Source organism: Microcaecilia unicolor, chromosome 6 (assembly GCF_901765095.1).
Source record: "Microcaecilia unicolor chromosome 6, aMicUni1.1, whole genome shotgun sequence".
NCBI lineage: Eukaryota > Metazoa > Chordata > Amphibia > Gymnophiona > Siphonopidae > Microcaecilia > Microcaecilia unicolor.
Genome location: NC_044036.1, coordinates 142,099,891 through 142,225,443, shown reverse-complemented (window position 1 = coordinate 142,225,443; position 125,553 = coordinate 142,099,891). Strand labels below are relative to the sequence as shown.

At 44.4% G+C, this 125,553-nt stretch overlaps 2 protein-coding genes across 4 annotated transcripts; both read left to right on the top strand.

Moving 5' to 3' along the window:
* Positions 1-5,682: 5,682 nt before the first annotated feature.
* Positions 5,683-9,783, top strand: JAGN1 (jagunal homolog 1). 2 transcript variants are annotated; one of them, XM_030208554.1, is made up of 3 exons: positions 5,683-5,703; positions 6,232-6,341; positions 8,223-9,783. In XM_030208554.1, exons 2-3 carry the CDS (start codon positions 6,253-6,255, stop codon positions 8,683-8,685), a joined length of 552 nt encoding a protein of 183 aa, XP_030064414.1. In that variant the 5' UTR covers positions 5,683-5,703; positions 6,232-6,252; the 3' UTR covers positions 8,686-9,783. The 2 variants fall into 2 exon arrangements, with proteins under 2 accessions (XP_030064414.1, XP_030064413.1); XM_030208553.1 differs by lacking the exon at positions 5,683-5,703 and adding an exon at positions 5,712-5,828.
* A 37,670-nt stretch (positions 9,784-47,453) lies between these two features.
* Positions 47,454-121,859, top strand: IL17RE (interleukin 17 receptor E). 2 transcript variants are annotated; one of them, XM_030208077.1, is made up of 16 exons: positions 47,454-47,724; positions 85,539-85,554; positions 88,402-88,554; positions 90,398-90,504; positions 96,199-96,322; positions 101,245-101,384; positions 101,776-101,844; positions 103,807-103,873; positions 105,518-105,705; positions 106,871-106,918; positions 111,663-111,708; positions 113,001-113,149; positions 115,122-115,190; positions 117,769-117,820; positions 118,559-118,666; positions 120,688-121,859. In XM_030208077.1, exons 1-16 carry the CDS (start codon positions 47,605-47,607, stop codon positions 121,410-121,412), a joined length of 2,181 nt encoding a protein of 726 aa, XP_030063937.1. In that variant the 5' UTR covers positions 47,454-47,604; the 3' UTR covers positions 121,413-121,859. The 2 variants fall into 2 exon arrangements, with proteins under 2 accessions (XP_030063937.1, XP_030063938.1); XM_030208078.1 differs by lacking the exon at positions 118,559-118,666.
* The last annotated feature ends 3,694 nt before the right edge of the window (positions 121,860-125,553 follow it).

Below are 125,553 nucleotides of genomic sequence, written 5' to 3'. Positions count from 1 at the left end.
TTATTTTGCAATACGTCTATTTTCAGCAAAAATTTTAAAAAGGCCTTTTATAAAAGCGCACTGAAAAATGGATATGCACGCGCCCAAAACACGCACCTACACTAGTGTGGCCCATTCAGCACACCTTAGTAAAAGGACCCCCTAATAGCTAGACAGACAGGCAATAAGTTTCTACTGAAGAACATGGAACAAATGAGGAATTTGTCATTTTAGCGAAAGTTGTTTTTCTTTCTTCAAATGATGACAGTAGAATTTGCTACACAATACCAATATGGTTTTGAAAAGGAACCCCAGTTTGGACAAGAAAGTAAAACATCTAATCTTTTTACAGACACAAAACCTGAGCTGCAGATTTCTACGGTCTACGCCCTGAGAATAGATAGGGATGAACTGGAGTGTAAAATTTAAGGGGCTTCGGCGTTAGCTTCAGAACTTTAATACAAGAACAGTGCTGGGCAGACTTCTACGGTCTGTGCCCTGAGAATGGCAAGGACAAATCAAAACTTGGGTATACATATAACGTATCACATACCATGTAAAATGAGTTTATCTTGTTGGGCAGACTGGATAGACCATTCAGGTCTTTATCTGCCGTCATTTACTATGGTACTGTGTAAACCAACTCGTTGCATTTGCCAAAATGAAAATAAACTTCAAGTATTGTAATATTGTCCAGATCTCAAATAAAATACAAGAGAGGTCATATATTGAGGAATTAAACCACATATGGTCTTAAATAATAGACATCCTAGTTTAAACAACACCCTAGCTTCTAAGGGAAGCCAGTGTAGCTTAATGAAGTAAGGTGTAATCCTCTCTGATTTTTTTTTTAAGAGAAAGAAAATCAGATATACAGCCACATTCTGAATGGGCTGAATTTTTCTCAATAATTGTTTTGATAAACCCAGATATACAATATTATAGTAACCAATGATTGTACCACTACATGTACAGAATGGTGTATAGCATTCTATTCAAAGCAGTTAAAAGGATAAGTGATAATAGGCTTTGAAAACTGCAGTAACATTACAATAAAGGTCTTGGATTTAGAGAATCGAAGGCAGTAAGTGTTGGAAGGTGGAACTTGCAAGTCTTTGCAAGTGTAAAATTGGGGTAGTTGCAGAAGTCCAGGAGACGCTTTGCAGGCTCATGCTGCCCTTTACTGGACACCAACAATAAAGAACGAAGAGGATGTAGCAGCTCATGGGTTTGCTTACTATATTTTGAGTGTACTGGATGATGGCTGCTTGGGGGGGGGGGGGGAGGGGAAACAGAGATTAACCTAATTGGTTTCAACTTATTACATATTTTATTTATTTACTTATGCGTTCTTGTATCCCACTATTATCCAAAAACACATTTCGGTTCAAAATGGCTTACAGTTTACATTTTGGTAGAGTTACAATAGTGTTGTGCAATGTGGAGAGGGCATCTATAGTTTGTGTGATTATTCATAGAGTTTTTGAAGAGAGAGATTTGAAGAGGAAAAGGTAGTGGTAGCTTTTGTGGTCTGTTGTAGAGTTGTGGTGATATTTATTCATAGTTTTGAAGGGTAGATTTGAAAGAAAGGTAATGATATCTTTGTCGTTAGCTGTAGAATTTTTTGAAGAGGTAGGTTTTCATTTCTTTTCTGATTTGGAGATGTGATGCTTCTTATGGTTTTTGGTATCAAGTTCCACCATTTGGAACCCTGATAGCTAAATCCTACTCTATAAATAGTTTTGTAGATGGTGTTTTTGCAGTTGGGTAGATGTAGGAGTAGGTAGTTTCTGTTTAATGGTCTGGCATTTCTTGAGGACAGCGCAATCATGTTAAGAATATATTCGGGTGCCATTCCAAATAATATCTTGAAGATTAGGGTACTCACTTTGAAAAATATTCTTGCCTTGATTGGTAGCCAATGTAGTGTTGCTCTTTTGTATTTCGATGTCTTTAAAATCCTTCTTGCTATCGTGTTTTGGACTGTTTGTACTGTGTTTTTCTTGCACCCTACATATGATGCATTGCAGTAGTCTAGTTGCGATAGTATTGTTGATTGGAGTATGCAGAAAGATTGTTTAGGGAAATAGTCTCTTATTCTTCTCAATTTCCATAGTGTTCTGAAGCATTTTGATGTTACTGCTGCTATGTGATTGTCCAATGTTAGATGTTTGTCGAGAATGATTCCTAGTATTTTAAGTTGTGTTTTGAGTGGTATGTTTGTTGATTTGTTGTGAATTTTTGGTAGGATGTGGGGTTGTGTGGGCTGGATAGTACTAGGAATTTGATTTTGTTTCTGTTCAGTTTGAATTTGAAAGTTGTTGCCCATTCTTCCATGAGGTCCAATCCTTTTTTTTTATTTTGTCCTGTATGTTTGTGATATTGTTTTGGAAAGGTATGAAGATAGTGATGTCTGCATATATAAATGGGTTGAAACCCATTAATTCCAGTTTTTTTTCTGAGTGGCACCATCATTACATTGATCAGTATTGGTGATATTGGCGATCCCTGTGGTACCCCACACTCTGAGATTCATGAGGCCGATGTTTGGTTGGACATCTTTACAATGTAGGATCTGGTCTTTAGGAAGCCATTGAACCGTGTTGCCACTGCACCGCTGATTCCTATGTTGTCGAGCAGTGTGATTAGTGAGGTTTGGTCTACTAGGTCGAATGCACTTGACATATCAAATTGCAGTAGTAATACGTTTTGTCCGTGGCATATTATGCTTCTGAATTTCGTTATCAGGGTGGCTATGACCGTCTCAGTGCTGTGTTGTGGTCTGAACCCTGATTGGGATTTATGAAAAGGATTGAGAATTTTGTCAAGTATTCCGTTAGTTGCTGTGTTACTAGACCTTCCATCAATTTTGGTCAGTAGTGGTATTGAGGCTACTGATCTATAATTTGTGATCTCTACATCTGCTGTCTGGAATTTTGGAAGATGGAAATGAGAAAATAAAAATAAAATTTTGGATGTACTCTGTAGAAGTTGTTGTTTACTTTTGCAATGTGTGTATGGATGCCTGTTTATACGTATGGCTATGATTTCTAAACATGTGGCATCATTAAAGGACAGACTTTTAAATGTCCAGCTGGTATAAATGGTAATCTCATCTTTGTTAATTGTTTCAAGCATATCCATGTACTTGCTCCCATAATATAACTGAATTCTATTATTCTCACTGTATTTTCAAATGTAAGCCACATTGAACCAGAATTTGCTTGGGAGAATGTGGGATATAAATGTAAAAAAAAAAAAAAATCCTTTATCTTCCACCTTTTAAGACACTACCTATCTAGCTGGATGGTGATGGCACAATGAAAGCAAGTTTGGTCCAGTGCAGACTAACTCAAAATAATCTGTTCCTCAGCTAGTATTACCACATAGAAAATGTGACCATACCATGCCTCTGTGGTTATGTTCCACTAATAAGTTAAACGATTAACTGGCTATCTTGAAAGGATTATATAACCTTTTGGATTCATGACTAGGGACACAAACATACACTTATTTAATATCACAATTCCGCTGTACAGCCAGAAAACAACCTTTTAGTGTGGAGTCTTCACAATGAGCTCCTTTTATTATAGACCATTTAGAAGAGATAAAAGTCTTCAGTTTTGGCAAAGTATAAGTCAGTACAAGAACAAAATATAAGAAAACCAATGCATAAAGGGCTTATAGCCCATTTAGTTATGTTTAGATAAATGAGCGATCTGCATGAAACAAAATATTTATTTTTATTTTGACTTATAAAACCACTTGTCCCTGAAGTCTGCTCAAAACTGAATAATCCATTTATTTATTGCATTTGTATCCCACGTTTTCCCACCTCTTTGCAGGTTCAATGTGGCTTACAATACATCATAAATGGTGGAAGTATATAGGAAAATAGACATTTAGTATTACAGAAGGATCTTGGGTAACATTATAATGATAAAACATGATAGTAGTATAACGAGTAGATATTATAAGACAATTCTGGATGTATGTGGAGGAGTTCACCTTTGTTGATCTTTGTGATATACCTTTGTGTATCTACAATGTAAACGCCTATAAAACAGATGCAGATGTGGTTCCATGTGTTCCAACGAAAAGAGAGTTTAATTTTACTTCCATTTAATTTCAGTATGTTCCATCTTTATAATACCAGGCTTCCCAAGGCAGATTACAACACCAGTTAAGATGAACCCATCAAGAAACAGGCTAGTAACATAGTAGATGACGGCAGAAAAAGACCTGCATGGTCCATCCAGTCTGCCCAACAAGATAACTCATATTTGCTGCTTTTTGTGTATACCCTACTTTGATTTGTACCTGTGCTCTTCAGGGCACAGACCATATAAGTCTGCCCAGCACTATCCCCGCCTCCCAACCACCTGCCCCTCCTCCCAACCACCGGCTCTGGCACAGACCGTATAAGTCTGCCCAGCACTATCCTCACCTCCCAACCATCAGCCCTGCCTCCCAACCACCGGCTCTGGCACAGACCGTACAAGTCTGTCCAGCACTATCCCCGCCTCCCAACCACCTGCCCCTCCTCCCAACCACCGGCTCTGGCACAGACCGTATAAGTCTGCCCAGCACTATCCTCACCTCCCAACCATCAGCCCTGCCTCCCAACCACCGGCTCTGGCACAGACCGTACAAGTCTGTCCAGCACTATCCCCGCCTCCCAACCACCAGCCCCGCCTCCCGATCTTGACTAAGCTCCTGAGGATCCATTCCTTCGGCACAGGATTCCTTTATGCTTTATGTATTCTATAGAACAGTGTAGAAAAATGAGCACCAAAAGACAGAGGTTATAACTGCTGTTTCTACCAGCTATTATAATTTTTAAGCTGTTTTAGTGATATTCAATTTTTATTTCATGATATTTTTATCAAGATATGGGAAGCAGTAGCGTAGCCACAGGTGGGCCTGGGTGGACCAGGGCCCACCCACTTATGGCTCAGGCCCACCCAACAGTAACACGTTTAGCGGTAGCTGGTGGGGATCCCAAGCTCTGCCAGCTGAAGACTTCCGCCTAATGGTAACGAAAATGCTGCTCTCCACTATACTGACACCTGCGCATGCTCAGTTTTCAGTGCATGCCTTCTGCAGACTGCCAAGGTGGAAAGAAGCGTTTTCCTGCCAGCTTGGATATTTTTTTGGTGGTAGTGGGGGGGGGGGGGGGGGGGGGGGGGGGGTTGGAGAGAACACTTAGTGCCCACCCACTTCTTGCCTAGGCCCACCCAAAATCTGTTGTCTGGCTATGCCCTTGATGGGAAGTTGTCAAATAAGTAAAAAACAAAAACCTTTTGTCCTCCACCTTTTAAGGCACAATATATGCAATTGGAACAGCTTTTGACTCTTTATAGATGGACCACGAATTTATTTTTAATAATCTTCTGCTATTGTTTTGGGTGAACTAAAGCTCCGCCTACTGGCTTCAGCCCGTATAATGGACTAGATAGGAAAATCCCGTCTCCTGTTTTCTTCAACCTCCCGGGCTGGTTGGGGAAGGGGAAACACGGACTAACCTAAGTTGTATCAACTTTTACTACTAGTACTTATCATCTCTATATAGCGTTCCTAGACGCACGGTACATTTGCACACGAGAACTTTTTCGTCAGCTGATCTCAATCAAACTTCCTCCTGAACGAGGCGGGGGGAAAGGCTTCCCAGGCCCCGCCCCTATGACGCGACTTCCTGCTTCGGCGGGAAGTTCCGCCAGAGAGGTCAGGAAATTGCATGAGAGGGGCGGGCGCTTGTAAGGAAAGCTCCGGGGTCGACCCTGGCCCTGAGTGGGCGGTTTTTGTATGAATTGTTGTTGCTGTCGGCAGCCTCCATTATAAGTTTGAAGGTAGGATGTGGTGGGGCGAGGAATTTGAGGAGAGAGAGAGAGAGAGACAGAGACACGCGCTGGACTGGAGAGAGTGGAAGCTATTCTAGATAGTGGGGGAGGGGTCGACCCATGTCGGGTGTTTGGTGTGTGCGAGTCAAATGTGTGTGGCTTGGTATTTCTGTCACTAGAGGTGTTGCCAGGATTCCCCTTCTCCTCCTGGGGGCTGAGAGCATTACCTCCGCAACATTTCCAGCTGCTGCCTCAGTCAAACTGGGGATTTTCCACGTGGCAGCACACAGAATTTGACATTTGAACCAGTGATTACTTTTTCTGCCTGTGCGATCGTATCTGGCAGTAGCCTTAGTTTCAAATAATGTATGCGAATAATTGAAGTAACAGCTGTGCTTCTTTTTTGTTAAAGGTTTGTCTATAACGTCTTGCCATGGCATCCCGTTCAGGTCCCCGGGCAAAAGGAACAGATGGGAGTGACTATCAACATCGGGAAAAAGTAGCTTCCCATTACCAAATGAGGTATCATGTGTTTGTTAACGTAGAGGTTTAAGAAAAACTGATAACGTTGACTGAAATCAGGTATAGTGTAATCGGGAACTTTGATGACCCAGAAGGACAAACCAGACGTTTGGTTAATCCATACAATCCATTTTAACAATAACCGATGGCCAGGATCTGCAAACCTGGGCTGCTTTTGCTACACGTGTCCCCTGGGTTTGGCCAGTGCTTCTGATGTGTGATGTCTATGAATTTTACCCAAGTAGCATCCTCCGCCCATTACAGGAGCAGACTTTGGGGATCAGAAGTTAAACCTGGATCTTTGAATAGTGTCAGACTTGAAGATGTTTTCACAACTTTGTGTAACATAGTAGAAGACGGCAGAAAAAACGACCTGCATGGTCCATCCAGTCTGCCCAACAAGATAAACTCATGTGCTACTTTTTGTGTACACCTTACCTCTTACCTTGATTTGTATCTGCCATTTTCAGGGCACAGACCGTAGAAGTCTTGCCCAGCACTAGCCCCGCCTCCCCTCACTGGCTCTGCCACCCAATCTTTGCTAAGCTTCTGAGGATCCATTCCTTCTGAACAGGATTGTGTGGATTCTGGTATAATTTTTCACCACCATTTTGTCCAGATTTGGCTCACATAAGTTTAACTTATAATTGGGCAGCTTACATTATAATAACAGTATATGGCCTACTGCATTTGCAATACACCTCTTTAAAAAGGCAGTTAATCTAATAAAATAAATGTAAAAATTTATGTAAAAGTTTTTGAGTGCTGTATTTGTTACCACTCAAGATTTTGAAAGTGAGGTTTTAATAAGTGGGAACTGCCTAGTTCCCTTGCACCTGTATTTTTTGGTTTAAAATTTATTTCTGTGTATTTCCATGAATACATAAGTTACTGTTAAGTTACTTTAGTTTAAAAAAAATCTAAACTAGTCATTAATACCAAGATATTCCCCAAAGTGGAATGCATGGGTCAAAATTCTGCTGAGACTGAGTTTTTGGACCTGAGTAATGGCTGTTATTCTGGAAATGATTGGCAAATCCAGAACTCCCAATTTTACAGATTTGAACCATTTAGAAACAGTATCCATTGTTACAAAACAGCGTAGAGCCACTTTTGGTAGAAATAAACTGTCTTTAATTTATAAAAGTAATTCCTAAATCACAAAAACTGAGAGTATATCTAGACAATTACTGATTTAGACCAGTTGTAACTCCAGCAGCAGAATCCATGGAGTCAGGTTTTTGCTTGATGTTAATGTACTAAATTGCTTCTCATATTTGTGCAGCAGTGAGCATTCTCATCCACTAGAGGGTTACTTACAAATCTGTCTTTTCAATATTAGTATAGAAAATGTTCAGTCTGATCATTTTCTGCCCATTCATATTAGAACAATGAGATTCCAGTTTAACTTGGGCTGTTCATGCTTGTAATTCTCATATGTGTTTGTTAATATTAATGGAATCTTTTATATTTTTTCACAGAAATGAATATAAAGTTCAGTAAAAAGTTTGGAACAAAAAAAGTCTGGGATTTCATGCATGCATAAATCTTGAAATGCCAAATGAATTTTTTACTGAATCAAAAATTACACATGTGTAACGTACCTTTCACAGCCCTAGAGTTGTCTGGACTAGGCTTTTGAGAAATATATATTTGAAAATGGTAAAGCGGACAAGAAAAAGGATTTTTCAGAGTCCTAAGGAATTTGGAAGCGTATATCATAGTAGTAGGGTTTCTGATGCAGAATGACACCTCCTTATCCCTGTTCCCAGACTCTTTAAGCTGAAGTTGCAATTTGGACAAAAAAAAAAGTGTAGCCAGTAGGTAAGCTGTTTTTAGAAGAACCTGACTGTAGTGTCTCTCTCAATTTTGTTTTCACAGTGTGTCTATGAAGTCAGAAATTAAGAAGCTCATTTATGTACATGTGTTGATCTGGCTGCTGCTTGTTGCTCAGATGTGTGTCGCCCACTTGAAGCTTGTGTCTCACGATTTGGTGGCCATGCCTTACCAGTGGCAGTACCCTTACATGCTCAGCATTATTCCCTCGATCGTTGGTTTATTCTCCTTTCCCCGTAATAACATCAGTTACTTGGTGATCTCCATGATCAGCGCTGGCCTGCTTTCCATTGCACCCCTTATCTACGGCAGCATGGAGATGTTTCCCATGGCACAGCAACTTTACCGCCACGGCAAGGCCTACCGCTTTATATTCGGCTTCTCTGCTGTATCAGTTATGTACCTGGTGATGGTGGTGGCAGTGCAGGTTCATGCCTGGCAAATCTACTACAGCAAGAAGCTGCTGGACTCTTGGTTCACAAGCACTCAGGAAAAGAAGAAGAAATAAGGTGTTTCACTGCAGGATATTGTGAATAGGAAACCATGGATGTCACTGAAGATTTAATCCCAAACCCTAAGAACTAGAACTGAATTCTTGCTGCTGTCGCCCATTTCCAAAACAGCAGCTCGTTTCCTCTCATTAAAAAAAATTCCAGTAGAATAGGTAATGTGAAGATTCCTCTCTCGATAACTGACTTTGTTACAGTGGTACAGAGTAAGTTATTTTCCTTTGATCCTTGTAGTTCTTCAGCTTATTTGTCAGGAGTGAGGGAGGTCCATGGTATCGATTAGCTATGTCTTTGAACTAAGTACAGAGGGCTAGTTCCATGGCAGCATCCTTCATAAATATGTCCTGCGTACTTTCAAAATGTGAATAATGATTTTCAATTAGTGCATGAAGATCTGTGGGGTTGGGGGTATTTCTCATTGAGTGATTGTTTTTGAGTGTCCTATGTGATTTTTGCAGCTTTTTGATCATTTCACACTAAATTTTGCTACTCATTCAACTGAGCCAAATAGCAAAATTTCATGCAGACTTTAACTCCAGTGATCATCCAAAATGTTAACAATGCCTCTGGAGGTATAACTCTCTTCTTTTTGGAGAAAATTGGTATACAACCATGTTTTCATGTACCAGTTTTCCAAATGCTCATGAATAATGAGCTGCTTTGGCATCATAATGTACCATTTTTATTTATATTCTATATTTTTATGTAAACCGCCTTGACCCACACGTCGGATTAGGCGGTATATCAAGTAATTGATAAACAATAGTAGCTTATGTATTTGAGAATGTGCATACATTTTCATGCATAGCAAACCATGAGTGAAAGTTTATTTATGCAGAGGATCTAAAAGCTGACAATTTTCTTGAAAATAAGCCTTACACATAAAAATGTGTAAAAGCCTGAATGTAGAAGTTTCAATGTTTTTAGACCCCATAATACATCAGCCTTGAGCAGAGTGATGTTTTGATTCCAGACATTGTGGTGGGCTATAACGCAGCATATCATTTCTCAGGAAGTTCCCTTCTTGGAAGAGATCATGAAAATCCTGAAACAAATAAATTCTAACTCCTAGTATCAATAAACAACTCTGGACAAGGCATTTGCTATTGATATCGTATTTGTAGGGTTTTGCCATAGGACCCCACTTCCACTATTAGCTGCCTGCAAATTCCTTTATCACTGAGGACTGTTGCTCTTGAGGGTGCTTCCTCTTTCCACAGACCTTTGTCCCACAATGCCATCTCTATATTAGTGGCGGTTGATACTCCCATTATCGAACAAGGAAGCATAGCCAAGAATCCAAGGAAAGCTCCCCTATGATTATAATAGTATCCTAAGGGAGGCAGTTATAAATGTGGGCTACCTTTAAGATGTTATTCTACTATTAACCCCAGTTATTAGTAACTAGAATAAATTGGGACTTAATGGTAGCTCAGATTGATAACTACACCTCTAAGTAAATCCTAAGGGAAATCCAGTTATTATATTGGTTATCAGTAGTAAACTGGTAAGTTTAGATTAGTTCTGCCAGAAGACTGAGTGATGGTGTCCTGTACAGTAAATTGAATTGTTTGAATAATTCATGTTCTTTAGGTCTATTTAAAATTATTATAAGAAACATATTAGGCTTTGGGAAGCCGTTCTGAACAAGCATGTGCTCTCATTTATTGTCCATTTTGAGTTTTTTTTTGCTTTTATTTCAGGCTTCAGCTTCTCCCAGTAAATGTTTGTGAGTTAATGCAGTGGTTCTGAACCCAGTCCTTGGGGTGCACCCAGCCAGTTGAGTTTTCAGGATATCCCCAATTAATTTGCATGCACTGCCTCCTTTGTATGCAAATCTCTGTGGATATCCTGAAAATGCAACTGGCTGCGTATGTCTTGAGGGTTAGGTTGAGAAGCACTGATTTTAATGAATATGGTAGAGCCAAACTTCCTCTAACATTGTCCTTATTACAACTTTCCATCCAGCCCTTGACACAATCTATTGACAGCCTTGAGTTGCTTTACCTGTTCAGCAAGAATTCTTACTTCAGAGGCAGCTGCTGGGCTCTGGTACAGAGCCATTAGCCTCCATCCTGGGACACTTAAACAGTGGTCCTGAACTATTAGTAAAGAACACCTTGATGATATGAGCTTTTGGTTGTTTGATTTCTGATTTAAGTACAATGGGGTAATGTCATTAGCTATTTTTGTGTGTGAAACAAAGTTTTATGGGCTTAAATGGGCAGGTATAAAAATGTGCACTACCAATTCATAGCACAAGGTTCTGCAGCATGGGAGAGTTCAGTAAACGTCTCTGGGATGATCCGTTCTAAGACAGTGTTCCGTAAAAGGCGCTTCTTGCAAAATGACCTTTACAGAATACTAGCTTAGCAGGCATTTCATGCCTAACTTTGGGTGCAAGCACTTATGCCTGCCAAAGGCTGATATAAATGCTGGCCCCGACCCATGGCAAGTATTCTGGAACATCAGGCCTAATTTTGGACACACCCCTAACCTGCCTATGCCCCTCTCATTTTCCCTTTCACATTGCACAGTATGAAATTTAGTTGTGCATGTTATTAGAATAGGGCGTAGGGCAGCTCCTTGCTTAACATCTAATTACTGCCAATTAAGAGGCCCTTTATACTAAAGGTTTGCCACACAACCCAGAACTACTGCTGGCCTCTCATGGGTGCAGGTTAGCGGACCTACGGAAAAAATATTGTGCGATTACCGCCGGGTAACCCTCTGCAGAGTTGCGCACTGCCTGGTTACCACTGGTTTAGGCCGGAAAATCAACAAAGCAGATTGTGATGAAAAAATGTAATTTATTAATATATTAAAAATTATATACAGTACAGCCCGACAGGCCGTGTTTCGCCCAGCAGGGCTGCTGCAGGGGCTACACAATGATCCTCTATTGTCAAAATATGGTAGATTCTTGATTTATCAAGAGAGTGTCCGACATATCTTATGTCAGCACATTTTTCTGGTTTATTTGGTTGAGCTGTTTTTTTCAACATATATAGTAGAAGATTCACAACTGCGGTCTTCAGTACATTTGGTTTCATCAAATCTACCATATTTTGACAGTAGAGGATAATTGTATTTTTAATATATCTATTAAATTTTTTCATCACAATCTGCTTTTGTTGATTTTCCGTCTTGGAATTTGCAGACAGTCTCCTCCTTTGCTTTCTTGGACCCTCCCTTTACCGCTGGTTTAGTGCAGGAGCCCTTACTGCCACCTCAAATGGGTGGCGGTAACTGATTCCCCTCCCCAAAATGGCTGCGCAGCAAGTGCAAACTTAACTGCACAGCCATTTTCACCCGCTGCAGTAAAAAGGGCCCTGGTCTACAGGGAAAGCGGTTAGCACAGGACCCCTTTAACCGCAGCTTAATAAAGGGGCCCCTGAGTGCTTGGTAACCTCTGTGCTCTGTGCCTGTACAAAATGTGTGGGTACACATAGGGGTTTCTGGGGCAGAAGCTAGGCACAGCTGGGATGGAGTTGTGAAATAAGCGGGTAGGTGATAGGTTGCCCTTGCTTTTTGGTGGCATCATTTTATACAGACCGTTAGATATGCCCATTTTATGCAGGCAATATATATATAACATCTATGTCTAGGTGCCTTTTACAGGTCAGAAGCCCTATTATAAAATGATCTTTTATGTGATTTTAATTGTTAGGTTTTGTAATTAAATGTTCTATGTCAATGCAATTATTTTGCAACCTGTGACCATGTATTGTAATTTTTAATAATAGGTTTTGGGTTGGCCGCTGACAAGGCCAATTGCTCTCATTTAAAGAGTGGCAGCTGCATTTGCATGTTTACATGAGGATGTGAATAGAAGAGTTGCTTATCTAGTCACCGGAAGCAGATGCATTGAAATCTGTTGTCAGCTGTGATCTCAGCCATTGTCTCCTGATTCCTCTTCAGTGATACCCTTGTGCCCATCTAGCCATGGGCAATGATTACCTCCAGGAAGTACCTGCCCAATGCTGAATGCTTTTTTTTTTTCCTGTAAGGACTGTGGCCACGTTTTGCTCCATCGCTAGGATGGGACACCTGTTGGTAGATGACGAACAGAACGGAAGCTTATTTGCTGTGGGCCTTCTGCTCAAGAGGCTGCAGATCACTAGTCCGTAGGAGTGAAAGCATGAGAAAAGAGGAAGAACAGAGTAGGGACCAGACTGCTTCTGAAAATCAAAAATAATAATAATAAAATGGACCTGTACTGACTGCTGCTGTCTCAGTCTTTCATAAATTAAAAAAAAAAGCCCAGCTGTCTAAAATGATATATGTATCTGCAATGTTTGTCCACATCTTTGTGTTTGCATAATACTATGTTTAGCATGTGTGTGACTGGATGAGTGGTTTGCCCTGTGCTGCATTAAAGAAATAACTCAGTTTGTAATCACTTGGGAATTTTACTGTCATCAGGGATGTGCACACTGGTCAAAATCCCAGTTGCAGTTAGCCATCTACACTGTTCTGTTAACCATTTATAACTCTGGTCCACTCATTTAAAAAAAATAAAAACCCCAAAAAACTTTAAATATCATAAACTAGGGGGGAGGAGTCAAGATGGCGCCGACACGCCAAGAGCAGCGAAATTGTCGGAGAATATTAGCTGCTTTCTTCTTTTTCCTCTAAACAAAAATGCTGCATACTAAAAGAAAGGGGACTCTGAGAGCCTTACCCTTTTAGGCCCGTATTTCCTCTCCGGCACAGTGAACACGCGACAGTTTCGCTATTCGGCGCCCATTCATTGAGACTGGAGGAGGAGCTCCGCTAGACGCAGGGGCAGGGAGCCTGGCGTCACTGGAGGGTGAGATTTCTCGGTCTCCTCCAGATACTGGTAACCCACTCTGTCCTGCCGGAATTCGAGAGGGGAGAGCTGAGCCATGCAATCCGGAAGTCAGAGAAGTTATGGCCAGCAGATCTGAAGATGGCAGTAGAAAGTAGTTCAATGTGGGGAAGTTTGACCTGCCCAGAGTGGTAACGCTTGACACACTTTGGCAGGCTATGGAGAAAATGCAAGCCTTGATAGTTACCTCTGCACAAGAAACAAAAAAACCTTGCAATTACTGCTGACTAACTTTCTAAATCCATGGACAAGCTGAAACAAGAATTAAAAGATCAGGAAAAGAGCTCTCAAGAAGAAACAGTTAAAAGAAAATGTTTCAGCAGTAATTAAAGATAATATAAATATGTGTCAAAGGATTGAACAAATTGAGAATTATAATAGAAGACTGAATATGCGAATTCTTAATTTTCCAAAGCCGATATCAAATGGTGAAATTCCTATGTTCAAAAAAATTTCTTGTTGAAAATCTAAAGTTTTCCTCTCAAAATATTCCTCCAATAAACAAGATTTTCTTTTTACCTGCTAAGAAAAATCAAGATAGGACTCCTGTTGACTTAGATCAAGAAAAAGCTGAGGAACTGAAAGATATTTCACTGATATTGGAGGACTCTGACTGAGGTAACAAATAGAGCTACTCTTCTAATTTCTTTTGTATTTGAGCAAGACTTTAACGCAGTATTAAAGTTATATTTCAAAAATATTCAGCAAAAGTTTTGTGGACAGAAATTATGGATTTTTCCGGATGTAACAAAGATAACCCAGGAGAGAAGGAAACAGTTTCTGGAAATGAGAGGCTGTTCCAAGAATTCACCTTTCTGTGAAGAAGTATTTCCTCAAGTTACTTCTAAGTCTATCCCTTTTCACCTTCATCTTATGGCCCTCATTCCAGAGCTTCCTTTCAGAGACGCCTCCTGTGAATTTGTGCTGCGTAGGTATTTAGACTTCTCTATCTTATCTCCCCTCTTTCTTCAAAAGTACATAAGTACATAAGTAGTGCCATACTGGGAAAGACCAAAGGTCCATCTAGCCCAGCATCCTGTCACCGACAGTGGCCAATCCAGGTCAAGGGCACCTGGCACGCTCCCCAAACGTAAAAATATTCCAGACAAGTTATACCTAAAAATGCGGAATTTTTCCAAGTCCATTTAATAGCGGTCTATGGACTTGCCCTTTAGGAATCTATCTAACCCCTTTTTAAACTCCGTCAAGCTAACCGCCCGTACCACGTTCTCCGGCAACGAATTCCAGAGTCTAATTACACGTTGGGTGAAGAAACATTTTCTCCGATTCGTTTTAAATTTACCACACTGTAGCTTCAACTCATGCCCTCTAGTCCTAGTATTTTTGGATAGCGTGAACAGTCGCTTCACATCCACCCGATCCATTCCACTCATTATTTTATACACTTCTATCATATCTCCCCTCAGCCGTCTCTTCTCCAAGCTGAAAAGCCCTAGCCTTCTCAGCCTCTCTTCATAGGAAAGTCGTCCCATCCCCACTATCATTTTCGTCGCCCTTCGCTGTACCTTTTCCAATTCTACTATTAAGTCTGTCCCCATACAGTTTATGATGAATACCACTGACCATTTTAGTAACTTCTCTTCGGACTTGTCGCGCCTCACGCGCTCGACGCGCTCTCGAGGACCTTGGCATACCTTCAGGCTTCGTCCCCGGGAGCGCGGGGTTTGTGAGTCCTTAAGGCAAAATCACCTTCCAGGTAGAAAGCAGGAAAGACTGAACCGGAACTCCGGACTGGAGTTGTACACCGGAACACTCGGAACTGGAACGCACCGGACTGGTGCGCACTGGAGTGGGGCCCACTGGACTGGACACACTGGAGTGACCCCACTGGACTGGAACATACAGGAGTGAAACCCGCTGGACTGGAACACACTGGAGCGGAACCCACGGAACTGGAACACCCTGGACCTAGGCTTCACCTACACTTGACTGCCTTCCCCCTCGGGTTGAGCCCTCAGGTTCTTGCAGCCGGTAGGACTTACAGGAACAGCAGGAATGAAGATCCAGGAGTGCCCCCTGGCACCTAGGCGAAGGCAAGGCAGACAATCAGGAACTATCCGGGTTCTGGTAGTCAGCAGGAATCAACACAATGACAAGTAAGCTGGACCCAGGCGCATAGAGACGCTGTACCCGGGCAACCCAGTCATACACAAGAACATACACAGAGCAGACTCAAGAGGCTTGGAAGGCTATACACCAGCTAACAACTAAGCTGTGCCCCAGCTAATAAGTCATGCCCTGGACCCAAACACAGAAGACTAGCACGGCTTGACACAGGCTACACGCCAGCGGGGCCTAAGCTGGCTAGTCTACACTAAGAACAAACACAGTCTTGGAATAGTGGCTAGCAAGGGCGGCTAGGCTCACTCTAGGAACAAACACAATCTTGGAATAATGGCTAGCAAGGGCGGCTAGTCTAACACTAGAAACAAACACAGACGTGGAAACAGCTTAGCAGGACGGCTAGCTGACACGAGGAACAAACATGGTCTTGGAAATAGCTTAGCAGGACGGCTAGCTGACACAAGGAACAAACATGGAACACTAGTACAGCTATGCACAGGCAACAAGCCAGACGGTGCCTAAGCTAACTATTCATATCTTGGAAACAAACATAGAGAACTAGTAAAGCTATGCACAGGCAACACGCCAGACGGTGCCTTAGCTAACTAGTCATACCTTGGAAACAAACATAGAGCACTAGTAAAGCTATGCACAGGCAACACGCCAGACGGTGCCTTAGCTAACTAGTCATACCTTGGAAACAAACATAGAGCACTAGTAAAGCTATGCACAGGCAACACGCCAGACGGTGCCTTAGCTAACTAGTCATACCTTGGAAACAAACACATAGAACTAGTAAAGCTATGCACAGGCAACAAGCCAGACGGTGCCTAAGCTAACTAGTCATACCTTGGAAACAAACACATAGAACTAGTAAAGCTATGCACAGGCAACAAGCCAGACGGTGCCTAAGCTAACTAGTCATACCTTGGAAACAAACACATAGAACTAGTAAAGCTATGCACAGGCAACAAGCCAGACGGTGCCTAAGCTAACTAGTCTGAACAAACATAAACACTAGCAAAGCTATACACAGGCTATAAGCTACACGGTGCCTAAGCTAGCTAGTCAAACAAACATAGAACACTCACACAGAGCAAACACTGACGCTGGGTACAGCACTCTATACTCCAGGACCTTTGCATGAGATCAGATGAGGTGAGTAGATTAGTGATTAGATACAAAGGCAAAGGCTCTAGTCTTCAGGTGACTAATAAAGCCCATCAACACCAGAGCCACAGGTGCAGCAATCACCTTGCAACCAAACAGAGGCTTGACACTCAGAGCAGGCATCCCATAGAAAGTAACAGCGGGAGCCATCTTGGATACTGGCAGAGACGAAGAGGCGGCAGCCATCTTGGAAGAGGCAAAGCCCACACAGGTGAGGTTCAGTAGGGCAATCAGCACACAGAGCCAGAGAGAACCTAAGACAGACACAGACACAGAGACAAGCAGGGGCCAGCACAGACACTGACTCCCAGAAACAGGGTAAGTCTGAAGGGTGGCACGGCCACCAACGGGACAGTATCCCTTCCTCAAGACCCCCCTCTCGGTCTCCCGGAGGTGGTCGGGTATCCAGGGGTAACTATGATGAAACTTCCTGATAGGTCTCAAAAGCCAGACATAGATCACTGGGCTGGAAGTCACAAGGAAGATCAAAACTGGCAAACAAAAATAGAACTTGTGACCAGGAAGCTCCTTCGAGTCACCACGGGGCAATCTCAGGAACATGGATGCATCAAGAGGAACACAATTCAAAAGTAACCCTCCCCTGAGGGAACCCACAATGTCCTGACCCTCTTGGCAAATCCATGAAATGACAGGAACAGGACTGGAGTCACTACCCCAGCTGACATCAGAAGCTGGGCTGAGGCTCAAGGTGGCATTCCCATCTTGGCAGGAGCTAGAAGTCTGAACAGAAATGAATCTGAACCTAGCACCTGGGTTGGCCTCAACCCCTTGACTGGAACTGAATTCAGGAGCCTGACTGGAACGAGAACTCAACAGAAAGTCAGCCTCCTGACGGACACTGGACCTTAGGACGACCTCAACATCTTGGTCGGACTTGGAACTAGACACGGACTCAGCCTCCTGGCTGGAACTAGAACTCGGAACAGGCTTAGCATCTTGGTTAGAACTGGAACTTGGAAGAGATTCAGCTGCAGGGCTGGACGCCCCTCTCTGGCCGGACTGGGACGTCTCTCTAACCTTAGCTTCGGGCGGCCTCTGCCGAGCAGGGTTCAAGAGGAGACGGCCCTGGTATCCCCAGAGCATGCTAGCAGGCTGAAATGCAGAAAAGGGGTTTCTCCGGGCTCCAAGCCGTTGAACACACCCTCTCTCAGCTATAGCTTCGGAGATCTTCTCCCAGGCTGAATCCACACAAGGTCTATCACAGTCCTCTGGGAACATCATCTCTTCCTCAATAGCAGACTCAATATCGTGGCTGACCCCTGCACTCGGTGCAGATTCAGCATCTTGACTGGACTTGCAACTCGGTCCAGACTCAGCATCTTGACTGGACTTGCAACTCGATCCAGGTTCAGCATCTTGACTGGACTTGCAACTCGGTCCAGGCTCAGCATCTTGACTGGACTTGCAACTCGATCCAGACTCAGCATCTTGACTGGACTTGCAACTCGATCCAGGCTCAGCATTTTGACTGGACTTGCAACTCGATCCAGACTCAGCATCTTGACTGGACTTGCAACTCGATCCAGACTCAGCATCTTGACTGGCCTTGCAACTCGGTCCAGGCTCAGCATCTTGACTGGACTTGCAACTCGATCCAGACTCAGCATCTTGACTGGACTTGCAACTCGATCCAGACTCAGCATCTTGACTGGACTTGCAACTCGATCCGCCCTCTGCCTCCTGGCAGGGACGGAACTTTAACTGAGGCTTGGCCGAACACACCCTTAGGGCAGGGATCGGCGGCTCGATCTGGAGCGCCCCTCGAACTGGGCTCCGGAGCTTGCTTGGAGGTACCCTCCAAACTGGAAGCGGAGGTGCCACCTGTACCACCCTGAGGACTGGCACCAAAGACTTGGTTAGAAGCCCCCCTCGAACTGGACTCAGTGGCTTGACTGGACGGGTCACTTGAACAAGAACCGGAGACTTGACCCGAAGCGCCACTTGCACAGGAATCTGAGGCTCCCTCGAAGGCTTCCCTCGGACTGGACTCGGAGACTTCAAAGGGCGTGCCATTTGAAGGAGGACTGGAGGCTCGACCCGAAGCGCCACTTGCACAGGAATCTGGGGCTCCATCGACAGCTTCCCTCGGACTGGACTCGGAAACTTCAAAGGGCGTGCCACTTGCATGAGGACTGGAGGCTCGACCCGAAGTGCCACTTGCACAGGAATCTGAGGCTCCATCGACAGCTTCCCTCGGACTGGACTCGGAAACTTCAAAGGGCGTGCCACTTGCATGAGGACTGGAGGCTCGACCTGGAGCGCCACTTGCATAAGAATCTGGGGCTCCATTGAAGGCCTTCCTCGAACTGGTCTCGGAGACTTAAGCCCCCTCGTTACTTGGACTGGAATAGGAGGTTCAGTATGAAGCATCCCCTGGACTGGACTCAAGCGCCTAGGAGGCCGCGCTACTTGAACTGAGGTCCGGGGCTTGGTCTGACGCTTCCCTCGGCCCGACCTCAGTGGCTTGGCTAGAGGCTTCACTGAAACCCCTCTTCGAACTGGACTCAGCATCTGTGGACTATGATCCCGACGAGAAGTTACCCCACCATGGTACAGCCAGCTACTCGGCTGAGGAGGGCGAAAAGACCTGGGCGGAGAACGTTCCCAGCGTCCTCTTTCGAGTTCAGACTCCAGAGTATCCCACAGAGCAGGGTCTTCCCGAAGTCTGCGGCGGTACTCACGGAGCGTGATGTCCGGATCCATGTAAAAAACTGGGTCGTCGTCGCACAGCCTCCATTCGATACGCTCCTTCTCCGCTGCTGCTTCAAGAGTATCCGCAAAGGCTGGATTCCACAGAAGTTCGTCTCGGTATTCCTCCAGGCTTATATCGGGATCAAAAGTAGAAACTGGACTGTCTTGGGAATCAAAAAAAAATTTTTCAGAAGTTCCCCCCGGGTTGTCCGTGGGGCATGAACTTATGGGCATGAAGCCCACCTGGACTGATGATCTCGCCGAACTCATGGCCTTTGTATTCTGTCGCGCCTCACGCGCTCGACGCGCTCTCGAGGACCTTGGCATACCTTCAGGCTTCGTCCCCGGGAGCGCGGGGTTTGTGAGTCCTTAAGGCAAAATCACCTTCCAGGTAGAAAGCAGGAAAGACTGAACCGGAACTCCGGACTGGAGTTGTACACCGGAACACTCGGAACTGGAACGCACCGGACTGGTGCGCACTGGAGTGGGGCCCACTGGACTGGACACACTGGAGTGACCCCACTGGACTGGAACATACAGGAGTGAAACCCGCTGGACTGGAACACACTGGAGCGGAACCCACGGAACTGGAACACCCTGGACCTAGGCTTCACCTACACTTGACTGCCTTCCCCCTCGGGTTGAGCCCTCAGGTTCTTGCAGCCGGTAGGACTTACAGGAACAGCAGGAATGAAGATCCAGGAGTGCCCCCTGGCACCTAGGCGAAGGCAAGGCAGACAATCAGGAACTATCCGGGTTCTGGTAGTCAGCAGGAATCAACACAATGACAAGTAAGCTGGACCCAGGCGCATAGAGACGCTGTACCCGGGCAACCCAGTCATACACAAGAACATACACAGAGCAGACTCAAGAGGCTTGGAAGGCTATACACCAGCTAACAACTAAGCTGTGCCCCAGCTAATAAGTCATGCCCTGGACCCAAACACAGAAGACTAGCACGGCTTGACACAGGCTACACGCCAGCGGGGCCTAAGCTGGCTAGTCTACACTAAGAACAAACACAGTCTTGGAATAGTGGCTAGCAAGGGCGGCTAGGCTCACTCTAGGAACAAACACAATCTTGGAATAATGGCTAGCAAGGGCGGCTAGTCTAACACTAGAAACAAACACAGACGTGGAAATGGCTAGCAGGACGGCTAGCTGACACGAGGAACAAACATGGTCTTGGAAACAGCTTAGCAGGACGGCTAGCTGACACGAGGAACAAACATGGTCTTGGAAATAGCTTAGCAGGACGGCTAGCTGACACGAGGAACAAACATGGTCTTGGAAATAGCTTAGCAGGACGGCTAGCTGACACAAGGAACAAACATGGAACACTAGTACAGCTATGCACAGGCAACAAGCCAGACGGTGCCTAAGCTAACTATTCATATCTTGGAAACAAACATAGAGAACTAGTAAAGCTATGCACAGGCAACACGCCAGACGGTGCCTTAGCTAACTAGTCATACCTTGGAAACAAACATAGAGCACTAGTAAAGCTATGCACAGGCAACACGCCAGACGGTGCCTTAGCTAACTAGTCATACCTTGGAAACAAACATAGAGCACTAGTAAAGCTATGCACAGGCAACAAGCCAGACGGTGCCTTAGCTAACTAGTCATACCTTGGAAACAAACACATAGAACTAGTAAAGCTATGCACAGGCAACAAGCCAGACGGTGCCTAAGCTAACTAGTCATACCTTGGAAACAAACACATAGAACTAGTAAAGCTATGCACAGGCAACAAGCCAGACGGTGCCTAAGCTAACTAGTCTGAACAAACATAAACACTAGCAAAGCTATACACAGGCTATAAGCTACACGGTGCCTAAGCTAGCTAGTCAAACAAACATAGAACACTCACACAGAGCAAACACTGACGCTGGGTACAGCACTCTATACTCCAGGACCTTTGCATGAGATCAGATGAGGTGAGTAGATTAGTGATTAGATACAAAGGCAAAGGCTCTAGTCTTCAGGTGACTAATAAAGCCCATCAACACCAGAGCCACAGGTGCAGCAATCACCTTGCAACCAAACAGAGGCTTGACACTCAGAGCAGGCATCCCATAGAAAGTAACAGCGGGAGCCATCTTGGATACTGGCAGAGACGAAGAGGCGGCAGCCATCTTGGAAGAGGCAAAGCCCACACAGGTGAGGTTCAGTAGGGCAATCAGCACACAGAGCCAGAGAGAACCTAAGACAGACACAGACACAGAGACAAGCAGGGGCCAGCACAGACACTGACTCCCAGAAACAGGGTAAGTCTGAAGGGTGGCACGGCCACCAACGGGACAGGACTGACTCTATCCTGTTTATCTTTTTTAAGGTGCGGTCTCCAGAATTGTCCACAGTATTCTAAATGAGGTCTCACCAGAGTCTTGTACAGGGGCATCACCAGCTCCCTTTTTTCTTCTGGCCATTCCTCTCCCTATGCATCCAAGCATCCTTCTAGGTTTTGCCGTTGCCTTTTCTACCGGTTTGGCCACCTTAAAATTGTCATACGATCACACCCAGGCCCACTCTTTCTTGCACAAAAGTTTCCTCGGGTTTTTGTAGACCAAATGCATGACCCTACATTTTTTAGCATTTACGATTAGCCAACAGTCTTCCCCTATTTTATAACCCCTGTCTGGCCCAGCTATTGGAGCAATGGTCTTTGTTCAGGGGCCACATCCCACAGCTCTCGACAAAGCCTTGTACCTGCACCTACTGCCTTTAGTCGCTATTGTAGAAGCTGTGCGCGCAAATTCTGTCATGTACAACTTTTAAGGAGTGGGAATGTGGGAATTGTAGGGGTGTGCCAAGAAGAAAGCACACAGGTTATAGAATACTAGGAGTTATGGAGTAGAATCCTGTTCAGAAGGAATGGATCCTTAGAAGCTTAGTCGAGATTGGGTGGCAGAGCTGGTGGGGGGAGGCAGGGCTAGTGCTGGGCAAGACTTCTACGGTCTGTGCCCTGAAAATGGCAGATTCAAATCAAGGTAAGGTATACACAAAAAGCAGCACATATGAGTTTATCTTGTTGGGCAGACTGGATGGACGTGCAGGTCTTTTTCTGCCGTCATCTACTATGTTAGATTCTATATCACCCCTAAAAAATTGGCACTGAACAAAATATGGTAGAGATGAAAACGGTAACGGAATTCAAACATGCATGGGATAAACATAAAGGAATCCTGCTCGGTAGAAAGGGATCCCCAGAAGCTTAGCCAAGATTGGGAGGCAGAGCTGGTGGTGGGAGGAGGGGCTAGTTCTGGGCAGACTTATATACGGTCTGTGCCCTGAAAATGGCAGATACAAATCAAGGTAAGGTATAAACAAAAAGTAGCACACGTGAAATTATCTTGTTGGGCAGACTGGATGGACTGTGCAGGTCGTTTTCTGCCGTCATCTACTATGTTACTATATTCTATGTAATAATTCTCACCTCCAACGTTCTCTCGCTGCCTGGGACCGTGGCTCCCTCGGATGTGGTCTGCTACCTGCAGTAGATAACACTGATGTCATACTGACGTCCGACTATGCTGCTTTTCCTTCTCTTTGCTCTGACTCTGGTCCCGCCCTTGCACAAACAGGAAATGAGGGCGGGACCAAAGTCAGCGAAGAGAAGGAAAGGCAGTACACTCGCTGAGTCTGTTCGCTCTTCAATGCTGCTGGGTAAGAAAGGGGGGTTGGCGATTTTAGAGGGGGAGGACTGGCACTCGGAGGGAGGACAGAGCGAAAGGGAGGGAGGGAGGGGGGCCCGCAACTAGAGGGAGAACAGAGTGAAGGAGAGTGACAGAGGGAGGAAGCCATGGAAAACGGAGGGGAGGAAAGGGGCAGTGGGACTTTGGGGGGGGGGGGGGGGGGACAGAGGGAGAGAGCCAGGGAGGAGGGGGGAGGAAAACCTTGCTAGCGCCCGTTTCCTTTCATACCAAAATGGGCCTTTTTTACTAGTATTCTATAAAGTACACTTAGTTGTACTTTCTAGAATTAGTGTACATTTTTGTGCGGTTTATAGAATATGGCGAGCACCCTCTGCCTGACTTCCGGCTGCCCAAATAAACCAAAGGTGAACCTGAGAATCGAACCTGTCTTCACCATGGTAGCTCATCATACCCCAGTGCACAATCGCAGACCAGCTCAAAACTGGAAATGGAATCTTTGGATGCAGCAGTGTATGTTCGTATTGGTTTGAACATGTGCTTCTCTTTTATGTCACTTGTAGCAGCTGCTTTCCACCTTTAAAAGAACTTTCTGTATTGTTTTCTCAGATGTTAAATATCCTCCTACCAGCCTATATAACAAATATACAGCAGGAAGTCACTGCGAACAACCTGCTGCTTTGTTTGTTTTAGTGAAATACAATGGTTTCCTGAAGAGGACCAGTTAATTAACCCCAGGCATTTCAATTTGCAACCCGACATTAGTCTATGTGCAAATTATGTAGTGACTAGCTGTCACTAAAAGGTAATTGATTTAACTACTGTCAACTCGGCCCAGATTCAAAGTTGTTTGCCAGTTCTGAGGGTAATTTTATGAAACATTTTCTTATGTAAAGCAAGTTTATCTGTGGGAAAGGGTTCTTATAAAAGGGGTAAACACATGTAAGTAGCAGATGCACAGAGTATTTAACTTTTATGTGATTTTTGTGTAATTTGGGCCAAGCTAGGACAGTGTTATGTCCACATGTATTGTTATTAAATACAGGTACAGAAACTCTTACCTGACATGAAAACCAAAACGCTCTGAAAATTGAATTTTTTTTTTCATGGAGGTTGTCTGTACACCAAAGCTTGCATTTGGCACCAAATGTTCCCCAATGAGACATTTGCTGAACCCACACCATGCAGGTGTGTTGGGTCATTGGTATCTCAGTGTTCCTACCAGTCAGATGTGCCTCTGCTGCAAGTTATTTTTTTTTTTAGTGTTTTGTGACTTTGAGGACTGTGAACATGTCAAAAAGCAATGCAGATTTGCATATGGGCAACAGAAGCAGAAAATAACAATATTTACCAATTAGTGCCGATACGCTGTGCAATACTTTAACTAACCTCCTGAAGACCGTTCCGAAATCTGAAAAATTCTGGATTCCAAAATGTCTGGTCCCAATGATTTCAAATCAGAGATTGTGTACCTGTACATAAGTACTTACGGAGCAGGTGTACTCTACTGAGCCTGGATTTGAGTGTCTGCTTTATAAAATATGAAGGTGTATTTTCAAAGCACTTAGACTAAGTTACATAATGGGGCTCATTTTCAAAGCACTTAGACTTACAAAGTTCCATAGCTTACTGTTCCAAGTGCTTTGAAAATACGCCTCATAGTAACCTATGGAACTCTGAAATTCTAAGTGCTTTGAAAGTGAGGCCTCTATCACATCCAATTATTTCGATAAATAATAAAGTTCCTTAAATAATTTAAGGGGTCTTGTACTTAAGATTAATGCATGTAATCTGTAACAGTCCATAGGAATAAAATGAGCCCTATGGAAGATAGCATTAACTAATCTTTACTAAAAGACCTCCTTAATTATGACTCACAGGGAAATTATATCATGAAACAAAGGGATTATAATATGTAAGGTAGGAATACCTGCCTCTCGTAATCGCAGGTTTCTACACTTGCCTCAACAATTTTATTCATATTTTTATTTTCTGCATCAAGAGCGCTAAAACATATTACTGTAGCAAAGTGTAAAAAAGTTTTCCACTTATATTTTATTCTTTATTTTATTCAGTAGTTAAAATATGATCACTACTACTACTACTTATCACTTCTATAGCTCTACAAGGCATACGCAGCGCTGTACACCATACATGAAAAGACAGTCCCTGCTCAAAGAGCTCACAATCTAAATAGGGCAGGCAGGCAGGCAGGCACACAGACAGACAGACAGACAGAACGACCAATTAAGAGGTAAGGGAATTAAAGAGGTGGGGATAAAATGGTACAGGCAAGTGAGTAGTGGTTAGGAGTCAACAACAGCGTTTCGAGCAAGGAAGCTCTGCTTCGGGGTTCACACTCTTAATCCCCTGATGAGTGAGTATTCCTGCCTTATGTACGATAGTCCTTTGTTTCATTCTATAATTTCACTATGAGTCATAATTAAGTTATTTAAGGAACTTCATTATTTATTGGAATAATTGGGAAGTGTTATAATAGAAGAGCTTGTGGTTCATTCTTTTCCTTTGGATGTTATTATACGCTTCACAAAATAGGGACCCTGCCTTGCACGAGGTGTAAAATAAAGGTTACCATGGTTTTTGGTATGGTCCCCAAGAGACTTGTGCTACTATCAGCTTCAAATAACTTTATTAGCAGTGGCAGTTTTACATGTGTTGCAAATACATTAAGGGGTCAATAATGAAACAGTTAATATTTTGTGCTGTGATAATGCAAATGGCAGTGCCTAAATATGTTTAACGAAAATGTGGTACAGATGCTTGTGCCTAAATTTACGTGGAATACCATTATTGTATAATTACGCATGTAACTGAAAACCACACCCCCTGATCCACCCTGAAATACCCATGACCCATTTCCATGCCCCCTTTTTTGGCACGACTCCCCAATTAAATCTAATTAATGCCAATAATTTCTTGTTAAAAAAACTTGTTCTATTAAATTGTGTTTGCAAATCTATAGAATCAGGGGCATAACTGCTTTTGTTTTCAGTATCCAAGGGCCATATATGTAGAGAAAAGGAGGGGGGAGAAGCGCCTGCCTGCTTAAACCCAGGTATTCAGGGGCACTTAACTGTATAATACTGCTGGATGTTCTCTCTGACCGCTGTGGCACTCTATGGTTAGTGCTGGCGTTGTCCCTAGGTGGAGTCAGGGAAACCATGATCAGTGCTGGTTCCCACAAAAGGCAGCCCTGTGCCTGCTTAGCTAGTGCAGTTACCGGTAATGGATGTCATCCGGCATTCGTATAACTTTCAGGTCGGTGGCTGACCTGGCTATTCAAGTATAAACTCGACAGAAAAAGGAAATCAAAACACAAGATTCCTATGAATAGGCTGTCAAAACTTATCACCACTATCTTGGGTCACTATCTTAGTTTTGTGATTGAGCACTTTTACTAAGCCTCACAGGCGCCTATGTGCACCCAATGTGCGTAAATTTGGAGTTGCTGCCCGGCTACCGTGCGGCCCAGGCGGTAATTTCATTTTTTGCGCATGTCTACTATAAGCGCTGGAAAATAACTTTTATTTTCCTGCACGCAGCGGGAACCGGGCGGTAATCATCATTCTTCACGTGTAGACGAATACCACACAGTTACCGCGTGAGACCTTATCGCTAAGTCAATGGCTGGCGGTAAGGTCTCAGACCCAAAATGGATGTGCGCCAATTTTAATTTTGTCACAAGTCCATTTTCAGCAAAAATTTTTAAAAGGCCTTTTTTTACAGGCTCGCTGAAACATGGATCTGCGTGCACCCAAAACACGCGCCTACACTAGCGCAGCCCATTTTTTGGTGCACCTTAGTAAAAGGACCCCTGAATGTTAGTGAATGCTTTATATGAGTTTATCTGCATAGTATAAATAGGGGGTTTTGGACCGATGATGAGGGTGTAATTGTGAGATTCTTCCATGGTCTTCCAATTGGGATCCATGAGAGCCAATGAGGTCTTCTTCCTGAATCACATGTACATTTGGTGATAAGCTTTGGCAGACTGCTCATAAGAATTAGTATTGATCTGGATGTTCAACACTGGTGCTCTGGCATTGATTATCTGGGTTAAACTCTGCCCACAACAGTCAGCGGTTTTAAAATTTCTATCCACCGCGACCTGAATCTTTGCCTCATAGATTGCATGTTTGACCTGGAACCACTAGATATAATGTGGACCATCTAAGCCGAACATAATCTGTATGGTGCCAAAATTTAGGGCCTTATACGTTACGGACTAGATTCAGTAAATGGCTGAAAAAAAATCCACGTGGAGTGCAATTCTATAAACGGCGCTCTGAGTTGCACACCATTTCTATAATAGCGTTTAAGAGCCAGTTTCCATGCCAAACTCTGTGAGCATTTACACCTACCTGGGGTAAATCCTGGCGTGGATACCTGATATTCAAGAATACTGCTCACATCTTTAGTGAACGCTCCTGACCTGTCTATGCCCTTCCCATGGATGCACCCCCTTTTGAGTTGCATGCGGTAAGATTTGCTGACGGATCTTAGAGTAGCGCTTCACAAGATGTGCAGGCAAATCCAAATTGTTGCCAATTAACAGTAATTGTTAGCATGTAATTTTTGACATTAATTGGCTCATAAGTGGCATGTAAATTTGCACACCATTTATAAAATTTGGTGGTAGATGTAGAGTCTGATATTCAGATATTTTATATATAATTTATACTTACATATTCAGTAGCACTAGCTCTTCATAACTTAAATGCCTAATCTCTGCAACACATCCAAACTAAAGCACGTAACGGATGTAACACAACTCTTCCGTTCTCCGATTCCCTAATGTGGCTGTGCCACATGAACTTGATCTTACCACAACATCACCCTGTATTTGTTCACAGTTCACACTGGAGCCTGCAAAGGCCTCTCCAGTACTATGTAAGCCACATTGAGCCTACAAATAGGTGGGAAAATGTGGGATACAAATGTAACAAATAAATATAAAAGGCAGCTCTATCATCTAGGCGTCTGGATTTACGCAGCCCTTGCCCATGTAATTGTCCAGGAGTACTGTAAGCATAAACTTGCCTGTGCAAGTGCCAGCAGTGCACCTAACTTGCATAGTATGTAATGCAAGAGTCATGGCCATGCTAACCCGGTAAGCGAGGTAAGCATGGCAGGGGGGGCGCTTCCCTCTGGGGGGCGCCGCCGCACCATGCTCACCTCGCTCGCCCTCCCCCAACATCCCTTTTCTTTTTTTTTCTTTTTAAATTTACCTCCGTGGCGGCGGTTCCGGCAGCGCAGCGTCAGGGAAGGAGGCGGCGCTCCCGACGTCTCTAGCCTTCCCTTCGCTGTGTTCCGCCTTCTTCTGACGTCAAGGATGACGTCAGAAGAAGGCGGAACACAGCGAAGGGAAGGCTAGACGTCGGGAGCGCCGCCTCTTTCCCTGACGCTGCGCTGCCGGAACCGCCTCCACGGAGGTAAATTTAAAAAGAAAAAAAAAAAGAAAAGGGATGTTGGGGGAAGAGAAGAGGGTGGGCAGTTGAACAATGGGAGCGGGAGGGCAGGGGAGAAACCACAGCAAAGATGTGAAGGGGGGGGCATGGATGCGAAGTGGGGGGGAGATGAGGGTGGGCCAGGCTGGGACATGGGAGAGAGAGGAGCATGGATGCGAGGGGGGGTCATGGAAGGGAGAGAGGGGAATTGCTGGAAAAGGATGAATGGAGGGGGCAGGGGACAGAGGAGCATGGATGGGCATGGATTGGGAGGGCAGGGCTCAGGGAGAGAGGGGAATTGCTGGAAAGGGATGAATGGAGGGGGCAGGGGACAGAGGAGCATGGATGGGCATGGATTGGGAGGGCAGGGCTCAGGGAGAGAGGGGAATTGCTGGATAGGGATGAATGGAGGGGATAGATGGGCATGGATTGATATGGATTGCAGGGCAGGGCTCAGGGAGAGAGGGGAATTGCTGGAAAAGGATGAATGGAGGGGGCAGGGGACAGAGGAGCATGGATTGGGAGGGCAGGGCTCAGGGAGAGAGGAGAAATTGCTGGACATAGAGGGGAGGGAAGAGAGATGAAGGAGATGAAATGAGGGAAAAGGAAGAGAGGAGAAAAACTGCACATGGATGAAGAAAATAGGCAGAAGCTGAGGACCAGAAATGAAGAAGAAAGGAGGAAAGGAAAGAAATAAATGGAAAGGAAGCCCTGGAAACGGAGTTAAGAGGACAGATAGCAGCAGAATCAGATACTGGGCCAGCATGATCAGAAAAAGAAAGTCACCAGACAACAAAGGTAGAAAAAAAATCATTTTATTTTCATTTTAGTGTTTGGAATATGTCCACTTTGAGAATTTACATCTGCTATCTTATTTTGCAATGTATAGCAATTTGTTTCTAAGAATATTGCTGACAATTCCTGTCAGTGTGGCAAGTGGTGAGCGATCATTTTCACGGGGGGGGGGGGGGGGGGGGGCGCCGCCGCCGCCGCCGCCTGATAGTCTGCAGGGGGGGCGCCAACTGATAGGCTGCAGGGGGGCGCCAGAGACCCTAGGCACGGCCCTGGCAAGAGTGTGTAGACATGGGCAGGGCTTCCAGTTACACTGTAAGTTTCATGCAGCTGCTGCATTTAGGTATCTGCATTTAAGCCAGTTCTATTGTTAGTGTAATGCAGGCACCTAAATATTAGTCATGGTTAGAGTTACCATATTTTGTCCTCTCAAAAAGAGGACACATGTCCCGCCCATGCCCTGCCCATGCCACGCCCCTTTCACATCCTCACCCCGCCCCCTGTCACATATTTCCCTCCCCTCCCCGGGTCACATATTCCCCTCTTCCTTCCCATTCACATTAATTGATTTGATTTGCTTACTTTATTTATTTTTTGTCTATTAGATTGTAAGCTCTTTGAGCAGGGACTGTCTTTCTTCTATGTTTGTGCAGCGCTGCGTATGCCTTGTAGCGCTATAGAAATGCTAAATAGTAGTAGTAAACCCCTGCCCCATCACCTCCATTCCCCTCCCCTTACTTACTGTCTACTGCCCTGGTGGTCTAGTGACCTCTTCGGGGCAGGAAAAAGCCCCCTCTTTCCTGCCCGGAGCTCTGTCCTTGCCCTGCATCCTGTTTCTGTGACGGTCTCGGGATTCAAAGTGGCCACCGAGAGTTGAAGTCTCGTGAGGCCACTTCAACTCTCGGTGGCCATTTTGAATCCCGAGACCGTCACAGCAACAGGATGCAGGGTAAGGGCAGCGCTCCGGGCAGGAAAGAGGGGGCTCTTTCCTGCCCCGAAGAGGCCACTAGACCACCAGGGCAGTAGATAGTAAGTAAGGGAAGGGGAGGCTAGGATAGGCCCACCGCCTGCCTGTTTGTCCAGAAATCCGGACAAACGGGTGGACTGGCAAAACCCGTCCGGACGCCTGCACATGTCCTCAAAAAGAGGACATGTCCGGGTAAATCTGGACATATGGAGGCATATTTTCAAAGCACTTAGCCTTCCAAAGTTCCATAGGTTTCTATGGAACTTTGGAAGGCTAAGTGCTTGAAAATATGCCTCATGGTAACCCTAGTCATGGTGTTATGCTAGTATTCTGTATTGGAATCTGGGCACCTACATTCCCTACAGAATAGGCTCCTAGAGTATATCCTTGGGGTAACTAAATGGAGACACAAGGTTGTAGAATTGTCCCATAGTGTCGTGGAATATAGGACAATCCAGGAATGTAAGCCCTTTGAAGTCAAAATGATGGAATATTTTGACCTCTACCAAAAAGGACTTAAAGATCTGGGCTTTCTGTCCTCCTTCTTTGTCACTGTTTTATCAGCCATCCAACTCTCCCTGTTTCACACGTAACTCACCCCACCCTCTTCCTGTTGAGACAGACACGAGGAAGCCATTGCTTGCCCTGGGATTGGTGGCATAGAATGTTGCTACTATATTGGGTTTCTGCCAGGTACTTGTGACCTGGATTGTTCACTTCTGGAAGCAGGATACTGGGTTCAATAGACCGTTGGTCTGACCTAATATGTCTGTTCTTATTCATTCTACATATAGAAGGGGGGGGGGGGGGGGGGGGGATACCAGACACAAGAAACTAGGCCATGGTTACAATGGAAAAAACAGTTCTGTCTCTGAAAGGTGACCTAATTTATAAATAGTTCATTTGAAACCGCGAAGTAGAAAGTAATACTGGTAATTCTCTTTTTGTTTTCTGTATCAATTTAAACAATATTTTGTACAACTTGTCATGAAAATATGACACGTGGACAGACTACATCCATTAAAAAAAACCCAAATACAACTACAGAAGAGAGAATATACATGACAAGAAAAGATGCTGTGAGACAGGGCTGCCGCGTGACAAAGCCTGGCCCAGGGCAAACAATATTAAGGGGCCCCTCCCCCTTCTCCCCCTCCCTGCACCAACCATAGTAATTTTATCTATCATACATGACCCTACCTCAGCATCTGCAGTGCTCCCCCTCGGACTAGTTGTATGTCTTCTCTCCTGCTGCGCTCTTGCTGTGTGCCGACCAGGTTATTGTGTTAACATATTAACTCTGAGTCTTCACTGTGGCTGCAGATCCTTCCTGTCCCGGTGCCAGTGGAAACAGGAAGTAGTCAGGAGGAGGCGGGACGAGCAAGGCAGGAAGAAGGACCTGCAGCGGCAGAGAAGACAGCACGTTAATGCAGATCCTTCCTGTCACGGTGCCGGTGGAAACAGGAAGTAGCCAGGAGGAGGCGGGACGAGCGAGGCAGGAAGAAGGACCTGCAGTGGCAGAGAAGACAGCGCGTTAACGTGATAACCTGTGAGAGAAGACCAATGAATGCAGCCTTCTGCCTGTGCCACTGCTGGAAAGCCTTGCCGATGCAGCAGCAGCAGTGCCAGGCCCCCCCCTTGGAGGCTGGGCCTGGGAAATCTCGCCCTCCCCTTCTTGGTGGCCCTACTGTGAGAAATGTATCAACTCTGCCCTAAAAATCTAAAACATAGTTCATTGAAGAGAATTTGTACAGCATATTTATGAAGACAAATTCTCAAGTGTTTAAGGCCAAAGGATAGATAGGGTCCCTTTTACTAAGCTGCTGTAGGTACCAGCATGCCTACTGCGCAGTAAAAGAGCACTGCCACGCGACATGCTGAGGCATCCTATGTTAGTTTGACCATCAGCGTGTACAGGTGGGAGTAGGCGTGCCCTTTGCTAATCAGGTAGCCTGGGTACATTACTGTGCGATGCCTGATTAGTGCAGGAGTAGCATGGGAGTCCTTACCGCCTTTAAATAGGTGGTGGTAAGGGCTCCCATTGTAATGGCCATACGTTTATTAGGAAATTAGCATATAACTGTTACAAAAAAGTATGGAAAGGTGGCCATTTTACCTCTGAGCTAAAAATGGCCTCGGCACGCTGGCTACTTTTTAGTGTGACTTAGTAAAAGGACTCCATAGTAAAGAATATAACAAAAAAATAAATAAATAAAGTTTTACTTCTGCTTTATTTGCATCTTGCAGGGGTATTCGTTGCCTGTTGTGTGTTTGCGTGCATACATCAACAACCAGCCACACTCTCTGACTCATAAATGCATCAGTCCATGCATGGAAGAAAGACTCAAACAGAAATTTTGACTCAGAAAGGAAAAATATTAACAGTGTAGCACTGCCAGCTTCCTCCACTTCGGGGATGTGCATAGAAGCAGTAAAATGTGATTGTCATATAAAACCTGAAACAGTTCTAGTGTTACAACTTCTTCTTCTTCTCCATGTATTTCTTAAAAGAGAGATAAAACATTTCATTCAAAGAGAGAATGGCTTCCATTGGAATTTTGGGGCCCTCAATCAAATAATGTTTAAACGTCGTCATTGGCCTTAAATGTGGAGGGCCTAAAAGGTGTATTTTCAAAACACGTTGACGTACAAAGTTCCATGGAGGGGCATAATCGAACGCGAATGCCCATCTCCATGGGCATCTATGTCCAAGAACGGGTACGTGAAGGGGTGGGACAGACCGTATTTTTGAAAAAATGGGCGCCCATCTTTTGTTTTGATAATACGGTTTGTGTCCGGCAAATGCATCAGATTTGTGTGGATTTGAGCTGGGCAGTTTCGTTTTTCAGCAATAAAGGAAAATGAAGGCGCCCAGCTCAAAAATGAACAAATCCAAGGCATTGGGTCGTGGGAGGGGCCAGGATTTGTAGTGCACTGGTCCCCCTCACATGCCAGGACACCAACCGGGCACCCTAGGGGGCACTTGTAACAATTAAAAAAAAAGTTAAATACCTCCCAAGTCCATAGCTCCCATCCCTTGGATGCTGAGCCCCTCAAATCCCCCCCCCAAAACCCACTGCCCACAACTCTATGCCATTACCATAGCCCTTATGGCTGAAGGGGGGCACCTACATGTGGGTACAGTGGGTTTTGGGGGTGGTTTGGAGGGCTCCCATTTACCACCACAAGTGTAACAGGTAGGGGGGGATAGGCCTGGGTCCACCTGCCTGAAGTCCACTGCACCCACTAACAACTGCTCCAGGGACCTGCATACTGCTGTGATGGAGCTGGGTATGGCATTTGAGGCTGGCATACAGGCTGGCAAAAAAAGTTTTTAAAGTTCTTTTTTTGGTGGGAGGGGGTTAGTGACCACTGGGGGAGTCAGGGGTGGTCATCCCCGATTCCCTCCGGTGGTAATCTGGTCACATAGAGCACTTTTATGGGACTTGTTTGTAAAAAAAAAGGGTCCAAGAAAAATGACCCAAATTCGCGCTAAAAACACCTTTTTTCGATTATCGGCCGATAAACATGCCCCAGTCCCGCCTTCACCACACCTCTGACACGCCCCCATCAACTTTGCCCGTTTCTGCGACAGATTGCAGTTGAAGACACCCAAAATCAGCTTTTGATTATACCGATTTGGGCGCCTTTATGAGATGGGCACCCATCTCCCGATTTGGGTCGAAATATGGGTGCCCAACACTTTCGAAAATAAGGCTGATAGTAACATATGAGTGTAACCTATGGAACTTTGTAAGTCTAAATGCTTTGAAAATGAGCCCCTTACTCGGTTCTCAGAACATGTAACTGTATGGTGGACTGAGGCATTATACTCTGCGCCAAGGTGTTAAGTGTCAATATACGAAAAAAAATGCAGATCATACAGAATACAGCTGCAATACTAATATACAGATTGAATAACTATACTTGTGTTTCAACTCATCTAAACAAACTGCACTGCAATGCTCTATATCAGTGATGGTGAACCTATGGCACGTGTGCTAGAGAGGGCACACAGAGCCATTGCCCAGGGGTGTAGCCACGGGCGGGCCTGGACGGGCCCAGGCCCAGCCACTTTCCCTCCAGGCCCGCCCACCCAACATCCCCTCGCATGTCCTTCCCGCCGGCGCTGATTACCTCCATCGAAGCGGCCGCATCTTTGAAAGCCCTGCCTTTCTCTAGCCTTCCCTTCATGAGTTCGTTCACTCAGAGTGAGTCCCGCCTTCTGACATCATTTCCGCGAGGGCGGGACTGACTCTGAGGGAACAAACTCACGAAGGGAAGGCTAGAGACGGGCAGGGCTTTCAAAGACGCGGCTGCTTCGACGGAGGTAATAAAAAAGATTTACATGCAGGGCATGGATGGGAGGAGGGCAGGGGAGAGAAGAGAATCGCTGGGTATGGATGGATGGAGGGGGGCAGGGGAGAGAAGAGAATCGCTGGGTATGGATGAATGGAGGGGGGCAGGGAAGAGAAGAGAATTGCTGGGTATGGATGGATGCAGGGGGGCAGGACAAGGGAGAGAAGAGAATTGCTGGATAAGGATGGATAGATGGAGGGCAGGGGAGAGGAGAGTTGCTGGACATGGGTGGATGGAGGGGAGAGGAGGGTTGCTGGAGATGGGTGGATGGAGAGGAGGGCAGGGGAGAGAGGAAAGTATGAGCCAAGGTTAGACAAGTTATCAGCATGCATGCAACAGCAAAAATCACATTAATTATTCAAAAGCATGCCAAATGCTTTTAAAGTTCTGTTATTCAGGTTAAATTGCCCTGTTGGCACTTTGCGATAAATAATTCGATTTTGGGTTGCTGTTTGGGCACTCGGTCTCTGAAAGGTTCGTCATCACTGCTCTATATCAAGGAATGCAGGTTCAGAATGTTAAGTGGTTACTGATGATCCGAAATACCACAGTTAAACTTCTCTATGGAGATAATATATTTGACCATATGATGCCTTTTCTTATTACAGAACTCTGGTTGTCTATCTCTGTCAGAAAGGATTTCAAAACTCTTATCCTCACATATAAAAGTTCCAGTCTTCCTTTAATTCTATCACAATTTTTGATTCCATATACTCTACTGGGTCACTCCAGTCAACACAACAAAATTTGCTAACTGTTCCATCTTTTAGGCATATTTGCTGGATGAAATCGGATTTTCAATTTTGAGTGGCAAAGCTCTCAGCGTTCGACCTTTGGATAGCCAACAAATCCATCTGTCTCCAGACAGACGACCAAGCCACCATGTTTTATGTCAAAAGGCAAGGTGTCACTAGCTCACTTCAACTCTGTATGGAGTCCTCCAGGATTTTGGAGGTTGGACATCTCCATTAGCTGTCTTCTCCATACGCAGTACATATCTGGAGACCTCGATACACTGACAGACAATCTTGAGCAGTCAACTGGATTCCCATGAGTGTTTTTTCAACCCTGGCATTACTTTGGACCTATTTTGCCAATGGGGCATGCCTTCCATGGAGCTCTCTTCCAGCAAGCTCAACAGAAAATGTGCCCTCTTCTGTTCCAAACAACCCTCTCCATGTAGACATGCTCCAGACTCCTTTGCAATACATTGGGACTGAAGACTGTTCTGTGCATAGCCATCAGACCTCTGATAGCCAAGACATGACAGAAGGTGCTATGTGACAGGGAAAGAGTGAGCCTAATCATCCTATTCTAGCCCAGACAGATATGAATGCCTGTCCTCTCTCTGCTCATTAAGTTGGCACTCAGTCCAGATCTCATCATTCAAGATGGGAAGTGGACACTCTGCCACAATCTGTGGGCCCTGACATTCTCGGCCTGAATGTTGAAAGGTTGACTCTTGCACACCAAAGCTTACCCTGGACATTTTTTAGGTCATCTTTGCATCTAGATGGCAGTCTACAAGAGAAGCCTATGCCTTCATGTGGAAAAGATTCCATGCACAGCTGAACCCCTTCTGATTTTTTAAAGTATTGTAGCTGCCATTCCATCCAGGTTATTCCAATATGTTATTTCCATGCTATCATATCTTGTGCAGCTTCTACCTCTAAAGAGCCAGCAAAGCATCAGACTCCAATCATAGTATGCCATGTCAAAAGTGTTCATCTACAGTTATTAATATCTTTGGATTACTGAAATTCAGTCTACGTAGGTATTCCTTCTACTCAAATAAAACATCTTCAAACTCTACAAAGTTGTTCTGCCACATTACTCCATTATTTATCTGAATACACTGGTTTCCTGTCAAATTTTGCATACTCTTTAAACTTTTGCCTAACTTACAAAGTCTTTTATCTGGGTATGACTTCCTATCTATCTGTTCTGGCAATCCCGCACCAACTGGTTCTACCTCATCCCAAGAAAACACAGTATGAATCCACTAGACATTCAATATTTTGGGCCCTGTTTACTAAGCCATGCTATAGGCGTGCTATCATTTTTAGCACGTGGTAACTTTAGAGACACCCAAAGGAATACACAGATGTCTCTAGCGTTAGCGTGTGCTAAAAATGCTAGCAAACCTTAGTAAACAGGACCCTTTATTTTGTATCCCCCAAACTCTGGAATTACCTCCCCTCCCACATTCGTGGTGAACATTCCTTTCTTAAATTTAAAATTCTACTTAAGACACACTTTTCAAAATCTTGTTTTTGAGGTCTCAGAGTCAGAAATGGAGTGATGTGTCTAGGATAATCTGTTGTATTTTGATTAATAGAGACTTTATCTTGTTTGATTGTTTAGCTTTCCTGTCTTTATTTATTGGTATTCTTTTATAATAGATTGTTCACCACCTAGATCCACCTGAGTGGTATATGCAGTTAAAAAAAAGATTTATTATACAAACAATAAATATATCTTCCAATCAAATGCCATGTGTCATGTCTAATCAATGATGTTCTCCCAAAATGAAAGCTATTTCTAAAAAATTCCTATTGAAAGGAATCAAATCAAACTTGTCCATTCACTTTCAGCACTAAGTCCAACTGGCACCACTTCAATCAAGGTAAACATCCAAAATTACTCAAGAAGATTTAATAAATGATGGAATTTTCCTATTCTTTCCAGATCCAGATGTGCCCTTGAGTTGAGCCAAATCCTGGTGACCCACACAATAAGGGACTCTTTCCCCTCCCCCCCCCGCGTGGTTTTCTTGGCATGATTCCGGAGTGCTTTGATCATGGTCTTCTCCGAAGGCAGGGAGGGTGAATTCAATTGCCCAAGGTTACAAAGAGCTGCTATGGCAGGGCTTCCCAAACTGTAGGTCATGACCCCAAATGGGGTCATGCATGCTATATTCTGGGTCACAACCTGTCCCAGAAATACATGCGTACGTATGGCCACACACCTCACTCAGTAGGGTTGCAAATGACACTGTGGCATTGACCATTGCTAAGCACTTCCTATGAGATATGAACCTGGGCCTCTCTAACCATTAGGCTACTCTTCCACCCTCTTCCTCTTTCACTCGCACTAAGAGGATCTTTTACTAAAGGTTAGTGTATGCTATCATCCACAGGACCCATTTTATTCCTGTTTGGCCCTGCTGCAGACATGTTCCGCTAATCTTAGTAAAAGACCCCCTAAAAGTCTTGAAAGATTGGGTGATGGACATGGGAAAGAGTCTGGGGTTCTATGTAAAATTGTTTACGTACCTCTATTCATAATTTATTTATTTGTAGCACTTGTACCCCACATTTTCCCACCTATTTGCAGGCTCAATGTGGCTTACATTGTACCGTAGAGGTGATCACCAGTAACGGTATTACAAAATGAAGTTGTGCTAGAGTAAAGTCCGTGCATGACAGTCAGATTTAGGGATCATAAGGAGGAAGAGGTAATTTATGTCCAATCGAGTTTTGGTTAAGTTGTGTTGCAGACTTGATGCATTTAGGTTGGGTTGTTCGGGTATGCCTTCTTGAACAGGCAAAATTACTGCTGGACCAGTTGGATAGGCCATTGTTGCCTTTATGAGCTGTTGTTTACGGTGTTACTATGATATGAATACTTTGACAAATGGATTGTGTGGCTTTTTTGTGAAGAAAAAAAATATGTTCCTAGGCATACCTCAATATTTGTCTTCTGAAAATATTTTTTATTTTCAGGCGCAGTTTTAAACATGCTGGGGTAAAGGCAAGGGGGGGGGGGTGTCCCAAAATTCTCCAGCAGGGCTCAAAGCCACCTGTAACATGGGGGCCTAAGGCAATTGCCCTGTTTGCACTCCCCCTAACACCAGCCCTGGTTTATGTTCTAGGCCTTTCACTGAGGGCTTGGCTGTAGACAGTGATGTGTAGCCACTCAAAGAAAAGACACAGCACGAAAAACAAACCACGGGAGCAGTAAGAAAGCTTTTCTGTTACAGCCCATCATCTTCTAGTTGTAATAGGAGTATGAAAGGGTAGGAAAACCCAAGGCTAGCTCAGGGGACCATGGTGACCCTGAGCCAACTTTTGGTTTGGTGCCCTCCCATTGGCATGCCCCACAAGCCATCCTCCCCCCCCCCCCCCCCCCCACACACACACAGCCTACCTTTAAAGACAGTTTTGCGCTCCTGAATACTAACTTTTCACTTAATGCTACCCACATCAGCCCCTGCATCTTCCCTCTGCTGCCCTCCTATGGAAATAGGAAGTTTTGTCAAAGGAGGGGCACAACAGAAGGAAGATGCTGGGGCTGATGTCGATAGGGTTAAGCGAAACACTGTCTGTGCTTGGGAGGAGAAAACTGTCTTTAAAGGCAGACAGAGAAAGGTGGCCTGAGAGAGAGAGAGGAAGGGGGTACCTGCTGTTCTTTTTTCCCCTGTATACGTAATGTAGCCAGGTAAACTCTGGATCAGCTTAACCTATAGGGGCAGTGACATCACAGGCTCAGGCATTTTGGTGCCCTTTATCTCTGGCGCCCTGGGCCAGAGCCTTACCTGGTCCATAGGTCAAGCTGGACCTGGGAAAAACTGTAACTCTGAGTGAGCGAGTATGAGTGACATTACCATCTACGAATACTTTAGCTGTTGCTTAAATTGGCTAATGAAAACTCGCCACCGTCCCCCAGTACTCATGAAGTGTTTTGTCAGAAGTTAAGGTTGCATACACGTCATATATTTTTATTTACTTCAGATATTCTCATCAGCTGAGTTCCAGCAAAAAGAGCTCTCTCCCAACTCTTTCCTGATAATAGGAGTGCCAAATAATTACTGCAAGAATTCGTAATGGCCTTTAATTAGTGTTTGAAGTGGCAGCAGAAATTCATAGGTACTGGATCACAGCCCTTACTGCAGCTGAGGTATTTAAGTATTTTAATTTACAAGAAATTCCGAGCAGAATTACTGGAGCCCTATTTTGAAGATATGAGTGTTGTATCTGCAGTCTGTGCACGGGCATGGAAAACATCCCTGGCAGAATCCTGATATCTCCCTTGACATATCCTGAAAAGTTATCAAGCTAGTGTGCGTGCACATACACACCTTTTCCTTCAGGAAGTCATCTAAAATGAGAGGAAGATGGATGAGCCTGGACGGGTTATCTTTCTCACGAGTGTTCTCGGATGAAAGTGAAATCCAAGAAGTGGTATAGAGCAGTACGAGGGGACAGTGACAGCTAAGAAACTGAACAGGGATTAGGGAGGACTAGGAAACCAAGGGCCCTGTTGACTAAGAGGCATTAGTGTTTTTAGTGTGTACTTAAAATTAGCATGTGATAACCGTGTAGATGCAGGCATCTACATGGTTATCATGTACTAATGCTTGGCGTGCCTCTAGTGCGGCTTAGTAAACAGGGCCCCAAGAGTAGAAAATGGAAAGGGGAAAGACGAAGACTGAGGACTAGCGAGTGGACAAGAATGAAATTTAGCTAGAAAAAGGCAGATGAGAGAAATGGAGAAAAAAGAAACGAAGTCTGCCTGAGCCTACTAGGAATAGATGGTTCACAGTAGGCTCAGGCAGACTTCGTCATGTGACACAGAGGCATACACCCTCACAAGTGTTACCCCTACAGAATTCTTTTGCTTCATTAGAGCTCTGTGAGGTTCCTAAAAGTAGAACTGAGCCAGAAGAAACAGCAAAAGAAATTAAGGTGGAACAGAAAGATATGGAGGGGGGAGAAAACATTGAGATTTATAAATTTTCCTAAAGTTCCAGCAGTGGCTCCTTTAATAACATTCAAAAGATATCTTTCTGAAGTATTAAAAATTACTGAACAATTGTTTCCACCTGTAGCAAGGATTTATTATTTGGCTCCCTATGTTAAGAAACCAAGTGAGCACATAATACCATCTATGGAAACCCCATTTGAGGAGCTAAATTTGAATTTATCACAAACAATTGAAGATGAACTATGTGGAGTACAACCTGCTACATTAATTATAGACTTTGTTCTACAGCCGGATCAGGACTGGATCTTGAAAACTTTCTTTAAACATAGACATGAAGTCTTTCTGAATTGCAAAGTCAAAGTATTTCCTGATATTGCTAGACAAACTCAGAAAAGACGTCAGTCTTTTTTGAAACTTCGTGATCGTGTATTGTCACAGGGGGGAATTTTCTGGCTTAATTTTCCTTGCAAATGTGTTGTTAAATTTCAATCAATTAAATATGTTTTCTTTGAGAGTGATCAGTTAGCAAAATTCCTGGACTCCAGACAAGAACCAGCCGTAAACTCTCTTGTGCTTCCTCCATTAGTATCTACTCCGTGATAGGATAAGTGGGAACATGTTCTACTCATTTTTTCCTATGTTAACCAATTTTTGAATTGTGCCTTGCCTACAATTGTGGACTTTAGCAGTAATTATCATTTAATAGATTTTCTTTATAAAATATTTTCTTGTATGGTATGGTAATACTCCTTTTCTGTACAAGTGTATCTTGTAAAATTCATTAAAATTACAAATAAATTAAAAAAAAAAAAAAAAGAAAGATATGGAGGGACCCAAAGACAGAAAACACACCAAAATATCAAATGTTGAAACACATACCAGGAAATGGAAATGGAAAGTGATGACCACAAATGCTCACAGTCTTGGCAACAAAGTTCATGACCTTCAAGCCCTGATGTTGGAGGCAGACTTAGACTTTGTTGCAATCACAGAGACATGGCTCAATGGTTCCCATGAATGGGATGCAAACATACCAGGCTATAATCTATTTAGGAAGGATAGAGAGGGTCGTAAAGGTGGAGGAGTAGCTCTATATGTGAGAAATGATATCACAGTAACCGAAATGACAGGGACCTGGGGTAAGGAAGAAGCGATATGGATCACCTTAAAAAGAGATGATAGAACCTCTGTCCACGTGGGTGTTGTCTACAGACCTCCAACACAATTGGAAGAATTAGATAAAGACCTGATCGCAGATATTCAAAAGTTGGGAAAGAAGAGAGAGGTGCTGTTGCTGGGAGATTTCAATCTGCCGGATGTAGATTGGAAGGTTCCGTCTGCGGAATCCACCCCAGGATATTGAGGGAGCTCAGAGAGGTTCTGGTGGGTCCTCTTAAAGATTTGTTTAATAAATCCTTAGAAATGGGAGAAGTTCCGAGGGATTGGAGAACGGCAGAGGTGGTCCCTCTTCACAAAAGTGGTGATAGGGAAGAAGCTGGAAACTACAGGCCGGTAAGCCTCACTTCGATTATTGGAAAAGTAATGGAAGCGATGCTGAAGGAAAGGATAGTGAATTTCCTGGAAGAAAATGAGTTGCAAGATCCGAGACAACATGGTTTTACCAAAGGGAAATCGTGCCAAACGAATCTCATTGAATTCTTTGATTGGGTGACCGGAGAATTGAACCGTGGACGTGCTATAGATGTAATCTACTTAGATTTCAGCAAGGCTTTTGACACGGTTCCCCACAGGAGGCTCTTAAATAAACTGGATGGGCTGAAGATAGGACCCAAAGTGGTGAACTGGATTAGGAACTGGTTGACGGACAGGCGCCAGAGGGTGGTGGTGAATGGAGTTCACTCGGAGGAGGGAAAGGTGAGTAGTGGAGTGCCTCAGGGATCGGTGCTGGGGCCGATTCTGTTCAATATATTTGTGAGTGACATTGCCGAAGGGTTAGAAGGTAAAGTTTGCCTATTTGCGGATGATACTAAGATTTGTAACACAGTGGACACCCCGTAGGGAGTGGAAAACATGAAAAAGGATCTGAAAAAGCTAGAAGAATGGTCTAAGGTTTGGCAATTAAAATTCAATGCGAAGAAATGCAAAGTGATGCACTTAGGGAGTAGAAATCCAAGAGAGGCGTATGTGTTAGGCGGTGAGAGTCTGCTAGGTACGGATGGGGAGAGGGATCTTGGGGTGATAGTATCTGAGGATCTGAAGGCGATGAAACAGTGTGACAAGGCGGTGGCCGTAGCTAGAAGGATACTAGGCTGTATAGAGAGAGGTGTGACCAGCAGAAGAAAAGAGGTGTTGATGCCCCTGTACAAGTCGTTGGTGAGGCCCCACCTGGATTATTGTGTTCAGTTTTGGAGGCCGTATCTTGCTAAGGATGTAAAAAGAATTGAAGCGGTGCAAAGAAAAGCTACGAGGATGGTATGGGATTTGCGTTACAAGACGTATGAGGAAAGACTTGCGGACCTGAACATGTATACCCTGGAGGAAAGGAGGAACAGGGGTGATATGATACAGACGTTCAAATATTTGAAAGGTATTAATCCGCAAACGAACCTTTTCCGGAGATGGGAAGGCGGTAGAACGAGAGGGCATGAAATGAGATTGAAGGGGGGCAGACTCAAGAAGAATGTCAGGAAGTATTTTTTTACGGAGAGGGTGGTGGATGCTTGGAATGCCCTCCCGCGGGAGGTGGTGGGGATGAAAACGGTAACAGAATTCAAACATGCGTGGGATAAACATAAAGGAATCCTGTGCAGAAAAAAAGGGATCCTCAGGAGCTTAGCCTAGAATGGGTGGCAGAGCTGGTGGTTGGGAGGCGGGGCTAGTGTGGGCAGACATATACGGTCTGTGCTGGGGCTGGTGGTTGGGAGGCGGGACTAGTGCTGGGCAGACTTATATGGTCTGTGCCGGGGCTGGTGGTTGGGCGGCGGGGATAGTGCTGGGCAGACTTATACGGTCTGTGCCAGAGCAGGTGGTGGGTGGCAGGGATAGTGCTGGGCAGACTTATACGGTCTGTGCCAGAGCTGGTGGTTGGGAAGCGGGGTTGGTGGTTGGGAGGCGGGGATAGTGCTGGGCAGACTTATACGGTCTGTGCCAGAGCTGGTGGTTGGGAGGCGGGGTTGGTGGTTGGGAGGCAGGGATAGGGCTGGCCAGACTTATACGGTCTGTGCACTGAAGAGGACAGTACAAATAAAAAAAGTAGCACATATGAATTTATCTTCTTGGGCAGACTGGATGGACCGTGCAGGTCTTTTTCTGCCGTCATCTACTATGTTACTATGTAACACAAGAGGATCAAAACCAGAGATTGATGTAGGGGTGGAGGAGTGGCCTAGTGGTTAGAGTGGTGGACTTTGGTCCAGTGGACTTTGGTCCTGGGGAACTGAGGAACTGGGTTTGATTCCCGGCACAGGCAGCGCCTTGTGACTCTGGGCAAGTCACTTAACCCTCCATTGCCTGCCGCATTGAGCCTGCCATGAGTGGGAAAGCGCAGGGTACAAATGTAACAAAAAAAAAAAAAAAGGGAAGAAGAAAGGGAGCAGGTAGAAACAGAAAATGGAAATGAGAAACTGAAGAAGAATAAGTGGAAAAGAAAGACCTGCCCAACTGGAAAAATAAAGTGAGCATGAAACACAGTTACCTTCTGTTGTAGGGCCATTTGTATGGTAGGAAACGTGACACATTTTGTTCATATGGCTAGACTGACTCCAAGAAAGGTGTGCAAAAACAGAGGCTGGCTCAGGGCATCACAATCTCTTGATCCAACCCTGCTGGGATCTGCTGTGTCAGAATCTTAAATCCAGCCCTGAATCTATTAGAAACATTTTAGACCAGTCTTGCTTGTCAACACTCAGTTCTAAACATTTCATGACTTGTAGGTGTCTAGTTATTATTTGCATGTTACTATGTTTTTTTTTTTAATGACACATCACAGGATGCAACGGAGAGGAGATTCCCAAAACACCCCCAGCTAAAATAATAATAAAAACAATTAAACAGGCCTAGGCTGGCTCAGGGTGTGCCTTCTGATTGAAGTTTATGAAGACAAGCTGTCCCTCACCCGAGAAAATTTTAGATTCGGAGCTCAGCTCTGGGTTCAGGTTCTAGAGCTGCTGAAACTGCCCAGTGCCACAAGTGCCAGTTCTGCGTGTTTGCTGGAGCCACTCCCTGCCCCCAATGCCCGGTACTGAGCAAATACCTTCTCTGTGTCCAGAGAGGGGTATTGAGTTTTGCTGGCACCTGTGCCTACTGCTACTTGTATATAGTAACATAGTAAATGACGGCAGATAAAGACCTGTATGGTCCATCCAGTCTGCCCAACAAGATACTCATTTTACATGGTATGTGATACTTTATACCCGAGTTTGATTTGTCCTTGCCTTTCTCAGGGCACAGACCGTAGAAGTCTGCCCAGCACTCTTCTTGTACTAAGTTCTGAAGCTAACATCGAAGCCCCTTAAATTTACACTCCAGCCCATCCCTTATCTATTCAGTCATGATCAGGGTGTAGACCGTAGAAGTCTGCCCAGCTCCCATTTTGTTTCCAATTACCGGTGTCGCCGCCCAATCAAATTAGAGCCTTTATCCTGCCTGATACTGCTTCACATTTCACTGCATCGTTTGCCTTTTCAGAAGTATTTTGGATATTATTATTATACTAAGGACATGAACAAGTGTGTGTTTTAAGACATAGTCCATACAGTCTCTTTTTTTTGGCTCTAATTCGATCTAAGTGACTACATTGGTCTGGACTTTGGGCATACTACCAATTGAAGCAGTATTGAGAAAAATGCAAATGGTGTGGTTAAAAGTATGAATACGGGCGGAGTGAGTGATTGTGAGCACCTGTTGGGCTCGTATGAAAGGAGTTCTGGGGTAACTTTAGGCATTTTAGGAGAAGTGGGCACATGTATGCATTATAAATAAAAGTATAAAAAAATTAATGTACTTGTAATGAGAGTACTTTATTAATTTGTATTTTAGTAACACTTGTAGTCCAGAAATATAATTTTTACCCCTGTAGTAGTATAATTAAATTTTAACTGCCAGACCCTCGACCATTCTTCTAACGTTTGGAGATCCCTTCTCATTGTTTCTACTCCCTCCAGGGTATCCACTCTTGGTTATTTTCTTGTCATCCGCAAAAAGGCAAACCTATCTTTCCAACCCTTCAGTGATATCTCCCACAAATATATTAAACAAAATAGGCCCCAGCACCGACCCCTGAGGAACTCCACTGCTCACCTTCCTTTCCTCCGAGTGGATTCCATTTAACACCACCCTCTGCCACCTGTCGGTCAACCAGTTTCTTATCCAGTTCACCACTTTCGGTCCTAAGTTCAACCCTTTCAGCTTATTCACGAGTCTTCTGTGGGGGACCGAATCAAAGACTTTGCTGAAATCCAAGTAGATTACATCTAGCGCACGTCCCTCATCCAGTTCTTTGGTCACCCAGTCAAAAAGATCAATAAGATTCGTTTGGCAGAATTTTCCTTTGGTAAAGCCATGTTGCCTCGGGTCCTGTAACCTGTTGTCTTCTAGAAAGTTAACTATCCTTTCTTTCAGCAGCGACTCCATTATTTTTCCTACCACTGACGTGAGACTTACCGGTCTGTAGTTTCCCACTTCTTCCCTGTCTCCACTTTTGTGAAGAGGGGCCACTTCTGCTTGTCTTCAATCTCACGGAACCTCTCCGTCTCTATAGATCTATTAAATAAATCTTTAAGAGGTCCCGCCAGGACCTCCCTGAGCTCCCTCAGTATCCTGGGATGTATCCCATCCGGCCCCATAGCTTTGTCCACCGTTAGATTCTCCAGCTATTTATAAACTCTTTCTTCCGTAAATGGTGCAGTATCCACTCCATTCCCAGACGTTCCCTCGGCAGCCAACCGCGGTCCTTCTCCAGGATTTTCCTCTGTGAACACCGAAGAGAAATAATTGTTTAGCACGTTCGCTTTATCTTCATCACTCTCCACATAGCCATTCTCATTATCTTTCAGTCTCGCAATTCCATCCCTATCTCTTCTCCATTCTCCAATATATCTGAAAATAAGTCTTGTCACCTCTCTTTACATCTTTAGCCATTTTTTCTTCCACGTAGAGAATGACACAGGAATGGGGACGGGGACAGAGCTCACGGGGACGAGATGGGAACGAGGACAGAGCCAGCCAGTGAGGACGGGGACAAACTTTGTCCCCATGTCACTTTCTACTTTGAAGCCTGTTAATGAACTGGATTGATATTTATGCAGACAACAATATATATATTTTTTTTTAAACAAGCAAACATTCTGGCCACAGCTAGCAACATTTGCATGGGGGATCCTGTACATTCTGCTAACAGCACATCTTCTAAGAAGACATCTTCTATTGCAGGAAGAACTGTGGAAGACAGGAGAGCTGGACTGAATCCTGAGATTGTTGACTTTTTATTCATCCACAGATTAAAAAATAATAACAGTGCTTCATAGGGCATATTTCTCCCCTCTAAGGGTTGTATTTTGCACCCCTGGATATTTTAACAGGGTGGATTAAGATTCCTTGGGGTAGTAGAAGTCAGCTGTTGTTGGGGTTGGAAGGGTAGAGGGTGGTGGTAGGATTATTATAGCTGCTTATTGTTTTCTATTTGTAATTTATACACAACAGTTGCACAGCATATTGTTCCTTTTTATACTTTAATGAAAAGATTGAAATATAAAATCATAAGTGTTGGAGGCTTCTGCATACGAGAACAGAGAACAGAGACCAGGAGATAGGGCCAGCACGGGAAGGGGATGGAAACAGGGCCTGTGGGGATGGCATGGGGACGGAGCAGGGATTGTCCCCCACCATGTCATTCTCTGCTGTGCCTCAGACGTGACTCCTCACCTTTCTGTCTATCTGCCTGTGGTGAGCCTCTTCCTTCCCTCCCTGCCTGCCAGGAAATAGTGTCAAGAGGGCGGGGGCGAGCTGGCAGGGAGGTGCTGGTGGGTGGGTGTGAAAGAGCGGTGGAGGCGGCAGCAGCAGGTGACCGGGAAGGACTGTAGTGCAGCCCAGCTCCCGTTCCCACCGAGGGCAACCAGACGCTGGCAAGGGGGGCATGAGACGCAGGGGCTGCCCCGAGACATGTGCGGGCTCCGGTGAGACACCCTCTGCCCATGGGGCTGGCTGCTGCCCCCCTCCTCCTGCTCCTCTTCCCCTTCTTCTCCAGCTACACGGTGGCGGCTGGGACTCAACTGCAGCCGCCCGTCGTCCGGAAACGACTGACGGCCAACTTCGTAAGTGGGGGCTGGGGGGGTGCGCCTTACACTTCACAACCTTTTTCACGAGTGTAGCACTTAGCACCGTGCGATGCGCACGTTTGGAGTTTGTGACCGAGCCCCAGGTTTCTTTCTAGGTCACATTTGAATTTATGGGAGGTGAAGGAGCCGAGCAGATCTTTAGGACTCTGGGCTGTCTCTAATCTAGACTCTCCGATATTGACACCCAGAACCAAGATGGGGCGTTAAATGAATTATGGACCAACAGTGTAAACGGATTTCTGGCTGGTGGAATCTTTGCTGCATTGGACGGAGTAACATTGCTCGGAGAGTTTAAGGCCCCGTCAAGATTTTGCCACCTGCAAGTCGTAATTCTGAGCTTTAATTAGTTTTTATTTCCGCGGTCCTAGAAAACATGGTGGTAAAATTAATAAACATTAAATTAAAAAAAAGAAAGAAAACATGGTGGCGTTACAACAAAGTGATTAAATAACTATCAATGGGGCTCAGGACTGGGTGGTTTGCAAGACCTGTAAACGTATCTGAGATTTGTTCGGCAGATAAAGGCCAACCTGGCGCATCCAATCTGCCCAGTAAAGTGGATGAGTTGTACCTGTTCTGTTGCTTCGTTATGCATTTACCGTAAAAACCCAAAGTGTGGGGCGGTGTCTTGCAGCCCAAACCACTTTTCCGAATAGATCGGATGGGTCACGGCATTTTCTTTTTCTCCTGAGTAAGTAATAACCCACTTTCCTTATTTGCTGTTAGTGAAATAGTTACACACTGAAAGGTGGGTTTTACTTCTGCAGGGTCCTGTTGATTCCTAAATACCGCACGGTCGTTTCATCTTTATGCAGAACGATTGAAACGTGTATATTTTACACCCGATGTAAAACCCCAGCGAGGCAACTAAAATAAACTTTCAAAATTACTAAATAAGTATCAAAGAGTAGAGATTGGAGATGCTACGATAGCTCTGTGTATGTTAACTCCGATGTGACCTTTAATGGTTATGTGGTTGAGGTGTTAAGATCTATGAAGCAGATGTTATCCACCCGAGGTCTGGCTTTTGCTTTGCTTTTATCTGTTCTGCACGGTTTTGGTTAGGTGCTATTTTCTTTACAGCAATTAACAGGGAATGTGAGACTGTTCGCTCCTTTTGAGGTAATAATTATGTGTATTCACTCCATCACACTAGCTTCAAATGACCACTAATATTCGCTGCAGCTGTGGCAGTAGAACTAGAGAACATGAGTTGAGGTTGAAGGGGGGGGGAGGCAGACTCAGGGGAACATGCCAGGAAGGTTTTTTTTTTCCATGGAGAGGGTGGTGGATGCTCGGAATGCCCTCCCGTGAGAGGCAGTGCATATGAAAACAGTAACGGAATTCAAAAATGCGTGGGATAAACACCAAGGAATCCTGTTCAGAAGAAATGGATCCATAGAAGCTTGGCTGAGATTGGGTGGCAACAGCAGTAATTGGGAAGCAAAGCTAGTGCTGGGCAGACTTCTATAGTCTGTGCCCTGAAAATGTCAAGGACAAATCAAGGTCAGGTGTACATATAAAGTAACACATACAATGAATTTATCTTGTTGGGCAGACTGGATGGACCATACAGGTCTTTTATCTGCCATCATCTACTATGAATCTACTATGACTATAAGATCACTATTCAAAGTTAGTCAAGCATTTGCCAAGTTGAATATAAAGGCCTCAGTTGTGCCGCTTCATGAAAGTAAATTATATCATCAAAATTTCTGCTCCCGGCGGAGTCATCTAACTTTATTACTATGTTTAATTCTTAATAATGTGAGTTTATGCTCTTATGCACTTATCTTTGTTGGCGGCTCAGGGGAATATTGTCCAACATGGCCATGTTTCACAACCGCTTCTTCAAGGACGAACCCCCTATAAAGTCATCAAAACATATTTAGTCATCCCTCCAAAATTAGAACTAACTATACCAAAGCCCCCATCAACTTTCTGAAGCTTTCATACATCACATTTAGCCAGACAACATCACACTATGCATTTAAAGACATAGACTTCAGTTGGAAGATAACAAGGCTACAGCTTCGTTTTATTGGTGGAATACAAAATTTACTTGAGCACTGGACAATATAAAACTCAACCGTAACAAGGTGAACAGCCTGCCATACATAGCTAAGAGGCCTCAGTAAATTTTAAACAAAACCTGAGAAAACCTCTTACCCCACCATACCAGGTAGAGCAAGAACAGGCCTGGATCTCCAGGCCTGAGCTTTTGAGCCTAGTCCTAACATTGACCACTTGGTGAATGTTAAGTCTTCATTCAAAGGACCTCCTTTGATGGTGCTCCTAGCTCAGGTACTGCCCCCCCCCCCCCAACCTGTGACAAAACACAAGGTAAATATGAAAATTAGGGTGGGTCAGGTAAGCAAGATGCCTTCGAGGAGCGGGAAGAATCCTGTTCCCTGGAGGTGCTGCCTTAAACATTTTCTGCCCAGCTCCTCCCAGTAGAAGAAAGGGAAGCATCCGATTGGTTGATGCTTCCCATGACATCCACATTTAAAATTTTCCTCCAATTTTGACATGTCTGACCAAGGCTGGTTGAGCCTTCACCATCCTGGCCAGACCAACAAAACTCCATGCCCCTTTTTTACTCTCCCATGGCCTGGGCGAGCAAGCTGTCATTGGGGCAAAGCACCAGACCAGCCGGTTGCCATTGGTGATGTGTATTCCTGCAATTCATCCACTTTCTTTAATTTCCAGACAATTATGGAGGAGCAACCTAATGGTTAGGGTTTGATTCCACAGCAGGAAATAGTAGAGGCTGACCAAAGACGAATCACTACCGGAGATATGAATCCAACAGACCCGAATAAAAGACCCGACACGGGCCGTGTTTCGACGCACAAGAGTGTCTACATCAGGGGTCAAACAGTAAACTCCAAATCTAGTAGCAGGACCGCAGCCCTGTTCGTGACTAGCGATGCACGCAAATACCTTGGTATTCAAAGCAAGCAGACCAGCTTCTTGCAACGACTGTAGGAACAAAAAAACCCCAAAGGTTTGATTCTCACTGCAGCTCCTTGTGACTCTGTCTGGGCAAAGTCACTTAACCCTCCATCGCCCCTAGTACAAAATAAGTACCTGTATATAATATGTAAAACCGCTTTGATTGTAACCACAGAAGGGCGGTATATCAAGTCACATCCCCTTTCCTCGTCCTTTGCAGTTTCAGTGTGCCTCACATTCTTTATTAGTCCCTATTTATACAGTTTAAGACTTCCTGCTGATATTTGTAGCAGGATCATTATAAAATGATGGCATTAGTGCAGGGGTAACTCTCAAGAGCCATACTTAGGTTTAGTTTACAGGGTATCGGGCATATATTTTTATTTTAATTTAATCTGCCGTCAGGATCAGTCAGTACATAAGTACACAAGTATTGCTACACTGGGACAGACCAAAGGTCCATCAAGCCCAGCATCCTGTTTCCAACAGTGGCCAATCTAGGTCACAAGAACCTGGCAGAAACCCAAAGAGTAGCAACATTCCATGTAGAATTGCAAAGAATAGCAAGATTCTAGAATGCTAAAGAATAACAAGATTCCATGCAGAATTTCAAAGTGTAGCAACATTTCATGTAGAACTGCAAAGAATAGCAAGATTCTAGAATTCTAAAGAATAACAAGATTCCATGCAGAATTTCAAAGAGTAGCAACATTCCATTCAGAATCCCAAGTACATAAGTATTGCCACACTGGGACAGACCAAAGGTCTATCAAGCCCAGTATCCTGTTTCCAACAGTGGCTAATCCAGGTCACAAATACCTGGCAAGATCTCAGAAAAGCTCAATACATTTTATGATGCTTATCCCAGAAGTAAGCAGTGGATTTTCTCAAGTAGGTTGCATCAAAAAAATTATAGCCACGAACAAACATGAAGTACCAATACAAGAGGCATCAGCATTATAACAAACAGATATATAAAACCCAACTACCCATAAATGACAGGAAAGAATCCTCCAACCCAGTGGTTCTCAACCTATCTTCTGTTGTGACACACCGAACAGATAATGTTCAAGTGGGTGACACACTGAATACTACCATTTGCAACTGAATAAAGAAAAAAACCTTATATATCATTTCACTGCTGCTGACAATGATGCAAGAGAAATACAGATGCATTGGTGGTGACGGCAGGGGTGGAGGAGAGGGGTGTTCCATAGGTCTGCAACATTTCCAGTTGGGGCTGATGACAAGAGTAGAAAGTACTTATGGAGATGAATTATTTGACCGCCTGGTTCTCAACTCTCCCCAACAAGGGTGCTGTCTGTCAAATATTTGGTGACACACTGGTCTAGAAGCACCCAGCAATGAAAATACATGATATATATTTGCCTATGTTTCCTCTCTTGGCTGAATATTGAACATTGGAAAATATTGGGTAATTGGATTTTGAACTTGTGAATTTTAACCTGATGAAGATTGATGGTGTTTATCTTTCATGAAGAGTCAGAAACATTTGACAAATACCTTTGAAGGCTCATAGTAGAAAAATCAGTTTGTTTAGACAAATATGTTTAGTTAATATAACAACACAAATATAAACACTATACCCAATTAGCACTTTTTTTTTTCTATACACTGAGTTTATATAGCTCATGCATATTCATTTTGGGTAGCCTGAAAACTCGATCTGTGTTTAGGCCAGCCGAGGGAATTCTCTGCTTCCCTCCGTGCGTGATTTTTGCATGCCTCGTCAAGTTGCAGACTTTAGGTCCATAATTATGGCTCATTATATTTTGACTGAAACTGACACGACCAAAGTTCTGTGGCTTCGTCGCAATGCTGCCATGTAGAAGGTTTCTGGTTCAGTTCCTGGGAGAATGCCATGGTCATCAAGAGTAATTCCTAGTGACTGGATTCACAGCTCACAGTTGGTCCTAGGAGAGACCAGGAGGCATATTTTCAAAGCACTTAACATTCCAAAGTTCCATAGAAACCTACGGAACTTTGGAAGGCTAAGTGCTTTGAAAATATGCCTCCAGAGGTACAGGCTGCCCATTAGAGATAGTAGATGTTTTACTGCTGATTGTGTCTGCTCATTTGAGATATTAGATGTTTTATGGGTGCTCTTGTTTACACTGTAGATAACTTAATCACTGCTGAAAGGAAAACTAAGAAGTAATTAACCACTCTTAAAATATCAGGGGTCATTGTTGATTGGCATTTAACCTTTAAATCTCAGGTATATTATGTAGTCACTAAGGGGTCCTTGTACTATGCTGCAGTGTCCTTGGCACGTGGATTTGCCGTGTACTGAGGCCCCTTTTACCGCAGTAGAGTTTTTGTGAAAACAAGGTAATGGCTGTGAGGTAAGTATATACTTGCCGTACGGCCATTTCCTGAGGGAATCCTTACTGCCTCCGATTTAGGAGGCAGTAGGGACTCCCACATTAATCCGGCAGTTTCCAGGCAGCACATGGCTCTTGAAGACTGAAGTTAGCCACCTCTCTCTTAGTGGTCAAGGACTTGTTTGGAGATGAACATCACTACTAGCCCAATCCCTGCAGGGCCTTCAGGCCAGTGTACACTGAGTTTGCTTTGACAACGGTATTGTTAGGCTCACCATCAGTCTGAAATAAAGGCTCTAATCACGGCCTATGTCAAGCTCAGAGTTTTCATTGAGGACACTCAATATAATACAGCAGCCACATTGTATTGTCTTTGAAGTAACATTTGTTTGGCAGGTTCTGTCACCATTCATAGGATGATGAGGCGTTAGACTGCCTGCCAAGATCAAGGTGTACCAGACAGTGGTCCACAGACCTGATCCTGGATGTTGTACCTTTCAAAGACTTCTTTGTTGGCGATCCTGTCTCGTCACTTTATATTACAAATGGCTTTCAGGGATCATTCATGGAAATGCTTCTTGTGAAATACAAAGAGGCCCAGTGGAAGAGAATAGCACCAAAAAACACAGAAGCCAACTTTTCCGAATGATTGGGGGTGCTGAACCCATCACAATTCTATTCTGTTCTATTTGAGTCTTATATACTGTCCGTTATTCCACAATGGATTCACAGTGGTTAACAAGCAAAGACACTCTTGTACATCAGAGGAATTAGCACATCAGTAGAACAAAAGAACAATATAAACAGAGCTAAATTCTCAAAACAAAGTAACCTATTATTTACTAAAAAAAGTAGTTTACCAAACCCCTATGAAAAGATAGATAGGGATGATGAACCTTTCAATGACACAGGCAATTCATGCCAAATCCGTGCCCCATAAAAAGGGAAAGAACCCTCATAAATTGACTTCAACCTAACATTTTTAAAGACAGGATAACCCAGTTGAAATGTACAAAGAAAACATAAACATCTTCCCAAGGAAGGGATCCCTAGTAGGTCTGTAAGACTGTCCGTGCTTAAACCATTGATTAATTGTCAGACTTGTGAGTTCTTGTACCAAGTAGAGTTCTGCTGAGCCTGGTACTCGGACCAGGTTCTTCTTGGCGGCTGGGCAACCCCGGGTTTCACCTGCGCTGACTGCTGTTCCCCAGAGGTTGAGCCCCTAGGTGCGGGCAGCCTGCAGGACTTACGGGACGGAGCTGGAAGTGGGGTGATGAATGTATCGGCCAGGCAGGCAGCAGGTACAAGTGGCAGTCAGCAGGCCGGCGGCAGGCAGGAGAGTAATCCAGGTACAGGCAAGTCAGTAGGCAGGCAAGAGAATAATCCAGGTACAGGCAAGTCAGTAGGCAGGCAAGAGAATAATCCAGGTACAGGTGAATATCAGTAGGCAGGCAAGAGAGTAATCCAGGTACAGGCGAAAGTCAGTAGGCAGGCAAGAGAGTAATCCAGGTACAGGCGAAAGTCAGTAGGCAGGCAAGAGAGTAATCCAGGTACAGGCGAAAGGCAGGCGGCAGGCAAGAGAGTAATCCAGGTACAGGCGAAAGTCAGTAGGCAGGCAGAAGGGTAATCCAGGTACAGGCAAAGTCAGCAACGAGGGACCAGTAGATAAGAAGCAGACTACAGAATTAGAAACACCTACCAAAGTAGAAGCCGAAGCATGGAGTCCAGGGAGAGCTCAGCTGATAAAGTGTTGGCGTCTGATATCAGCAGGGAGAAGGGGCACAGCCTTGGACAAGAGCAGGGGAAGGAGGAGCCGGAAGACCAATAGGAGAGAAGCAAGGGAAGCCAGGCAGGGGAAGAGCAGACCCAGGTGGGTGGAAGCAAAGCAATCAAGGAGCCTGCAACCACCACTCTCTGAACAAACCCAGAGAGGACTACACACACATGGCTCAGGCAGTGCCAGTCAAGTGTGCGTGTCGACGGAACCCCGCGCAGCCCGAGGACGCCGCTTGCGTTGAGGTAGGGGACATGACATTAATTTCCAGGCTATTTTATACTTGACACGTTGATGTATTAACAACCAGTGACAATCTCTAATGTATGATGGAATTCTATCACTCCTCGGATAAAGTGAAGTCTATGCTCAATATTGGGGGGTTCTCAAGTACCCACAGCACTCACAGAGCTGGCACCTATGCAACTAACACAACGTCCGAGATAAAAAAAGGTTTATTCAACACAGACTGTCTGAAGTGGTCACATTTTGCCTAAACAAGCTTTACACACAACAGTGTAAACTTCTGTCCTGGGTTCAAGAATACTTTTTTCACAACTCCCTTGTCTTTGACAATCTGAGCTAGATTGTGAATGTACCTTGTAACATCTATTGACCTCTAGGGCTCTTCAGCTTGGAGAAAAGGCGGCTGAGGGGAGATATGATAGAGGTCTATAAAATAATGAGTGGAGTTGAAATGGTAGATGTAAAGCATCTGTTAACGCTTTCCAAAAATACTAGGACTAGGGGGCATGCGATGAAGCTACAATGTAGTAAATTTAAAACGAATCGGAGAAAATCTTTCTTCACTCAACGTGTAATTAAACTCTGGAATTTGTTGCCAGAGAATGTGGTAAAGGCGGTTAGCTTAGCGGAGTTTAAAAAAGGTTTGGACGGCTTCCTAAAGGAAAAGTCCATGGACCATTATTAAATGGACTTGGGGAAAATCCACTATTTCTGGGATAAGCAGTATAAAATTTTTTGTACTTTTTTGGGATCTTGCCAGGTATTTGTGATATGGATTGACCACTGTTGGAAACAGGATGCTGGGCTTGATGGACCTTTGGTCTTTCCCAGTATGGCAATACTTATGTACTAATTCAGCCTATTTGGGCAAAACATGTCCATGTTGGATGTTCTGTGTTGAATAAACCTATTTTTTACCTTGGACTTTGTGTTTAGTGGCACTGTTTTCTTGCCTATCAGTGGAATCCAAAGCAGTAGCCTCTCTGTTTGCATTTCACAATAGACATTTCAACTTGTGCATTTCCATGTGTGATCTGACTGAAGCCTGTTCCATCCTATGCCCACAGCATAGCATATACACACAAGTGCTAATTTCACACTTTACGTGTGCAAGGCACGTGTAACCACGGCTGCCCAGTCATAGAATTTCCCTTATTATGGAGAGTCTTATTGTCTTTTGCCCACCTCAGATAGAAACTGATGCAGTCGCCAACCTGGTACTTCATCAAATCAAATCAATTCTTTTATACCGCTAATATCCCCTTTCCAGGGTTCAGTGCGGTTTCCATTCTAGGTGAGACAAAAGCCGATAATGTTAGCGTGAGGTATGAGAACAATTAGAGACCACTGGTGTAATGCATGAGACCAAAAACATTACAGGAAAAGATAATGGATGATACTAGGAGGTAGAAGTCAATGGATTGTTATGAAGCAGTCTTTGAAAACAGAAAGGTTTTTAGCCTCGTCCTGAAGCTAAGATAGCTGTTTTCTGTTCTGATGGCAATAGGTAGAGAGTTCCATATTTTAACTCTTAAGTACAGGAAATAGCTGGAAATAAATAAAGAAAATGACCACTGCCTTCCCCTCTCCACATTTTTTTTAATCACACCATTAAAAAAATATATTTAGGCCAGCCGAGGGAATTCTCTGCTTCCCTCCGTGCGTGATTTTTGCATGCCTCGTCAAGTTGCAGACTTTAGGTCCATAATTATGGCTCATTATATTTTGACTGAAACTGACACGACCAAAGTTCTGTGGCTTCGTGGAAGTGCTGCCATGTAGAAGGTTTCTGGTTCAGTTCCTGGGAGAATGCCATGGTCATCAAGAGTAATTCCTAGTGACTGGATTCAGAGCTCACAGTTGGTTGTAGGAGAGACCAGATGTACAGGCTGCCCATTAGAGATATTAGATGTTTTATAGCTGATCAGTGTTTACACTGTAGATAACTTAATCACTGCTGAAAGGAAAACTAGGAAGTAATTAACCACTCTTAAAATATCAAGGGCCATTGTTGATCGGCATTTAACCTTTGAATCTCAGGTATATTATGTAGTCACTAAGGGGTCCTTGTACTAAGCTGCAGTGTCCTTGGCACGTGGATTTGCCGTGTACTGAGGCCCCGTTTTACCGCAGCGGGGTTTTTGTGAAAACAAGGTAATGGCTGTGAGGTAAGTATATACTTGCCGTACGGCCATTTCCCGAGGGAATCCTTACCGCTTCCGATTTAGGAGGCAGTAGGGGCTCCCACATTAACCCGGCAGTTACCAGGCAGCACCGCCAGGTCAGCCTCTGGCAGAAAAAATTAAAAATTATTACTGGCACACCAGAAATGGGGGGAGGGGGCATTGCTGCTGGTGGGCAGTACCAGATTGGTGCGTGACAAAGTGGTAGTAGCTCTACCAAGCTCCACTAATGCTTTGTAAAAAGGGCCTCTAAACTTTTTAAATTTCTTTGGAAGCTGAAAGGTATTAGACCCTTTTTTCAATTGATAGTTTCAGATTTCTTGTCCAGTCCAGGAGCATAGCCAAATGGCAAATTTAGGGTGGGCCTGAGCCCAAAGAGAGTGGGTCCGAAAACTCATCTCTTCACCACCCTCCTCGTCCCCCCCCCCCCCTTCGGTGCTCTTCTCAGCTCCCTCCGGTTCTCTTCCTCCACCCCCCCAATCAAACCAAAAGAAATACCTGAGCTGGCAGGGATCCTCACGCCCCCGCCAGCCGAAGACCTCCTCCAGCAGAAGGAACACTTACATTCTGTGCAGCTACTGGTAGTGTCTCAGAACCACTGACATGGCCAACCTCTGCTCATACGCGCAAACTGAGCATGTGCAAGGGGTGGGGCAGCAGCGGCTCAGCAACACTGCTGGTTGCCCAGGATGTGCGTTCTTCTGCTGGAAGGAAATTTGCTGGCGGGGCTTGCGGATCCCCGCTAGCCACTCCTATGGAGCACTGATTTTGAGCGGGCCTGACCCCAAAGTGGGTGGGCCGGCCCTCTATAGCTGCACCACTGGTCTAGTCTCTAGTCTGGACCCAATTTGACTACTGCAATTCTGTCTATGTTGGTTGCAAAGAATGTGCCTTAAGGAAACTACAAATTGCCCAAAATACTGCAGCTGGATTTGTCCTGCATATGCCACGCTTTGGAAGGGCTACTTCACTGCTGATACAATTAAAGCCAGGATCGTTTTCAGACTCTGTACCAGATTTTATATGGTACTGCCCCTGATTATATGTTACCCCTTATTAATTTGCCTTCATGCAATGCAACCTTTGGCGTAAAATACTACTGTCGACTCCACATTGAGCCTGCAAATAGGTGGGAAAATGTGGGATACAAATGTAACAAATAAATAAAATTTTCCTACCTGTAAGAGAGTAGTTTATAAGTCAACCTATTCTGCTACTTTTTTCTTACCAAGGTACTAAATGGTGGAATTCCTTACTGAACTATATAAGATCCTAGTATGATTAGTTAGCTGTTTGCATGTTTTTGAAAACTTTTCTTTTCAAAAAATCCCTGTTAAGTGATTCTGATGCCTAATACTTTTTTTTTTAACTCTTCCATTCACTTCTGTGTGCTCTGTTGTCAGATTTTATGTATTTATGGATCTTTCCTTTATTGTTTTGTGTAGGATTATGCATTTTTATCTTATATTTTGCAACACCTCCTTCCTTGTCATCAAGCAGATGAAGCCATTACGTATGGGTTATGTCCATCAACCAGCAGGGGAGATAGAGAACACTCAAACTTTCACAGTGCCCTCTTGGCCAGCTAGCTCCACTGCCTCTTCAGTATTCTCTATCTCCCCTAGCAGGGTGGCTGCAGCTTGTTCGAGCTCCAGAAAAATCTGCCGGGAGGTGGTTCCTGGCTTGCCAGTTGTTAACCGGGGTGTTGGAGGCTATAGCAGCCTCACTTTAAAGCAGGGGCGTATCTGAACTGCGGCGGTAGGGGGGGCCAGGGCCAGAGTGAGGGGGCACATTATAGCCCCCACCCGCCGCCGCCGCCATTGCCGATCCCCCTCCCCCCAGCCACTGCCATTGCCAATCTCCCTCCGCCGTTGCTGTCGCCTACCTTCGCTGGCGGGGGACCCCAACCCCCGCCAGCCGAGGTCCGCGTCCTCCTGCCGCTGCCGGCTGCCTTTAAAAGAATTCCGTCAGCTGGCGGGGGACCCCCAACCCCCGCCAGCCAAGCCGAGGTCCTTTCATTTCTTCCACTAAAGCTGGCGCCGAAAGTTTCTTTTGAGTCTGACGTCGCTGCACGTGCAGCGACGTCAGACTCAAAAGAAACTTTCGGCGCCAGCTTTAGTGGAAGAAATGAAAGGACCTCGGCTTGGCTGGCGGGGGTTGGGGGTCCCCCGCCAGCTGACTGAATTCTTTTAAAGGCAGCCGGCAGCGGCAGGAGGACGCGGACCTCGGCTGGCGGGGGTTGGGGTCCCCCGCCAGCGAAGGTAGGCGAGCAACGGAGGGGGAGGGTTGGCAGCGGTAGGGGGGTCCAGGGCGAAATCTGCGGGGGCCCAGGCCCCTGAGGCCCCACGCAGATACGCCCCTGCTTTAAAGGCACATAGGTTAGCCCTTTCCCTGCCTTACCCATACCTCTGTGGATGTGGACATATTGCCTTGCTTTCCCTGTCCTTACCCACCAACAGTGGATGCAGGCATATAGGTTCGCCCTTTCCCTGCCTTTCCCACTCATCTGAGCCTCCGGAGTCTTCAATACCTCTGCTTTCCTCAAAGCTTAAAAAAAAAAAAAAAAAAGTTGCGTCGCGTTTTTAAACGCAGAGACGCTGGAACAGAGGTTTTTGACCTGATTTTCAGCAGGATCGTAGTTGTACACTAGATCCTTTGAGGTAAGAGTGTTTTCCAACTCCTCCGGGGTGGGCCCACGATCGGGGCGATTTTGGCGCGAAACCGCCATCTTGGATTTTACCGCCGTTTTTCAGCGATGGCTGCGGACAATGTAAAGCGCTGTTCCACTTGTGGCAAGCGCAAATCAGCAGCAGGGCTCTGTAAATCGTGCTGTTCTGGCGTAGGAGCCGGCCCGAGCATGGCGAGCGATGTTTCTTCCCGCTCTGAGCTGGCAGCAGGCGCCATTTTGCTTACACCACATGGCGCGGCCTCCGTGGACACGGAGAGACCTGAGCCGGGTGGGGCACCTCGAGATGAGGTTATTTCAGGAGTGGCTAGCACCGGACAGGATTTGGGTGCCCAGGGTGAGATTTTCTCCCCGGATTTTGTGCTTTTGCTGCATAAAGCATACATGATGAAAAGAGCCCTTCCTCAAGGGTCGCCTGAGGCTCCTCTGATTGCCCCCCCGATGGATTCTGGCCTGGGACTGCCCAGTGAGGCTTTTTTCCCCGGATGCTTGGCCTAAAGATAAGCGCAGAAGGGTTAATTCCCCTTCAGATTGTGGTGCACCTTTTTCCCCCCCGTGGTCGGGGTGTGAGGATTCGGAGAACTCTGACAGACGTTCTTGGTCTGAGGAACCAGAGTCAGGTGCGGATTTACCACAGGATCTGGATGATCCCTCCGCGGTGAGGATTTTCCACCGTGATGTGCTGCCAGCGCTTATTTCAGATACCCTGCAGGCCCTCTCGATTGAAGATCCTGACAGTGGCATGGCCTCCTCGGGTAATCCCAGGATGGCTAGTACCAAGAAAGCTGCTTGGGCCTTCCCTTTGCATGACTCCATCCTAGAGCTTGTTTCGGCTCAGTGGGCTGACCCCGAGGGACCTTTGAGAGTTTCCAGGGCTATGGGGCAGTTATACCCTCTGCGTGAGGGACATATGGCTCGTTTTCAAATGCCTACAGTGGATGCCCTAGTCACTGCGGTGACAAAGAGAACTACCCTCCCTGTTGAAGGAGGTGTTGCCCTGAAGGATGCTCAAGACTGTAGGCTGGAAACAGCATTGAAACGGTCCTTTGAAATTGCAGGTCTCACTGTTCGGGCGTCTGCATGCAGCTGTTATGCTGTTAGAGCCTGCCTAGCTTGGCTGCAACAGGCAGTGGCTCAGCCCGGAGATGGAGCGGAGCCCTTCTTGGATGTGGCTCCGTGGATGGAGGTGGCCTTGTCCTTTCTGGCTGATGCCCTTTATGACCTTGTCAGAGCTTCGGCTAAACAAATGGCAGTAGCAGTGGCGGCTCGCCGTCGTCTGTGGCTACGACACTGGGCAGCGGACATGGCCTCTAAGCAAAGGTTGGTGAAGTTGCCTTTTCAAGGACTTCTCCTATTTGGTGAGGAGTTGGAGAAAATTGTGAAAGGCCTGGGTGATCCAAAACCCCAGCGCTTGCCCGAAGATAGGCAGAGGCCTTCCTCTAAGGGCCAGGCGGTCCACTCCTCGTACAGACCTCGCTTCCGTGAAGCTAGAAGGTACCGCCCGGGGCGTTCTGCTGGGTTCACTTCACGTGCCCGTGGTCAGCAGAGGAACTCCTTTCGCTTGGACAAGCGTTCCGCAGCCGGTGGCTCAAGACCAGGAGTTCAGGGGCTACCCTCTCAATGATGGTGCGCCGGCCCTCTCCTCGATGCCTGTCATCGGAGGACGGCTTTCCCTCTTTGTCGAGGAGTGGGCCAAGATTTCCTCAGATCAGTGGGTTCTGGACCTGATCAGAGATGGATACAGAATAGAATTCAACGCCCCAGTAAGAGACGTGTTTGTGGAGTCCCGATGCGGTTCTGCCGTCAAACGGGCGGCGGGTGGAGGAGACTTTACAAGGTCTGATTCAGTTAGGGGCAGTGACCCCGGTGCCTCCCGCCGAGCAAGGCTGCGGCCGATACTCCATCTACTTTGTGGTGCCGCGAAAAGGTGGGTCCTTTCGCCCTATTCTGGACTTAAAAGAAGTGAACAAGTCCCTGAGAGTGCGGCATTTCCACATGGAATCCCTGCACTCCGTCATTGCGGCAGTACAGCCAGGAGAGTTTCTCATGTCTCTAGACCTGAAAGAAGCTTACTTGCACATACCGATTTGGCCCCCGCACCAGAAGTTTCTGAGGTTTGCGGTGTTGGGAAAACATTTCCAGTTCAGGGCCTTGCCTTTTGGCCTTGCCACAGCTCCCCGAACCTTTTCGAAGGTAATGGTGGTAGTAGCTGCTTTTCTCAGGCGAGAAGGTATCAGGGTTCACCCGTACCTAGACGACTGGCTCATCAGAGCAGACTCTGCAACAGAGAGCTGACAAGCTACAGCCAGAGTGGTCTCAGTACTGCAATCTCTAGGCTGGGTCGTCAATATGGCCAAAAGTCACCTGTCCCCTTCACAATCTCTAGAGTTTTTGGGGGCCAGGTTCGACACAGTCTCGGGCTGTGTGTTCCTACCCGAGCTAAGGCGGTGCAAGCTTCAGAATCAAGTCCGTCTGCTCCTGAGGATGCCCCACCCGCGAGCTTGGGACATTGTCCAGCTGCTGGGATCGATGACAGCCACGATGGAAGTGGTACCCTGGGCGAGAGCGCACCTGAGACCTCTACAGTATTCCCTACTCCGGAGATGGTCTCCTTTTTCTCAGGATTACCAATGCAGACTTACTTGGCTCCCTGCGGCCCGACTCAGCATGGAGTGGTGGCTCTCGGACAGCATGCTGCGGCGAGGAATGCCGCTGACGCTCCCCGTTTGGTGCCTGGTGGTAACAGATGCCAGCCTGAAGGGCTGGGGCGCACACTGCAAGGGGAAGCATGCCCAGGGTCTATGGACACCTGAGGAGTCGGAGTGGTCCATCAACCGCCTAGAGTTGAAAGCGGTGTTTCAGGCGCTTCTGGCCTTTCAAGTGACCCTGGAAGGATTGGCTGTCAGAGTGATGTCGGACAACACGACAACGGTGGCCTATATAAATCGACAAGGCGGAACAAGGTGCAGAGCACTAGCCGTGCATGCCGAACTGATTTGCCACTGGGCCGAGCTGCATCTTCAGTGTCTGTCGGCAGCTCATATTGCCGGTCAGAGCAATGTGCAGGCCGATTATCTGAGCAGGCATCAGATCGATCCAGCAGAATGGAATCTGGCAGACGAAGTATTCCTGCAGATCTGTGCCAAATGGGGCAAGCCCGTGATGGATCTAATGGCGACAAGTGCCAATACCAAAGTCCCGTGCTTCTTCAGCAGACGGAGAGATCCTCGCTCGGCGGGGTTGGATGCCTTGGCTCAACCCTGGCCTCCGGGTCTACTTTATGTGTTTCCCCCATGGCCCTTGATAGGGCGTCTGCTTTTGCGGATTCGGCTGCACCCAGGAGAAGTGGTCCTCATCGCCCCGGATTGGCCAAGGAGACCTTGGTATGCAGACCTCCGACAGATGCTCCTGGAGGCTCCTCTGCCGTTACCTCTGGTACCGAACCTGTTGACTCAGGGACCGGTAGCCATGGAGGACGCCAGCCGCTTTGGTCTTACGGCATGGCTATTGAGAGGGCGCAATTGAGGGATAAAGGTTATTCCAATAAAGTTATTTCCACTCTCCTGCAAGCCCGCAAGCGGTCCACTTCTGTGGCTTATGCCAGGATTTGGTGCCTGTTTGAGTCTTGGTGTGCTTCCAGAGCCATTGCTCCAATGCGGGCTCCTGTCTCGCCGATTCTGGACTTTTTGCAGGAAGGTGTACAAAAAGGCTTGGCCTATAATTCCCTGCGGGTGCAGGTGGCAGCGTTGGCCTCCCTTCGTGGTAAGGTGGAAGGCGTGTCTTTGGCTGCTCACCCAGATGTGGCACGGTTTCTTAGAGGGGTGCTTTGGCTCCGACCTCCAGTGCGAGCACCCTGTCCAGCTTGGAACCTGGGGCTAGTTTTGAAAACCCTGCAGGCATCTCCTTTTGAGCCGCTTCGGCGAGCATCGGAGAAAGATTTGACACTGAAGGCCGTTTTTCTGGTGGCCATTACCTCGGCGAGACGGGTGTCAGAGCTCCAGGCGCTGTCCTGTAGAGACCCATTTCTGCAATTTTCAGAGTCCGGAGTCACGGTTCGGACCGTGCCTTCCTTTATGCCTAAGGTGGTGTCAGCCTTTCACCTAAACCAGCCTATTTTCTTGCCCTCTTTTTCAGAGGAAGAGTTTCCAGAATCTTTTGGGCAGCTGCACCTTTTGGATGTGCGCAGGACTCTGCTGCAGTATCTGCGAGTTACTAACTCTTTCAGGACTTCTGATCATCTGTTTGTTTTGCTATCCGGTTCTCGCAGAGGGTCTCCAGCGTCTAAAGCCACTATTGCCCGCTGGCTCAAAGAAACTATCTTTTCAGCTTATCTGCTGGCCGGCAGGGTTCCGCCTGTAGCCTTTAAGGCACATTCTACTAGAGCGATTTCTTCTTCTTGGGCTGAAACTGGAGCACTCTCTCTTCAAGAGATATGCAGTGCAGCAACATGGGCTTCTAAGCTCTCCTTTGCCCGACATTACAGGCTGTATGTGGCTGCCAGGAGGGATGCGCGTTTTGGTGCACAAGTGCTAGCGTGTGGTGTGGCTTGTTCCCACCCTATCTAGGGATTGCTTTGTTACATCCCATACGTAATGGCTTCATCTGCTTGATGACAAGGAAGGGAAAATTAGGTTCTTACCTTGGTAATTTTCTTTCCTTTAGTCATAGCAGATGAAGCCATGAGCCCTCCCTGTATGATTGTCTGTATGCTGTGAATCTGTTTTTCAGGTTCTGTTCTAATTTCCTGAAGTTCCTTCCTTGGGAGAAGGTTGGAAAACAATCTTCAGGATTCATGTTCAGTTTAAATTTAGGAGGATGTGTTCATTCCCTCCAGCATGTTTTTTTGGAGGATGTGTTGATTCTCTCCAGGAGGCGCGTGTGTTCCCCTCCAGTTCTATAAATAGGAGGATGAGTTCATTCCCTCCAGTGTGTTGGGAGGATGTGTGATTCCCTCCAGGAGGCGCGTGTGTTCCCCTCCACTTATACAATAAGGAGAATGAGTTTATTCCCTCCAGGAGGATGTGCATTCCCTCCTTTATGAGTTCATGCCCTTGTGATGGGCCATCGTTCGCTGTGAGGAAAGCTCTTGTGATTCCCATTGCGGTTTGCCATACTGCTTTGGAAGCTTCAAATACTGAAGAGGCAGTGGAGTTAGCTGGCCAAGAGGGCACTGTGAAAGTTTGAGTGCTCTCTATCTCCCCTGCTGGTTGATGGACATAACCCATACGTAATGGCTTCATCTGCTATGACTAAAGGAAAGAAAATTACCAAGGTAAGAACCTAATTTTCCCTTTTGCTTGTTAGCCACTTTGAACTTGAAATTGTGCAGGAAAAAGTGGGGTATAAATGCCATAAATAAATAAATGATTGCTTAATTCCAGAAGGTGCTCTGGTCCATGCTCCTTGCCCCAGGCTCATCACTGCAGTGACCATATATGTTGGGGGTGAGGGGTCATTTGAGGTAGAAGTCGAAATGAGTGAGCAAAAAAAAAAATAAAGATACATTACTGATATCAACAACATGCTTTTTTTTTTGCAGAATAACGTCAAAATATTTTAAAAAGTCATTCTCATTCTTAACAAAATGCTAGGCATTGTGCCGAGAAGTAAGCAGAGAGTCTGCTGCAATTATCCCTTTTATGAGAAAGTAAAGAAAACGAACAGTTAAATAACGACTAAGGCACTGACCACCTCAGGTTGAATTTAACCTGGATATTCAGTACCAGGTCCAGTCCATCCAGGCGTTGAATATCTGGGTCTTGGCCGGCGGCTGGAAGTTATCAAGGTGCTGGCTGATATGCAGCACTAGTGCCTGTATAACTCTGGGCAAATTAGGACGGACGTTTCTGCGGTCCAGCTTTCCCAGATAGTTATCTGAGCCCTGGCATTAAATATCGGCGGTGCCTGGATCACTTGTAGGTTCACCCTGACTCTGCCCCAGCACTAACTGGAGAGTATTGCAGCGGTTCCAGATTTTCAGCACTCCTAACCGGTTACGTGCTGCTGAAAATACCCTCCAGTGCCCCAGGTGCAAAATAAGTACCTGTATATAATATGTAAACTGCTTTGACTGTAACCACAGAAAGGCAGTAGAACAAATCTAAGGTTACCATACGGCTTCTTTTAATAGGACATGTCTTCCTTTTAGACTTCTTCAGATATGTCCCCCAGGTTTTCTAACTTTAGGAAAATGGCCTCTCTTTCTTTTATGTGTCTATGAACCACAGACCTACCCACTTAATGAGAGAAGCCATCTCTGCCCTATTAGTCGGTCTGGGCAGATGGGGGTGCTAAAGAGAGAGAAGGGCATTGCTAATCTTCCTGTGAGTTGAATCGGTCAAAGGAATTCTGTTTGTGCCGCACAACTTTATTTTATTTTTGTTACATTTGTACCCCATGCTTTCCCACTCATGGCAGGCTCAATGCGGCTTACATGGGGCAATGGAGGGTTAAGTGACTTGCCCAGAGTCACAAGGAGCTGCCTGTGCCTGAAGTGGAAATCTAATTCAGTTCCTCAGTTCCCCAAGACCAAAGTCCACCACCCTAACCACTCCTCCACTTGAGGTTCTACATGGAATGTTGCTATTCCACTAGCAACATTCCATGTAGAAGTCGGCCCTTGCAGATCACCAATGTGGCCGCGCAGGCTTCTGCTTCTGTGAGTCTGACGTCCTGCACGTATGTGCAGGACGTCAGACTCACAGAAACAGAAGCCTGCGCAGCCTTCTACATGGAATGTTGCTAGTGGAATAGCAGCATTCCATGTAGAATCTCCAATAGTAGCAACATTCCATGTAGAATCTCCAATAGTATCTATTTTATTTTTGTTACATTTGTACCCCGCACTTTCCCACTCATGGCAGGCTCAATGCGGCTTACATGGGGCAATGGAGGGTTAAGTGACTTGCCCAGAGTCACAAGGAGCTGCCTGTGCCTGAAGTGGGAATGGAACTCAGTTCCCCAGGACCAAAGTCCACCACCCTAACCACTAGGCCACTCCTCCATGTATTATCTCGGAAGCCAACCAAAGAAATTGTTGAGGGATATCCGCTCTTCTGATAAGTACGCTTAACTCAAATTCGGTCAACCTCAAATACAGAAGTTTTTGAAAAGTAGATTATTATCTACTGTAAGTCAGTCACAGTTTGATGTGTGTTCGTAAGCCATTTACATATTTGCTACAATTAATATTTCTTTAGCAAAGATAGCAATCATTTTTATTTTTTGTGTCCTTTTTTTTTTTTTTTTTGTCTCCGCAAATATGGTAACCCTAATCCAATCCCATCCCCTTTCCTTTCCCTTTATATCCCAGGACAGGAAAGCATCACATTTGAGCAGCAGTGACTTTTCTTCAGCTAGGAACCTTCACTTGCATTTCTGTTTTTTTTTTTCTGTCGTCTGCCCCCTCCCCCCAGGAAGCTTTGCACTTGGGTGGTTGCATCTCTCACCTACTTTTTGTTACAGAACTGCATGTAAAAGAGTCCGGTGCAGTCCTCTTGGTGGAGAACAGAGAAGAGCTCTCTTGTGTAACAGAGAGGGTGAGTCAGGGGTGAGAGAGTTTTCATAAAACAATGCTAGTCACAGAGGTGTTTAGCCCAGTAAAATACATGTGACATGTTTGACCTTTGCTGTTACATAAGTAGGACAAACATGTAAATCTCATCACTTTAGATGTGAACGGAGTGAAATTGAGAACACTGAACTTTTTGTTTTTCTCATGAATAGAAAGTTCGTTTCTGTGGTGTTGGTAGATGTGAATCACTTGTTTACTCTTTCCAAAAATACTAGGACTTGAGAGCACGCAACAAAGTTACAAAGTAGCACATTTAAAACAAATCAGAGAAAATATTTCTCCACGCAATGTGAAATTGGAAGACTGGGCATCCAAATGGCAGATGAAATTTAATATGGACAAATGCAAGGTGATGCACATTATTAGTAGGGTTACCATATGTACTACTACTACTACTACTATTTAGCATTTCTATAGCGCTACAAGGCATACGCAGCGCTGTACAAACATAGAAGAAAGACAGTCCCTGCTCAAAGAGCTTACAATCTAATAGACAAAAAATAAATAAAGTAAGCAAATCAAATCAATTAATGTGAACGGGAAGGAAGAGAGGAGGGGGTAGGTGGAGGCGAGTGGTCATGTCCTCTTTTTGAGGGCATGTCGGGGCAACCGGGCGGGTTTTGCCAATCTGCCAGTTTATCCGGATTTCTAGACAAACGGGCAGATTGCTAGCCTCCCCTCCCCTTACTTACTACTGCCCTGGTGGTCTAGTGACCTCTTCCGCCTTCGGGGCAGGAAAGAGTCCCCTCTTTCCTGCCCGGAGCGCTTTGGTGATCCTCGGCACCAATTCAAAATGGCCGCCGAGAGTTGAAGTGACCTCGCGAGACTTCAACTCTCGGTGGCCATTTTGAATCAGCGCCGAGGATCACCAACAGGAAGCATGCATGCAGGGCAGAGCTTCGGGCAGGAAAGAGGGGGCTCTTTCCTGCCCCGAAGAGGTCACTAGACCACCAGGGCAGTAGTAAGGTAAGGGGAGGGGGGTGACGGGGTATGTGACAGGGGGGAGGGGGAATCGTGACAGGGAGGAGCGAGGGTGTGAGAGGGGATGGAGCGAGGGCGTGAGAGGGGGCAGGTGGGCGTGAAGGGGGGCGGGGCATGTGTCCTCCTTTTGGGGGGACAAAAAATGGTAACCCTACACATTAGAAAGAATAATCCAAATCATAGTTACCTGATGCTAGGGTCCACCTTGGTGGGTCAGCGCTGAAGAAAAAAATCTGGGTGTCTTTGTAGGTAATGCTTTGAAATCTTCTGCTCAGTGTACGGCAGTGGCCAAAAAAGCAAACAGCATGCTAGGAATTATTAGGAAAAGGATGGTGAATAAGACCGAAAATATTATAATGCCTTTGTATCGCTCCATGGTGCATCCGCACCTTGAGTATTGCGTTCAGTTCTGGTCACTGTATCTCAAAAAAGATATAACAGAATTAGAAAAGGTTCAAAGAAGAGTGACAAAAATGATAAAGGGGATGGAACTCCTCTCGTATGAGGAAAGGCGAAAGAGGTTAAGGCTCTTCAGCTTGGAAAGGAGATGGATGAGGGGAGATAGGATTGAGGGCTACAAAATCCTGAGTGGTGTAGATTGAGTAGAAATAAATCGATTTTTTTGACTTGTTCCAAAGGTACAAAGACTTGAAGACACTCGAGGAAGTTACATGGAAATACTTTAAAAACAAATAGGAGGAAATATTTTTTCACTCAATGAATAGTTAAGCTCCAGAACTCTTTGCCAGAGGAGGTGGTCACAGCGGTTAGCGTATCTGGGTTAAAAAAAAAAGTTTTGGACAAATTCTTGGAGGAAAAGTCCATAGTCTGCTATTAAGACAGACATGGGAAGCAACTGCTTGCCCTGAGATTTGTAATATGGAGTGTTGCCACGATATGGGTTTTTGCCAGGTACTTTTGACTTGGCTTGCCACTGTTTGGAAAACAGGATTCTGGGCTAGATGGAACATTGGTCTGACCCAGTATGGCTACTCTTATGTTCTTATGTAATTGAACTCTAGAATGTGTTGCTAGAGAATGTGGTAAAAGCAGTTAGCGGGGTTTAAAAAAGGTTTGGCTATCTTCCTAAAAGAAAAATCTGTAAGCCATTGTTACGATGGACTTGGAAAATCCACTGCTTATTTCTAGGATAAGTAGCATAAAATATATTGTATTGTTTGGGGATCTTGCCAGGTACTTGGCCACTGTTGGAAACAAGATACTGGGCTTGATGGACCTTTGGTCTGTCCTAGTATGACAGTGCTTATGCTCTTATGTTGCTGGGATCGTGGGGTTTATTTTTTCTGTATGCTTTGTCCTGTTGTGTCTTTCCATTGGCTGATTTAGCTTCCATGTATTTCTGCAGAGAACCAGCTGCATTTTAAAACTGTTTAGTAAATTAGGATTTAGTGCTACAGGAACCTCAAATACTGTATGAGCAAGTATGGGCCAGATCTATGACACATTTTTTCCCACAGAAACAAAACGGGGAAACCCCTTTTAATCCACTTGGCCCAATATTGTAAAATTCATTTCCTCAAAATTAACATGAGTGGGACTTCAATAATGGGCCAAGTGAGGGACTTTTGTTAAACATTAATTATAGAGAGCAAACTCTAATTTGTCCATGACTTTAATGAGTAAACCTTGATCTCATCAGAATTCAGGAGAGAAAGTAACCCAGTAGATTCTCGTTCTTTGGGCTCAGTTTAAAAGGCTTTTAGTATTAATATGGAGCTGGTGCTGGGTTGTTCTCCCTTTTTACTAAGCAGCGCTAAAAAGTGGCCAGTGTAGGTCTTTCCTGCAAACTGAGGCCACTTTTAGCACAATGGTAAAATGGTACCATTTTCTTTTTTTTTTCTATTAATAGCCATGCCCTAATTTCCCTATTGGCAGTGGTTGGATCCATTTCCTTAGTTTCTGCCCTGGCCCTGGTGTGTCTTAAATCCAGCCCTACAACCCAGATCATGTAGAGCAAAGCAGCTTTCATTGTGTTACTATTATAACAACATTAGTTCTAGAGCTGTATCAAATAGCATATTTTATTAGTCAGCCTAATACAAATAATGAAAAATATTATTTGGCCGAATACGAATAACGGGTTTTGTGCTTTTAACTTGACAAATAATAAAAGGAGCAATATGAAATCAAAATCAAGTGTTAAATAAGTAGGATTTAGCACGGATTATTCGTATTCAAATTTAAATCACATTTAAATCACTATCAGCCGAATTCGAATAATGCATTCAGGGCATCATTTGGGGCCGAATCGAATCAAATATGAATATTCATTACAGCCCTAATTAGTTCCATAATCCTGTCAGTGGAATTCATTTGCATGTGATACTTAAATCACTGGATGGTATCAGCCAAAGCTTTCCTATTAAGCAAACATTCTGCACGATAAGGAGATCACCTGATTTGGAAGGGTGGAATTTAAAAGCCATAGGATTGATAAAACATCATTGCCTGGAAATATTCTTGAACAGAACCATTGGTTCAGCATGAGGATGGACTGTATGGACTCCGATTTTAGGAGAGAGGAGAGAGATATGATAGAGATGTTTAAATACCTCCGCGGCATAAATGCACAGGAGGCGAGTCTCTTTCAACTGAAAAGAAGCTCTGGAATGAGGGGGTATAGGATGAAAGGGGAATTGGGACTTGATATACTGCCTTTTTGTGGTTTTTGCAACTACATTCAAAGAGGTTTACATACTATATATGGGTAGTTATTTGTACCTGGGACAATGGAGAGTTAAGTGATTTGCCCAGAGTTGCAAGGAGCTGCAGTGGGAGTTGAACCCAATTCCCCAGGATCAAAGTCTGCTGCACTAACCACTAGGCCAGTCCTCCACTAGCAACATTCCATGTACAATCTCAAATAGTAGCAACATTCCATGTAGAATCTTCAAATAGTAGCAACATTCCAGAATCTTCAAATACTAGCAACAGCAACATTCCATGTAGAACCTCAAATAGGGAAAGGGAAATGGGACTTGATATATTGCCTTTCTGTGGTTTTTGCAACTACATTCAAAGCGGTTACATAGTATATAGAGGTACTTATTTGTAACTGGGGCAATGGAGGGTTAAGTAACTTGGCCAATGTCACAAAGAGCTGCAGTGGGAATCGAACCCAGTTCCCCAGAATCAAAGTCCACTGCACTAACCACTAGGCTATTCCTCCACTCCTAAGGGGGTAGACTCAGGAGTAACCTGAGGAAATAACTTCTTCACGGAGAGGGTGGTGAATTTGTGGAATGGCCTCCCAGTGGAAGTGGTGGAAATGAAAACTGTAACTGAATTCAAGAAAGTTTGGGGCAAGCACAGAGGATCTCTTAAGGAAGAAGAAGGGATAGTAGACAGTATGGATGGGCAGGCTGGATGGATCATATAATCTTCAGTTTTCTATGCTTCTATAACTGCCATTTTGACATTAGTGCTAGCAGTCCCAAACACCAATTTTTTCTTCTCTCATTTCATATTAACATTTTACTCCAGTTTATACAAAGTGGAGAATTGGTTTAACCAGCAGAGGTGTAACCAGATGTCAAATTTTGGGTGGACCCATGTAGTCTGTACATTCCCTTCCCCCTTGGTGCCAACACAAAGCATTCAATACCTGAGCTGGTGTGGATCCCCAAGCCCCACCAGCTGCAGAGGCCAGAGCATCATCCTCTCCTTCTTTTTCCAGCTGACAGCACTGTGCACACGATGCCGCTGCCCTGCCCCCTCGTGCATACTCGGTTTTTGTGCTTGTGCGACAGGGGGAGGTATGCAGTGCAGGTGACCGGAGCAAGTAGGGAAGGGAGCTGTTCTTGTCGCCTGAGGACCTCTGCAGATGGTGGGACTTGGAGATTCCAATCAGCCATAACAAAGGCACTAGAATTTTGGGTGAGCCTGAGCCCACCCAGGCCCACCCGTGGCTACGCTACTGGCAACGAGGCATTGTCTGTGCTTCTTGCTGAGGCCGCTTTTGCAGGCGGTCCCTCTATCTGGGTTTATGTGCTGAAGAAGTTTCCATTTTTCCTCTAGAGAAGTTTACTGGGTTGGGATGTAGTAACCATATTCTGGTTACAGATGATTTCTTTGTAGTATTTGGCTGGGAAACGCTGTTGTGTTTACAGATACAGACAAAAGTACTATAGTAAGAAATCCATACACGTGTGCAGCCCATCAGAGTCTGTTATGCAAGGGGGAAATATTGGTTCAGCTTTTGCCTCTTGACATTTGAGTTAATATGGGAATTAGTGTGCTCTGTAAACATGTACATTGCCAATAGTTTTGAATCAGTTACTTTGTTCCTCTGTACAGGACAAGAAAAGGTTTTTTTTTTTTTCCATTTTGTGTGGTTTCACCCTTGGCAGCAAAGACTGTGAGATGTAATAAATACAAATTATGTAAAAATACAAACAGTTGTACAGCACTGAGCTAGTTGATTTGAAATTCCTTTCAAAACCAGCTATAATCAATTCTGTAAATCTTTCACCTCTGAAAACACTGAAATATGTAAATGAAAATCTTTTCAAGACCTGGGTGACTATGGAGCTCATTTTCGAAAGAGAAAGACGTCTAAAAAGTGGCATGATCAGTATTTTCAAAACCTATTTTTCAGATGTTTTTCCACGCTGTTCGTCTGCAGTGTATTCAAATCTCAAGGGTGTGTGTCGGGGGCATGTTAAGGGTGGGATTTGGACATTCCTAAGAGATGTTTTTCAACCATAATGGAACAAACCAAATTTAAAACTAAGATGTTTTGAGCTAAACCTGTTTGTATAATGCGTAAGACACCAAAAGGTGTCATTTGCATTGGAGGTAATCAGGGATAACCCCCCAATACTCACCAGTGGTCACTGACCCACTCCCACCCTCCAAAAATGTGAATAAAAATATGACTTACCAGCCTCTATGACAGCCTCGGATGCTATAGCCAGGTATATTAGAGCAATATGCAGGTCCCTGGGGTAGTGTAGTGGTTGGTGCAGTGCACTATGGAATGGGGGGCTCGGGTCCCTATCTCCCTCTACCTGTCACACTTGTGAAAACTATGACCCCTCCCAAAGTCACCAAAACCTTACTGTACCCACATAAGTTGCCCCCTTTCACCCATAAGGTACATAGTAGTGGTATACAGTGGGGGACAGTAGGTGTTGAAAGGCTATGGGGGACAAGATAAAGGAGCAAAGGTGAGATGTGTACCTAGGAACATTTTTATGAAGTGCCCCCTAAGGTGCCCTATTGCTCTCCTGGGATGTTCTGGGGGACCAGTCTGCTAAAAATGCTGGTTCCTCCTACATCCCAATGGCTTGATTTTCTACGTTTTGCAGTTATTTGTTATAAAACAAAATGTCCAAAGCACAAAACCTTGCTCAAAATAATATTTTAAAGAAAAAAAAGATAAGACATTTTTCTCATTCGAAAATGACCTTCTTTCCTATTCAGATTTTTGCACGTTTTGTGCAAAACGTCCAGAGTCGGACTTGGACATCATATCAAAAATGCCCCTCTGTGGCACTTACAGGAACTGATCCAGGATGCTGGAAATGTGCCTATTATGTAGTGAGTTGATGAGGGAAGGGATGAAGAGACGTACTGAAGGTTGCCTACGGCTGAAAGCACTTACACAAGACCTTGGAACAGCTACTTGTTTGAATTAATTAACAAACAGATCCACAGGCTTTTTTGTCTCTGTACTGCTTTGTATGTGTATCTGAGGGCCTGCATCCATATCTTTTAGGTTTTGGATTGATTAGTTAACCTGCAAGACCCTTCCCTTCATGCTGCTCTTACCTTTTCTCCACTTCCTCTGTCTCCCTCCCCCTCCCCTTCCCCCAAGTTCTCATATCTCATCTTCAGTGTTCACATCTTTTCCACCTTAACCCCGGACTCATTTGAGCTATCAGAAAGTTTTGTCAACAATGTGTCCCTCGGGTTCCCCTCATGATGGCGTAACTCCTTGGTTGCTTAAAGAATACTGTACTACTCTTTCATGTATATTTATTGAACGCATAAATTCTAGTCTATTACAGAGTGTGGTTTCACATCAGCGGAAATCAATAGAAATCAAACAAAATAAAACATGGAAAAGAAAATAAGATGATACCTTTTTTATTGGACATAACTTAATACATTTTTTGATTAGCTTTCGAAGGTTGCCCTTCTTCGTCAGATCGGAAATAAGCAAATGTGCTAGCTGACAGTGTATATAAGTGAAAACATTCAAGCATTACTATGACAGTCTGACAGGGTGGGAGGATGGGGGTGGGTAGGAGGTATGCATGGGGACATCAAAGCATATCATTGATATTCTAACAGGATGGGTGTGGATAGGTGAGGGGTGGGGTGATCAACAGAGACATACAGCTTTATGGTTTATAATGGGCTAGGAACCCCAGGTCCTTGTTAAGTCCTTTCTGTTGGGTGTTAAAATATCCACACCCATCCTGTTAGAATATCAATGATATGCTTTGATGTCCCCATGCATACCTCCGACCCACCCCCATCCTCTCACCATGTCAGACTGTCATAGTAATGCTTGAAGGTTTTCACTTATATACACTGTCAGCTAGCACATTTGCTTATTTCCAATCTGACGAAGAAGGGCAACCTTCGAAAGCTAATCAAGAAATGTATTAAGTTATGTCCAATAAAAAAGGTATCATCTTATTTTCTTTTCCATGTTTTATTTTGTTTGATTTCTATTGATAACCTTAAGAGTGGACTAACATGGCTACCACACTCCTCTACATCAGCGGAAACAATCTGTGATTAGACCTCATCGTAAAAAAACCCGGGATAGATTCCAAGACTTGTTCCAACTTTCATCCCATTGCTAATTTGCCATTCCTAGCAAAACTAGGTGGAAAAAAAAATAAAACAAAACACCTTTTGCAGTCACTCAAGTTTTGGAACTCACTTTTTTCCGCCTCGTCCAATATGGGTTTTGTGAGACACAGTACTGAGACTGCCCTAATCTCTATGGTTCATGACATGGAGGGGTATTTTTGATATGACGTCTAAGTCTGACTTTGGATGTTGTTGCTCAAAACGTCCAGAATCCAAATGGCAAATATAGCGATTTTTGAAACAGCAAAACGTCTACCTTTTTTTCAAAAATGGCCACTTGCTAGATGTTTTTGTGCTCTGCGCATTTATCTTTTTGGTCCATTTTCAGAAAAAAACACCCATCCAAGTGAAAAATGCACAAAATCAACCCATTGGGATGCAGGAGGAACCAACATTCTTAGTAGACTGGCCACACAGACATCCCAACAGAGCAGTGGGACAGCCTAGGGGGCACTGCAGTGGACTTCACATAAAAGGTCCCAGGTACACATCTCACCATTACTCCCTTATATTGTATGGTGAACCCTTCAAAACCCACCAAAAACCTACTGTATCCAAGTGTATACCATTACAATAGCCCATATGGCTTCAGGTGTCACCTATATGTGGGTATAGTAGTTTTTTGGGAGGGTTCACACATTTCACCACAAGTGTAACAGTTAGAGTGGGATATGGGCCTGGGTCCCCTACTCTACAGTGCATTGCACTGACCACTAGGCGAGTCCAGAGACCTGCTTGCTGCTCCAGTAGGACTGGCTATAACATCTGTAGCTGTCATAGAAGCTAGTATTACTTTTTCTTTCTGATCTTTGGGGGGTGGCAGAGGGTCAGTGACCACTGGGGGGTTATTCCTTAATCCCACCAGTGGTCATCTGGTCACTTTTTCTGACTTAGACTTAGCCTGAAAGTTCTTGGAGTAACAATTGACCAGAACCTCTCACTAGAGAACTAAGCGAAATCCACCATAATGAAAATGTTTTACTCAATGTGGAAACTCAAACGCGTGAAACCATTCTTCCCGAGAGAAATATTTTGCAACCTGATACAATCAATGGTACTAAGCCACGCAGACTATTGCAATGGAATTTATGCGGGATGCAAAGAACAAATCATAAAGAAACTACAGACCGCCTAAAACACAGCAGCCAGGCTTATATTTGGCAAAACGCGTTTTGAAAGCGCCAAACCCCTCCGAGAAAAACTGCACTGGCTCCCAATCAAAGAACGTATTGCTTTCAAAATCTGCACAACAGTTCATAAAATAATTTACGGCGAAGCCCCGGGATACATGACAAACCTCATAGACCTACCAGCCAGAAATGCTACAAGATCAGCACGATCATACCTTAATCTCCACTACCCAAGCAGCAAAGGACTCAAATACAAATCAACTTATGCATCCAGCTTCTCCTATTTAAGTGCACAACTATGAAACGCACTCCCAAAATAAGTAAAAACTACGCTCGACCACCTAAATTTTCGAAAAGTACTAAAAACAAACCTGTTCAGAAAGGCATGCCCCACCGACCCACCATAAAAACCTGGGCACCTGCGACATAACGAAACCAAAGACCGTAATGAGCATATCCTGACTCTTCCTCTCCTTCTCTAAGATCCACCAATGTATTTACCATACATGAACCTTATTCTACCACAATATCACCTTGTATTTGTTCATACCTGAACTGGCAAACGCCGTTATGGTAATATGTAAGCCACATTGAGCCTGCAAATAGGTGGGAAAATGTGGGGTACAAATGTAACAAAATAAATAAATAAATGAAAACAGATATAGACCAAAACATTTAAATTATAACTCTGGACTTTTTTTTTTCCATTATGGCTGAAAAAGTCCAAGTTTTAGGAACACCCTAATCCCACCCCCTAAAATGCCTCCTTGTGATTTGGATGCACTGCAGATAAACGTCTGTAAAATAGGTTTCAAAAATAGCAATTTGAATGTTTTGGCAGGCAAAATGTTCAAATGCTGCTTTATGCCACTTTTTAAATGCTTTTCTCTTTCGAAAATGAGCCCCATAGTTTGCTATTTAGACACAGGACAAGATGTGATGTTAATCCAGGTATAGATCCAAGCTCTGTATTTGACCTGGTCAGTCATGCTCTCCTTAAAGGGGTCACACTTAATTGGCTGCACTCATATTTCTTAGTACAGACCTTTCAAGTAGCTTCGAGTAACACTCTCTCTCTGATCTCTACTCACTGTCTTTTCTTTAATTAGGGTTCAGTGTTAGCACCCTACTACTAACCTACAAATGCACTCGATCTGCAGCCCCTCCTTACCTCTCTACCCTCATCTCCCCTTACGTCCTTACCCGTAACCTCCGCTCTCAAGACAAATCCCTCCTTTCAGTACCTTTCTCCACCACCGCCAACTCTAGGCTCCGCCCTTTCTGCCTCGCCTCACCCCATGCTTGGAGCAAACTCCCTGAGCCCATACGCCAGGCCCCCTCCCTACCCATCTTCAAATCATTGCTCAAAGCCCACCTCTTCAATGTTGCTTTCGGCACCTAATCACAACACCTCTACTCAGGAAATCTAGACTACCCCAACTTGACATTTCGTCCTTTAGATTGTAAGCTCTTCTGAGCAGGGACCGTCCTTAGTTGTTAATTTGTACAGCACTGCATAACCCTAGTAGCGCTCTAGAAATGTTAAGTAGTAGTAGTAGCACCCACTCTGCTTAATATTTTCATTGCTTCATTGGCTGTCTGTTTTCAGAGTCTGGAGCTTCCTGTCTACCTCTACACAGGTGCTGTACATGAAGCTTGGGATAACAACTTCCAAACAGAACCTAAGAATAAACTCTTAGTTATTGCAACTTGGTTAGAGGAACATCGATTAGTACGTAATGCAGGGAAAACTGAAGCACTGGTTTTCATGCTCTTTCTTGTTTGTCCGCACCATCACTTAGGTGTGTTGCTCGATAGCTCTTTTTCTTTAAAAACGTCAGATCTCCCATCTAGCTTGGAATTCATTCATTGCCCAGTGGAAAATTAAATCCTTAAAACCGTTTTTAGCATTTCCTGTCTCGAAGACTCTTGTCTCCATTACTGTAATGTACACTGCTTATAAAGGCCACGGCTTATCCAAAGCACTGCAGTCAAGCTTGTTTATAATGCTTGAAAACAAGACCCTGTCACACCACTGCTTTACAGACAACGTTGGCTACACATCCAGTACAGAATTAATATAAAAAGTTTAATTATACCTAAGGTACTCCATACCCCTTTAGCTGTCCCAGGCCTTACACTCCTCAAACACAAACCAACTGGTTATTCCTTCCTTCAGGAAACTAATTGATTTCTTCACGAGCTGCAGCTTTTTGCTCTTTCGCATCTACCCTCTGGATCCAACTCCTTGTGCATCTTTGTATTAAACCATCTTTATAAACATTTGAATGTGTCCTTAAAACTTGGTTATTTTGCTGAGCCTTCCCTGACCAGGCCCCATAAAAATGGATATATTTCCATGGTCTCTGGACCAAGACATCTGGATGACTTGTGGCCTTCTTTTGTGTTACTGCTAGCTGTGTTGCTGGGTATTACTGTCGTGCTAGACTCTCCCTCTCCCTGGCCTTGGCTGCTGACTGGGCCTTTATGTGTTGTAAGTGAAGTGTTTCGGACCTGTATAATCACCATGATGACTTACTGAATGTGGAAGATTCCAACTTGCTCAAAAAATGTACATCCCTTAGGGCAGAGTTCTTAATTGCAAGGCCTAAGGGCCAGTGGTGGCCCCCATTGGCCTGTGTGGCCTCCTGATTCTTTTCCCAGTACACAATCTTGCCTCACCTTTTCTCCAGACTTCCTGCTGGTATACCTGCATAGCAATTATTCTGATTAATACTCATGCCATGCAGCTCTCGGTGAGCTGGAGCGAAGGGCTGCCCACAGACCTCACAAGACACAGAGAGCGCTGTCCAGTTCAGTTCAGGGCCACTGAGAGATGGAGCTGGGTTAGGGGCAGGGCTGCTGCTGCCTCCACCCCACCCCCTACTCAGACCGCCACTGCCACTCACTTCTTCTCCCACTTGGGCAGCAGCCACCCCCTTACCTTCCTTTCACCCGGGTCCCGATGAGCTATCTGAGGAGTGGAAAGGGGGCAGCCGAATGGGCTATCAGGAGCTGGGGAGGGGGGAGTCCCACCCCAACATGCTGCTGCTCTGCTCCTCCCCACCAGCTACCCATGAAGATTCATCAGCTGATGACCTCATCACCCATCTCACCATCCTATTGGTCAAATTTGGAGCCGGAATGAGGCTTGCCCAAGGGGACTCACAACTTACCTACCCCAATCTACTTATTTTCATTTTTCTGTTTTCGGTTCCCCTTTGATTTCTCCTTCCTTCTCTTCCCCACTCTGTTCTCTTACTTTGTTCTAGAGATTTCCATCCTACTACCCCTTTCTTTTCTTTTGCTGATCTCATTTCTAGGTCCCCCTTTTTTTGTTTTTCTTTTTGTACGTTTTCATTCTCTTTATCCTACCTCATGATATTTACCTTCCCTTCTCCTCTCCTGTCCTCACACACAGCTGACTTCCCTCGTCCAAATACGCATGCTTCCCTCTCGCACTCAGCCCTTCCTCTTTTCTTTCACTTTTCACCTGTTCCTTTCACACATACATCCTTCTTCTTTCTTCATAACTCTTCTTCACTCCTTCCTCCTTGCCCCCCTTCCATCCCTCCCTCAAGTTAATATGAAGAAAAAATTCTTTTATAGATAGAACCCAGGGAGGAGAACGTAACACATACATTTGAGCAAAGCATTTAAGTGACCTGTTCCATGTGGGATGGGCGTGGTAGATGCTAAATTGGAACCTGTTTCTCTAGCTGTACAACAGCAGACAGTCATGCTGAGTCAATAACATGAAGGGCCTGCCAAATTCAGCAGATTCTGCTTCAGACTTTCAAAGGAGAATTCTGTATATGGTGATGAACATTAGGCGCTACTTCTGTGCCGAAAATTCGGCACGGAAAAGCGTTCTAACAAATGCAAGTCACTGAAATGGGACAGAAATGGCAGATCCACGTGAAAACGTACATGGCCATGTATAGAATCACTCCTAAGTGTTTCTGTGTGGATCTGCAAAGGGGGCATGGGCTGGTCAGGGGCGTTCCCTTAAACCGCATGCAGTGTTATAGAATAATGTGGATCTGTGCCCAATATTTCCGCTGGGATTTACACCAGTGGTGTAATTCTTCGCCCCCAAAGTTGAGCGTGGATCTCGGTGCTACTCACTATTCTATAGAGGGTGCCAATCCCGGAATGCCCATTATAAAACACCGTTCAGTGCTAATTGTTTTGACGCTGAATTTTGAGTGCCGCTTATAGAATCTGGCCCTCGGGGTTTAACTTGCAAAAGCCTAGACTTTATTATTATAATTATTATTGGCCACATTTGTATCCCACATTTTCCCACCTATTTGCAGGCTCAATGTGACTTACATTGTACCGTAAAGGCGTTCGCCAACTCCGGTATAAACAGTTACACAGTGATGTTGTGGTAGAATGAGGTTCATGTGGAACAGACACATTAGGGAATTGTATAGAGGAAGAGTTACGTTATGTCCATTACGTGCTTTGGTTTTGTAGTGTTGCAGGGTTCAGGCATTTAAGTTGGGTCAGTAGGGTATGCCTTTTTGAACAGGTAAGTGTTTAGTGATTTACGGAAGTTTAGGTGGTTATACGTTGTTTCACGGCTTTTGGTAATGCATTCCATAGTTGTGTGCTTATGTAGGAAAGGCTGGATGCATAAGTTGATTTGTATTTGAGTCCTTTGCAGCTTGGGTAGTGGAGGTTTAGATATGTTCGTGTTGGTCCAGTTGTATTTGTGATTGGTAGGTCGATGAGGTCTGTCATGTATCCCGGGGCCTTGCCGTAGATAATTTTATGAACCAGGGTGAAGATTTTGAAAGCAATACCCTCTTTGATTGGGAGCCAGTGCAATTTTTCTCGGAGGGGTTTGGCGCTTTCGAATCGCGTTATTCCAAATATAAGCCCGGCTGCCGTGTTTTGAGCGGTCTGACGTTTCTTTATGAGTTGTTCTTTGCATCTCGCATAAATTCCATTGCAGTAGTCTACATGGCTTAGTACCATTGATTGTATCAGGTTGTGAAATGTTTCCCTCGGGAAGAATGGTTTCACGCATTTGAGTTTCCACATTGAGTGGAACATTTTCTTTATTGTAGATTTCACATGGCTCTCTAGTGTAAGGTTGTGGTCGATTGTAATGCCGAGGATTTTCAGGCTGTCAGAGATGGGGAGGGTGTAATCTGGGGTGTTTATATTTGTGGGGTTGTTCGCGTTGTATTGGGATGAGAGGATGAGACAGTGTGTTTTTTCTGTATTGAGTTTTAGTTGAAATGCATTTGCCCATGAGTCCATGATGTTCAAGCTGAGCTTAATTTCGTTGGTGATTTCTGTCAGATCATGTTTATAAGGAAATGTATATTGTGACATCGTCCACATAGATGAAAGGGTTAAGGCCTTGGTCGGATAAGGACTTGACTAGTGGGGTCATCATTAGGTTGAAAAGGATCTGTGATAGTGGTGATCCTTGAGGTACTCCGCAGTAGTGCCTCTCTGATGAGCCTTGTGAGTCAGTTATTTATTTAGTTCATCACATTTATATATCACTTTCCTTTAACACCCAAAGTGATTCATGGACGTGAACAGTTGTGCATATAGGATGGAATCAACGGAACTTAAATGGTTCTAGGCAAGATTTCTATCCCCACCTCAAAACTCCAAAATGAAAAACATAGTGAAAGACTTTAACAAGCTTACCCAAACAACCCAACTTAATTCTCAAACTTAATCCACACCACTAGCACTACCCATACTCCTATCCTCTCCCCCACACCTCTTCCTATTGTCCTACTCTTTTAACTGATCATCTTTTGATACTTTGTACCATACTTTGTGTTATCTCTGTTATACTTTGTACCACACCTTGTAAGCCGCACTGAACCTGCTATCGAGCGGGAAAGAGCAGGGTATAAATGCTATAAAATAAATAAATAAATAAAACTGCATCTTGAAAATTAGACAAAGATTGTGAGCCAGTGATCAGAAGGTCATTCGGGAGGGTAGACAGTGCAGCTGCAGAGGCAGCGGAATTGGTTTGGATTCCTGGCCAGTCTGGTAGTTGGTGTTTGGCAGAAAACCTGCACTTATACTGACTGCCAACCTCTCTTTTAAAAAGCAACCAGACCACACTACTACTACTAATCATTTTATAGCGCTACTAGACGTACGCAGCGCTATACACTTGAACATGAAGAGACAGTCCCTTCTCGACAGAGCTTACCATGTAATCAGGACAGACAAACAGGACAAATAAGGGATAAGGACAAAGAGTAGCAAGATTCCAGAATCCCAAAGAGCCTGCAAATAGGTGGGAAAATGTGAGATACAAATGTAACAAATAAATAAAGGAATGGAAAACAAAAATGAGGATGTTATAATGCCTTTCTATAGCTCCATGTTGCGACCGCACCTCAAATATTGTGTTCAATTCTGGTCGCCGCATCTCAAAAAAGATATAGTGGAATTAGAAAAGGTGCAGAGAAGGGCGATGAAAATGATAAAGGGGATGGGACAACTTCCCTATGAGGAAAGGCTAAAGTGGCTAGGGCTCTTCAGCTTGGAGAAAAGGCGGCTGAGGGGAGATATGATAGAGGTCTATAAAATAATGAGTGGAGTGGAACAGGTAGATGTGAAGCGTCTGTTTACACTTTCCAAAAATACTAGGACTAGGGGGCATGCGATGAAGCTACAATGTAGTAAATTTAAAACAAATCGGAGAAAATGTTTCTTCACTAAACGTGTAATTAAACTCTGGAATTTGTTGCCGGATAATGTGGTAAAGGTGGTTAGCTTAGCAGAGTTTAAAAAAGGTTTGGACAGTTTTCTAAAGGAAAAGTCCATAGACCATTATTAAATGGACTTGGGGAAAATCCACTATTTCTGGGATAAGCAGTGTAAAATATTTTTGTACTTTTTTGGGATCTTGCCAGGTATTTGTAACCTGGATTGGCCATTGTTAGAAACAGGATGCTGAGCTTGATGGCAATACTTATGTACTAATCAGGACAGACAAACAGGACAAATAAGGGATGAGGACAAAGTGTAGCAAGATTCTGGAATCCCAAAGTGTAGCAAGGTTCCGGAATCCTAATGAGTACTACTACTTATCATTTCTATAGCACTACTAGACGTACACAGCACTGTACACTTGAATATGCAGAGAGTCGCTGCTCGACAGAGCTTACAATCTAATTAGGACACACAAACAGGACAGATAAGGGAATTACTAAGGTGGGAATGATAAAATATGGGAACTAAACAAGTGAGTAAGGGTTAGGAGTTAAAAGCAGCATCAAAAAGGTGGGCTTTTAGCCTAGATTTGAAGACGGCCAGAGATGGAGCTTGACGTACCGGCTCAGGAAGTCTATTCCAGGCATATGGTGCAGCAAGATAAAAGGAACGGAGTCTGGAGTTAGCAGTGGAGGAGAAGGGTGCAGCTAAGAGAGATTTACTCAGTGAACGGAGACCAGTCCAGTATGTTCATGTTTATTTATAAAGCTTTATGTACCACCTTACTTTGCTATGTCTAGGTAGTTGGCAATACTACAAGGAGTGGGAGAAGCAGGATTTGAGCCCTCGCTTCCTCGGTTCATAGTCGTCTTCTGTAATAACTGAGGGGTCCTTTTACTAAGGATCACTAAGCCCTAGTGCGGGCATAGTGCCCTGAAAAAGGCTTACTCCAGGATGAGCTAAAGAGTCCTGCTTGGGTGCATAGGGAAAGGAATGGCCAGTAGGAAAAAGGAGGTGATGCCTCTGTATAAGACTCTGGTGAGACCTCATTTAGAATATTGTGTACGATTCTGGAGACCAGACCTTGAAAAAGATATGAATAGGATGGAGTCGGACCAGAAGACGGCTACTAAAATGATCAGTGGTCTTCATTATAAAGCTTATGGAGATGGACTTAAAAGACCTCAATACATATACTTTGGAAGAAAAGCAGGAGAGGGGAGATACGATAGACATTTAAATACCTACACATCAGAAATGCACAGGAGGTGGGTCTGAGCTGAAAGGAAGGTCTGGAACAAGGGGGCATAGGGTGAAAGTGGAAGGGGATAGACTCAGAAGTAACCTTAGGAAATACTTCTTCATGGACAGGGTGGTGAATTCGTGGAACGAACTCTCAGTGGAAGTGGTGGAGGTGGAAACAATATCTGAATTCAAGAGCGCTTGGTGCAAGTGCATACGATCTTAAAGGGAGAATAAGTGATAGTAGATGGGCAGACTGGATAGACCATATGGTCTTTATCTGCCTACATTTTCCTATGTTTAATTTCCCTGTTTGCACATGATAATTGCATGCAACTATTTATTTTTTAAATATTTTTTGAGGGGGCTTGTCATGGACAAAGAGTGGCCATGGAAGCACTGATCAGCTAGCACATTCACATTACCGTGCGCTGGCTGGTTAACATGGCCTTAATACAAGAGCATTTACTGCCTCTTAATTTAGGAGCTCAAAAGTCTGACGTTGATTTGCCTAATTTAGGAGCCTAGTGCTGAAAATCAGTGCTAAGCACTTAACTTCTTTTCCCAGCCCTCATCCACCCCCCGTTGCCACCCACTTTTTATGCTCTTACATTTAAGAGTTTAGTGAAATTTTGAGTAAAAATGTATGCACTCCACTCAGAGGCCAATTTATGGACATAACTCTAAGTCCTTAGGCCCTACCTACTATTTTACTGTCACCTTGAAAATGTATAGTTTCCCCTCCCCCCCCCCCCCCCCCCCCCCCAATTCAATGTTATTGTGAAAACTGAGGCAGGAGAGGAAATAAGTCACTGTTTCCTCATGTAAGGTGATAAAAAAAAAATCTCAGCGTATTCAGTGGCTTCAAGAGAATGGAATTAGATCTCACTGTGAACCTAGTAACACTACCAACTAAATACTCACAAAAGCAACCAACCATTGACTAACTAGCGTAAGATCTGATTTTTGATTATTTAATTGCACATCCTGTATTCTCACTTTCTTGTCACATTGATTTGAAACTCTGCTGTGGAGGATATATTTGCGGTTATAATGTAGTAACAGATAAGGTGCCCAGAAAACTCATATCTTTTTCTGTTTGTTTTCTTCCCTGACAGGACTATAATGAAACCGGTAAGTATCTCTTTTATCACTGATTAATTTAGTAACAGTCAGAGTTATTCAAGAGTAAGCTAAGCTTTCCTGTACTCTACAGTTTCAGCACTGGTGTGGTGTATTCTGTCTCCTAAGTACTGCGAGTCCTGCTCTAACGTTTGTTTATTTGGAGAATTTGCTACCCTCCCTTCTCTAGTAAACAGGTCAAGGCAGTTCACAGACTAAAATTATAAAAAAAATTAAAAAGTTCAAAAAAATAGAACTCCATAAAAAATAGAAAAGACTCACACACATAAAGAAAACACACAATTCAGATACTCACTGGATACCGGTCTAAACTAATTAGTAACTGATTTAGGTGTTAAATCCAAAGAGAAAAAAATGGGTTACGAAGTGGAACAGGAAAAGCGTTCCATAACATAAGGGTGAGGAAAAAGAAGGCAGAGTAAGGAGTTGATTCAAGGTGGGCTCGGGAAGGAGGAGGCAGAGTTAGACATTTTTCGTGGAGTGATCGAAGAGAATAACCAGGAACATGAGGAAATAGTAAAGCAGACAAGTATGAAGGAACCTGTTCAGACATAGCACGATGCGCATTAGTATCAAAGTCTTAAACTGAAATCGATACCGGATGGGCAACCAATGTAATTCTTTTAAGTATAGGAGAGATGGAATGACGTTGGAGCACAGCTAGCTGTACCAAGCAAGCACACAACAGTTTTTGGAAACACATTGGCCATCTAAATTTCTTTTCATATCTTAATTCCATTGGTTCGGGTTCCTATGTACCAAAGGTATGCTTTTAGCACTTAGCATGGGACATTCGCATGTTTGGAGAGTGTGGAGGAAGTGGGGGGGGGGTGGGGTCAGGCTGACTTGAGGAGATAGTCTAGCAGTGTTGTCAACCCAGTCCTTGGATCAACATTTAAGTCTATGCAAGGTTCTAAACAAATTGCGCACACTTGTGTGTACTAAGGAGGAAAAAGCCTCGAGCAAACTCCTGTTTTATCTCAACATATAAATACCGTTAAGAGTCCCACTCAGGAGGTTTTTTTGCCGATGATGAGGAAGTCCAACTCCTATCAAACTATATGTTGAAATAAAACAGGAGTTTGCTCGAGGCTTTTTCCTCCTTAATACACACAAGTGTGCACAATTCGTTTAGAACCTTGCATAGACTTAAATGTTGATCTAATCGGTAAAGAGGTTTAATCCCTATAAAACTATTAAGTTGAGTTTTGATAACCCAGTCCTTGGGGCATACTTGACAGTTCATATCAAAGAGGCAATACATGCAAATCTATCTCATTGTGGATATCCTGAAAACCTGGCTTGGCATATCCCAGGATTGGGTTGAGAGTCACTGGTCTAGGGCAGGGTTCTCATCCCAGTCCTCGGGACACAGCAAGCCAGACTGATTTTCAAGATATCCATAATGAACACGCATGAGATAAATTAGCATGCACCGCCTCCATGCTTAGTGAAAGACCCCCTTAGTCAAGATGATAGGACTTCTCTAAGCAAAGTTCATATATGTGCGTGTGGGATGTTGAGGGGGCCTCTAGTTTTTTTTTTTCAACATCCCGAATGGGAACTCAAGGCTTCAGCTGGACCCTGCACCTTCCTGTTGCCTCCCATTCTCCTCTTCTCTCCTATAGATTGCTTCCAGGAGAAAGATTTAATTATTGTCTATTTCAGCAATGGGTGAAATTCATAGCTTTACCCAATTACGTTTGCCCCCGCTGGTAGCCGGTTTCCTGTCATACCCTTATTGTTATTATATAGCTCTTGTGTTAATGTTATGGTCTCCTCTGCATGGCCCTGATTGTTTCTTCATCAAATATGTAACATGTCCCACAGAAATCTTTAGAAAAGGGCAAATAATAGCATAGTCCACAAAAGAAGATGTATAAGCAGCCAAATACTTTTTAATATAAACTGCTTAAGGTATATATGATGCCTATCTGTAAATTTCATGCCTATTTGCAAACTTTATGCAGACTATTTACAATTTCTTTTTCAGGTTGAAAATGTTATTTAATCTTCTTTGGCTTACCTATCATATGTAATTAAATTGATTTGTTGATAAATGTACTTATTTGTGTGTATTCACCTATGCACTTTTATAACCACCATGTTCAACATATAAAAATGATCTAGACATGAAAAAGATTTTATCAGCTACCTCTTACTGTACATCTTAATCAAAAACCCAGTGCTAAATGAATGTTTGTTGTAGAACTACTGCAAGTTTTTCCTCATATGACTGTAGAGTGCTTCATTAATGATTAACTTACACAGCGCATACTTGGCTACCTTGCCTTTCTGAATGTGCTGTGGTTTCACTTGCCTACTTGCTAATACATAGGGGAGAAACCAAAGCTCAGATACTGAAACATTTGCTCAGAGTTGTTTCCCTCGTTTGTCACAATTTCCACTCCTCTGTTCTGTAATAAGGTGAGTATTAGCAGGAAAAGTCCTGCCCCAGATGGCACTTTTTTTGCGTATTATATAGAAGTCTCGCTTATATCATGAGCGCTTTATTTCCCTAAAGCTCAGTCACCCTTATTTAAATAATCCTCTTTACTGCTTTTTACTTACTTGGCTCTTTCATCCAGAGGACCACACTTGACCTACTGAGAGCCGGTACAAAGTCAAACAAATAGGAGGGTCACTTTTAAAGAAACAGTTCATGTTACATCACAGATAAGGCATATTTTCAGTTAAACTGGACAGAAGGTTGCATAGCAGAATGGCATTAGAAGGGAAGAAGATCTGAACCAAGGCTGGGTGTAAGGACGTTTGGGGATGGAGATCAGGTTGAACATCGGTCTAGGTTATTGACCATCCCATGTCTTTACTATCTAGGTTACATCTTCTCTAAACGGAGTCAGATTGGAAGGCTGCAGCCAGGTCTCCGCCCCTCTCCTCCCACTCTCTCCCTGTCCACTGTGCAGTTGTGCGAGCCTTCGACGGAATGCCTACCATGCATCCGAGCCCACCTGACCATGGATAAAGCAGGTACTATGGGACTTCATTTTTTTGTAGCTGAGGCTCTGGCACACACCGTTCAAGATTAGGACAAAGACTTAGGAGTCCTTTTACTAAGGTGTGTTGGAAAAGGCTTGCGGTACTGTAGGCATGGGTTTTGGGCGTGTGCCGATCCATTTTTCAGTGCGCCTGTAAAAAAGTCCTTTTTAAAAAAAATGTTTGCTCAAAATGCACGTGTGGCAAAATCAAAATTGCCGTGTGTCCATTTTGGGTCTGCGACCTTACTGCCAGCCATTGACTTAGCAGTAAAGACTCACGTGGTAACTGGACAGTAGTGACCTACGCGCGTCAAGTGCCACTTGGTGTGCATCCGAAAATAAAAGTTATTTTTCGGATGCGTGTATCGGACGTGTGCCAAAAATGAAATTACCGCAAAAGCCACGCAGTAGCCGGCCGGTAACTCCATTTTGGTTTGCGTTGGGGGCGCGTAGATGCTTACGCAGCTTAGTAAAAGGACCCCTTAGTTTTTTGTTTAAATCCAAGCTTTTTCTTGAGTATTATTTGTTTATGTATTATATTTATTTTGATTGTCTTGTTTTTAAACTCTGATCGAATGATACCCAAACGGTTAAAAACAAAGCGATCACAATGAGCATAAAGGTTCCAAGTTCTTAATGACTTATAGGGGCTGCAGCCCGCTATTTCCTCCAAACCCCAGCAGCCTCCCGTGGTTTTTTTTGGATGGTATTCACTATTCAACCAATGAGTGTTCCAGCTGCCTCCTGACCCCTCCTTTATACAGATAAGCTTTGGACAGACATCTGTTCGTCTGGCAAATTTTTTAAAATGCAGAAGTTATCCAGATAGGTCTTCCTTGCTGGTTATTTTGCCTCCAGATAATAAGAATATGTCCAAATTCAGGTATGAGATGTCCAAAAATGAAAATGTATCTGAGCCTCTGGTCAAGGGGTATCAGATATCCCATCTATGACTTGTAATGATTTGTCAATTCATGCTTCTTTCCCCCTCCCCCAACCACACACATCTCAAAAAAAAAAATCACCACTAATTCACACACTCTGTCTTTTCAGTTCTCATTTTGTATAAAATGGAAGTAGGTCAGTTCTAGTTCTAGATGAGGAGACAGCAGCACTGGTTTATGAAGGAGGACAAACGGGGAACCAAGCTGGGGCATGTTCCCAAGCCCAGGGCGAATGCAGATGTTTTAGGTATCCTAGACAAATATTCAGTCTTGCGCCACCTCCCAGAAAACTTCCTATAAACGTACATCCATGAACGGATTCCTGACTGCAGCTGCTCTTTGAATTCTCCTACACACCACTGCCGTAGGCAACTGCCTAATTGCTCTCCCATATGGAAGCCAAGATTGGGTTGGGACCATTGCCGGGCTGGGCTCAGTCCCCAGTTTACACTCCTTCACAACCTGTTGCCAGAATTGGGACCATCACTGGCCCATCTTGGAGAGAGAAGGTCCTGGAAAGGGGAGAGGGGGCTGCAGCTCATCAAATTTAATGTAATGTTGTGACTTAAATGTCCCTTGTGGGTAGATAACTGACACCCCTGCACTTGGCAAATATTGGTGCAGATTTTTAATGTGTCAAAGATCTGACTGGAGGGAGAAAAGGGGTGAATACATTGGGCACCTATCGTTTCTGATAACCCCAAACGTTTTGCAGAGTCTCTGGGAACAGTTTTTCAGGTGAGATAAGGAGCTAAACTAGCTCTGCTTGTTTTCTGTGGAGAAGATTGACGCATAGCGCCAACGAGAGGAAGATGTCTCTACCAGGGTTTCTTGTGCCTTCTTTGCCCTTCCTAACTTCCTTTCTCACTGTTCTGTCTTTATTTCTTTTAGGTTATTTAAATCTGCGTGGTTTTGAAATTCGCTTTCTGCAGATTAAGTCTAACTGGCATGATACAGTTCAAATTACAAAATCAAGAAATGCCACTATACCGAAGTTGGTAAGTGAAAGCAGAAACTGCCTGAAGTTAAGTTGACTTTGGACCATGTACTAGTACTAACCACAGATATCAGCAAGCAAGCAAAATAAATAAATAAAATATAGAGCATTCCATCTACTTACTATCAAAACCCCAAAACAATAATGAGGTGAGTGCAACAAAATCATGTTGTGTGACTATCACATGTGAATTTGCAGGAGCAAAACCATTTCCTTAAATGAATCTGCTTGTAAACATCCCAAAAATGATCTCTTAAATAAATAGATACCAGTACCAAAATATTGTATAAACTGTGTTATGTGACTTTTGTAGCTTTCCTATAGCTTTTATTCATTTATTTTAGGAGAGGCTGTTAGAGATTGTTTTTTGTACTATGATATTTCCATGTTTCTCATTCACTTTAAGACAGAAATAACTTTAAAGTCCAATTCGTCAAACTCAATGAATTACTCGGCCAATATACGTTTCTTTTCCTGTCTTTAAATTGATTGCTGTATCGCTCATTCATCACAGAGGGATGTGATGAATGAGCAATGTGACAGCTATCCAATTCAGCGCTCAAAGCTATTCTGTAATGGACAAGGCTTTTTCTGAGGGAGTACTTGGGGGTACTGAGTATCGGCACCTTTTTCATTGTCTGCTAAAATTGACCCAAGTTTTAATGAAAGAGCTCAGGCTCTACACACCAATTGTGCCTTGTCATAGATTCTGTGACTGGTTGCAGAGGCCTGGCTTTTGTGGGATGGGTCCCTCAGTGATCACCCCACTCCTTGAAGGGTGGCCTGGCATTTGAGTACCGGCACCTTTTTCACTAGATAAAATGCAATGGTAATGGGCACTCAAAGATGAGGACTCATTGTAGAACAGCATTGAGTGCTGATTTCAGCACCTAAATTTGGGTGCCAGAACTTGTGCCTTTTGAAACCATCTGTAATTCCCGGTGCACTATTTGGCTGCACTTCCTCAGTGTTCTATAACACAGCATGCAAATTTTAGGAACACCCCTGACCCGCCCATGCACATCCCATGGCCACTCCCCCTGTTGGGTTGTGCACTATGGGGTCCTGTGCACACTAATAATTAGTGCACGCTAAACACTAGAGACGCCCATAGAAATATATGGATGTCTGTTTTGTTTTTTTGTTTTTTTAATTTATATGAAGTCTTTGAGTATTGAAAAATCCCTGTACATAGGAAACTACGTGTGAAGAAAGTAAAAAATAAACAGGTGTTTACAATTTCGTATAAAGAAACAAGCAAAATAGCTTCAGTATAAACCACATCTGGCTTTTTAGAAACATAACAATAACAACATGAATTCCAATGCTGACAACAGCACGAGCAGTGACCTCAAGGTTTTTAATAGTTTTGATGAGTTACCCTTCCCCCCCCCATCGCCCACCTATCCCACCCAACTAAACCAAGGTACCCCCCCCTCCCAACTCACCCCCCTCTAGCATGTACAATGCCTGGATGTCTAATGTTTAGCGTGTGCTTATTTTTAGCATGTTCTAAAAATGCTAGTACACCTTTGTAAAAGGACCCCTATGAGATCTGGGCTCATATAGTTGACTTACCACCCAGGAACAGATCTAATTCCTCCCGATCTTATTTAAACCTACACTATCCAGATTGCTTTGGCCTCAAATACAAATCTACATATGCCTCCAACTTCCCTTTCTTGGGTACTCGACTGTGGAACGCCTTACCTAAATTAGTTAAATCAACCCAGAACTATCTAAAGTTTAGAAAATTATTAAAGTCCATCCTATTCAAAAAGGTCTACTCTCCAGATGCAACATAATCTGATCAATTTCTTTGGTCTCAAATAATCCAGAAACACTTGAATCTATTTTCTTTACTATTCTACTGTTTAATATAATACCAAACTTTGATTTGCTGTTTGTACTGTTTTAATATGCCATTAGTACTGTATTCCTGATTTAGCCTAGGTAAGCCACATTGAGCCTACAACCAGTGGGAAAATGTGGGATATAAATGCTTTAAAGAAATACTTAAATATAGAACATCACGTAGCAAGATGTGCTTGCAAATTGCAATTGGTGCCAATTAGTGCCAATTAGCACCCAGATATTGGCACTAATGGGCTCTTAGCCAATTTAGTTGGGCTCACATTTTGGATCGGTGCCCAATTATGGGTGCCATTTGTAGTATCTGGGGGTGTAGCACAAAACAACCCTCACACCAGCGTTTCAGTGGATACTTCTGCCTGTTTCAAGGGGACATAGTAACATAGTAAGTGACGGCAGATAAAGACCTGAATGGTCCATCCAGTCTGCCCAACACTCACATTCATTATCAATTCAAGATTAAAATCAACAATGACCTTGATAGTATGTACTTGATCATGGTCTTTCTTTGGGGTTTCTGGGACATAGACCATAGAAGTCTGCCCCGGCTCTGTCCTTATGTTCCAACTACTGGAGTTGCCGTCAAAGCCCACTCCAGGCTATCTGAATCCATCTTGTCATTTGCAGAACACAGACTGTAAAAGTCTGCCTAGCACTGTCCTCCCAAATTACTGGAGTTTCCACTGAAGTCCACTCCAGCCCACCCTACACTGGATTGCTATATGCGGGACTCGGGCCATACAAGCCAGCCCGGCATCAGCACTTAGTTTTTACAGCCAGAGTTGCCATTTAAGCACCACTTGACATGCAAACACATATGCAACCCTTTAAGTTTTGTTTTTTTTATACCATTCATTTTCTAATTAGAGATCCTCTGTATTCATCCCACACCTTTTTGAATTCCGCCATAGTTTTTTTTTCTCCACCACCTACCTCGGGAGGACATTCCAGACATCAACCACCCTCTTCATGAAAAAGAATGTTCTGACATTACTCCTAAGTCTACCACCCCTCAACCTCAATTCATGCCCTCTAGGTTTACCATTTTCCATTCTCTGGAAAATATTTTTTCTATATTAATACCTTTCAAGTATTTAAACATCTGTATCATATCTCCCTCCTCTCCTCTAGGGTACACAGTTAGTCTATTTCTGCTGTCGTCCAAAATATTACTCTTGAAAGAAATCTGACAAATTACTTGGGAACAGATGAACAACAAATGAGAAGAATTCATAGTGCCATAAATGCAAAAGAGTCAGTACAGTAAATCTGTTTATGTAACTTTAATATATGTAAACAAAATCTTTGCATCAAGAAAATTAAATGCCAAAACCCACTATATCATTTTAATATACTCTGGCCATGAATAGTTTTCCACATTGGCAGAGGATTCAAATTCAGTGAGTGAGTTGAACCTTCAATATGCCTCATAGGTGCTCTATAGCATGATGTAAAAGCAGATGCTGATTGGATATCAGAGGGCCAATGAGAAATCCATCACTGAACAAGCAGTGGAGGCAAAGCTAGGTTGTACCCCGGCACTTCAAACCATCTCTCCATCCAAAGCCAATTTTGAAAACATTTTTTTAGGAAAGAATTTTTCTCCTTAGAGAAATATTGACTGATCGGTCTCTGCATTTAATCCATTAGGATGGAAAGTATTGAGTCAGAATATACACCACTTTTTTTCTTGGAATCTATAAACTATTTAAAGTCATCTTTCCATACCAAAGTGGGTAAACAAGTTCAATGACTGTAAAAACCTCATTGGAAAAAAAATAATACTGATGTTGTACAAAATGTCTAACAATCCGAGCTTCAATTTTTCCGTGTAAGCTACTTTGATGCTCAATCATCCAAGTCTTCACCACTCTAATGCTCTTCCTCATACAAAACTAAAAACTTTGAGTAAAATCGTTGTGTGACGTGTAGCAGTTACAGAATGGGGCAAGGCAGTTCAAAAGGTTGAATTCCTACTCTTCCAAAAGCCCAAAGTACTCCACCCCCTGAAAACTTACTCCTGCCCAAAAGCTACCCCAATACACCTGCCATAGCACTGTAAATTCATGCATGATTAATAGTCTCATGTAACACAATTTCTCTGAACTGACTTTTGGTATTGTTGGATTTTACCAGTGATTACCACAGAAATGTGGATAATCAGGGCTCTGTCCTGGGACCTCTTCTTTTCTCCATCTATACTTCTTCCCTTGGTACTCTGATCTCATCCCATGGTTTTCATCTTTACGCTGATGACTCCCAGATCTACCTCTCCACACCAGAAATCTCAGCCGAAATCCAGGCCAAAGTATCAGTCTGCCTGTCTGACATTGCTCCCTGGATGTCTCAGCGCCATCTGAAACTAAACATGACCAAGACTGAGCGTCTTACCTTTCCCCCTAAATCAACCTCTCCTCCTCTCCCATTCTCTATTTCTGTGGATAACACTCTCATCCTTCCTGTCTCATCAGCTTGTAACCTTGGGGTCATCTTCGACTCCTCCCTCTCCTTCTCTGCACATATCTTTCTCCATAATATCACCAAAATTTGTCCTTTCCTTTCTGAGCACACTACCAGAACCTTCATCCACACTCTTATTACCTCTCGCTTAGACTATAGCAACTTGTTTCTCACAGGTCTCCCACTTAGCCATCTCTCTCCTCTTCAATCTATTCAAAATTCTGCTGCACGACTAATATTCCGCCAGGGTCATTATGCTCATATTAGCCCTCTCCTCAAGTCACTTCACTGGTTTCCTATCCATTTCCACATACAGTTCAAACTCCTCTTATTGACCTATAAGTGCATTCACTCTGCAGCTCCTCAGTACCTCTCCACTCTCATCTCTCCCTACATTCCTCCCCAGGAACTCCGTTCACTGGGTAAATCTCTTTTATCTGCACCCTTCTCCTCCAATGCTAACTCCAGACTCCGTTCCTTTTATCTTGCTGCACCATATGCCTGGAATAGACTTCCTTAGCCGGTACGTCAAGCTCCATCTTTGGCCGTCTTCAAATCTATGCTAAAAGCCCACCTTTTTGATGCTGCTTTTAACTCCTAACCCTTATTCACTTGTTCAGAACCCTTATTTTATCACTTTAATATTCCCTTATCCCTTATTTGTCCTGTTTGTCTGTCCTAATTACATTGTAAGATCTGTTGAGCAGAGACTGTCTCTTCATGTTCAAGTGTACAGCGCTGCGTACGTCTAGTAGCGCTATAGAAATGATAAGTAGTAATAGTAGTAAATGTTCCTATTCTGGTCATACACAGGATTGTACTTCATCCCAGCTTCTAGTCACGCAGAGGGCTGCGGGTGCCTCCCTACCAGTAGTCTGAAATTGTCTCCCATGGGAATAGTGAACATCTGGCTTGTGAATAATTAACAATAGATCCTGGTCTAGGAGCTGGTCACATCTTTTACGCTTGGCCTAGAGCTCCGATTGTGGAGCCAGCGATGCGTCTTCATTTACTTAAATCACATTTTATATGGTTATGTGCTTGATGCCATCCAAGAAGAGAAAGGTCACCGTGACCTCTTTGAATGGACTCTGGCTGGTTTCCTGGGCCAGGCCTATGTGGGGTCAGCAGGGACAGTCCAAAGAACAGCTTGGGAAATTCGAGGGAGATAACGGTAAAACCTTTCTTTAGAGGTTTTCATTGTGCTGAGACTTTTATAGAAAGAAACATTGTAACCATGTGCTTGATCCTGTGCAGTGCTGTATAGACTGTCAGCACCTTGATATAATAAGCAATTTATTATAAGACAGCTGCTGCCTGGGTATTCGTTCTTTGACTGGGTTTTTTCTGCCTTTTTTTGCAGGTGGAGGTGCAGTATGATTGTTTTGAGGCAGAGGTTGGACACACGGTTTCTGTCTCTCTCTCTACTATCCCAAATTATGGCATTAATGTGACTCATATGTACTCGATTGAGGAAGAAGATGCTGGTAAGACTCAGACTGAAGGCTTCCAGTTAGGTGGAAGCTATCTAAAGCTGCCGACCCCATAAGTAGATAAGTATTGCCATACTGGGACAGACCAAAGGTCCATCAAGCCCAGCATCCTGTTTCCAACTGTGGCCAATCCAGGTCACAAATACCATTTTCAGGGCACAGACCATAGAAGGCTTGCCCAGCACTAGCTCCACCTCCCAACCACCAGCCCCGCCTCCCACCACCGGCTCTGCCACCCAATCTCGGCTAAGCTTTTGAGGATCCATTCCTTCTGAACAGGATTCCTTTATGTTTATCCCACGCATGTTTGAATTCCGTTACTGTTTTCTTCTCCACTACCTCCCATGGGAGGGCATTCCAAGTATCCACCACTCTCTCCGTGAAAAAAATACTTCCTGACATTTTTCTTGAGTCTGCCCCCCTTCAATCTCATTTCATGTCCTCTCGTTCTACCGCCTTCGCATCTCCGGAAAAGGTTCGTTTGCGGATTAATACCTTTCAAATATTTGAACGTCTGTATCATATCACCCCTGTTTCTCCTTTCCTCCAGGGTATACATGTTCAGATCAGCAAGTCTCTCCTCGTACGTCTTGCAACGCAAATCCCATACCATTCTCGTAGCTTTTCTTTGCACCGCTTCAATTCTTTTTACATCCTTAGCAAGATATGGCCTCCAAAACTGAACACAATACTCCAGGTGGGGCCTCACCAACGACTTATACAGGGGCATTAAAACCATTTTTCTTCTGCTGGTCACACCTCTCTCTATACAGCCTAACAACCTTCTAGCTACGGCCACCGCCTTGTCACACTGTTTTGTCGCCTTCAGATCCTCAGATACTATCAACCCAAGATCCCTCTCCCCGTCCGTACATATCAGACTCTTACTGCCTAACACATACGTCTCCCGTTGGTTTCTACTCCCTAAGTACATCCCTTTGTATTTCTTCGCATTGAATTTTAATTGCCAAACCTTAGACCATTCTTCTAGCTTCCGCAGATCCTTTTTCATGTTTTCCACTCCCTCCCGGGTGTCCACTCTGTTACAAATCTTAGTATCATCCGCAAAAAGGCAAACTTTACCTTCTAACCCTTCGGCAATGTCACTCGCAAATATATTGAACAGAATCGGCCCCAGCACCAATCCCTGAGGCACTCCACTACCCACCTTTCCCTCATCCGAGCGAATTCCATTCACCACCACCCTCTGGCATCTGTCCGTCAACCAGTTCCTAATCCAATTCACCATGTCGGGTCCTATCTTCAGCCCGTCAAGTTTATTCAAGAGCCTCCTGTGGGGAACACTGGGCTTGATAGACTTTTGGTGTGTCCAAGTATGGCAAGGCTTATGTTCTTCTCACCCACCCATTAGTAAGAACTTGAGGAAGTCATATGTAAAAATATGTCCTGAGTCAAACAGAGATTCCTGACAGGTATGTATAGTTTCAAACGATCCACCAGATATCCTGGTCAATTCAGCTACAGGATTCAAGACAACAGATTAAACAGACAACCAATTAAACTGGAAAGCCACCAACTATACAAAACAAACAAAACACACAAATACATTATACCACAACTAACAGTGAGTCCTGTATACAATCAACACTATATGACTAAGCATTACAAGATTAAAAAAAAATCCAGATTTTTCCACTTCTTAAGACCAGCAGAATGTCTCAATGAAGAATAAGAAACAGATTGTTCATATTTCTTTTACAGTAAAATCCAGTTCCACCAAAGATATACAGTCACTTGAGAATTGTCTTTCCAATGCGAGATAATTAATTTTAAAGCAACAGTTATAAGAAAGTCAAACAATAATTTATCATCATCTGAAAGAAAGAATGGAATACAAATGGACTTCCAGATTATATATTTTGGTAAAAATGATGCTTGAAAACAAAACAATTCCTGCAACTTATCTCATACATCTGACCAAAACGTATTTGCTGTGTTTTATTTAAACTGCAGCCTGTCCAGCTGCCTTTTGGGAAGAATTACAGTAGACCAACCTTGTTATGAGTTCATGGGTTACAGTTAACAGATCTTTGTCATATAAGAACACAAGGCTCTAATAATATATAACTGAACAAAAGCTGAAATGTGTGACTGCACAGTATCAAATGCACCCAAAATATGAACTTCAGATTTAATAGGCAGGATCCAATTTCTGCACAAGCCCCTAAAATCTCAGTTTTAGCAATATAAAGCTTTAATTTATTAACCCCTTACTACTTACCGATTTTGTTTGTGGAATTTTTGCACATTTGGTAAATTCTTCTCTCCCTTCTCATCCCGGTAGCATTAAGTGTATCTGTTAAATAATGCAGGGAATGATACTGACCCCTGCAGAACTGCTGAGGACCTTTCCCATGACAGGGAAAGAGCTTTCACAATCTGGACTGATGAGGACTGGCCAGATGAAGCTTTAATGCCCTTGGTAGCACCTGAGTTTAAATGATCCAGTAGGATACGGTGACCCACTGTATTCAAATTCGCGTGTCGTAACCTGCATCCAAATGTCTACTAAGGTTATCCAACTGCGAAAGTAAAGAAGATTCAGTATTATGTTCCTTTCTGAAGTCCAGTTGATTGAGGTCTAGATAACCACTATCTTCCAGAAAGTGTGTCAGTTGTACCACAATAATTTGTTCTTTTACTTTCCCTAGAAAGACCAAATTAGTGACTGGACGATTGCTGACCACCAGTGGCGTAGCCACAGGTGGGCCGGGGCCCATCCACTTAGGGCTCAGGCCCACCCAACAGCAGCACATATTTAGTGCTAGCTAGTGGGGATTCCAAGCTTTGCCAGCTGAAGACCTCCCCCAGATGGTCCTGAAAACACTGCTTTCCACTTCAGCAGTCTAAGCTTCCTAAGCTGTTGATACTGGCCTCATCGCATTGGGGGCTGACCACTATATGCTGACCACTCAGCATATAGTTAAGCTCTGGAACTCATTGCTGGAGGAAGTGATAAAAGTAGTTAATGCAGCTGGATTAAAAAAAAAGGTTTGGATAAATTCCAGGAGGAAATGTCCACAAACTGTTATAAAGGTAGACCTGGGGAAGGTCATTGCATATCCATGGGGGGTCAGTAGCATGGAATCCTAGTACTTTTGGGGGCAATATAAGGTTCTTGTGTGTATTTATAAAGATTAGGACTGTCCCTTCTGTCCTCTGGGGTTTGGAGATATTTAATGTTTCAGTAGATTTGGATTTAAGCCTTTTTTTTTTTTTTTTCCAAAACTGCATGTGTTTACTCTGTGTCTGGCTGCTTTGCTGTACTTCTGCTCTGTATGTGGTCCTTTCAAGATGTTGGATTAATTCTTCTGGAGATGCAGTGATTTGGTTTTCTGGTGAGGTCGGTACCAAACGACCCTTTTAATTATAGCTTTTTATTTAGTGGACTTTTTTTTTTTTTGTGGGGGGGGGGGGGGGGGGGGAGGATTCTAGGCACTGGGTGGTTCTAACAAGTTGTTTAAATGTTTTCCATGCTATAACATTGAGGTCAGCACTAGATGACTCTTTTAATTATAGATTTGTATTATAGTAGCTGCTGTTGATATATTTAGATTCGCCTTCCGTTCTTTTCTGTCAGTGTACACTGGGCTCATGGAGCCCTCTGTAGGCAGCCTTTGGAACAATTAGTGGTTCATATTAACATAAACAGTTTTGTAATCACGTCAAATTTCTTAGCTTCACCTTTTTTTCTTTTTTTCCTAAGTAGAGGAGTGTGGTAGCCGTGTTAGTCCACTTTTAAGGTTATCAACAAAAATCAAACAAAATAAAACATGGAAAAGAAAATAAGATGATACCTTTTTTATTGGACATAACTTAATACATTTCTTGATTAGCTTTCGAAGGTTGCCCTTCTTCCTCAGATCGCTTATTTCCGATCTGACGAAGAAGGGCAACCTTCGAAAGCTAATCAAGAAATGTATTAAGTTATGTCCAATAAAAAAGGTATCATCTTATTTTCTTTTCCATCTATTTTTCCTGAACTTGGCATTTCTTGGTAGTTTCACCTTTTTGATCTGATGTTGGATATAATTTTATATTTTACGTTCTGTTTATTCACCCATATTATTTATTTGCTCCTGAGGCAGCTATTATATATACCAAAACATGCTGGGTGTAATTTTGAACATCTGAACCGTTGGACATTGTGGTCTTATACCATTATACAAAGGTTGCTTTATGAATAAAAGTTACTTCGATCTACGGCCACTGGTTGCTACTATACTGCTCTTTTCTCCGGACTCGACCTTTGCTTCAGCCACTCATTGCCTCTCCTTTTCTTGAACACTTATGTGTATACAGCAGTGGCTTAGCTACAGGGGGCCTGGCCCCCCCAAATTTCCTCTGGGCCTCTGGTTTTGCTGGCGGGGGTCCCCAACCCCTGCCAGCTGAAGCCTTGTCCAGCGTTGGTCTCCGGCGCTGCCATATTGCCTGCCTTGCTCTGTCTTCCCCTTATGTCTGGTACGCTCCTTTTAGTGAAACTGAGCATGCTTAATTTTACTAAAAGAAAGCATGCAGGACGTGAGGGGAATACAGAGCAGGGCAGGCAATGCGGTGGCGCCGGAGACCGCCACTGAACAATGCTTCAGCTGGCGGGGGTTGGGGACCCCCGCCAGTCAAGGTATTTGCCGCGGCAGTGGATGGGGAGTGGCAGGGCAGTGGGGAGGGGTGGCGAGGTGGCAGACCAATATGTGCCCCCCCACCTTCGGACTCTGGCCCCCTCCCACCACGAGGTCTGGCTATGCCCCTGGTATACAGGGTGTATGTGCATGTTTACAAGCATGTACCTCGGGATTTTATAAATTACATTTTTCATACAGAATTGGTTTATAAAATGACCCTCATCGTGTGTTGTTTGATGTGGTGAAGATGATGTTTCTGTTTTCTCTGCCTAGCTCCTGCATTTACCTACGTGCTGGTCCCAGAAGAGCGGGCAATCCATATTTCTGTCCCTGTTGGTCCTGATGTAAAAGCCAGACTCTGTTACCAGCAGGCCTTGGTGTGCGAGGAGCCAGAGGGTCACACCTTCCAGTTGGTAAGGCACTAACCCCGACCACTTTCCCAGTGGGTGCTTATGCTTGAATCTGCTTTAAGGAAGACTCTTCCATTGGTCTTGGAAAACAAAAGCCAGTTAGGAAAGGGGAAGGGGTCAAGTTTATTAGCACAGTGGTTTTTCTGCCAATGATTTAATGGCTTTATTATAGACATGATAGAATGTGATGGGTGGGGGGAGGGGGAGAGGTAACAAGGGGGGGAAAAGAGCATCTGGGCCCACCCTGGATACTGATCCACTTTCTTTAAATGGGAAATTGAAATAAATGCTCCACCATCCCATCCAGGAGGACGTTTCTCTTGCTGTTCTTTCTTGTCCTTCAGCAGTGTGCTGTGCAGCGATCTCTCTTCATAATTGTTTTTTTTTTTTACAGATTCATGCATCTCAGTCCCAGAATACCACCCTGCACTATGAATACTTGGTCCCTTGTCTTTGTATTGAAGTATGTTTTCTCTTTTCCCCTGTGACTAGGGTTACCATATGTCCGGATTTACCTGGACATGTCCTCTTTTGAGGACATGTCTGGGCAACTCTCGGCGGCCATTTTGAATCGGCACCGAGATCACCAACAGGAAGGATGCATGCAGGGCAGCGCTCTGGGCAGGAAAGAGGGGGCTCTTTCCTGCCCCGAAGGCGGAAGAGGTCACTAGACCACCATGGCAGTAGTAACTAAGGGGAGGGGAGGCTAGCAAGTCGGCCCGCCCACCAGCCTGCCCGTTTGTCCAGAAATCCGGACAAACGGGCAGATTGGCAAAACCCGCCCTGTTGCCTGGACATGTTCTCAAAAAGAGTGGCTACGTGACACTTATCTGTATGGACCGTTGTGCTCATAAGCCCCGACAGGTGCCTGTTTCGCTGTTTGAGGTTTGTCAAGGGGGAGCCATAGCACCAGATTGTTTTAAGTGTCCTTTTACTGCCTCACGCAATCCGGTGCTATGGCTCCCCCCTGACAAACCTCAAACAGCGAAACAGGCACCTGTCGGGGCTTATGAGCACACACCGGTCCATACAGATAAGTGTCACGTAGCCACTAATGACATATGCCTATGTAATAGCAAGAGTAAATGAGATAATTATTTCAGCATAGGTAAGTTGGGGGAAGAGTCTAGGATTAGAAAGATACACAGATAGAGGTTCACCGAGGGAGTGAAGTGAAACCAGCTGTGGTGATCATATGAGACTCTACCTTATGATATAGAGTTACGCCGTGATAATACTCTACTACATTTTTTTGTTTTGTAACTTTCAAGTTTAGTAGACTGTTTAGCAGGGACTGTCTTTCTTCTATGTTTGTGCAGCGCTGCGTATGCCTTGTAGCACTATAGAAATGCTAAATAGTAGTAGTAGTAGTCTCTTGTAACCAGAGCTAAGTGTGATGTCATAATGCCTCAGTCCACCAATAAGAGCCAACCTCATCAGTGATGTCACAATGGCTTGATTGTCCTATACTTGGCTCACTTTTATTACATAGCTCTTTGAGCAGGGACTGTCTTTCTTCTATGTTTGTGCAGCGCTGCGTATGCCTTGTAGCGCTATAGAAATGCTAAATAGTAGTAGTAGTAGTAGAGTGGTGCCAGGTTGATTTGGCAGTATTTCTAGGATAAGCAGCATAAAATGTGTTGTACTGTTTTGGGATCTTGCCCAGATACTTGTGACCTGGATTGGCCACTGTTGGAAACAGGATACTGGGCTTGATGGACCTTCGGTTTGTTCCAGTGTGGCAATACTTGTGTACTTATGTACATCATTTGCAGAACACAGTTAGTTTTACACATGTCTCTGGAACTTAGGCACACACACACTTAGCCCAGCTCAATGCTCACACCTAGGAACATAAAAATAGCCAAACTCAGTCAGACCAATGGTCCATCTAGCCCAGTATCCTGCTTCCAGAAGTGGCCAATCCAGGTCACAAGTACCTGGCAGAATCCCAAAGGGTAACAAGATACCGGAATCCCAAAGAGTAGCAACATTCTGGGCTACTGATCCCAGGGCAAGTAGTGGCTTCCCCATGTCTGTCTCAATAGCAGACTGTGGCCTTTTCCTCCAGGAACTTGTCCAAAGCTCTGTGTAACTTGAAACTTGGCCCCCAGCCCACCCTAAATTATGGGAGAGAGAGTTCTGCCCATTCAGCAATGCAAATGGTTAGAATTTATGCCTTCCAAATTGAAAAGTACATGTGTGGTTTTAAATATCAGTCCTATGATTCTGTATCTTCAACATCCTTGCACTTTTGAGATAAATAAGTCATATTTTGTGGCAGTTGTAGCACCAAGGGTTTTTTTTGTGTGTGTGTGTTTTGAAAATGTACCTAGTGGATTGAAGTTTTCTAATTTACCAGTATTTTGACTGGATTCTTGAGGAGTCTCTGATCTGTGTTCCTCTGTAATGTTGCTTTTCATAGGTATATTACCTGCACCATGATAGCAGGCGCCGGAAAATCTGCCCCTTTCAGGAATATCCAGAAGCTTGTGAGTAAATCATCTGCCCCCCTTTTTCTCTTAGCTGTAGCACCCTCACATACTGGATTCATTGAGGCAGGAGAATGGTGATGGCATTTTCTTGGCCCTGTGCCTTGTAAATGTTCACTGGGACATTGGTGTTATGTGTCACTCAAAGAGAGAGCTTGTTAGGAACACTGAGTGGCTAATAGTGTTTCCATGGAGTACTGCTCTGCCGTTGTAGTGGACATATCAGCTGAGAAAGCAGTACATTTTTAACACTAAGATTCCAGCAGTACAATCTGCCATCCAACTGGGACCTCGTCCTTTTCTGTCGACAAGCAGAATATAATCTGGAACACAAGTGGATGACATCATGACACGGAACCAGGATGGAACAGCTCTTCCAGAGCTTAGAACTAGTGGCCCCTCCCACATGTAGCAGTCTCTTCAACCTGCTCAGTTTTTTGTGCTTCTGCTGTGCCAGATGGGTTCATAAACAAAGCTTTCTCTTCATCGTTTCTGGCATTTATTTTTTCATTGTATTTCGACTAAAGAAGAAAAATGAAGGAGAGGAAATTTTTGGCCTTTTTAGAAGCATTTTCCTTCTCCTGGAGCTTCCAACCCCAATAATATGGAACAGAGGCTCCTTTCTGCATCTCATCCTCAAGTCACTGGCTCTCACTGCCTGAAAAGTAAACAGTGCCTAGCTGCCTAACTTCCAGTCCAAAATTCTAGCCTCCAAGGGGAAGCTTCTTCTTGTGTGCCTGCTTCCGGATCTGTCCTCTCCTGCATGCCGCCCAGGACTCAGATGATTGCATTAGCACGATATCGACGGTCCTGACTCCTGGCTCGGACAGGAGCAGGAGAGGACAGACTGTGGGAGCAGGGCAGGCAGGAAGAGGCTTGTTGGTGCTGGACCTGGGCCCTTCTCCCTTGGAGGCAGAGACGGAAAGGTAAGGGAATGGGGGGGGGGGGGGGCGTGTGGGAGGATAGGACCAAGTTAAAAGCAGTTCTATCTTTGCCTGATTCGGTACCAGCTCTGAATACCATCTGGCAGCTGCAGATCTTCTGGGTCTGCTTATGACGGATATTCAGTGCCGCTGCCCATGTGGCTCAGCATTGACTATCTGATCTGATTGAAGCAGAAGCTGTCAGCTTTTCAAGAAAATGCTATTGGCTGCCAGCTGTAATATTTATCTGTAAGTTGTTTGCTTGTAACAGATGTTTTCCATAGATATCAGGATTGATCTGGCACATCATCCCTCCCACATCCCTGAGAGTTGCGTTATGGAACTAATTGGGGGGGAGAGGGGGAACTGAGGAGACCTCTGCATGTGCACATGCTCAGAACCTTTACGCCCGTTTGGAGTTCTGACAGAGCTAACCTAGTCCAGTGCCATGTGATGAGGTCACACACTTGTGTGGCTGATTAATCTTGCTGTCTACAGAATGCACTTGTTACAGGCAAACATTGCAACTTCACTTTACTGACTTCAAACAAACATGACAGACATGAAAATGAATGGCCAAATGACACTGCCTATAATACCTTGGTTTGCAGTTTACAGTTAGAGAGGTTTACAGTTCAAACTGATGAAGTGTCGGTATGGAAAAGATTTATTTGCCGAAGGTAATTACCATATATATGTGATCCTATCCCTTTTCTCACAGATGGCTATGATTTTTGGAGATCAGGACGATTTTTTGACGACAGTCCTGCTGACAAGGACCAGATGGTCATGGAATTTCAATCCCTGTGCCCCGTGAAGCCAGTAGCTTCCCTCTGCCAGATACATGATGACATGACGCGGTCTCTGTGTGAGGATATTCCTAACTCCACCGCACTGGAATCTGATTTGGTAAGGGCCAAGTCAGTGAAGGCAGCCATGGCGAGCTTCCCAAACTGTGGGTTGGGACCACAAATGGAGTCACAAATCCCGAGTTTAAGGTTGGGACTTGGGTGGATTCTCCATACTGCTTCTGCACCTCCAGGAGTTCATCACATAACTTTATTTGGCTGCAATCATGGGGTCATGGCCACAAAAATATTGATAAGCACTAAGTAGTATGGCCATGTTTGCATCTTAGAGAGTGGCACGGGGACAGAAATTTCACCCATCCTCGCCCATCCCCAATGGAATCTCACCCATATCCACCCATACCTGCTAAGATCCATTCCATTCTCACCCATCCTCACAATTAATCTCCTCCATCCCCAACCATACCCACAGGAGTCAACACTGTTATTTACTTGCTCGTAGCCCTTTGTTTCCTCCCAGGGCCACCAAGAGGGGGGTGGGGAGCCCAAGATTCCCTGGGCCCGGTCTCCAAGGGGGTCCAGTGCCAGGAGGGCTTCTGGAGGCAGGCAGAAAGTTCTGCTCCCTTGATCTGTGTCTCTCCTGCTCCTTTGCGTAGGGACCCAGGTGGCCTGTGTTAATGCGATAACCCAGGTCCCAGAGCACAAGAGCAGGAGAGTGACAGACCGAGGGAGGCACAGGAAGGTAAGGGGGTGGGGTGGCTGTGATGGCCCAGCTCTGTCTCCCGGTGTCCCTGTTTCCTCCAAACCCCAACAGCCTCCTGTGTTTTTTGGATGGTATTCACTATTCAACCAGTGACACCAGCCTCAGTCTGGTGTTCCAAGCCTCGTTCTGGCTCTCCAACTGCCTCTCTCCGTATGTTCTAAGCCTCATTCTGGTGCATCAGTTGCCTCACTCAGTGCAAACCAAGTCTCATTTTGGAGTCACCTGAGATTTTGACTACACTCCTGTGGTAAATCCCATGGTAATTTCTTCCATCCCTGCGGGAGTCCCATTGTCAATTCTTCGATACGGGCCGGAATCCCACAGTTCCATGGGATTCCTGCAGGCCCCATTCCTGTGCAGTTCTCTGTTGCTTCTCCTGGACATTGGCTGCTCTGCTGGTTCTCATCCTCACCTTGCTGTGTATTTAATGTGGCTCTTCCATTCATTTTAGTCTGAACTGGAGAAGCAGCTTCATGGATTGATTTTATTCTAATTACTCTAGGTTTACAGAATTGACAAAGTGGATAATAACCCACATATTTGCTTCAAGGTAAGATAAAAGTACAATTCCTTAAGCATTTTTTTTTATTGTTAAAGCTATGATCAAGCAGTTAAACAAGATTTAAAGTGCATGATGCATGCAAATTTGATGAGTCAGTGTAGGTAATTATAGTGTGATTTGATGTAATCAAAGCTTTCTTGTTATGAAGAATGCATCTTAAATAGGGTCAGCAGAGCCTAGGTGACTAAATAACGCATTACCTTTGTAACAGAAAAGAATAATTCTAAATCTGAATACAGCAAATTAAGTCTTTAAGGACTGCAGATATTACCAAAGCGTAGTTGGTACTTTTGTCCTCAGAATCACAGGCCATCTGTGTGTTTTTCATCTGCTCTATCTGTGGTTGAGGTATACAGTCAAATATTTGATAATTTGGCATAGGCATAAGGGTTACTTCCTTAATGAAGATATGGTTCCAGAAATGTCCACTTTCTAAGCGGTTAACTTTGCTGTTCTGGAGGGTGCAGTCTTCACCTGGGGCCAATGCATTAGCCAGTTAGACGAGTGCTTTGAAGACAGAAGCTCTTAAAATGCAGTTTTCAAAGGAGTTTGCTTGAGTTTCTTAGCAGTTACCCAGGCAAATTCCTTGGACTGAAAATAGTTTCATTTCATTTTGGAATCCCTGTGAGTACTCTGTACCTGTTACCAAGCAGGAGCAAACCCGCGGTCCCTGGGGCCACTTATTTACAAAGAGAAACTCAACAAGGACTTTCTCTTCGAGATTACCACGCTATGGACCCCTGTGTGGAGTTTGGGTATTGGGCCCTAAGGGGATTAATTCTGTGAAGGGAAGCGTACTTTAAGTGGAAGGTATACCCCTTACAGCAGTATTTCCCAAGTCGGTCCTGGAGTACCCCTTTGCCAGTCAGGTTTTCAGGATGTCCGTGATGAAAATGCATGAAAGAGAGATTTGCATACAGCGGAGGCAGTGTATGTAAATCAATCTCCTGCATATTCATTGTGGACATTCTGTAAACCTGACTGGCAAGGGGGTACTCCAGGACCGACTTGGGAAACACTGGCTTACAGAAAACTGGCTAGCTAAAAGGTACGCCCAGTGATACATTCTGGTGTGTACTCTGCCAATGGCCATGCACAAGGTTCGAGTTTGGGCAGAGCATCAGAGCATATACTTAAGTGCCCACGAAAATTATAATATACTCTGACTTGGGGGTCCATGACACGGGGGGGTTGGGGGAACTTTGGGTGCAAGAGAACAGGGCAATTGCCCCAGGACCCCAGTGAGTGTTGCAGGTTTCTGTCCCGGGCAGCAGCATGTTTAACTCCATCCCCATATATGACAGATACTGGTGAGGGCATTTATACTTACCCTAGGGCTGGTGTAAATGTTGTACCTGCCACGTACACCAGAATTTTATAAAATAACCTCTGAGTAGGCTCATTGTTGCCTTCTTAACCTAGGCAGTTATAAATTACCCTCTCAGGGATCAATTCCATAAAGGGGCCTTAGATGTAGGGTGCCCAGATGTCATGCAGAGATCTTGTATTCTACTCAGTGTCCAGAAAAAACCAGGACCCCTTTCATAGTTTCAAAATACTTTTCAATTATTTAAACATTTAATATGACCATTGGAAAATACGTTAGTATAATGAGGGGTTTTTTTTCTCTTTGTTAATTCATAATTTATATTCAGTGTCCTCCTCCAATCTTGACACATTCACAAAGTCTTCTACACCACTGAGCTGTTGGTTCAATGAATTCTGGGGTTTCATTAATTAAGAGCTCAACTGTTTTGTGAGCTCAACGCACCGGAGCTCCATCCCGTTGAAAAATAAAAGTACTCAGAAATGTCTGAAATTTCAGGCAGAAGTTTCTGCTGCAGTACATAAGTATATAAGTAATGCCATACTGGGAAAAGACCAAAGGCCCATCAAGCCCAGCATCCTGTTCCCGACAGCGGCCAATCCAGGTCAAAGGCACCTGGCAAATTGGTCAGGCAAGATTTCCCCACACTATAGCTGTGGTCTCAGTAATCCATGTCCTCGGATGTGCTCTCTAATTTTGTTTTTAATAATAGCCTCTACCATTTTCCCTGGCACCGACGTCAGACTCACCGGTCTATAATTTTCCGGATCTCCCCTGGAACCTTTTTTTAAAAATCGGCGTTACATTGGCCACCCTCCAATCTTCCGGTACCACGCTCGATTTTAAGGATAAATTGCATATCGCTAACAGTAGCTCCGCAAGTTCATTTTTCAGTTCAGTACTCTAGGACGTTTTGGGGTTATTTGGAAAAATGCTGGGTCTTGTTTTTCTGGACACCGTGTGTAACTGCATCTGGGCGTTCAGATTCCATTACAGAATACTAGCAGAAACCCGTACTGGCGTGCTTAAATGTAGGCTTGCCCACTTATGCCAGGTTGATGGCAGGCGTAGATGGGCAGGCCTAACTTAACAGTATTCTATAAGTTGTGCGAGTAAGTTGGTGACACTCTTAGGTTCCGCCCATGTGTACGTGTCCCTGGCAGTTACTTACCGTGGGGAAAATTCTATAAAGGGTGCGCCAGGATGAATTCCGTGCTCAACTTTGGGTGCAAGGACATAGCGCCAGCTGATACCTGCTATTCTGTAACGCTGCGTGCATCTTTTGTGAATGACCACGCCCCCTTTTGAGTCATGCGCGATCCAATTTAATCGCCCATTGTTACAGAATAGCACTTGGCCAGATTGGTGCCGAACTCTTTCATTAGTACCAATTAAGTGCTTGTTAATGCCAACAATTAAATCATTGGAGCCCATTATTTTGGGCGCTGATCTGGGATCTGTGCCCTTTATAGAATCGGGGGATATGCCACTTATGTGCGTCCTTATAGAACGGTGCTTGCGGGCGTAACTGGTGCTTTCTGCTGCATTTACACGTACATAACATAACATAGGAATATTTATATACTGTTCCAGTCGGTAGTTCAGAATGGTTTACAAAATTCAATAAGGAAAACAAAATATAACTCTTGAATACCATTGGAAAATGGTGATGAGTAAATCGAAAAAAATAAAGAACAAAAGCATAAATCATTCTAGAGTTGCCCTGTAAGTGCTTAAACACATGAGCTTTTATTTATCAATAGGGCTCTTTCAGAAAATAGACACATCTAATTGTTGTGAGATGTTGAGTAGACGATGGGATCACATGACTGCAAGAGAAGGGAGAGAAGAGGAGATTGGCTGGTCCTGATGCTGCCTAGAATGTTAGGTATTATTAGGAAAGGAATTGAAAACAAAAATGAGGATGTTATAATGCCTTTGTATCGCTCCATGGTGCGACCTCACCTCGAATATTGTGTTCAATTCTGGTCACCGCATCTCAAAAAAGATATAGTGGAATTAGAAAAGGTGCAGAGAAGGGCAACGAAAATGATAAAGGGGATGGGACGACTTTCCTATGAGGAAAGGCTAAAGCGGCTAGGGCTCTTCAGCTTGGAGAAAAGGCGGCCGAGGAGAGATATGATAAAAGTCTATAAAATAATGAGTGGAGTTGAACGGGTAGATGTGAAGCGTCTGTTTACGCTTTCCAAAAATACTAGGTCTAGGGGGCATGCGATGAAGCTACAATGTAGTAAATTTAAAACGAATTGGAGAAAATGTTTCTTCACTCAACATGTAATTAAACTCTGGAATTCATTGCCAGAGCATGTGGTAAAGGCGGTTAGCTTAGCGGAGTTTAAAAAAAGGTTTGGACAGCTTCCTAAAGGAAAAGTCCATAGACCATTATTAAATGGACTTGGGGAAAATCCACTATTTCTGGGGTAAGCAGTATAAAATGTTTTGTACTTTTTTGGGATCTTGCCGGGTATTTGTGACCTGGGTTAGCCACTATTGGAAACAGGATGCTGGGCTTGATGGACCTTTGGTCTTTCCCAGTATGGCAATGCTTATGTACTTATGTAAAATACACAGTATAGTCTTGATTATCTGTTGCTGATCCCACAGACCCCCCAGTGACATCACACGGCTTCTCTTTCTGTTTTCTGAACCCGGGACCCTACATTTGCCGCCATTGTGAGCTGGGTCCTTGCTTTTACTGCCTTCCTTTCTTCATTGTTTGAGGGGTTACCATTCTTTCCTGTATTATTCGACTTTTAATTTATCCCACAATGGGTCAGTCCCATTTAGGTCGGACAATCGAGACTTTACCGCAGTTTTATAGGGAAATGGGAAAGGGGGAAGGGAAATGGGACTTGATATACTGCCTTTCTGAGGTTTTTGCAACTACATTCAAAGCGGTTTACATATATTCAGGTACTTATTTTTGTACCAGGGGCAATGGAGGGTTAAGTGACTTGCTCAGAGTCACAAGGAGCTGCAGTGGGAATCGAACTCAGTTCCCCAGGATCAAAGTCCAGTGCACTAACCACTAGACTACTTCTCCACTCAATAGATCAGGATAAATAGACGGTGAAGTTTTCCTTAAATTTTTATCAGTGATGTAAACTTTTAGCCCCTGCACTGTGGGGGGGGGGGGGGGGGGGGGGAGGAGGCAGAGGACGACCAGATCATCTGAAGTGGCCCCTGCCTCAGTGCTTTCAGCAATTGTGCTTGGAAGGCCTTGATTTAACACTGTTCCACCAAGCCCTAGTGGTGGCAAATACAGAAGGCCACAGTTGCCTGTCTGTGGCACTTGACCTCAGGTGACACACAAATTCTTGTGCCACACAGAGTGAGACCTCCCTCCAGGAATAATCTCTTTAGTTCTTCCTTGTTTTTCTGCAGTTTTCCTGTGGGAACAGCAGTCACGTGGAGTGCTCTCACACCAGAGGTAAGGAATATGCTTCCATTGTTTCCCAGGAATGCTTCCTTTGTTCATAAAATAATTCACCACACTTGAATCCTTCCTGATAAGAAGTGTGACACTTTTTTTGTTTGTGTGTTTTCTTTTCTTTTTTTTTTTCTGTTTGCTGAGGAGGAAGAAAAAGCGCAAGTTAAAATGGCGCAGAGGTTTTGTAAGGCTGAACTTATCAAAGGGGCACTGAAAACTGTTTATAAACAGTCTAGGCAATATTTAAGCTCTAAGGTCAACAATTTTTTTTTTAATGCTGGTTGCAGTGGTTAAATAATATCCAGATATTCAGCTCCAGATCTGGATAATGACTGTCACTGAATGTTTGGATACAGGAGTGACTGGTTCTGCTGTCCAATTAATGGCGATGATTCAGTTGATATCCTGCCTTTCTGTGGTACAAGTGAAGTGCTTTACATATTTCTCTGGATTCTAGACATGGCGCCTTGAGTTGAGCAACCAAATTTCTGTGCGCGCCCAAGATGTGTGTGCAAATTAATTAATGAGCCAATTAACATCAATGGGTGTCAACAACCAATTGATAATTGGCATTCATTAAAAATTTGCACATGCATCTCGCTGTGCGCTATTCTACAAGGCAGAGCACCCTAGCGCGTAAGTCAGAAGAGGGCATTCTGAAAAGTTGCATGTGGAATTAAACTCTGGAATTTGTTGCCAGAGAATGTGATAAAGGCGGTTAGCTTAGTGGAGTTTTAAAAAGTTTTGTACGGCTTCCTAAAGGAAAAGTCCATAGTCCACTATTAAATGGACTTGGGGAAAATCCACTATTTCTGGGATAAGTAGTATAAAATGTTTTGTACTTTTTTGGGATCTTGCCAGGTATTTGTGACCTGGATTGGCCACTGTTGGAAACAGGATGCTGGGCTTGATGGACCTAACATGGGTGTCGGCATTTACACTAGGTTTCAGCAGGTGTAAGTCTGGTGCAGGAATCAGCACTAGGCATGATTCTATAAAGAATGTTCACTCAGATTTGTTGGCATGACAAATGAGTTTAATAGCTGTATTCTAAATAGTTTGATGTTTTTAAAGATTAGATTGGGAACAACCAAGATACACAATATTGCAATAATCAAGTCTGGTGGTAAGGAGAGACAGAATAAGCGTGTAGAACGTAGGTTGATCAAAATGGTGGCGGATGGTACGTAACTGACGAGATCTCAAGGAGCATCAGAGGGATTTGAACTCTTGTCTTCCCTGGTTCTTAGCCTGCTGCTTGGCTGAATAACACTGTATCCCTCTCTTCACAGATACAGCCTGGAGCGTGACGGCAGAAGTGCAGGCATTCCAGCTCCTCCTGCGCTTCACCTCCCGTATCCCAGCATCCTTCAGTGCAACAGCATGCACACCGAGTGCTCACCATTGTGATTCCAGCAGCCCGGTTTACACCGTTAGACGGGTATGGAGCTTGTGGGGGGGGGGGGGAGAGGGGGTCATTTCAGATGCAGCAAAGCTGTTGGGAAAGCAGTTTGAGGCTGGATAGAAGTGGAATTATGTATAGAGGGACTTACAGGGAATGAAATGATACAAATATATGAGTGACTAGTCAGGGTCATCAGTTTGATAATACTACCTTTCTATGGTACAACCAAAGTGGTTTACATATATTATATGCAGGTACTTTCTTTGTCCCTAGAGGGCAGTGCTGTACACATTATATGCAGGTACTTTCTTTGTCCCTAGAGGGCAGTGCTGTACACATTATATGCAGGTACTTTCTCTGTCTCTAGAGGGCTCACAATCTAAGTTTTTGTACCTGGGACAATGGAGGGTTAAGGGGTCCTTTTACTAAGCCGCGTAAGCGTCTATGCTTGCCCAGTGCACGCCAATAAGGGAGTTACCGTCCAACTACCGCCTGGCTCTGTTGCGGTAATTTCATTTTTGGCACACATCCAATACGCGTGTCTGGAAAATATTTTATTTTTGGGTGCGTGTAACGGACGCATATCAAGTGGCATTTGGTGCACGTAGGTCATTACCGCCCGGTTACCGCGTGAGTCTTTACCGCTAGGTCAATGGCTGATGGTAAAGTCTCAGACCCAAAATGGATGCGTGGCAATTTTCATTTTGCCGCACGTCCATTTTCGGCAAACATTTTTAAAAAGGCCTTTTTCACAGGTGCATTGAAAGATGGATCAGCACGCACCCAAAACCTGCGCCTATGCTACCGCAAGGCCATTTTTCAGGTCGCCTTTGTAAAAGGACCCCTGAGTGACTTGCTCAGGGTCACAAAGAGCTGCAGTAGGAGCTGAACTCAGCTCCCCAGGATCTTAGGCCACTCCCTGTACTGGTGTTTTCCAAATCTTGTCTCGTCTTTGCAGCGTTTCCTAAAAATCTAAAGCAGGATGCAACATGAAATATTTTTCTGCATTGAAGCATGTAGGGCATGAGAGAGGAGGTGGGAGGAAAAGGAACTGAGAAAGAAAAAGAGACAAAAATGATCAAATACCGTAACTGCAACATATTATTAAACATTTCTACAAAAGAAAGAAGTTAGCGGTCCTGGGAGAGGCAACCTGCAGACATGTCCAGAGTCTCTCTTGCCCGTTTCTACCACTTTTAAATTAAAATGTTGATGTGGCTGCTTCCAGACTCTAGCATGTGCTGCTTGGTAACACAGTTATACTTGAAATTTTTTTATCATTTTACGGTAAATTTTGTCTTCAGTAATGCTGGTGGAAAGGTGACTAACTAATGATGTTATATTAAATGAGAGAGAGCTTGCAAAATGCTCACCTCTCCCGTTGAATGCAGCTTTCCCTGCATGAGAGAGCTTGCAAAATGCTCACCTCTCCCGTTGAATGTAGCTTTCCAGGCAGGAGAGAGCTTGCAAAATGCTCACCTCTCCCGTTGAATGCAGCTTTCCCTGCATGAGAGAGCTTGCAAAATGCTCACCTCTCCCGTTGAATGTAGCTTTCCAGGCAGGAGAGAGCTTGCAAAATGCTCACCTCTCCTGTTGAATGCAGCTTTCCAGGTAAACTGTGGCTACAAAAGACTCTGGCAAGTTGATGCCTGGAGACAAACTTCCAAAAACCTGTGGCAGGGTCGGGATCTTGTATGCCATTACTTGGTGGAAATAGAGTATTTGGGAACTGTCATTTACAGTCAGAATCAAAGCAAAGTTAGATTTGATAGTGACGAGAGCTAGAATCTTAGGGCCCATTTTACAAAGATGCGCTAGCGTTTTTAGCGAGCGCTAAAAGTAAGCATGCTAAGCGCTAGAGACGGCCATGTATTCCTATGGGCGTCTCTAGCATTTAGCGCGTGCTAAAAACACTAGCGTTCCTTTGTAAAAGACCACCTTAGGCAGTTACTCTAGGTGTGCAAGGAGGTTGGTAACCCATTCTAATAATGTCACTTTATTTTCACAGAAAGATGATTCGAGTCCAGAAGAGTTTCACCTCATTTTACCCTTTCAATCCCTAGCACGTTGTGTACAGGTAGTAAAGCCGTGTGCATTCATCCTTCCGCCCTATCACTGTTCTTCTGCCTCTTCATCTTCCTCCTTGGTGGTGGCCCTACCATTAGGCCAACTGAGGCAGGGCCTCAGGCGGCACTCTTCAGGGAGCGGCATATCTCCCCACACTGGCCATGATTTGGCTTCTCTCCCCTTCTTCTTTCAGTCCCCTTCCCCGTGTCTACTTTTGTTTAGTAAAGTCGGTGGTGGTAGCAATTCCCATAGACTGCCCTGCTGCCGGCACTGGCCTCTTCTCTCTACTGCAGCTCTCCTCTCTGATGTAACTTCCTGTTTCCTCGGAGGCAGCCTATGGGAATTGTTGCTGCCGTTGTCTTTTGGGAAACAACGGTAGGCTCGGTGAAGGGGGTTGAAGAGGGGAGATGCCAGATCGCAGCTGGGGAGGGGGACAGCATCTTGCCTGTTCCTCCTCCTCCTCCTCAGCATGCAGCTGCCACTAATATTGCACAGGCTTTGTTGCCAACGGATTTGGTCAGGCCTGACAGTATGGCTGTATTTCAGAAAAGGTTTAGATGTTTCTGGAAGGCAGGTCCATTAAGTGGTAGATGTGAGGATTACCACCTTGGCTTCTTATTTTTCTTGCATCTGTCTTTCTATTTTTATCAATAGGGAGGGAGGGATTCAGGAGGGAGGCATTAGAAAGGAGTAAAGCGTGTCTGGAAGGAGGAGGTGAGGAGGGTAAAGAACATCCAGAGAGAGGGAAAGGTAGGAGGGGAAATACCATCTGGAAAGAGGAAAAAAAAAACATTGAGAAGAGTGTTCGAGTGCCCATAGAGCGGAAAGGTGAAGTGCAAAGTGAGAAAGTGTCCTGAATGATTATTTAGTACTGGAAGAAACTATTGAATGTGATAACTACTTAAAAGTAAAACCTTTCTCCAAACGACACAGTTACATGTTGCCTCAGTAGGAACCCTTCATGAATGACTTACGTTTGGAGTATGTGCTTTATTTCAATGAGTTCATTCCCATTCGGAAATCTCCCAGTCCCTTCTGATTTTATTATCCTTCCACCGACACTTGAATACACACAGGGCCCCATGTGCTAAGAATTTTTCTTTGTAGACCAAAAGTGGGAGAAAACATTTAATGCTGGGATTTCCTAGATACATTCTGCAGACCCCACAAACAGCAAGGTTTTCACAGGGAACGGGGGAAAATTCAAGGGAGGAGAGAATCTGGGGGAGATCATCTGACCCTGGTAGGTTTTGAGGAGACCCATCAATATAGCTTGAAAAATGAGTGAATCAAAACAAACACAATCTTATAAATTCCACTGGAGGAAAAGACGTCAGCAGTCATAAGCTCACCATCTAGGAGTTCAATTTTTAGCCAATTATATGGGGGCTGGATTGTGACTCCTTTATCATTCATAGGCTAAAAAAACCTCCACATTTTTAACTGCTTATTTTCATACTTGCAACTAAAATCTTTTTTTTCTCAGTCATTGAGCTCAAACCTATTAATATTAATACCGTATCGGCCAAATCGAAGAAATACTTATCTTGGTTTTAGTTGTCTCCAGTGCATTTTTTCTAGTGAAAAAGGCGCTGATACTCAAATGCCAGGCCACCTTTCAGGGATGAGGTGATCACTGAGGGATCCACCCCACAAAAGCCAGGCCCCCTGCAACCAGTCACAGAATCTATGACAAGGCCTGAGCTCTTTCATTAAAAGTTGGGGAACATGAGTCAATTTTAGAAGACAATGGAAAAGGTGCCAGTACTCAGTACCCCCTCAAAAAAAAAAAAAGCCCTGGTTGTCTCAGAAAATCTTATACTGTGTCCTTGGTCCCAATGGTGATCTGCTGTTTCACACTTAGACTTCCTCAGGGGACAGCCTGAAGTCAACTAACACTGCTGTGCATCTGCAAGCTTCCCAGTGGCTCAAACTGTTCACCTCTCATTCTCAGGCTTCTGTCAGTTTTGCTCATCCTGTTTTTGTGATTCAAGGTCTATGGAAAGAAGAGCTAACCAAGCCCTAACTGGTTCCCTGGGTTTCTGGAGCTAGCTCAGCTTCCAAGCTGGAGATGTTTGGTGTGCTTTGGTGCTGTTTTTTGGGGGGGTTTGAATTCCACTTATTCCCTTTTGGTAAAGTCTTGAGGGGAACCAAAACTTCATGCAGTCCTTCCTCCCTCTGTCATAATTTTATTTATTTGGATTTTGCTCACACCTTTTTCAGTAGTAGCTCAAGGTGAGTTACATTTGGGTACACTGGATATTTCTCTGTCCCTGGAGGGCTCACAATCTGTCTGTACCTGAGGCAATGGAGGGTTAAGTGACTTGCCCAAGATCACAAGGAGCAGCAGTGGGATTTTAACCGGCCACCTCTGGATTGCAAGACCAGTTCTATAACCACTGGGCTACTAAAGCAAGCTGTTTGTCTGTGTGTCGGGGGGAGGGGTTAATTCTGTCTGACCCGCGGTCAGAAAAAGCCGGTCCTGGCTTTGAGTTCCTTGCTCTCTGTTATTTTTAAGTTGGTGTAAACAGCTTTCTTGGTGGTTAATTTGATAATCTATGATTCATATAATGTTTTTGTTTTGGCAGGTATGGCGCTCGGATGTCCTTTACGCAACTAAACATCTTATCTGCCCAGACTGTGAGTGTTGAATTGAGTTTTGTGGTTTTTGTGGTTATTGGAAAAGGGTGGAGGTTTGTAATGAAAAGATTGTGCCAGTTAATTACACTGGTATCCAGTATTCTGTCCCCATCAGGGGCTTACCCAGATCCATTGGGCATACCTGGAAGATCCTATTAGATTGAACCTTTTCCTGCTGCTGATCCCTGAGTGTAGGAGGTGACGATTCCCACATATGCCAGGCTAATAATTAACTAACTCACTTTTCCTCCAGAAACTTGTCCAAATCTCAGGTGAAGAGGCTGTTCCAGGTGAAGTGAGAGGGTGTTAATTGAAAGAGGATGCTGGAACATTCTTCACAAATTTTCTGCATGTGCAGCACTCTGATTCTTATATTGATATAGAAATGAGGGCCAGACAAAGCTGGTGGTTCCTGAACATGTCTTGATGGACCTTCTGCCAGTTAGGTCTTTAGGATATCTGCAATGAATATGCAAGATAGACAACTACATGCAAATCTATCTCATAAATATTCATCTCAAATATCCTGAAAACACAGCTGTTTGGTCACACTCCAGAACAGGTTTGGGAATTACTGCTCTAAACCATAATCCCAACAGCTGGATGTCTCCAGATGTTCTCATGGTATCCTCTGTGTCACATGACTATGCTTGTTTACATGAGCAGATAGGATCATGGGTATCTTTTTTTTTTTTTTTTTTTTTTTTTTTCTTTTTAATGTTTTTTGTTCACTTTCAGTTTCAAACAGGCGTCTTGGACTGGTGGTCTTAGGCTTCCTGCTGGGGATATTTGTGCTGATATTCCTCCTCTTGCTGAATTACCAAAGCATCCAGAAAATATTCAAAGGTGAAACACTTTACTGCCTTCTCTCTTTGCCTTTGAAACACACTGTTCTATAAATCCAGCAATTAAAGGATTCATTTAGAGACAAACCTGAGTGGCTGGCAGGACTGTGCTGAGCTACAGTTACACCGTAGGACTTGCCCACTGGCACTCTCTACCCTGCCTGCTTTGCCACTGCCAATGAGAGGAGACATGGGCAGGGAGCATGTTTTCTGTCCCTCCATATATGCGCCTTGTGTAGCTTCATCACTCATACAGTCATTGATACAGCCAGTGGCGTTCCTAGGGGCGCTGACACCCCAGGCGGATCGCCAATGCGCCCCGCCCCCCGGGTGCAGTGCCCCCCCCCCGGCGAAAGGACACCCCCCCACCCCGGCAAAAGAACCCCTCCCCCCCCTGGGTGCACGCCGCTGGGGGGGGGGTGCCGCGCCGGTCAGCGTTGTTCGTTTCCATGCTTCCTCTGCCCCGGAATAAATTCCTGTTCCGGGGCAGAGGGAGCATGGAAACGAACGACGCTGACCGGCGCGCGGCACCCCCCCCAGCGGCGTGCACCCGGGGCGGACCGCCCCCCCTTGGTACGCCACTGGATACAGCACTGATGGTACATTGGGAGTTGAACAATCCGGGAAATGAAAGAACAGCTCAATAATTGCAGAAACATTACAGCATATGGAGAGATAGGACTGGGGCCAGTGTTGGACATGCAGGGGCCCAGGGCATAAAAGTGTGTGGGGGGGAGGGGGGAGTTCCAAAGCTCATCTGCCCACTACATCTCCTTCAGCTTGAGGCAATCATGGGGCCCCCTGGAGCATGAAGTCCAAGGCAAATGCCCTGGTTGTCACCACCTAGCTCAGATAGGACAGCTAAATATATAGACACGTCTGTGATTTACGGCAGGTAGAAAACGAGAAAGTTTTTGCCTGTACAAATCATGGATGGAAAGAGAACTGAACCTGCAAGGGTCCACAGCATGGGGTGGAGAAATAATTGATAGCCCAAATGAACAAGAGAGGGACTGGGACACAGAAATAAAGGTTCATCAATTAAAAAAAAACCCAACAAATACAAAAACACTTGGAAAAGTATAAGGTGATACCTTTTTATTTTGGTATCAGTACATTTTTATTCAACAAATCTAGAAATATACAAACAACACATGAAAACAAAAAAAGTGCATCACAAGCAAAATACAGCAATGAACCTTCTGCCTGCCTCCGGAAGCCTTGCCAGCACTGGGTCCCCCTTGGAAGGCCGGGCCTGGGGAATCTTGCCTCTTCCCACCCCCGGAAGCCCTGAAGTACTTATCTGTGTGGGGATAGTAAATAAAGAGCAGTTCCAAACATTTTTGTTGAGTCATTTTATCCTTTTTTTTTTTAAATCCATTTTGTTGGTCCTCAACATGGACAATGTTTACCTTGCCTTGATGTTAGCAATGGTGTAAGAAAGTTCCAGCAATTTTCCTTTGGTCTCCCTGAAGCAGCCAAAAGTAAACATGGTCCATATTGGGGACCAACAAAAAGGACTTAAAAAAAAGGTTAAAAAGACAGAATTTTTTTTTTTTTTTTGGGGGGGGGGGGGAGACTTTTCTTTATTTACTATCACCACACAGATAAGTATTTTAACAATACTGTTGGTGACTTGGTATTGCTCAGTTTTTGAAGTATTTCTAGAAGAATAGGTTTTATGATTTTGTGCAATTATTATTACATTGAAACTACCATAACCTGAATGTTTGGGCTGGTGCCACTGTATGATATGAGCACAACAAAATCATTTTTGTAAAAAATATTTTGAAGGTCTTTTTGTGGGTTTTGTATACCACTCTATATTGTAGGGGTTTTTTTTTTCTTATAAAGTTACCCCCCAAATATGGAAAGCCTTGCAGTCCAAACTAAGGACATTATGCCTGTGATGAGAGTCGATAGGACTAGAGATCCCTGGTGTGTCATTCCCTTATCTCAGAATGTCCCGTAGAGCATACCACGCAATTCACATGTTGATAATGTCTTCTTTCCACTCTGCAGCTCCACTCTGGCGGCGGACGGTTCTGCTGATCTATTCCTTGGATTCTGAAGAGTACAAATTTCTAATCTGTGCCTTTGCCGACTTCCTACGCAGTGTTTTGGGTTGTGAAGTCATACTGGATCTCTGGGATGGGGGCAAAGTGGCTCAGATTGGCATCGTCCCCTGGATCTACAGCAAGAGAGAGCTGGTGAAAACAGAAAAGGGTAAAGTCTTAATTATGTGGACCAGGGGGAGCAGAAGAATGTATGACCTGTGGAAGAGAAGGGATGTGCACAGCAACCTGTGGAGAGATTCTCATGACCTGTTCAGTGCTGCCATGGCATGTCTTCACAGTGATCTGAAGGAGGAGGTGCAGAAGGGGAGATTGGGAGATTACACTTTGGTTTATTTTGAAGGACTGTGTGAAAAGCAAGACATTCCAGGACCCTTGCGGGGTATCCGCAGGTACCGTTTGTTTGAAGACTTGCATGGACTAGTGAATGAATTGCGGAGCACTGCTCAGCCCCTATCATGCTGGATTAGGGCAGGTGCCAAGTTCCTGGTGAGGAGACTGATAAAATCTGAAAAAACTGTGGGCTTACAGGGTCGGGTGGATCAGTGCCGGCTTCAGGATGAAAAGCGAGCATCTTATGGATGGAATCCTGAATGCAGTGTAATACCAGATCCCACAGCTGTTTTCAGCCAAATACCAAGGGTATCTAGCTCCAGATTATCCACGGTCTGAGTTTCTTCACCAAATAGATTTGCAGCCCTCATGAACATGAAACTGGGCTACTGCACAAAACCCAGCAGTGTTCAAAGCTTGGCTCTTGGTCTTTTCACCTGGGACATCTGTGGATACTGCCACCTGCTGTGAAGACTGGGTCAACCTTGATCCCAACAGGGAGTTTGGAAATGGATGGAGATGTACAGAAACCTTTGTCTTACGTAAATCCTGTGATCCCACAGGCATCATTTTGGTATTGAGGACTGCAAGTTCCTTGCAATGGCTTCAAATATTCATAATGAAGACAACAGAAATTAGGTTGGGATGAGAAAACTGTAAATGGATTTACATTGATTTTTCTGTTTCAGGATACTCGTATGAACTAGCCATGAGAGGAGTTCCATCCCCTTTATCATTTGGTTGCTCTTCTTTGGACCTTTTCCAGTTCCACTATGTCTTTTTTGAAATACGGCAACCAGAATTGAATGCAATACTCAAGGTGAGGTTGCATTAACAACTGTTTATTGGCTATAATTGGTGTTAATTGGCAAATATAATTAGCAGTTACTGTGTGTAGCAGCACTTAGTCAGTATTCTACAAATTGGGTGTACAAAATCCAAAATGCACAACTGCGCAAGGGGTGTGAGTAGCATTTCTGTGCGTGGGTTACAAAATACCAGCAGTTATGCGCTTAACAACAGTTAGGTGAGAGCACTTGCACCAGTCTTTCAGCTGGCGTTAGTGCTCACGCATATTTAGACGCATAACTGTGTCGTTACGCCAGTATTCTGCAGCGGTAATTTTGTGCATTCAGGAATTTGTGACTGCCATTGGGAAAGACACCAGTTTTCCTGTATTCCTATCTTCAAGTAAACTCGGTGTGAAAATGTTCATGCTGTAGTAGCATGAAATTACCTGTATAATATTTTTATAACGGATGTAAATCTGGAATATGCCAAGAGAAATTGTTCAAAGTGTGTCCAACTGGACATTATCCGTATGTGTAAGATGAAAGATGCCACAGACCACCATAAATGTAAAAAATTGGCAGCAGTGTATGAAGGGGAAGTGACACATTACCAGAATGTTCCATGGGAGTTTTTTTTTCCTGTTTGTAGTGTTTCAGTTTTCCTGCATGTACTGCTATAGATTTACAGCCTGTCTCACTGACACAGACTACTCAATAATTACCGTGGATTCTTTTGGATTCGTATTATATAAATGAAACCTTTATTAGAGGTGCTAAAATCTATAATGTTTAAGATATAGACAATGATTAGCTATATACACACAGTGATTAGCTAAACAATCATTACATCACTGGTCTCTACATTTAAGCAATGCTAAGAATTCTTAGACCAGGAAAGGAAGCAATAATACATTATATACATACAAAATCACTGGTCCTTACATCATCCAGGCTCTTAACATCAGCTGGGGGGGTCCGGTTCACAGCGAGAGCCAGGAGCTTCTTTGACCAGGAACAGATCCTCTGTGCAGTGCATCCACTCACAGATGAGCCCCCGATTTCACTGAAAGAAACTCCCCTTTACATTAGGCTCAGAACTCATGTTCAGAGCTAAGGAAAATTACAGAATGCTTCTCTGAAACGGGTGATATGATACAGACATTCAAATATTTGAAAGGTATTAATCCGCAAACGAACCTTTTCCAGAGATGGGAAGGCGGTAGAACTAGAGGACATGAAATGAGATTGAAGGGGAGCAGACTCAAGAAAAATGTCAGGAAGTACTTTTTCACGGAGAGAGTGGTGGATGCTTAGAATGCTTGGAATGCCCTCCCATGGGAGGTGGTGGAGATGAAAACGGTAACAGGATGCAACTTAATTGATAATCAGTGCCGATAATTGGCCAATAAGCAATTAGCACTAATTAGAGTTTGCGTGCACAGCTTTCTAAGCGTATTCTGTAAAGTGGAGCACGTAAATTCTAATGCGTGGATCACAAAAGGGGCGTGGTCAAGGGTGGGGCATGGGTGACTGCACTGTTATAGAATATGCCCAATCCGCATGGGCATTTAAGTGGCGTAAATGGTCGAGCCTAAATTTTAGTCATGGGGATGGGTGCTACGTGTATTCTATAAACCACACCTAACTTTAGGCGCGGTTTATAGAATACTCTAAGCGCGGTATATTTTGGCTCCATATATAGGATCTGGTCCATTATGTGCCACTCTCATCCAAAAAGGACCAGTGCAACTGACAAAATTGTACAATTAACAATCAAAATACAGCAAAAATACAATAACGTAGCAAGCCGCAGATCAGTTCCTCCTTCTGCATGCCCTGCTGTGCCTCTGTGTGTGGTGGGCTAAAAGCTGGGAATGTATGGGCAGTGGAGCAGTGCTCAATGTACACTGATGCAGGACAATTCTATAAGGTATGCGTAAACAGTTGTGCACTGATCAGGGGTGTAGCCAGACCTTACGGTGGGAGGGGGCCAGAGCCTGAGGTTGGGGGCACATTTTGAGTGCCACCCTGCCACCGCCTCGCTTTGCCTCACCGCCATTGCCTCGTGCCTTCTCGCACCCCCCTCGCCTCACAAATACCTTTGCTGGCGGGGGTCCCCAATCCCCACCAGCCGAAGCCTTCCTTCAGCGCCATCTCTGGTGCAGCCGCATTCCTGCCCTGCTCTTCTTGCTCCTCCTGTCCTGTGCACGCTGACGCTCCTCAGTTTCTCATCATTTTCACTGGCGGCAGCAGTGACACACATCTACTGCCTGCGCCGGCCTTGCAAGCTTCCATCTGCTATGTCCCACCAGAAAGGAAAAAGGAAGTGATGTCAGCGAGGGCAGGACACAGCAGAGGGAAGCCTATGAGGCTGACACAGGCAGCAGATATGCTTTGCTGCTGCTGCCGCCAGCGAAGATGCTGAGGTAAATCGAGGAGGGGGAGGAGTTGCTAGGCCATGGGTGGGGGATCAAATGTCAGATGGGGGAGGGGCGAGAGAGGAGAGTGAGGTGGTTGCAGCTGAATTTTTTTTAATGAGTTAAGACAAGGTGGGCCTGTGCCCACCCATGCCCACCCATAGCTGTGCCACATATAGGCCAAAAGTCTTCCTAAGTGCTATTCTGTAAATACACATGTATCTTACATAGTGCGTAATTTACAGGTAGGCATACACATGAGTGAGGTCTGGCCAGAGCATGAATGGGACTCACAATTATGCTTGTAACATAATATATCTCTGACACTTAGGTACACAAACTTATGCAAGCTCTGTGGCTGGTATAAATGCTTATGCCTTAACTTACAGCTGCATATTTTTTGCTATTACATTAGTCTTCAATAAAGGAATTGTACTGTTTTGGGATCTTGCCAGGTCCTTGTGACCCGGATTGGCCACTGTTGGAAAGAGGATGCTGGGCTTGATGGACCTTTGATCTGTCCCAGTGTAGCAATACTTATGTACTTGGGATTCTGAATGGAATCTTGCTACTCTTTGGGGTTCCACGTGGATTGTTGCTACACTTTGAAATTCTGCATGGAATCTTGTTGTTCTTTAGAATTCTAGAACCTTGCTATTCTTTGGGGTTCTACATGGAATGTTGCTACTCTTTGGGTTTCTGCCAGGTACTTGTGACCTGGATTGGCCACTTTTGGAAACAGGATGCTGGGCTTGATGGACCTTCGGTCTGTCCTAGTGTGGCAATTCTTATGTACTTATAAAACAATGTGCCTACATTCCCTTATAGAATTTGCCCCCTTCAGGGTGGGCTCAGAACTGGAACTATTGGACACATTTGGGCGGTAGACCGGTGTGTTCTCCATGTGCTCTGCATTGCTCTTGAGACCTGGAAAGTGAAGGAGATGAGGTCCAGATGGCAGGGCAGCACTCGATGGACTCAGAGATGGAAATGGAGGCCATGGTTGGGCACCAGATCTTGAAGTGTAGATGATGATCACCCACACTGTCTGTTCTTGCGTCAGTGCCACTGAATATCCCCAGATAACCCTGCACAGATCAGGGCTGTCGAGAGGGGGGCAGGGTGGGGAGAAGATTCTCTGGGTCTGGTTTCCAAAGGGAGGCTGGCACCAGAAAGGCTTTCTGAGGGAGCAGAGTACCTTCCTGCCTGCTTCCAGGTCTGTCCGTCTCCTGCTCCTGTGTACCAGGACCTGGGTGATGCGTTAATGCAATA

What these genes read in the sequence shown, in the direction of transcription:
- JAGN1 (XM_030208554.1), top strand. Translation starts at nt 6,253, where the DNA reads ATGGCATCCCGTTCAGGTCCCCGGGCAAAAGGAACAGATGGGAGTGAC. An exon ending in GCTTCCCATTACCAAATGAG is followed by an intron (nt 6,342 to 8,222) that starts GTATCATGTGTT and finishes TTGTTTTCACAG; the next exon opens with TGTGTCTATGAAGTCAGAAA.
- IL17RE (XM_030208077.1), top strand. Translation starts at nt 47,605, where the DNA reads ATGGGGCTGGCTGCTGCCCCCCTCCTCCTGCTCCTCTTCCCCTTCTTC. An exon ending in ATGCCACTATACCGAAGTTG is followed by an intron (nt 90,505 to 96,198) that starts GTAAGTGAAAGC and finishes CTTTTTTTGCAG; the next exon opens with GTGGAGGTGCAGTATGATTG. An exon ending in CCCTAGCACGTTGTGTACAG is followed by an intron (nt 115,191 to 117,768) that starts GTAGTAAAGCCG and finishes TTGTTTTGGCAG; the next exon opens with GTATGGCGCTCGGATGTCCT.